Raw genomic sequence first — 129,800 nt, 5'->3', positions numbered from 1 at the left:
CAGCAGTGTGACTGCAGCGTGCCCACTGCCCTTAGGACACAGTAGAAACCAGAGTGGTGGCCAAACAGGACTGTCACTCAGAGGTGATCCTTTGCCTTTTGGCCTAAAGCCACAGATACCTTTTTCATGGTTAAGTGTGTAGTTAAAATGTAATTAGAAGGTGTCAAATCCCGTTAGGGTTCCCCCACTCTACTTGCATGTCCAGTGGGAAGCAGCCCTCCCATCCCTAGTTAAATACCCTCCAGATCCAAGCCCCTAGCTCTTCTGGCTGCCTGCATGGGGGTGTCTCCCTTCCCTTCTTGGGGAGTGTCACCAAAAGACCAGTTTCACAACTTAAGAGTCTTTATCAGGTCACAGGCACCCTTGTGCCTGGAGTAACCCAGCAAGAACTGCACCAGCGAGGAGAAAAGGCCCAGGGCCATGCCTGGGCTCCTCTCCAGGGGACCCCGCCCACTTCCTGCGGCATGTGTCTATTTTTACATGATGTAAATTCTCAAAGCTTGTTGTTCCCATCATATCCATCACTATACCTGGGATTCTTGGGATTACTGTGTGAGCAGTCAGATGTCTCTAATGCTGCTTTAAAAAAACAAAAACAAAAAACATGCTCAGAGGCAATCTTTATTCTGGGGTCTGTAAGCAGATGCATTTTCAGGCATTGAGTGAATAAAGGTAACTGTCATCAAAAAAAAAAAAAAAGAATGTGGACAATAAAGACTATGCTGATGAGGTTTCAGATTAAAGAGGGGACTAGAGGCCATCCTTGCTACACCATGGCAAAAAATTTGAATGCATTTTGTTCATTCCCTGAGATTTTGTAGGAGGCTGAGTTTAATGTTGATGGATAAATTTATCTGCTGGAGGAAATTTCAAATCAGCAAAATATTCAGACAGTAGCATGAGAATTCGAAGGGAAAATGAGGAATGAGAGATGGATAAGTGAGAAATAAAAGACAAAGACTAGGCAGAGATACACACGAGAGTTTATTTGTCAAAGCTGACAAATAAAGGCCATCTCTATAGCAAAGAGAGGCAAAACAGCTTGGGTTCTGGGACTTTTATGGGGCAGGCTCAGGAAAACAGAGCCAGGTGGCTCCTAATGTGGGTGGTTAGGGGTTGGGTTGGTATGAGGGAGTGGTGAGCCGTTCTCAGAAATGCCCTTGGATTAGAAAGTGAAACTTTTTTTCTTAAAATGATGGCTGTCACTTAAGATGGCCATTCTGATGCTAAGAAAGGACCTTATAGTATTTCTAGCTGCTTTTAGACAAACTTATAAGAGAATTTAAAGCTGAAGGGAGTAGAGCAGACAGGTTTGGAAAATTTATAATTTGGCCAGAGAAGGAGCATGTTTAAAAGTGTTGCCAAAGAGGGGAGAGTTTGGTTTCTAGAATCAATAAAGAGCAAAATGCTTTACCCTGGGACAATAAGAAGGATGCTGGAGGCCACTTTGGGGAAAACAGCAGGGCCACTGCACTCATCAAAAGCTCAAAGGTGTAGAAATGCAAATTTGTTTCAAAGACTTTTCAGGCTAGGACTTCTGAGAAAAGAGCCCCAGTACATTTTGCACACCCCAAATCAACTAGGGATTTTGTTTCTTCATTTTCTCGAATTCACAGGGCATTGTGGCTGTGGGTCAAATGGACCCAGGTTCAGCTCCTACTAGTGTCAGAGCTTGGTGACATGCAGTCCATGAGATGCTAGTTTTGCAGGTGTGCAGAATGCAACAGTCACGGAGGCTTCCACCAAGATTTCAATGAAAGCCAGGGAGGTGGCGCAGTGGGCCCCAGAGTGGGAGTCCCTGCAAACATCCCTAACTTGGTGATGAGTGGAGCCATGAGAGTGAAGCTGAGGCTGCACTGGAGACATCAGGGAGAGAGATGCAGATGTGGAATGTCTGCAGAGGGACGCCAGCCCGGGACAGTGGCCATGTAGACTGCAACCAGAAAAACCACTGGGAAAAGCCTTGCCAAGCCCTTGGGAGCCCACCTCCTGCTGCACAGGACTCAGACTCTTCACTTAGGACTGAAAATGTCCATTGGGTAGCTAAAAAGATAAAGGATAATAATCTTGGCATCTCTGCTTCCATTTTTGCATCTGTTCCCTTTGCTTTGTTTGAGTCATTGGATTCCAGGAATAACGTGTCTGATTGATAAACATCTTGTGATGAGTGGAAATTATCCCCTGCAGGCAACAGCACTGCCGGACCATTGTGGCATAATGACAGACTGGACCATGCTTGACAAAGATTGATTACCTGCTTTTCCAGCTATGCAACTTCCAGGTACACAGAACCCCAACAGTTGCCCCCATTTCTCTTTCTGTAAAACCTTAGGGTCATTGACATTTTCTCAAAGAAGGAGCTAAGTGTGCAGCTCCCCTCGTCTTCCTGGTGTAGCTAGACTAAATAAAGTTTCCTTTTTGCTTTTCGCCACTACTTCTTCCATGTAGAGTTTAAGGTGAGTGGCCAGATGCAATTTGTTGGGAACCCCAGAATTGGGCCTCTGGTCCAGGACTCTAGTACCAATTCCACAGTGTGCCTCAGAGGGCAGATGTGGAGCATGAAGATTTAATGTTGGGCCTGTTGATTTTTGGTTTTATTTTGGTCCAGTCCCTTTTTACCATTCCTCACGTTTGAAATGGGAATGTTCACCCTTTGTCTGTCCCACCATTGTACCCTGGAAGAATGTCACTTTATTTTTGGCTTTTAAAGGACCTCACAGCTGATTTTGTCTTCAGTCTCAGAGAAGGCTTTGGGCTTGGAATTTTGAGCAATGATAGAACAGTCAAAACTTGAAGACTCTGGGAATAGAATAAATGCATTTTGCACTGTGAGATGGACATGAACCATCTGGGGATGAGTGCTATGGTTTGGATCTGGAATGTCCCCCAGGGAAGGAAGACTGTAGTTTTCACAGATGACATGATTTTGTATGTGTAAAATTAAGCAGAACTAACAAAAACAAACAAAAACTCCAAAAAACCCTACTGGAACTAAGAAGTGATTATAGCAAGGTTGTAGAATGTAAGGTTAATAGACAAAAGACAATTGCTTCCCTACAAACTAGCAATAAACAAGTACAATTTGAAATACAAAACAATACAATTTATATTAGAACTTCCCCAAATAAAATACCTTTTAAATAAATCTAACTGATAGGTGGTTTCAAATGCCGATCCTTGGCCTAGCCGTTCCCACAAGGAACTGCCTCTGTTGCAATTCAAGATGGAAGGGCCACCACTTTGGACTCCTCCCTAGGCACATTTCATTACCCTTTATAAGCCACAGCCCAAGGTCCCACATAGTTCCTCTGCTGCTCTGCCTCCTCCTGCTCTGCAGCCGAAGCAGAACCATGCTGCTCTTAATCTTGGGTAAGAAGACTCCACCCCAAGTTGAGCCTAAGTGTTCTCTCACCCCTTTGTTTCTCTGAACTTCAAACTCAGTTCTCTCCTCTGTATTCAGTTCTCAGCTTCCCATCCCTGTCTTTCCTGACTGCACTGCAACCCTCTGTCCACCTGCAAATTTCAGAAGCCTCACTCTTTCTAGAGCCCTCCCTGCATTTCCTCACCTGCCATCTCTGACCTGACCCCGCAGTTGGTCTCAAAATCCACTCAGCCATTACCGTCTCCCAAGAAGCTCAGTGACATCATCTTTTGGCCCCTGATCACGGCCAGTTGGCTACACCCCCAGAGTCACTTTAATTTCCCTTCTATTCTCAGCTGCTGTCTTCATGTCTGAACTCCTGGGCTCAACACCCTCAGGAGTCACAGGTGAGAACAGGTGGGGTGAGGAGGGGGGAGATGGCTCTGTGGACGGGGGCAGGTACTAGGCTGGTCCTCGAAGCCCACCCAGCTCTGACTCTTCCAGATACTGGCCCATGGCTGTGCCAGCCAGCACCCAGGTGTGGGGACCAGATCTACAACCCTTTGCAGAAGTGTTGTGACGATGACACCATCCTGCCCCTGAACCGGACCCGCCTGTGTGGACCCTACTGCATCTATTGGCCTTGCTTTGAGCTCTGCTGCCCCGAGTCTTTTAGTCCCCAGAAGAAGTTTGTTGTGAGGTTGAAAGTTCTGGGTGTGAAGTCCCAGTGCCACTCATCCCCCATCTCCAGGGACTGTGGCAGGTAAGGACCCTGCCTCTGGCTGTGGGGTGGGGCAGGGGGGATGGAAGGAGGAGGGCAGTCTGGATGTCTACACCTCACATTTTGAAAAACCATTGCCCTGTGGTCTAAAGGCTTACTCAAATCTTTTTTTTTTTTTTTGTTCCACGGGTGCTTAACAACCAAGCCACTTCCCTAAGCCCTTTTTTTCTAGTTTAGTTTTTATGTGATTTATTGTTTTTATTTGTTCTTTATAGATACACCTGACAGTAGAGTATATTTTGACAAATTGAACATGCATGGAGTATAACTTCCCATTCTTGCAGTTAAACAAGATGCAGAGTTTCACTGGTCGTGTATTCATATATGAACGTGGGAAAGTTATGTCTGATTCATTCTATTGTCTTTCCTAGTCCCATCCTACTTCCCTTCCCTTCATTCCTCTTTGTCTAATCCAATGAACTTCTATTCTTCCTCCTCCCCTTCCACAAATACTTATTGTGTGTTAGCATCCTCATATCAGAACATTTAGCCTTTAGTTTATTAGGATTGGCTTATTTCACTTAGCATGATAGTCTCCAGTTCCATCCATTTACTGGCAAAAATCCTAAGTTCATTCTTCTTTATGGCTCAGTAATATTCCATTATGTATATATACCACATTTTAAAAAATAATTCATCCACTGAAGGGCACCTATGTTGGTTCCACAGCTTTGCTATTGTCATTTGAACTTCTATAAACATTGATGTGGCTGTGTCACTATAATGTGCTGATTTTAATTCCTTTGGGTATATAAAGAGGAGTGGGATAACCGGGTCAAGTGGTGGTTCCATTCAAATTTTTCTGAGGAATCTCTATACTGCTTTCCAGAGTGTGTACATCAATACTTTGCTGGTGGGACTGCAAATTGTTGCAACCACTCTAGCCATTTTTAAATTTTATTTAGAGACAGGGTCTTATTAAGTTCTTAGGGCCTCACTAAGTTGCAGAGGCTGGCTTTGAACTTGCAATCCTCATGCTTCAGCCTCCCAAGCTGCTAAGATTACAGGTGTGCACCACCACATCTGGCTCAAATCTTTTTATTCATCTTCTTGTCTGTGATTTATAATTTCTTGTTTTCTTCTTCTTTGTAGCAGAGGGATGTTTTCTCAAAGAAGATACAGAAGACAAGCATCTTTCACTAAGGCAACTTCTCAGAAGTTAAACTAATTGTTTGTCAGTTAAATTTTCATATATGCATGTTTGTGATCTGCTATTTGCTGATTTAATGAGTCTCTGAATGACAGAGTCCCCTCTGGTTGCCAGCTGTGGTTTGCCTAAGTGTCCCCCAGAGGCCCACATGTTGAAAACGTGGTTCGCAGGAGGGTGCTGTTGGGAAGGGGTGGGACTTTGAGACATGGGACCTAGTGGGGGGCTCTCAGGCTATTGACAGGGTCCAGTTGGGGAGTGAGGTCATGGTATAAGGGGGACAGTTTCTATTTATAAGTGCACAGATTCTGCTTGCTCATTCCCAACATGTTCAAGTGAAAAGCTTCATGACAATTTTGCCCTTTTCTTCCTGTTTTAGTCAGCTTTTTGGCTGCTATGACTAAAAGACCAAACAAGAACAATTTTAAGGGAGGAAAATTTATTTGGAGGCTTATGATTTCAGTGGTCTCAGTCCACAGATAGCAGGCTCCATTCCTCAGGGCTTGAGGTGAGGCTGGACATCATGGTAGAAGAGTGTGGCAGAGGGAAGCAGCTCATATGATGATCAGGAAGCAGAGTCCACTCTCCAGATTCAAAACATATACCCCCAGTCACAATGACCCACCTCCTCCAGCCATACCCTACTCACCTTCAGTTACCACTCAGCTAATCCCATCAGATGATTAATTCACTGGCCGAATGTTTTCTCTAATATGTGGATACTAATACACAATAAGGTGGGGGGCACTAGGGAAGAATAGCGTTACCTTAGATTAGGAAGAAAGAAGTGATGGGAAGGGAGGTGAGGGGATGTGGGGATAGGAAAGATAGTAGAATGAAACATACAGTATTACTGTTTGTATATATGTGACTGCATGTCCAATGTGATTCTGCAACAGGTATACTCAGAGAAATGAGAATTATATCCCATCTATGTATGATATATCAGAGTACATAAATGCATCCTATTGACATGTATAACTAATTAAAACAAATAAAAAATTAAAAAAAGACATATATGATAAGAAACAGTTATCAAAAATATACCCAGAACTTTTAAAGCCCATTAATAAACAAGAAACCCAACTCAACTAGAAAATGGGTTATTTTTTCTTGCTATTGAGTTATTTAATAGCCTTTTTCATTTTGGATATTATCTGATTATTAAAAGCATAATTTGCAAATATTTTCTCCCAATCAGAGGACTGTTTTTTTGCTCTGTTCATTTTTTCTTTTACAGTTTAGAATTTTTTTATTGTGACACAAAATTACTCATCTATTTTTCTTTTGCCTATCCTTTTAGGGCACTATCCAAAAAATCATAGCCCAGACTGTCATGGAGAAGAGATATCTCCAGAGAAGGGTCTGAGGAGTCCCCAGAAGAGAGGGGAACTCAATTCAGGACTGGCAGGGTTCTTGGCATATATTCAAGAGAAGAATTTCAGCACCAGCTGACAAAGGCGTAGACAGAGGTTTATTTAGGAAGGTAGATACACATTCAAAGGAGAAATCAGGCTGTCTCAAGAGTGAGAGCAGCCATGACTTGGATTGGGGGTTAAATACTATGGAAGGGCTGTATCAGGGGCTGGACTGCAAAATTTCATGCCAGTTTTCCCTGAGCTTGTGTATTTCCTCATTTCACAAGGGCAAGGGCTAAGGACATGCAGCTCAAGATTTAAAACTATGCTTTCTACATCTTAATGGTTTGTGAGTGTTTCCTTTAAGATTTAGCGCTTCTCTCTCTTTATCCTAAATCTCTATTGCGATACCAGTGTTGTGGATATCTCCTCCATGTTTTCGCTTTACAGCCCTGGGTCTTACATTGGAATCCTCTATCCATTGTGAGCTGATTTGAGTATGTGGAGTGAGATAAGGGTCCAGTCTTTCCAGCAGTGATTGTTGATGAGGCTGTCCTTTCCCTTTGTATGTTCTTGGCAGTTTTGTCAAAGACCAGTGAATTATAAATCCTGGGTTTTTGTTTGGGCTTTCTGGCCTGCTCCACTAGTTGATGTGTCTTTTACTCTGGTACCACGTTAATCTACAGTGAGAAGTGTTGAAAGTGTGTTTTCCTGGGGTCTGGGGTTGAGAGAGGGGATTGACTATGACAAAACACAAGGGAATTTTGGGGGGTGATGTAAAAGTTTTTATTGATTGATTGTAGTGAATCGTTACACTGATACAGGTCAATTTATCCATGCTCATTCAAATGTCCAGTTAAAATGTTAAAAGTTAAATCATACGTAATAAAGTTGACTTAAAATCATACATATGTACTTTGTATTGAAACATCAGAAAATTATGAGAATTCTCCAAAGAGTTTAGAACCTCCGATTGAAGCTGCTGCAACTTTGAAAAGCAAAGGGTCAGAAATGAAAATTAAAATAACAACAACAACCACCACCACCACCATGACCAGGTTTGACACTGTTTTCAAATAAAGTTTGGATGAATCTCTTGATGTGGCTCCCAGGCCACAAAGCTGTGCTGCCAGCCCACTGGTCCCTGCAGAGAAGCAGGAGAAGAGTGGTGGTGCTCCAGAGCAGCACCTGGGTGGGCCTTAGCCCAGACAGTGAGCACTGGCTGTGGTCCTGGTGGGCCAGTGCCAAGGTGAGCCAAGGCATATGGACCTGTCATCCCCAACCGCCTGGCTGGCCTGGTGAGGACACCCGTGTAGGAGACCACTCCATGCAGTGCTGTAGCCCTGGAAACCCTGGGTGTGCACTGTCTGCTAATCTGCTCACTGCAACCTCATGCTTCCTGACAAGCAGTGGGAAAACAGAAGTGGGGCTAACCAGTAGCGTTTAGTACTTTTCTGCCACGTTCCTCGAGACCAAAACACTCAGGGTCACTCCAGGGGAACTGGGCTGCTGAAATAACCATACAAGAGACAGAAATACCTTTTACTTTGGGGGTTGTGACAGCTCCTCTGACCTTAAGGGTCTGCAAAAAGAGAGAGAGAGCAAGCACGTGCTGACCCCTTTTATTGAGAAGCTGTTCAAATGAGACAAGGGGTTAGGTTTCAGGGGGGTGAGTCTGCTTCCTGATGTCTACTGTCAGCAGGTTGACTGGCATCTAGGAAGACCACACCCAAGGGCAGAGCAAGAGAAGGGGACACACAAAGGGCGTTTCCATGGAACATTCTATCCCAAACAGGGCAAAGGGGTAGTATCACAAAGGAACGGGAGTGTAGCTTGACCCCTGGGGCTGCAGGAAGGCGTGCCTATGCATGAGGACACATTTGTTACATTTTTACTACTCTCAAGATTGGGGCTACCATCTACAGCCACTTAAAAGTGGCCAGATCACTGGAAGTGACTGGCAGTGCCTCAACCAATCAGGAGAGGAAAAACGCTGGTCACATGATGTGGCGGCCTCTCACACTTTTCCAAACCCTAATTAGCATAATTTTGAAAAAATAGCATTATACTTTTCTAAGCTCTCATTAGTATACATTTGGACCAATAGCATCGGCCCAGGTGCTGCCTAAACCCTTAGACCAGCACACTCAGATGGCAACCCTATAGGGTCCCCTCTTGCCCTGATGGACAAGTTTCGATTTTCTGTTTTGATTCTTCAATCAATCCTGCAGTTACACCCACTCATCCTGGGATGTGGGTTTCATTCTTTGAATTCACAAGAATCCAGGAAGAAGGCACTGATGGTGAGCTGCTGGGGGCTGCTGCAACCCTGGAGGACATGGCCAGCCATGAAGAACTGTGATGCTTCTCAGCTGCAGAGGCTGTAGCTTGTGCAGACCCCATCTGTGCAGGAGCAGAGCAACTCTGGTTCATCTCTTGGTGCCCTATGTGGGGTTCTTTGGAAAGGTGGGTGAGATGGACCATCAGAACTATTGCTTTCCTGTACTCCTGTTAGAAAAAAATATTTTACACCAGGCACCTGTTGGCAGTTAAAAGCAGATATCGCAGTCCCCAGTCTAAAGACATGGTGACGGGCCTACTGGACGGGCTTACTGCTCAATCCCCTTGCTCTCTGATGGAGGAATGTTGGCCAAGGTCTGCTTCAGCTTCTATCTGTAGAACCTGAACCAGGCTGACAGATCAGTTCAAGTGTCTGCTTCTTTCTTTCGCTTTCTGACTGACTTGGCCTGATGGCGGAAGGTGCCTTCACCCAATGGGTTTTGGATCCTGAGACAAAGTCTTAGTCTGATCTGAGGTCTTTGGGAAAGAGGCGATCCACTGATCCCCAGAGCATAAGCAAAGGGGTCTCCGTCTCTCTCTACTCTCAAGTGTGCCTCAGAACCCATGTAGACCCTGGTTTCTGAGTCTCCATGGTTTCACTGGGCTCCGTGGATAAAGTAAGTAGGAAATTTCAAGTCTCTGAGCCCTTTTTAGGACCCAGATTTCACCCTTGTTTCTGGTGTGCTCGCACTCACAGAGAGTCCCGTTCCCTTGGTTTCAACCCTGCCAGTTTCCCTTTTAATGATTTTAAAGCTATCAAAGAAAAAACAAGATCTGAACAGTCTCAAATGAATTAAGATCCAATATTTATAATAATTAAATGAAGTATAATTTCCCTCCCCAGTACAGTATTTAAAGTTAAAAACTTTTCCAGGGCACATGTGCTTTGAGAAGATGTCTCTCCTTAGCACAATAATTGAGTTCCTCCAGGACACACAACCCCACCTATAGTGCCTCCATAGTTGGGGGTAAACTGCACCAAAAAAAAAAAAAAAGGAAGAAAAAAAAGAACAAACAAACCAACCAACCACCAGGTTTTCTCCTTTTAAGAAGGAAATGACCCAAAGAGATTTTGAGTCGTGTGTTGGTAAGGGTGGGTGATCCAATCAGCTCAAATCCTGGTCAGGTCTCAGTACATAGTCACTCATGTTCTGAGGATCACAGGAGGTAAAGGAAACTTAGTCCTTCCTGCTGACAAGAGTGACTAATCCAACCAGCAGCCCTCAATGCATTATTGCTCACATTTTGAGGATCACAGGAAGCTTTAAGCATTTTGTGTTGGTAAGAGCAACTAATCTAACTGGCAGGTCCCAAGGGATGTCACCAACAGCTTTGAATCTCAGCCATGGCTTGCATGGGGAGGGAATAAGTAACCATCAGAGGTGTGGGTTGGCTGGAAATAAAAAGTCTGAAAAGTAGTATTCAGAAATAAACACAAAAGATGAGAAATATATTTTTCAAAGCTGGGGCATTGATGGGTGGAAGAGACCTGATGGGTCTGATTCTAAAAAAGGGAAAAGCTTGTGGATGCTTTATTATAGTGGATCACCCCAGAAGAATTTATGGTGAGGAGGGGCTCTTCAAGGTGAATAAGAGGCAAGAAGCTGGGGGGGAAGTTGGCTTTACTGGGGACTTGTCACTTTCTCAGTAATTCTTCCTCCCCCAGGCAGCTGGCTCCATCAGGATAGCTGGAGCAATGGTATCTCTCTCCACCTCTGAGGAGTTGTGTTTGAACCTCTCTCTCCACCTCTGAGGAGTTGTGTTTGAACCTAGGGCTGTCTGAGCCAATGAATACTGCAGTATCACGAATTCTGTCGGAATAGGATGTCTGCCAAAGCAACGGAGCCATCTCAGATGGGTGAAATTGCATGGAGAGTTCTCTGAAGGGCCTACCTCTGCTTTAGGGTTGGCTCAGACACATCCATAGTTCATTTGTGGCTTCCAACATTTGAGATCCACAGAGGATTGACAGAAGGAACCACAACTTGGTTCAGATAACGGAGGAATGCCAAGGGACACATTCTTCCCACTTGTCTTTCAGCTCGGTAACAGGCCATCTGGCACAAGCATTCATACACTAGAATTCCTTTCTTCTTAAACCCTGGGGTAAAACATTTTTTTATACTCAAATCTGATTCAAATACAAGTTGGAACATAGAGAGAGATGGCCTAAGGAAAGCATAACATTTTATAGTTAGACTTGCATGCACAGAGTTGCTCAAACCAATTTAAGACCAAAACATGATCTTTTAAAATTATTGTTACTTTTTAAATTGTAGAGGGTCACAACACTTTTGTTCTATTTATTTTTATGTGGTGCTGAAGATCGAACCCAGTGCCTCATACATTCCAGGCAAGTGCTCTGCCACTGAGCTACAGCCCCAAGAGGTGTTACTTTTAAATCCAAACTGCTATAAATCTTTCTGGTACTCTGGGATTCTGCTTTCTCAGTAAGTTCCTACCTAAATGCTATAGAAAGGGGGAGACAAAGGGAAAGGGGTAACTTTGATCCAAAAATGCACTCTAGTCTGATAAAGGTGTTCCACGTGCTCTTTTAAAGAGTAATTATGGCTGTTTCCTCTTTTGAGAAACCCTCTCTTTTTAGCTCAGTTTTTATATTTACCTTAGGTTCTGTGCACTTAAGTTAATATTTTTTTTCTGATCAGTTTTTTTTCAGAAATATTGTTTTGTCTAACTGGAGTTTTTTAAATTAATTTTTAATTTATATATGACTGTGGAATGCATTACAATCTTATTACGCATATCAGAGCACATTGTTCATATCTCTGGTTGTATATAAAGTATGTTCACACCAATTTGTGTTTTCATACATGTAGTTTGGATAACGATGTCCATCACATTCCACCATCATTGCTAACCCCCGACCCCTCCCTTCTTCTCCCACCCCTCTGCCCTATCTAGAGTTCGTCTATTCCTCCCATGCTCCCCATCCCTATCCCACTATGAATCAGCCTCCTTATATCAGAGAAAACATTCAGCATTTGTTTTTTTAGGATTGGTTAACTTCACTTAGCATTATCTTCTCTAACTCCATCCATTTACCTGCAAATCCATGATTTTATTCTCTTTTATTGCTGAGTAATATTCCATTGTGTATATATGCCACATTTTTTTAATCCGTTCACCTATTGAAGGGCATCTAGGTTGGCTCCACAGTTTAGCTATTGTGAATTGTGCTGCTATAAATATTGATGTGGCTGTGTCCCTGTAGTATGCTGTTTTAAGTCCTTTGGATATAGACCAAGGAGATGGATAGTTGGGTCAAATGGTGGTTCCATTCCCAATTTTCCAAGGAATCTCCATACTGCTTTCCATATTGGCTGCACCAATTTGCAGTCCTACCAGCAATGTATGAGTGTGCCTTTTCCTCACATCTTTATCAACACTTATTGTTGTTTGTCTTCATAATAGCTGCCATTCTGACTGGAGTGAGATGAAATCTTAGAGTAGTTCTGATTTACATTTCTCTAATTGCTAGAGATGATGAACATTTTTTCATAAATTTGCTGATTGATTGTATATCATCTTCTGGGAAATGAAGTGTCCGTTTGGAGTTTTTTTTTTTTTTTTTTTTTTTAAATAGTGTTGATGATAGAAGTGAATTTGACTCCCATGGAGGACAAGTGGCCATCTGAGTCTTTGGTTTCAGTGTCCACCATGACTGGCAGAGTGTAAACCTAATTTCTCCAATTTCCAAGGTCCTCCCTCTGTTTTTAAGTCATAATGTAAAAAAAATCTGTGACAGACTCTGTTTTAATTTCTAAGAGTTAGATTTGATAGGCACTGTGTGATAATTTTTTTTGTCTTCTACCTGTTGAGATCCAGTACTTGGTGAAAAGCTATCAAACCTTTGTTTCCCATTTGTTTTATGTATATTTCTGCATACTTGTAAGTTGTATATCATGTCTGCATACATGCTTGTACCATATATTGATTACATGGTACCCTAATTGGCTTATAGACACATAAGTGCTCATAGATTAAGAAAAGTGGATCCAAATGCCTTTTAGTTTATGTGAAACTTTGACCAAAAGATCAATTTAATTTGGCAAAAGTAAAGATATCTTTGAAATTACTAACACGCATGTTTTTCTAGGTGGTCAGTCAATCAAGAAAGTTTGTTTCTACAAAATGTTTAAAGTAAAATGTCCATTTTTTTAAAAGGATTTTTCTTTGGTAGAAGTAAGTAGGCTTGTCTGATAGCTTGGTTTTCATGGATAACACACACTTCTTTTTTCTTTATTATTTTTATTTAAATATGACAGTGGAATGCATTACAAATCTTATTACACATATAGAGCACAATTTTTCATATCTTTGGTTGTATACAAAGTATATTCACACCAATTCGTGTCTTCATACATGTACTTTGGAAAATAATGGTCATCACATTCCACCATCATTTCTAATCCCATGCCCCCTCCTTTCCCCTACAACCCCTCTGCCCTATCTAGAATTTGTCTATTCCTCCCATGCTCCCTCTCCTTATCCCTCCATGATTCTTAATGAAACCTTTCTAAGTAAATGTGTGTTAAAAGAGACATGCAATGCTTATTAAGATAACTTCTCATGTCTGTTAGGTTTTATTAGAAAAATCATAAATCTTAAAAGAAGGACGATTTACACCTATTTTAAGGTCTTTTAAACAATTACTCCATAAGTGGTTAAATAAGCAACAGTTATTTTAGGTTATTACAATATAGTTAACCCTTAGGTATATGTGACTAGAGATATGTATACATCTGAGAACTAAATGGTTGAGCTTTGTTTAAGTGCTATGTGAAGCTTGTAAAATTAGAGCTTATATAGGTCTAAATCAGGAAAGGTAACCAGCAAGTACTGTTTTTTATGCACTGCCATTTCAAAATCTGGCTTATATCTGGTTGCTTTGAGTAACTCTATAATGTTACCTGTTAGTGTTTTGCAGAAGTACTACTTCTAAGAAAACAATCTGAGTTTAGGCAATACACCATCACCTACAGGAGACAGAGAGATGCCTGACTCTCTTCCAGTACCAAATGCTGACTTCCAGTACCAAAAGTCAAAACTCACTACTCCCACTTTAAGGAGGGTGAAACTGCCCAGCTGGATGTTTAAAACCCAAATTTGGAGACCAAAATCAAGGCAGTAAAAGGCTAAGGAAAAATAGCCAATATTTTGGCCTTTGCCCTCTAAGGTCATCCAGAACTTGGGAAATGATGGGACCTCACTAAGGGCCCTGCAGCTCTGAGTTACCCAATCTGCCCATCAGGAGGTTCAAGAGAACCCTAGAAAATAGGAAGCCAACCAGGGCACATTCTGCAAATAGGAGGATCATTGGAAAGAGAAGGATCCCTTGGTGCATCCAAGGGAAGCCACATATGGTCAGCAGACTCTCACCCATCCTGGCAGATGGTACAGCTTGTAGAAGAAAGCTGAAGGAGCCAATAGGCTTTTCACAGGTACCCAAGAGTGATCTCTGAGGAATCTCAGGTAACTGGCAGGATAATATAGCCTAAGCCAGTCATAGAAGACAGTCAATTTTTTGTTAACTTTAGACATACACTTGTGTCAATTCTCAAAAAAGCAAGCAAAATTTGGAAGTTATAAAGGGGTCCTTATTCAGGAATGCATGATAATTATCATGAAAGGCTCTGCCAGTCACCAGTTTCTTCCAAGTCAACTAGTCAACTCAGACCTACAAATCTTTCTAATCTCCTATATAGGTAAACTCAATCTTGTTTTCACTGGCATGACTATTTAGCCCCAACAAGAATTCCTATGAAAGATGTAATGTGACACATGGAAACCCTAACCTACTTTTCCAAGGAAACCCTACATGATGCAGCTAAAGGAGATCCCTCTGCCACACAGGTAACACTAATGAAAAAGCTGTTTTACAAAAATCAGATGGCATTAGATATCTTTACTATAGCTCAAGAGGATTGCTGCAGTCCGGCTGCAGCAAAATAACTGGGGGGAGGGTGGTGACGAGCAACTTGTGGACATTGATACAGCAGGAGTGGGAGCGGTTTACTGTAGGACAGGAGGGGTATATATACATTCCACACAGCTTATCTTAATTAACATAAACTAGGTACAGCAATCAACCAATAAGGAACCTCCACACTTAATGGCTCGCTGGCATTACTTCACAAACCACTCCCTCTGACAAAATGCCAGGCGCCTTCTTGACTTGTTTACAGACCCTAACAGAGGATAGCTAAGACATTATAGAAACTAAATGGTGTGTATATAATTCTAACAACTCTGCTAGTGTTTCTAAAGTCTTAAATGGCCTCCACTCATAAATCAGTGGCATGGTAGACCCCACCTTAACTTTAATAAGCTAACCAACTTCATGGTTTTCTGGGACTGGCTAAAAAATTACTTTTGTGCTACTTCTTTACAGAAAACATGTTACTTTCTTGCTTATTGCTCTTTTTTTTTTGTTAAAAATTTTTTCCCCACAATACCTTTATTCTATTTATTTATTTATATGTGGTGATGAGGATTGGACCCAGGGCCTCACACATGCTAGGCAAGTGCCCTACCACTAAGCTACAGCCCCAGCCCTTATTGCTGTCTAATATGATGTCTTCCCTATGAATGCCCCATCTGGTTATCTGCCAGCTGCCACCATGGGCCTCTGGAATGCCCTGAAGGGCCAGATGCCCAAGCTACCAATAGCTTTACAAGTAGAATCTAAATCTAAGCTCCCAATCTACTGGGGGCCCTTAGATATGCCTCTGTAAGAAGACCCTATTTGATGTCCCCTGTCAACACCTCTTTTCACTTGAAGCAGCCAGAGTGGTCATCACCCTTTCTCCCAGTCAGGAAAAAGTCATGAACACTTTTTCAGTGGTAGGGGAATGACATGGCTTTCAAGTCACCAAGCTGTGCAGCCAGCCCACTGGTCTCTGCTGAGAAGGAGCAGAAGAGTGGAGGAGTGGTGGGTCAGCAGAGCAGCAGCTCAGGGGTGCTGGAGCATGGGCTGTAATCACATGGAGGTCACCATGCCAACACAGGCCTAAGACCCTTCAGGCCAGTATTGAAGTGAGCCAAGGCACACTGACCAGTGAGGACACCTGATGCAGGAACCCACTCCATGCAGTGTTGTATCTCCAGGAGTCCTAAGCGTGCCCAACCACTGACTGCAAGCTCCAGCTTCCCGAGGAGAAGCAGGAAAACAGAAGTAGGGCAGCATGAATGGGATTGCAGGGCTAATCAATAGCATTTGGTCCTTTTCCAAAACCTAATTAGCATAATTTTGGACCAATAGCATTATACTTTTCCAAACCTTGATTAGCATAATTTGGAGCCGTAGCATTGACCCAAGTGCTTATATAAACCCCTAAACTAGAAATGGAAACCCCTCTTGGGTCCCCTCTTTCCCGGCAGGACTTCTGTTCCTGTTTTTCAATAAGTCCTACTCTCACACTCACTCATCCTAATCTGTGGATTTCATTCTTTGAATTCACAAAACGAGACCTCTGAAAGAAGAAAGAATGGATGGTGAGCTGCTGGAGTCCCCTGCAACATTGGAGGGCACAGCCTGTCATTAAGACCTCCAACACTTCTCAGCTGCAGAGGTCTGCAGCTTGTGCAGATGCCACCTGCCAGAAGAAGCAGAGAAACTCTGGTTTCATTATTATTGATAAGGAAGACAATTTTAAAATGAAATATTCATTGTAATTGAAAATACAGAAAGTATTTTCATGAATATGAAGTAAATAATGTTTTTTTTTTCTTGAGACAGGGTTGGCTGCCGGGTTTCTGATCTCACCACTAAAAGGCTCAGGGGTCACTCCAGTTGAACTGGGCTAACTGGGCTGCACGAAATAACCACACAAGGGACACAAATACCTTTTTCTTTGAGGTTGCTGTGGCGGCTCCTCTGACCTTAAGGGTCTGCAGGAAAAGAGAGAGAGCGAGAGCATGCGCTGACCCCTTTTATTGAGGAGAAGCTATTCAAATGAGGCAAGGGGTCAGGTTTCAGGGGGCTGAGTCTATCTTCATGATGTCCACTGTCAGCAGGTTGACTGACCCCTGGGTAGGCCACACCCAAGGGCATAGTAAGAGAAGGGGACACAAACAAGGCACTTCCATGGAAGATTCTACCCTAAACAGGGAAGGGGCTATATTATAAAGGAACAGGTGAGCGTAGCTTCCCCCATGGGCTGTAGCAAGACACCCCCATGCACAAGACACACCCATGCATGAGACACCTACCCTTGGACCCAAGAAGGGTGGGAAAAGCTCTGCCACATTTCTGTGACCCAGCTGGGGAGTGTGACTCAGTCACTTACAAGGTTGGTCTCCCACAGCTGGCGTCACTATGTTGCCCAGGTTAGCCTGAATTCTTGGGCTCAAACAATCCTCATTCCTCAGCTTTCCAAGTAGCTGGGACTATGGGTATGTGCACCCCAGTGCTTGGCTTGCAAATAGTGTTTAAAATTACATACAAATTATGAAACCATTTTTGGTGTCTTCCACAATCTTCACATCTTACAGAAGATTTGAGATTAAACATCAAAATACCAATAGATATGTATATCGATTATATATAATTTTAGCATCTAGTATTCTTTGCTCCTAAGCTAAACAAAAATAAAATGAAAAGACTTTGTCACTCTGAACAGGACAAGCAGAGTAAAGCTATTCTCAATGTTAATCTGACAAAATTGCAAGACAACGGTTACCGTTTTATTTCCTCTGTTTATATAGGAGAAAAACTGGCATGTTTGTCCATGATGTTAATATAATAGTCTAAAAAGAAAACTTCCACATCACTGGTTGTGAAGGGGTGGATAAATCCTTGTTTTATGTGCTACATTGGAAAAACTGTTATTGCATCAGATAATGGGTCACTAAGTCAATTTGACATTGAGGTAAAGTACAAACAAAAGTAGAATATATACCCTTTACAATTTTTTGGATTGGAGAATAAGAGGTAAAATGTCAAAAACAATGTAGTAAAATAAAAAACAGCAAGGAAACATTAAGATGAGCACAAAATAGATCATCAGAGATACAGTGCGTTATCATAGTCAGAAACTGGTTAAATATCCTTATTAGAAAGATCCCATTTGAGCCTGGCATGATGATCACATGCCTGTAATCCCAGTGATTCAGGAGGCTGAAACAAGAGGACCACAAGTTTGAGGTCAGCCTTAACAATTTAGCAAGACCCTGTCTCAAAATAAAAAGGGCTGGGGATATGGTTTAGTGGTTAAGTACCCCTGGGATCAATCCTTGGTACCCCAAACAAAACAAACAAGACAACAGGAACAAAAAAATAAACTCAATTGTACATACACATTTTTATCAAACGAAGGATAAAAGTTTTTTTTTTTTTTGATAATTGAAATCATAAGTCAGTCCACAGAACTAAAAAGCAACATTTTTATTAGGTAGAATTGAAGAATATAAAAAATATATATTTGGGGGACAGTTTCATAATGTTCCCCAGGTTGTTCTTGAAATCCTGGGCTTAAGCAATCTTCCTGTTCCAGCCTCCAGGGAGCTGGGACTACAGGTGTGTACCACTGTGCCTGACTCCAACAAAAATATTTCATGTTTACTAAACATACAATATAGGATGTAACAGTTAAGCAACTTTATGTGGAGGAGTTTTACATGACATTCATGTAAAACAAATAGTCTGTATCTTGATGTGAGTGGTGGTTTTACTGATGTAAAATGCACATATATTTTAAAACACTATACCCTTAAAATTAGTGCATGTATTGAATTTTTTTGAATAATCTTTCAATTAAGAGAAAACATATAGCAAAAGAAAGAAATTTACCACAGTGTTGTCAGACTATAAAATATTCTCAGTAGCCCCAGTTACATAATTGAAAAGATAATTCCCAAAATTAAATGCAAACATTTTTTTGTTGATTTTAAATTTTTGTGTAAGTTGAAAATTAAAAATTTAAAAGTATACATTTTGAAGACACAATAAATTTATAGAGATGTAAGATAGCAAGAAATTCTTAGCCAGGCATGGTGGTACACTCCTATAATCCCAGCAGCTTGGGAGGCTGAGGCAGGAGAAGTATGAGTTAGAAAGCCCCTAAGTAAGTTTTCTTTTTAGATCCTGTCTCTAAATAAAATACAAAAAAGGGTGGGGATATGGCTCAGTAGTTAGGCACTTCTGGGTTCACTCCCCAGTACCAAAAAAAATTTTGTATTTTTTATAAAATTTTTTTATAAAAAATTAATTTTAAAAATTTTATAATTTTTAAATGAAAATTATAATCCAGGACGTAACATGAATAAAATATCTTTATAGCAGATAAATTGGTGGAGGGAAGCCTTGTCATTGCCTGAAAGAATACCATTCCCAACCCACCCCTTGTTCTTCTCTGACGGCATGCATGAGCGGCGCTGGTTTGAATGCAATTTGCTTTCCAAGGGCTCATGGGTTGAAAACTTGGTCCTTGGTGTAAGGCTGTTAAGAGGTCTGGGACCCTTAAGAGGTGGGGCTTGGTGGGAGGTCTCTAGATCATTGGGGAATGCCTTTGGAAGGGGTTGATGTAGTTTCAAGGGACCTCAGCTGTGCTTTGGTTTCCTGTCTTAGGATGTGATCTCTCCTGTCACATGGGCTCCTGTCATTGTGCTGTCCAATAAGGGCTTCACCAGAGGCAAGCCCATGCTGGTGCCATGACCTTAAACCTCCAGAATTGTAAGCTACATAAACCTCTTTTCTTTATACATGATCAGCCTCAGGATCATGCTATAGTAACAGAAAAATGGATGAAGACAAGGCGGGGGGTTGGTGTTACTCTTCCTTCATAGGCAGGTGAGTGTGAAAGGTTCTTTACTGGACTTTGCTGATGTTTGGTTGGAGTAAAGCCATTATTGCCCCCAAATTGCATATCTTGTTAGACTTCCCTTGTCCTGGTCCTTTGAGTAGAGGGAGGACTTTTGAACTTGCTTTGTTGGTGTTCTTCCATTACTCTTTCTGGGTTGTTGACTTCTTCAATTCCAAGTCTTAGAAAGTAAAAGAAAGTCCAGGGAACTCACCAACACATTGTCCTTTGAACCTGAGGACTCCAGTCTGCCTTTTTCTCTTCACTGTTCATAGTGTTATCTTTGTTTTATAATTTTTCGGGGCTTTCAGATTTACCTAGTGGGAAGAACAAGAAAAATGGTGTACTACTCCACTGAAGCATAAGTTTCATTACTGTGTTTTATTAGTAATAAAATATTTAAAAGGGGGCTGTGGCTGTGGCTCAGTGGTAGAGCACTTGCCTAGCATGCGTGAGGCACTGGGTTTGATCCTCAGCACCACATAAAAGTAAGCAAATAAAATAAAGGTATTGTGTCCATCTACAACAACAAAAAAAAAATTAAAGGAAAAAAACCCTCAACATTTTAGTATCTTTAAAATTTTAAATCAATTCATAAAATGATGCACATTTCTAGATTTCTGTGTGACATTTAAATACATGAACAATTGTATAATGTTCAAATAAAGGGAATCATATGTATCTCTTTTTCCTGATTCTTTGGAACTATCCCCTCTGGTCCCCCACCCATTTTGCACTGGGCCCTGAAAATTATATGGAAAGCCCTGTACTCTGCTTTCCCCACACTTTGTGACCAAATGGTCCCTAGACTATAAAACCTCCTAATCTTGGAAGAAAGGACTTTTCCTGGAACCCTGGAAAGTTGTGCTCAGGATGAGCCCCTGTTTCCCAGCATGGATGTCAGGAGGACTAGAACTCTGCCCATCCCGGCCTTCTGGAACCCTCAACCCTAATAGACTGCAGCATGCTATGCCATTGGCTTGTTAGGGGAGACATTTGCTGCTCCCTCAAAGTACCAAATGAGTTGAGGCTTCCTGGAGGATTGTGTGTGATTGACTTGACAAGTGTTAGGTGGGCCCTGCTATGGTCTCCAGGGTAAAAGATTGAGGATGGCACAACCTTTAAGAGGTGGAGTTTACCAGGAGGTGATTAGGCTATGGGGAAAACCATCCTGGGAAGGGATCAATGTCTGTCTTGGAGGAGAGCTTAGGTATCATGGGACTGGGTTGGCTCACCATGGAGTGGGTTGTCATAAACCAGGTTCAGCTCTCTGGTCTTGCTCTCTTGCTTCCTCTCTCCTCATGTGACCTCTCTCTTCTGCACACACCACTAACTACCCTTGCACATGCTCCATCTGTGATGTCATCCACCACAGTGAGCCAGAAGACCTCAGCAAAGGCTGAGCAGATGGGCTGCCTGATCTTGGACTTTCAGCCTCCAAAACTGTGAGCTAAAATGCTCTTTTCTTTATAATGTACCCAGTCTCAGGTATTTTGTTATATCAGCCCAAAATGGACCAAGACAAGCTGCCAGGAACTTCAAATGGTAAGGCTCAGGTAACTTCTCCTTTTAAGGTAGATCTGGGATTGATTTTCTGGGGGACCCTGAATTGAAGATGTAGATAATTCACTAACTAAACCCTTCTGTCCATCAAAATTTTCTCTATTAACCTAATATCTGCTTACTTAAAAGTCATGATTAAGTGCTTATATGGCACCACCAGTGGGGATTCCCCAAAAGGAAATAAAAGAATAGTTTAGTTTCAATAAATTAAGTTTTGTTACTAGAATTTTGCAGCTTAATAAAACATCTATGAAGAAGCCAATACCATTTTAAAAAACACATGCTTTCTGTTTTCAGCTTATAGGAAATTTAAGGGCATAAGAAGTAACATAGTTGTCTTGTTCTGTTTTCTATTGCTATAATAAAATGCCTGAGATTGGGTAATTTATAAAGAAAGAAGTTTATTCTGGTTCATGGTTGTGGAGTCTGGAAAGTCTAGGATCACACAGCAACATCTGGTGAGGGCCACATGCTACCTCAACTCCCTGTGGAAGGGCAAGTGGGTGCATTCACAATAGAAAGAGCAAGAGGAACAGCCTTGCTTTATAACAACCCAGTCTCAAGGTAAAGAATCTGGTGATGAGAACCCACTCCTACCAGAGGGTGCTAAGACATTCCTGATGTCATTCCCCTGATCTCAACCCTTCCACTTACTGCCAATCATCTGTATCTCTAAGAGTCACTCCAGCATTGCAGGATTAAGATTCTCCCCAGGAGCTTGGGGACTCACTCAGACCATAGCAATAATTAAAAACCTCAGCATACAGATGACTAGATACCAGATTCCACTCCCCAGGATGGTGCAGATGAAGTCAGATCTGGCTGAGGGCTGGTCGGGTGGTGTTCCTGCAGAAAGGTGAAGAGGGACATCAGAGGGGCAGGGGGAGGGGACAGGGGGTTACAGACAGATGGAATTGAAGGACAGTCATATGGTTACCCAGAGATGGGAGATGGAGCCTCAGAAGAAACTGCAACCAAGCTCTGTCCCCTGCTGCCCCTCCCCCAGCCTGGGCTAGAATCACAGACTTACCTGGGCACAAATCCTGGAGACGGGGGAGGACCTGCAGTCAGGCTTCATGCCTGGGACCTTGAATGTCACAACTGCCTGGTTCTGAGAGCCCAGGGACTCCAGGCAGCAGTGCTGGAAGCAGGGATAGAAGATGCAGTTGGGGACACACAGCTGGGTCGCATTCAGTGGCAGGATGGTGTCATTGTGACAGCACTGCTCCAAGGGGTTGTAGGTCTGGTCCCCACACCTCGGTGCTGGCTGGCACAGCCATGGGCCAGTGTCTGGAAGAGTCAGAGCTGGGTGGGCTTCAAGGGCCAGGGTAGGACACGCCTTCCCCTCTCCCTGTCCTCACTGCACTATCCTCACCTGTGACTCCTTCCGCGTCTGACCTCAGGAGTTGAACAATGAAGACAGAAACTGAGAATAGAAGGGAAATGAAAGTGATGCTGGGAGTGTAGCCAACTGGCTGTGATCAAGGGTCCCAGGGTGATGTCACTGAGCTTCTTTGGTTGCTGGTAATGGCAGAGTGGATTTTAGGTCCTGGGGTCTGGGCTGGCAGGTGAGGGAATGCAGGGAGGTCTCTGGGAAGGGTGAAGCTTCTGAAATTTGCAGGTGAGCAGAGGGTTGCAGTGCGGTCAGAGATGACAGGGGGCAGTAGACAGAGGAGAGAACTGAGTTCAGAGGAACAAAGGGGTGAGAGAACACTTAGGCTCAACTTGGGGTGGAGTCTCCTTACCGTAGATTCTAAGCAGCATGGTTCTGCTTCAGCTGCAGAGCAGGAGGAGGCTGAGCAGCAGAGAAAATATGTGGGACCTTGGGCTATGGCTTATAAAGGGTAATGAAATGCCTAGGGAGGAGTCCAAAGTGGGGGCCTCCCATCTTGTGTTGCAACAGAGGCGGTGCCTTGTGGGAAGAGCTGGGCCAAGGTCCTGCATATGAATCCACATACCTGTTTTCAGATTGATTGCCACATGCTGCCCTTTCAAAATTGTGACTCTGACAAGTGACTTTTCTTCAGTGCTGCCAGGGGAACTCATTTTGTGTGCAGACCACCCACCAACCACTGGCTATTTTTAGGATCCCATGCTCCTACCTTGGAAGTTTCAAGGGCTCTCTTCGCCTGCAAATCAATCCACTTCTCCATTTGAACTGTCCATTTGAACTGTGTAGGATTTTTCAGGAATTTGGGGGGAATTATGAAGTTTCAGCCTAGAGTAGAGGAAGAGCAGAGGCCAGAGAGAACAAAAAAGGGACAGAGAGTCAGGATAGAGCTCTGGGGTTCACAGAGCACAAGGAAGGACAGCACCTCTATTTGCACAATTCCTTGTCCTAGAAATGCCCCATCCATGTTTCCTGCTGTTATTCTATTGTCACCATCACTCTTATGTGTGTGACCTGGAGTAGTATGACATTGTGGCTCTCCCCAACCCTGTTTTCCAGGGGCTTCCTCTGGGTCACAGTGAAAGGGAGGGTGAAGGAGGGATCAGGCAGAAGCATTAGAGTCACAGAAGCGCTTTGTAACAGTAGGGAGGCTCCTGTTCCTCCTCTGTAAACTGGTGTGCAGTACTTGATTGATCTGCCCACACGTGAAGACTCGCCCGCCTCCCCTCCCTCTGCAGGTGTGTCTGTGAGGGGGTGTCACAGAATACAACGTGGGACACTTGTCAGGTTCTCACCATGCCTTCTCCTGCCCCTGCTTATAAAGAACACCCTTGGGTGACTGCCACACATTCATTACACAAAACAGCTCTGGGAAAACAGATCATTTCCATCTTAGATGATTAACTGATGCCGCATTTATGACTCTGAGCTGGCAACCCAGAAATTCATGACACATGAGAAAGAAATCCTGGGTGAACAAACTAACTGAAGAAGAAAATAATAAGGGCGATCAGTAGGAGAATTAACCTCTAACTGAAGTGTCTGTGTGGAAAGTTCCATAGATCTTTCTGCCAAACAAGAGTCCAGGCTGATAGATTCTGGGGCCAGTAAAACCCAGCTCACCCTCTGTAGAGTCAGAGTCTACTACTTCATAGAGAAAGCAAGGTGAGCCCCAGAGCCAGCTTCCCATGTCCCTTGCACAGGATGATACTCAAACTAAAGGGTCCCCATGACTGCAGTGAGAGTAATGGGACACTTTATCGTCACCTAAGCAACTCTGTGCTGCAGGCAGGCAGTTTACATCCTGCAGCTGAGCCCTGTACCTGCCCCATTGGTGGGGAGACAGGGAGAGACCTCCTTGTGATACCCCCCTGAAATGGATGTAGATGACAATGACTTTGTCCCTACATTGATCTATGGATTCAGCACAACTCCAATGAAGGAACATTCGTAAATACAAACAAGTGAATTCTAAAATGTGTAGGGAAAGGTGAGTCAAACCAGAACAGGACGTGTTGGACAGGAAAAATATCTGAGGACTTGCACTCCCTGATTTTAAGAATTACTGTGAAGCCACTCTCAAAAAGACAGGGTTAACTACTGGGAAACAGATGGACACATGGATCAGTAGAACATGATAAACCAGAAATAGACCCACCCTACTATGGCCATTTGAATTTTTTTTAGGTATGGGGGATTGAACCCAGGGGCGATTAACTCCTGAGGCATATCCCCAGCCCTTTTTATTTTATTATTTATATTGAGAAGGTTATGATAAGTTGCTTAGGGCATTGCTAAGTGGCTGAGGCTGGCTTTGAACTTGTGATCTCCCTGCCTCAGCCTCCCCAGTCTCTGGGATTATAGGTGGGCACTGCCACGCCCTGGGACCATTTGATTTTTGACAAAAGTGCAGAGGAAACATTGTCTCCTCACTGAGTAGTGGTGGAGGAATGAAGCACTCATGTATAACTGTAATAATGACATTATAATATTAATATAGCATAATATAACATAGAATTGTAGTATGGTAACTATAATTTAACTAGACTTCATAGTTTGTATAAACTTGAAATCAGAATGTATCAACTATGAAATGTAAAACTATGGATATTCTAAAAGAAAATGTTGGAGAAAACATTTATGGCCTGGAGACATGACATCTAAAACACAGAGCATAGAGGCAAATATTGATTAATGGAACTTTGTCAAAACTTAAAACTTTTTGGGGAAAATACTTGCCCATCCCCTATCTGACTTGGGACTTGCATCTCAAGTATGCAAATATGTGGGAAATATATATCTAGCATATGCAAGCATCCGAAAATCTCTCAAAACTAAGCAGGAAGAACAACCCAGTAAAGGTGAGAGCAACACTTTACCAGAGAGGATATTCAGGTAGCAAATGAGCATTTGAAAAATATTCAGCATTGTGAGTCTTTAGGGGACCAAAAATAAAGCCACAATGAATGACCACCTTGCATCCACTAGAAAGGGGGGAAAATGGTGGTGGAAATGCAGAATGGTACAGTGTTCTAAAAAACATATTGACAGCTTCTCATAGAATTAAAGATGAACTTGCAACATCCCCTGATGCTCATGCTCCTGGTCATTCATCCCAGAAATGCAAAATTCATCTTCCCAGCTGGGTGTGGTGGCACATGCCTGTAATCCTAGTGGCTCAGGAAGCTGAGGCAGGAGGGTTGCAAGTTCAAAGCCAGCCTCAGCAACTTAGCAAGAGCCTGTCTCAAAATAAAAAATAAAAAGGGCTGGGGATGTGGCTCAGTGGTTAAGTGCCCCCAGGTTTAATTCCCAGTGCCAAATAAACAAACAAACAAAAAGCCCCTCAAAACAGAAAAAAAAAATCAACACACACACACACACACACACACACACACACTTTCCCATGAAAAAGTACGTGAATATTCATAGCAGTTTTATTTTTAATAATTGGAAACTAGAACCACCGCAGGTGTCCATCAACAGACGAGTGTGCAGCAGCCCAAGGATCTCAAAGGCAAACCCAGTAAATGGAGATCAGAGGATCTCAAATCCTGATGAAAGGTCATGTACAGTGTAATTCACTTGGAGAATATTCCTGGGTGGGCCAAGCTGTAAAGATGGCGAACAGACTGTGGTTTCCAGGGGTTAGGAGGAGGTGACCATAAAAGAGACATCATGGGGGAGCTGTTCTGTGAAGAGACAACATGGACAGAGCCTGAGAAACAGGAGGCCTTCAGGAATGTGGACGGTGGCTATTGCAGGTAGCTGAGGGTCCCTCCCCTCCACTCAGCAGCCTCATACAACCAGGACGTCTATGGGGGTGAGTGAAATTCTCCCTGATTTTCAGTGTGTGGGTATTCTTCACTGTATCAATTTCTACCTTAAAAATATTTTCTGTGGCAACACTAAGTCAAATGAAGTCATCAGTGCACATGTAGAAACCAGGTGGGCAGGAGGCAGGTCAGCTGCTCCCCTGCTGGGGTGTTTCTGGGCTTATTCCTACCTGTGGACTCCTCTGCTTCTTCAAGTCTCAAGGCAAAGTCTTCCCAGCCTCGAGGCCCCATACAATATAAAACAAAATACAATAAAATAAATTACAAGCTGGTGCAGTTCAGAGGTAGAAAGCTGGCCCAGCAAACACAGGCACTGGGTTAAATTCTCAAAGCAAAAAGGAAAACCGAAAAGTTACAAGCTTCCAAGAACAAGGGCAGGACAGGCACAGGGTAAAATGCTCCTGGACATTAATAAGTGAAAGGTTCGTAGGCCCAGCAAGATCAAAGATCCACAGGAGAGACTCCAAGCCTTAAACTCCCTGATTGGCACCCAGTGCAGATGTCAGTGCCTAAAGGCCTTGGGCAGCCCTGTCACCCCTGGCTTTGCTGTTCAAGCCCACATGGCTGCTCTCCTGGGCAGTGCAGTGACGTCTGTGGCTTTCCTCTTTGGTTGTTGCACAGAGATGACTGCTCTGCATGTCCGAGATCTGGAGGCAGATCCACTCCCATGCCTGCACTAGACACTGCCCCGGGGGTGGTGGTGCGGATTTCTAAGGCTCCCCCACCTTGCAGCAAACTTCAGGCTGTGTTCCCACGTTTATCATTAAAACCTTGGGCTGCACTGGCACTAACCTCACCTGGGCCTGCTTGAACCATGGCTGGAGCAGCCACAGAGCACTGTGTGGGAAAGCAGGGAGCAGAGACCAGGGGAGATCCTGACTCTGGGGAGATCCTGGACTCTAGGTCCATAGAGAAAGCCCTGAGCCTCTTTCCCCAAAGCACTCTGCTCTGGCAGGCTTCTGGTGAAGCCACTTTGATAGTGAGACAGACTTGTAGGCTTCTGAGATGCCCCCAGAGCCTAGTGGAAGGAAGTAAGTCATTGGGGATGAGCTGGTTCTGCAGGAATGCAGGATACGGGAGTTAGGGGGTCATGGAGGCTTCCACTGAAATTTCAAAGGAAGGCCTGGGAGACCAGGCCAAGTGTAGGAGGGTCAGAATCCCTGCAGACCACCCTCGAGAGGGTGATGTGTGAGGATGTGAGAAGGAAGCCAAAGCTGCAATGGAGACCTCAGGGATTAAGATGCCAGTAACATGGAACATCTGCTGAAGACAGCTGCAGAAATCAAGCAGAAACAAACCAAGAGAGAGGCCATGTGAGCTACAACCAGCAAGGCCATAGGGGCAGAACTACACAAGCCCTTTGGAGAGCACTTCATGTCACTACCTGCATGGCTGTGAATTCAGGTACCAGACTAGGGCCAATGAGGGGATGCAGAAAAGACAGACAGACACACAAGGAGAGAAAAAGCTGGGGCTTGGTGGTTCACTAAAATACTTGATAGGGATACAGTGACCCAGAAGAAGCTCAGCACATTTATTATATAGATATAATCATCAAGACAGTTATCGGGAGAAAATTTCTTCAAAACAAGTAGAACAAAGGTCATAAGTATAAGCAGCCCAAATATGATTATCAACTTGTGCCCATAGTTTTCTACCCCTAGGAAGCTATGTCTGTACCTCAAGGTACCCCATGGTGGGCACAGAACCTGCTTTGGAACAGGGTGTCACCATGGCAACTGGGAAATCTTTGGTCAGCACTTTTGCACTGAAAGTTCCCAGGAGAGACACCGCCTCTGTTGCAGGACAGCTCAAACACCCTAATTCTGTCACTGCTCCTGATAATCATGATGCCAAGTGCCCCAGATGCTGGATGTGGAGCTATGGGTGTGTTTGCCCAGCAGATTTCAGTCTTACTTTGGTCCCATGCCTTCTTTCTATGCTCCTGTTTCTCCTGTTTGGAATGAAATATTCATTCATTTGTGCCATTATATATAGGATATCTGTACTTTTCTTTTGCTCTTTACAGAGCCCACAGCCAAGAGTTTGCCTTGAGTCTTAGAGGAGATTTGGGACTTGGACTTTTGGGCAGTGCTGAAACTGTTAAGACTATGTGACTCTTGGAGATAAACAAAATGCATGAGCTTTTGGGGGCCAGGGTGAAATGTTATGGTTTGGATGTATAGTATCCCACAAAAGTCCATATGTGAGAAAATGTAGGAATGTTCAGAGGTGAAATGACTACATCAGGATGGTCTTAACCTAATCAATGGATTAGTCCATTGGATGGATTAAGAATTAGAATGGATTAATGGGTGGTAACCGTAGGCAGGTGGGGCTTGGATGGATGAAGTAGGTCATTGGGGTGTGCTTTGATAATATCATCCCTGGTCCCTTGGACTCAAGCTCTCTTTCTGATTCCTGGCTGCCATGTCCTCCACTGCTTTCTTCTATCAAGCCTTTCTGCCATGATGTTCTGCCTCATCTGGGGCCCAGAGCAATGGTGTTGGCCAACCATGACCCGAACCTCTGAAACCAAGAGGGAGGCATGTGAGCTACAACCAGCTGTGAACCAAAATGAACTTTTCTTCCCCAAGTTGTTCTTTCTGGGTCTTTTGATCACAGCAATGGAAACCTGACTAACACACCATATGCTTGTCAGGAGCAGCGTCTCTCCCTATTTATAATCAATTACTTTGTTTAGTAAAGAGTTAGGGCTGTAAACTGTGGATCAATTTCTCAAGGCTTCTGATTGATTCTCTGGGCTCCTCTATATACTTTCAGTGAATTTCTTTTCTGGATATTAGTCACTCTCTGTTTATCCTTATTGCAACTCAGACTTCTGAAAGAGCCAGGGGACTTCAGATGGAATTGGAAATGTTTGGGACTTGAGAAGTGAAAAGACTTGAAAAACTGAGCAAATCCTCATGGGATGTTTGTCAGAAGGGACCCATGTGGTAGAGACATTGATCATGCATGTGCTCACAGACACAAGCACCAGCAGCATCATGCAGTGTACATATTGAAATTAGCAAGGATATACAAATGAAGAAATAGATGGGCAACTCACCCCTGGAACTCAGTGTCACCCAGAGAGCTGAGCTGGGGCCAGGCAGAGTGTGAGAGGATGCTCCATGGAAGGCTTCAGTGGTTCTTTACTAGTTTGGCAGAGAGTCTTGATAGAATAGGGGTGAGAATTAGAAGCTATATAGGACTTTAATTCACTCATCCAGAGTGAATACTTATACATTATGCCCTAGAAATACTGCGTGTCTCTTTTTGGAGTGCTGCCCTGAGATCTCCTCTGCAGATCCTCTGCAGATCTTAAGTGAAAGCATCACATGATCTTACCAAAAGATAATGAATCATGGATTGAAAAATGCTTCAGCCCCAGGCTGCTGTGCACCACAATCGTTGCTCCTCTCTCTCCCTGCTTTGGGGGGTTTTTCTGTAGCTGGTGCTACAATTCCTGTCTCACGTTCTCCATAGGGGAAAATGTGAGGTCTCAGGAGAACCATTGATGCAGTCAGCAACCAGTTTCCAGGAGTTTGTTCAAAGCTGGGAGCTGGTGGAGGATGTGGGGTTGAATGTTGGAGCTTCCAAGAAACAAATGAATGAAAATCAGAAAGCCCATCAAAGCAGGCTTGGAGAGACCTAGCGCTGAGCATGTCCCCCTCAGCCAGGGGATTTCCCCTCTTGCTTTGTGGGAAGGGTTAGCTTGGGAAGCCACAGGGAGCCACAGGCCAACAACTCCTTGAAAGCCTGAAGAGCAAGTTCAATCAACACCTGACACCATCTCTCAAGAAGAGTTGGCACATAAAATATAAATCTGATAATTGTATTTCAATTTCAGAAAAAAAAATAAAAATCTTCAGTATAAACACATAGCAAATGTTGCACTCAGATACTCCAAACAATGGTTTTCTTATTTATCTGAATATCAAATGCATCTGGGCTTTTGATGTGGGTTGGTGAGATTTATCTCCAAATGGTCCATGCATGGGAGTCTCAGTCCTCAGGGTGGTGGTATTGGGAGATTGTGGAATACCAAAGAGGTGGAGCCTCATAGGCGGTCCCTAGGCCTTTGGGGTGTGCCCATGGAAGGGAATATGGGAGGCCTCATGGATTCCTTGGTTGTACTCTTTACAAGGTTATTGCAAAAGTCCAATTGCCCCACCCAGCCCTCTGTTTTTCCATCTGAAGATGTGATCATTTATATCCACAGGTGTTCCATCCCTAGCTGTCTATAATGGTGGGATGCCATGAGGGACCTGTCCAGAGCCGAGCTGATGCAGGTGCCATACCTGCAAACCTCCCTCCAAAACCGGGAGCTAAATCAACTTTCCTTTACATGTTATTTTAGGTATTCCATTATGATGATGAATGCTGACTACTAAAGTGTCCTGTGCTTTCATTTCCTGAATTTGGCCACCTTAACAAGCAGCATGTAGCTCCAGTGTGCATGAAATGTCCCTCCACTTCCTCGTAGATTTGAGGTCAAGGAATCCCAGTGCTCCTTCAGAGACCTGTTTAAATTAGAGCCGTGGAAGAGGAACACTTAAGAGCATGAATCACTTCTACCCCGTCACACTCTTAACACCACCCCAGCTCCAGTCCACTTCAAGACCAGAGAGAGATCTCCCCATGTGCAGTCGGGTCCTCTTCAGAGTGGGGAGTTCTCTGCTCTGGCCGTGGGCAGTCAGGGAACACCACGGAGGCACATGGGGCTTCAAGCTGCACTGAGTCCAGGTTTCAGGTCTGACCCTCTCCCACAAGGTCCTCTTGTGGCTGCTCCGAAGCCAAGGCCAACAGAAGCTGCATCTTGGGTAAGGAGGAGCCCAGCTTCCAGTCAAACCAGCACATCCCCAGTCCCATGCACACCTGGCTTTCCTGTTCCACTTTCACTTTCAGCCCATGTCCCTCCCTCTGTCCTCATTGTCCACATGGCACTTGAGCCCTGGTGCCACCCCCACTCAGTCAGGAAACTGGCTCCCTTCCCTGGATTCTCATCGTGTCTTTCAGGTGTCTCCTGTGTCTTCACTTTCCTAGATTCCAGGCAGTCCAAGGCCAGGTCCCAGGGACGCTTCCCACTCCTGATCACCCAGATCCCAAAAGAGAACTAAAACTTTAGAACATTCCCCATGAAGGGAACTGATGAAGCTGGATGCAGTGGTGCTCACCTGTGATCCCAGTGGCACAGGAGGCTGAGGCTGAGGCTGGTGGATCGTATGTTCAAGGTCACCCTGGGTAACTTAGACAGCCCCTGAACAACTCAGTGAGACCCAGTCTCTAAATTATAAAAAGGGCTGGGGATGTATCTCAGTGGTTAGGCAGCCCTGGGTTCAATCTCTGTTACCAAAAAAAGTGTGTGGGGGGACAGATGACTGAAAATCAGCCCCATCGCCAACCCCATTCCTTTCCACAGAGCTGGTTTGTTTTCCTTGCACACCTGTGCTCACACTCACAGGGATTTCCAGTGATGATAGGGGAGAGGGAGGAAGCAATTTGTGTTTGTGGGATGGGGCTCCAACAGAAGCCCAACACTGGAACCAGTCTGCTGTTCTCTGGCAATTGAGGACATTACCCAGTGTACCCCAGGGGAGGGCTGGTCAGCTTCCAGGTGAGGGAACCAGATCTTTTACCATGGAGAGCTGATGTGAGTAATAGACCCAGCACCCTTTACCCACCTGGGGATGTAACTATAGCTAACGCTGTTATTCTAGAAATGCTCCTATAAATTTATGGGTCTCCTGGGGCAAATGACCTTGAGACAAAAGGTCCCAGGTGTGAACTGTGACCGCAGGACTCCTTCCACCATCAAGGAGGGCACCAGCTGGGAAGCCTGCTGGGCTCCAGGAAGGAAGGGGCATGGAGAGAGCAGCAGGGAGGGCGTCAGCACCTGCCCCTCCTGAGATAGGACCCCGCTGTGTTCTCCATCCCTCCACCTCTTCTCCCAGGTTCTCCTCCACCTGCTCTGCATCTATGTCTCTGAATCCCAACTGCAAAAAGCCTCTCTTTTAGTTTTTTCAGAGGAGCCAGAGCTGACAGTCTCTGGAGGAGGCTTAGAGAGGTCTGTAGTGCTAGGATGTGGACAGGGGCAGGCTGCACTACAGCTTGAGACTTTTCGCATCAGGACAGAGTGACATGTAAAGCAGACCCAATGCAAACATGGTGTTTTCATTGTGTGCTGAGTTGAAAGGGATGCTTTTTACTTATGATTTTGCTTGCAAATTGTGGAATTTGTAAACTAGTTCTGCACTATTTCCTTATTTTTCCTGCTTTGCTGACTCCCAAATCAAAGTATTGAAGTTCATTTAGAGAACTGTGGGCTTCAAAGCCTCCAGCTGTAAACCTGCTGATGGAACTGTTTTTCTCTGGTTGGCTCCATCTTCCTTTCTGGACTAACTAGTCATGCCACTGGCTTCTCCTTGAGGAACAGTGGGGGGAAAGATCTGGGTCCAGGATGCAGTCTTGGATGGAGCTATTTGTTTTCATTTAAGGAGGAAGACTGACAGATTACTCAGGCAGGCATGGCCGCCCCTCAGCCCCAGGCCACTGTGTGCTTGGCTTTGCAAGGCACAGCACTACAGCCCTGGGGACCTGTGACTCTGTGTTTTACTGACCTCAGTTCCCACCAAGAAAACAACGTCATGCTAGAGACCAGTTCAGCCATGACTGGTGATTAGAGAGCATGTTTCTCCTCTGTGCTTGGATTCTGGCTGCAGGAGGGGTGCTGAGTCCAGGCCCTGGGGCTGCAGGGAGCACAGGGGAGAGCTGTCCAGTCAGCACTACTCAGAGAAGAGGCCAGATAAATCCCTCCCTGGACTGGGGAACCCAGGCACATTATTGACTGTCCCCAGACAAGAGGTGGGGGCTGCATGGCTTTGTTCCAAGGCCCACCCCAGGGGCAGGCACTGCCCCTGCTAAGAGCAGACCCCCTTCCCCTTCCCCACTTCCTCTCCATCTGGTCCTTCTCTTGCTGAGGTCATTTGCTCTATTTCTGCCCACTCTCTCTGATCCTTCTCTGTCATTCTGACTTTCTGTGTTTTTCAATCTTCAAACATCACTGCTGGGAGCCATCAGCCAAGTAGGTATGACAATTTCCTTGCCAGCGTACCCCCATGTTTCTTTAGTGGAAGGACTCATGGAAATAGGACATTTTGCAGGACATTGCATGTAAGGTGACCTTGCTCAAGGACCAGGGCCGATCCGTGTTTAGGGTGTTCCCCCTTTAGAATAGGGCGGTTTAGCATTAGGGTGTTCCCCCTTTAGAATAGGGCGTATCCTGCTGCTGAGTTCTTCTTGAGTTCTTAGGGTCAGACAGTATATTTGGGAGACAGAAGCCCAGGAGTAGGGGATTTGGGCAGAGTGTGGATTTGGGCAGAGAACATGGATTTCCCCAGAACGTGTTTGTAGACGGCCGGTGTGAGTTCGGGAATAAAGAATTGCTGTTTGAATCTACAAGCTGTGTGGAGACTCGTGATTTGTGCCCAGCCAGAGACTGCGGCACATCACTTAAACTAAATGTACAGATAACGAAGCAGAATAGATTAGGGACCCTCCTGCAGGCCCCATTCCACCTGGATTAGCAGAGCTGACCCAAGCCTAAGGATCTACCTTCATCCTGCCCCTTGTGGTTTTCAGAAAATCAAGCTTTCCCAGCTGTAAACAGTAAGACCCTGTTTCCAGCCAGGCATGGTGGCACACACCTGTAATCCCAGTGACTTGGGAGACTGAGGCAGGAGGACTGCAAGTTCAAAGCCAGCCTCAGCAACTTAGCAAGACCCTATGCAACTTAGAGGGACCCTGTCTCAAAATAAAACAAAAAGGGCTGGGTATGTGGCTCAGTGGCAATGAGCCCCTGGGCTCAATTCTCAGTACCAAAGGGGGGAAAATCCTGTTTTCTAAAATATTGCCCTTCCATCCTAAGAAACATACACAGAGATCCTCCCGCAAGTTTGACCTATAGTAAACTAGAGGGGAGAATCCCCTACTTAATATCTCATATATATTCCTTTTATCTCATCCATCCAATGTAAAACCCAGGAACAAACACTTAGCAGATGCTCAATAGATAATATGGGTAAGGCATGGGAATCTGTCAGTCATCCTCAATTACTATGAATCACTCCTAGAAAAAAGCTCAACAAAGGTGAACAAAGAACTCAGGAGTCATATAAGCCCATACCCGCTCTGAGTGGGCAGGCAGATGTCTATGCCATGCTCCTGCTGCCAGGGCGCAGCATATCTCCCTCCAATAAACTCTCTCAACTGTTTTCCTTTGTCTCAATGAATTCTTCTTAACTCCCACCCCCTGCTATACTGGCCATCATCTAAAGGTCTTGTGACAGATAATGTAGGAGTATATTTTATGAAAATACACTGAGAACTAGAGATTACACAGTGAGGGCTGCTCTTCACCACACACCCTCCCTTCCCCAGAGGTATTGCATTTACAGGGTGAAGTTCATGTTTTCCCATAAATTCTGCATAGTTGAATACATACGTATACATGCAGTCTGCACATTTGCTTTTTATAGGTAGAATATTATACATAACTCCTTGGATCCCCAAATGATCACAGGTACACTTCTGCCTGAATTTCCATAAGAGGGATAAATTGTAATGGATTTCATTTGATCCTTTTGAAAGTCATTTAGTTTGCACCTTATTTTTCAGTCTTGACCTAAAAATGCTACAACAAATGTACTTACATTATAACATGGACTTGAAAAGCTGCTTTTGCTAAAAACAGTGACTTTACTCAGGTCTGTAAATGCCCAGTGAGTAACTAAAGCAGGATAAATGTCGGCATCTCCTCCTTTGTTCACATCTGTCTCCTTTATTAACTTAAACTTTGAGTCAGATCCCTGCTCACCTCTGCACAGAGTCATGTCAATCATTTCAGGAGTGTTCATCTAAAAACAAATAATACAAGGTTTATCAGCCTTAAATTTACCTAACCTCTCATCCCTCTTTGCAGCATCCTGTTTCAGATGCCTGGAATGGCCCTAGAAGTCTCCAGTCACCGTCCTGCACCTTCCAGAAACAGCAAGAGGCAGGCGCACTGCACCAGGGTGAGACCCTCCCTCCAAACAGTAGCCTCTTTGGGGATCACAGGTCTGATAGATAAACATCCTGAGTGACCAACTCAAGTTGTTCTCATGTGTAAACAATCTCTGCCTCCCATAGGTAACAGACTTCACACCCCTGCACAATCCTTCCTCCATTTAAACCTAAAGCCCCTGTCAGCAACCTGAAGACAGGGATGAGATGCTTGATCTCATTTTGCCTTCCCAACATGGCCATGTTGATTGAACATCTTTTCCTGTTCTTCTCCATTACCTTTTCTGGTTTTTTCTTTTTTGGGTGAGTGAATGGACCTGACTTGTTGGAACCCCTAGAATCAGGTCCCTGACCTAGGACTCTGGTAACAGCATTTTCTGTGTACCTCTTTGTGCACACATCAGAGGTTTTGGTCGATCACAACAGTGGATGTGGAAATGCTGATGTAAATGGTGCAGGACAGACTGAGCCATATGTGAAGAAAAAAATTAAACAAATTCCTTACCTAATCTAAAAAGAATGAACAAGAGCACATTGAGGAGTTTGAGTCTATGAATTTACACGCATTTGGGATGGCTACCAAAAAAAAAAAAATTACTAACTCCAAACACTCCACAAGACAGTCATGTTAAGCAGAAATTTTATTCCTGGAGATAACACCTAAAGTTGTGTAATGGGGCAGGTCCTGGGGAACTTGCAACTGAACTGCCTCAATCATGTTCATCACTTCTAGGGGAAAAGAAATAATATAAGATTTCTTTTTATTTTATATTTATTTTTTAGTTTTAGGTAGACACAATATCTTCATTTTATTTTTATGTGGTGCTGAGGATTGAACCCAGGGCCTCACACATGCTAGGCAAGTGCTCTACCACTGAGCCCCAGCCCCAGCCCCAATATAAGATTTCAAGGTGAACCGCCTTCACTAAATCATGACAAGAGGGAGTTATTCAAAATATACTTCCTCTCCAAAAGGAAGGCAGAGCTTGGGGGCTGGAACTCCTGTGCCTCCCCTTGCAGGGCTAGGTCTAAATACTCCTTATCAAGGTAGTTGGATTCCATTTATTCTGGGTGAGTGTGATGTACTTGGAAGGGTTTAAAAATGTTTTGTATTTGGAGGAAAAAGAAGTCATTGATAATGGGATAAATCACCTAAGTCTCCAGTTAACTGCAGTGGTAGAGAATATTTGCTCTGTGGAGCACAGGCCCAAACAAGCTTCTAGCCTGCATTTGGGCTGCTTCCCAGTCTTAGCATTGGGGTTGTTGGCTTGGGTGGAATCCAGACTTTATGAATTGCAGGAACCAGGAATCAAGGACGTGATCTTTCTTCTCCCTCCACCTCTCTATCAGCTCAGTTTTCCCATCTGCAAACTTCCTTTAATTCAGTGGCACATGGGCATGAGGTCAAGTTCAGGGATTCAGTACACAGTGAACTAGAACACCAAAGCGCTCGTCTCCTTGACCAGGTGCAGCTGAAGAGGTTACTGAATAAGAAGAGTCTTTGGTCAGCAGTCAGAAGGGATGGGCCCCCACTGAGTCTTGTTCGGATGCAGAAACACACCACACTGGTAGAAATACTAATGGACACCTCAAATGTAAAGGGCTAGGAGGCTCACCTGTGGGAGCTGGCCAGCTCCTTTGTCCCAGAAGCAAGCAAATGGGACTTGGGAGTGAACCCAGATGGGAGTTACAGGAAGGAAAAAAACTCAGGCTAAAGGACACACTCATTACCACTTCTTCTCCAAATTTTTTTAGTTGTAGATGGACTCAGAACCTTTATTTTGTGTATTTATTTTATGTGGTGCTGAGGACCTAACCCAGTGCCTCACATAGGGGCCCTAACCCTGAGTTGACTTAGGGCAGGAAAAGTATTGGTATGTGGAACTTAGGTAAAGAAGTTGGCTCAGAGCTAGGCAAGTGTTCTACCATCTGAGCTACAACCCCAGCCCAACAGATGATACTTTTTCAATGTCTGTTTAACTAAGATTTTTCTCCATGCCATATAAGCCCCTAAACTAGTACACCAATTTTTGTGTGTGTGTGCTAACTGCTTCCCTCCCATATCTCAGGAGTTCTATTTTTTCGTACTTAAATAAATCCTATTCCTTTCGCTATCTCCTTCCATCATTGCCCATGGATTTTATTATTCAAATTTACAGGACAGGAACCCAGAAGGCGAGGCTGGGGCTATGGCTCAGTGGTAGAGCACTTGCCTAGGCACAGGCTTCGATCCTCAGCACAACATAAAAATAAACAAATAAATAAAATAAAAGTATTGTGTCCAGCTACAACTAAAAATATATTTATAAAACAAAAACCCAGAAGGAAATTGGTGAAGGGGGAACCTAGTCTCATCTCAAAACTCTGGTATCATTTCGTCTTCTCTATAAAAGCAGGACACTTTCCCACGCCCTCTTTCTGCTTTCCAATTTTTCTCTTATATGGTTACTTGGGCACCTTCTCTTCAGTCTAGGACCTCAGAAAGATACACACCAAATAAGCAAATAAATGCACACATATGTAAGTCATGCTCATTTAACTGGAGATGGGGAAGAAGAGGAAGATATGACGATTTGCATTAGAGAACGTAGTGTGAAATCAGGTGTCCTGAAATCTGCTGACCAAGGAAATGAGCAGAAATTTTTAAGAGTTTCATTTTTAACCACAGAAATGGTAGTATGACGGCTGCGCCCCTCCCCTGACTCAGGCAATGGCAAGGCCCTACTGAGGTGGATGGCGCAAGGCGTCCATCCTCTGGAGGAGCACAGTATGTTTCTGGGAATGGGCTGGTTTGTTTTTGTATTCCTTTAATAAGTATAGTTGCAACTTCTCAATGACCATTAAGTATGAAGGAAAAAACATGACTTTCCAAATTAAAGAATAGATCTGTTTGCTCTGAATGCAATGATTCAGCTGTGGAGTATAAATTGTTAATGTTTAATGAAAAACTCCCTGTATTCCTGTCAGGGAAGTTTTTGAGAAATTAAATTAAAATCTAGAGAAGAAGAATTAATGTTAATAAGACAGATTAGTGCTTAGTACTGGGCAAGTTGTTCTTGTTCCTGTGCACAATGGTTTGTGTTCTTACGCTTGTTTGATTAAAATTAATAGCCTCTTTTTTCAAGTTAACCACTTGCCGTAACCGTGGCACCGGTTCTAGTCAGTAAGTCAAGAAAGAATAGTCAAGGTATAGGCCAATAGTCTGGGACACTTCTAACTATTATTAAAAGCTAACTAAGCAGAAACAGCTCAAAGCAAAACACGAACTGAAAGGAAAACTGCTTGCTTATACATAAGCCAAGATACATTCTCCTATTCTAATTGTAGCTGCGTAATATTTTGTTTCTTTGAATAATGATTCCTGTTTTGTAACCACAAAGTACTGTAAGCCTGCCAAAATGAAAAGCATATATGATGAACTTCACAAGTAAAGATTGGGATTCAGCACCTTCACTTCGGTGTCTGTGGTTTCTCCACCCCGCTTCGCCGACTCCTCACCATCCGTTTGTCTCCTGAGACCCCCTGTTGGAGCTGGTCTCCAACACATGACATTTTAAAATAGTAAAAAAAAAAAAAAAAAAAAAAAAAAAAAAGATTGTAGCATTTTCTCTACCCTGCTAAATAACCTTTAGAAGTGGAGGTGAGGATTGTCATACATACAGGCATGGGGAATGACTGGAAACAGAATAATTTTTTTGATATTAATAACTGTGAAACTCGATGAAATATTTTGGGCCTCAACTTTCAGGCATTGGACAAAGGCAGCATACGTTCTCAACCTCTCACAAAGTGAGCTCCTGGATAACCAAGTTCTCTGCCTGGACACTTTCCCAGCTGAAGCGCAAACTGTGTTTTGCTCTGGACATTGATAGAACTGGGGCGTCTCTGGTGTGGCATCCAGAAAAGTGTGCAGAGGTGAGTCTCAGGCGTCCGTATGAGTTTTGCCAAAATTCCACATGAGAACCAGTCTCCACGCAGCAGACTGACCACCCAAAGCCTACCAGAGAGCAGGGCTTGAGGAAGAGCTACCTGTCATCTACACCCACATTATTTTAATCTGTGGAGGTGACAAAAATAGAGAGGCCAATGCCATTGAAAGAAGTCTACAGTTTCTCAGTTTGCTAGAAGTGAGAGGCCCAGCAGGTCATGTAGGTCACTGAGGATGCACCAGGCTTGCTGAGGAGGCATAGTAGGAGCGAGGCGAAATCCTGGGCCAGAACTGTTACACTTTTTTTTTTGTGGAAAAGGCAGGGTAGGGCAGGAGATCCAGCCCAGGTTTGGCTAGTTTGAGTAATGTCACCAGGCTCTGGGACTTAGAGGTATTTGCTGATTTTCTGGTCCCTAACCCTGAGTTGACTTAGGGCAGGGAAAGTGTTGGTATGTGGAACTTGTAAAGAAGTTGGCTCAGAGCATGATCTCTGGATCAAGGGAGAGACATAAGCAATGTTGGCAATTAGCATATAATGAATGGATATCAAAGAGACAAATACTCTAAGAAAACACAAGCACTATAACAGTTGGGAGGCAAAGGAGTCATGATAATCAAAAGGGATGCAGGTTTCTGGATTGAATTCTGCAACAGGAAGTAGGCGTTGGGAACAATTGACAAAATTAGAATCCAATCTTCACATAGTTAATAACATTGTGTCAGTGTTAATTTCCAGTTTGGAGAACTGAATTCAGATGATGTAAGCTGTCACACTGGGGAAAGTTGTTTGAAAGATTCATAGAAGTTTTGTTCTTCTTTACAATTCTTTTGAAGTCTGAAATTATTAAAAATAGTAAGATAGAAAGTATTTTACTTGATACATACAACACTATCAGTGGAAGAATTCTCATGACCATCCCCCAAAGATATAACCAAGAAGCCCTATGGGTTTTTTCATGTTTGATATTACTATCCTGAACTCTTCCTCTTCTCTGTACTATGTATCTAGGCTCCCTGGGATTTGGCATGGTCCAATGTATTCTTTGGAACTCTGAGGCACAGGTAAAATGACTACCACCCACAACATAACCGATCAGTTGATGGGCCAGATGCTAGTGCAAAGGCATGCTGGTCATTTTAGAATGTGGTGGGCATGTTGTGTACACTCAGGGAGGCAATGTCCTGACTACCAAATGTAACCCAGATAAACCATTCAAGACTGAACTGGTCTGGTAGTATGGCATGCATGTGACCCCCACCCCCAGATCTCATGTCAATGCAGGAGTGCTTGGAGTGTGAAGACGTATCATAACCAGTCCATCCTAGTTTGAATAGATGGACTGGGTGGTAACTGTAGGCAGGTAGGGTATGGTTGGAAAAGATGAGTCACTTGGGGTTTGTCCTGAAAGTGTTCATCTTTCTTCTTGATCTTCCTCACTTCTCTCTGTTTCTTGGCTGCCATGAATAAAACAGTTTTCCTTCATCTGGCCCTGCACCATTTTGTGCTGCTGCATCTTGGGCCCAGAGCTGTGGGGTCAGCCATGAATTGACCAAGACTTCTGAAATCATGAGCTCCAAATAATCTTCCTCTAAGTCGTTCTTATTGGGTATTTTGGGTCCAGCAACACAAAACTTACTAAAGGAGGAACTGGTACCAGGGGTGGGGCTCTGCTATTGACTAACCTGACCAAGTGGTTCAAAAATCTTTGGAAATGGTTTGCAGGAGGAGTTTGGATAAGACTGTGTAGGGAGCCATCTGTGAAAAACACATGAGGATCTTCTCTTGCATGAAGCCAGGGAGATTTGAGGTTTAAACTTGGGAAATATTCATGGCTCTCCCATGCAATAGATGCCCAAGGCACATGACCTTTATCTTTGCTCTGCTAGGAAGAGCTCTCATGGTTGCTCCAGAGATGGGCATAACTGTTGGGAAATGGACAGCTCACCTTTAGCCTTTTTTGGAGAAGAACATTCTATAAAAGGCCTTTGATGTCCCCCAATATAAATAAAGCAGGTGTGGGCTCCATTTTGCCATAGTATAGAAGCTGTATCCATATGATCAGCTTGCTTGTCCCACCCTAACTTTGAAAATATTTTCTGTATCCTGTGGTTTTTTTCATCATTCTATTTTTCATAGCTTTTATTTCTCAGCCAGCCTGTTCCACTGAGGGGAACCCCATTTCCATCACCTGTGCAAGACAGGGGTGAGAAGCCAGGCTGGAAAAGCTCTAGAATGTTGGAAGCAGAGCTTCATAGGTGATTCTGGTGGGAACTCAGAAGGCCAGAATGAATGCCCATAGTAATGCGATCATTGCTCATGATGTTTCAGAGCAAAGCTCAGAGGACTCTTGGGAAGTGGACTAGAGGCCATTCACGTTACATTCTGTCAGAGAGGCTGTCTACAATTTGACCGTATCCTGAGATTTTCAGTGAGGCTGAGTATAATAGTGTGAGCTATTAATCTACTGGAGGAAATTTCATGGCAACCTAACATTCAGTCTGTAGCATGGAAATTGCTGGCAGTTTTTAGCCAGTGTACTGTGAGAATCAGGAGCAGAAAGCAAGGCTGACAGATGTTTAAAATTTGCAGCTCCACTAGAAAATGACTTGTAAAACTAGGATCAAGGAAGGTGTACTTATTAAAGAGATTATAGTCCTAGACATTCTTTGTGGAATTAGGGCAGAGGATGGGACCTGTTTGTCCAGCTGCCTTTTGGTCTTATTTTAGTCCCATTCCTTCTTTTTAAGTCCCTATTCCTCTCTTTAGGAATGAGAATGTTTACCACTGTATATTGCATGCATACACACACACACACACACACACACACACACACACATATTTATATATGACTTTCTTTTGATATTTACAGGGGCGTGTAGCCAAGACTTTTCCTTGAATCTCAGAGGAGATTTTGGACTTGGACTTTTGAGCAAGGCAGAATGTTAGTGTTTGGATATGAGGTGTGGCAATAAACTCCTGTGTGTTAATGCAGAACTATTCAGAGGTGAAATGATTAGATTCTGAGAGCTGCAACCTAATCAGTCCGTTTTAATTTAAATGGATGGACTGTCGGCAGGTGGACATGATTGGAGGAGCTGGGTCACTCGGGGGTGACCCAGCTTTCTTGTGGCCCCTTCCTTCTCCCTTCTCCGTCTTTCTGTCTTCTGGCTGCCGTCAAGGGAGAAGAGCTCCTCCACCATGCTCTTCTTCCATTATGTAGTCCTTCACCTTGTGCCCAGAGCAATGGTCTTAGCCATCTCTGGATTAGACCTCTGAAACCCTGAGCCCCTAAAAAACTTTGCTTCTCTAAGTTGTTCTTGTTGGGAACTTTGGGTATAGTGACTCAGAGCTGATTAAACATCCAGCCTCTACTAACAGTCCGTATTGCCTGGGCTTTACCTGACAGCAACACATGCTGGGAAAACTGCGGGGACTTGGCAAACATTTGTGTCATGAGAAGCAGAATTACTACTAGCATTTAAATAAGATCATTTTGCTGAGAAATCTTGATTGCAAAATATTATTACAAACCACATTTCCTCATTATTAGTGGCTTAAAAAACAACATTTCTTTTCCTCACATACACATAATTGGTGCAGGTCTCACTTGTGTTTCACATAGTGGTAATGGGTGAAGAGAACTGGCCTGGAGAATTTTCATCCAGAATGGCTCGTTTGTGTTCCCTGGAAGCTGGTGCTGAGTGCTATTTGGGAGCTGAGGCCAGGCCTTTGACTGGGGCCCTCATTCTTTCACGTGAGCCTTTTGACAGGAATGCTTTGTCTTTTTTACACCTGACAGATGAGCTCCATGAGCAATTTTTTTTTTGAAGTGAGTTTCTGTACTGGGGATTGAACCAGGGGGTGCTTCACCACTGATCCACACCCCAGCCCTTTTTATTCTTTATTTTGAGATAGTATCTTGCTAAGGCTTGTCTCAAACTTGCCATCTCCTGCTTTGGCCTCCCAGGTTGCTGGAATTTCAAGTGTGCGCCACTGAATCTGACTCATGAGCAGGATTTCCTAGAAGAGTGCGCAGTAGCCTCAAAGTTTAAAGTCTACCTTTGGAAATTAGCCTTGATGATGGAAAACCATGTCATTGTCACAAAACTCAGATCATTTCCAACACATTCTTCAATGCATTCCCAGATTTAACAGGGTGGGAGGACAAATTAGATTTCACTCTTCTCTGGGAAAAATAGGAAGCATTTGTGGCTATCTTTAATCTACCAGATACATGGAAGTGTCAATATTTAAAAATAAATACTTCTGTCTCCGTGCCTCAGGCCCCACGTGGCCACCACCACTCCTGCAGCTCTCATAGTCACCACCTCTGAGTAGAAGATGGTGGTGTCTGCCACATATGCTGATCTTGGCAAATGTTACAGGGACATCTTCACCAAGGGCTATGGATTTGGCTCAGTAAAACTTTTTTTCAAAACAAAATCTGAAAGTGGATTGGAATTACAGTCTCAGGCTCAGCCAGAACAGAGATCACCAAAATGACAGGCGGCCTGGAAAGCAAGGACAGGTGGAGGAATGCTACCTGATATCTACAGAGAAGCAGGGCAGTGACAACACACTAGGCACTGAGGCCGTGGTGGAAGACCATCTTGCTCCTGGTCTGACACTGACCTTCAATTCATCCTTCTCACCCAACACTGGGGGGAAATGCTAAAATCAAGACAGAATACCAGCAGGAGCACCCCAACCTGGGCTCCACGGTGGCTTTGACATCACTGGGCCTTCCCTAGAGGTTCTCTGGTGCTGGGTCATAAGGGCTGGTTGGATGGATGACAAATGAATTCTGAGACTGCAGTGTCCCAAAAGATCCAGAGCAACTTCACAGTTGGCTACAAGACTGATGAGTTCCAGCTTCACTCTAATGTGAATGACAGAGCAGAGTCTGGTGGCTTCACTTAACAGAAGGTGAACAAGAATTTGGGGACTGCTATGTATCTCACCTGGACAGCAGGAAACACTAACACCTGCTTTGGAGTAGCAGCAAAGTGACAGTTCCACCCCGATGTCTACTTCTCAGCCAAAGTGAACAACTCTAGGATACACCCAGATCCAAAATCAGGTGTCAAACTAACACAGCTCCGCTGGATGGCAGGAACTTCAATGCTGGTGGTCACAAAGTTGGTCTAGGACTGAAATTTCAAGCAGAAATGAATACTGTACCCTGGTTAATTTTAAACTATTTTGCAGCATAGCTGCCTTCAGAATTTACTGTACCTTTTAATGTTGTATGTACGGGATACAAGAATTGCTCAAAAATCACGCTAGACCTTAGGTCAAAGAGGATTCAGTTTTAATGCATTACCATTTATTTTGGAGTATAGAGGGAACCTGAGTCAAAAAAAAAAAAAAAGTCCTTTCAGCTGTAGACTTGTGTGTAAGAGGGACTTGGTAGCCCCTCTACAAATACTGGGTCTCTCTCTCTTTTGACTTAGACATGACTGGAAGCTGATAATGTGTGAGCAGTTTGTAAACTGTGCTGAGTAAAGGAATGGAGGTGTGGGCTTCCTGGGAATCACACCTTGGTTTCCTAATCCTAATGGATGAGAAGCTCGTGTGGGGTGGTGTGTACAAACTCACCTGAAGGGACTTTTTAGACAGATTTTCATGACTCTTTTCTTCCCTAGTCCATCATCACCTCTTCTACACCCAAAGTAGTCTGCATGGTGTGGTTACTGTTTCTTTTGTGCCATTTTGGGGTGGACTGTGGACCTAATGAAGCATATAACTCCAGGACTTTACTCCATTTCATTTTTCCCTCCTTGCAACAGTATATGAAATAGCTTGAGGAGCTCCAGATACAAGCTGGGCAGAGGCTGCATGATTGTGATCCACAGTGACAACTCTAGGAATCTAAATTGGACTTCTGTTGTATTCTCACCACTCTATTTTTTAGCAGTTTAATGGGGACACTTTAACGTCTTCCCTTTTGTATGGAATTGAAACTTCCCCTTAAAATAATGTAATTAACATCACTTAAAATGAAACTTGAACATTATTGAAACCTTTAAAAACTCGATTCATTTTTTAGAACAGCTTTAAGTTTATAGAGAAATTAGGAAACAAATAACGGTTTCCATACACCTTCAATCTGTTTTCTCAGTATTAAGTTCTTAAATCAGCATGGTACATTTGTTATAATTAACGAAGCAATATTGATACATTGCTACTGATTAAAGCCCATGGCCTACTCAGAATTCTCAGGGTTGCTCTCCAGACAGGGAAATGGGAGGTCTCAGGGGAACTACCGAGGCAATTGGAACCAGTTTTTAGGAGTTTGGTCAACGCCAGGAACTTGTGGGCAGTGTGTGGGGCTGAGTGTTGGAGCTGCCATGAAACAAATGAATGAGAACCAGGGAGCCCATCAAAGTGGGTGTGTCCCGGGGGCACCCTCCCCCCAGTCAGCAAACTTCTTCCCTGGACTCTCCCTCACTTTTTAGGAGCATCCTTTCATGCCTTCCCCTCTCTGGGTCTCAGAGAGCTCAAGACCAGCTCCCAGGACCACTGCCCAGTCCCTGAGGAGCTAGGTCCCCAAAAGATCAGTCCCAAAACAACACTCGCCTTAGAATATCAGAACTACCTTACAACATGCCCAGGTAGGAACTGTGACGACATACAGCCCATCAGCAGCTCATTCTTCCCCCCACAGGACTGATTTGCATCCTCCCCACCTGTGCTCAGACTCAGGGAGTTTCCAGGGAGGAAAGGGTGATGAATAGGGAGGAGGTGATTTTTGGTTTAGGGATGGGCTCCCACAAACCCCAGAACCAGAGCCAAGCCTGTTGCTCTCTGGCACCCACATCTAATGCACCCCAGGGGAGAGCGGGCCAGCTTCCAGGTGAGGGAACTAAATCCATACACCTTGGAGAGCTGACCAGTTGAATAGACCGCAGCACCCTTTACCCACCTGGGGGTACAACTGCACCTAATGCCACATTTCTAAAAATGCTCTTCTAATTATGTGGGTCTCCTGGGGCAGATGACCTTGAGACAAAAGGTCCCAGGTATGAACTATCACTGCAGGACTCCTTCCACCATCAAGGAGGGCACCAGCTGGGAAGCCTGCTGGGCTCCAGGAAGGAAGGGGCATGGAGAGAGCAGCAGGGAGGGCGTCAGCACCTGCCCCTCCTGAGACAGGACCCCGCTGTGTTCTCCATCCCTCCACCTCTTCTCCCAGGTTCTCCTCCACCTGCTCTGCATCTATGTCTCTGAACCCCAACTGCAAAAAATTCTCTCCTTATTGGAGAGTGGATACTGGGGATTGAACCCAGAGGCACTTTACCCTTAAGTTACATCCCCAGTCTTTTCTGATTTTTAAAAAAATTTTGCAATAAGTTCTCACTAACTTGTTGAGGGTCTACGTTACCAAAGCTGACCTTGAACTTGAGATACTCCTGCCTCAGCCTTTCCAGTTGCTGGGATTACAGGCATGTGCCACAACACTGGGCTCTCTTTATCTTTTCAGATATAAAAAAGACTCATTCAAAGATGTCCAGTGGATGCTCTTTGGCAGGGGCTTAGAGAGGAGTCTGGTCCTGGGATGTGGGGATGGACAGTTTATATTACAGCTGTAGGAATCACAGGCTCTGCGCAACATTTCTTACCAGTATGAAGAGCAATGTGAAATTCTCCATTTTTGTTAATTGTGTGATAATTTGAAAAGAATGGTCCTTTCTTGACATTTTTTTTCTTGTCACTTGTGAGCATACAGAACTCTTATTTGTCCTCCTGCCTTGATGATTTCCCAAGGAATGGCTTGGGGTTTATGTTGGAGTCCAGGGCCTCAATGCCTGATAGGAGGGCTGTGCACTCACCGATAGAGTTGATTTTTCTGGCTCATCTCCATCCTCCTCCCTGGGCTAGGCAGTCATGCCCATGGTCTTCTCTGTGATAGATTTTTGGGAACAACTGAAGACAAACCATAGAGTTTTGTCTGGATGAGGTCTGAGGCATTTGTTTTTGTCCAAGGAGGAGGAGATAGAGAAAAAAATGATTTCATCAACACAAGGACCAGGCATGGCTGCCCCTCAGGCGACGGCCATGGGGACCTGCGTCTCTGTGTTTTACTGACCTCAGTTCCCACCAAGAAAACAACGTCACGCTAGAGACCACTTCAGCCATGATTGGGGATTGGAGGGCACGTTTCTCCTCTGTGCTTGGGTTCTGGCTGCAGGAGGGGTGCTGAGTCCAGGCCCTGGGGCTGCAGGGAGCACAGGGGAGAGCTGTCCAGTCAGCACTGGTCAGAGCAGGAGGCCAGATAAATGCCTCCGTGGACTGGGGAACCCAGGCACATTATTGACTGTCCCCAGACAAGAGGTGGGGGCTGCATGGCTTGGTTCCAGGCCCACCCCAGGGGGAGGCACTACTTGTGCTAACCAGATGCCCCTCCCATCTGGTCCTTCTGTTGATGGAACCATTTTTTTCTATCTATTCCCACCCTCTGTGATTCTCCTTTGTCATTCCATCTTTCTCTGTTTTTTCATCTTCCAATATCACTTAAATCACTAACCCAGATAACGTAGGGATACATTATATTGAACAATATTCATCTGCTGACACAGCCAGGGCTGGTCATCCCTATCACACGTCCCCCTCTGCTCAGAGGAAGTTTCCTGGGCAGTGCAGTGTTGCCTTTTCCTCTGTGTTCTGAGGAGTTGTTTGCATATAAATATGTCTATGTACAGTTACCCAGTTCCTTTTATGTAAATAGAATATTATATTCCCTTGAAACACTAGAGGACTGGAGATATTTCTGAGGGTTTGCCGGATTTGAATTTTATGAATAAATCGTAATTTATTTTGTTGGATCTTTTGGAAGTCATCTAATTTGAACCCACTGTTTCTGTCTTGCCCTAAAAATACTGCAATGAATACCTTTGCACATCAACGTGTACACAATCATGTGTTTGGTCAGTCACAGAGATACAAGTGGGAATTCTAATACAAGTCTTGTAGGACAGACTAAGCCACATGTGGGTGATAAACTGATGAAACCAAAACAATAAACAAATTGACTACTTCACATGAGAAGAAGCCTGATCTATGGTGAATCCAGGGTTCCTATTCTGCTACAATACGCTCACACCAACACTACAAACATGATGATCATGTTCATCAGAGACTTTATCTCTGGAGATCTTACCCACTGCTGTGTGATGTGCAGGTCCTAGGGAACTTCTGATGTAAATACCTTACATAAGGTCAAAATTTCCAGTCCCTTCCTAGGGAAAAGAGGTCAACATCAGAGGTTAAGGGTGACTGCCCAATTGCAGTCAGTGGAAGGGCAATTGCCTTGACCCATAAACTGAGAGCGGGTGGTGCCATCCTACTGCCATGTCGCTTGGGTGTAGAAGCGCCATCTGTGGGTTGGGATAGAAGCTTCAGAGAGATTAATGATTAGTAAAAGAAGGAGAGGGTTGGTGAGAAATCTTGAGTTTGGTGGGCCTCAGCGTGGTGGAAGTGCAGGACTGGACATTTGGAACAAGTGCTTTCTTAAGGCAGGAGACATGGCACCAGGGGGAATGGCCCAAGAACTTGGCCGCTGTTGGGGTAGTAAGTAGGACTGTAGGGGGTCCCATCCAGTGAGGTTCCAATGATTGAGGATGCAGCTGTTGAAGTAAGACTGCGTCACCTGGTTGAAGAGGGTCCGATTCAGATCCTGGTGTGGTGCTGGGACAGAGGTAACGGATGGCACAGGAAGACACTGGTCTACATGTTCTCTTAGGAGTTTGTGTAGAAGTGTGAGATAGGGCAGGTAGGACTCAGGGGAGGAGGAGTGACTGGAAAGCTTTGGTTGATTAAGGGAGGGCACCCATGGAGTAGCTAAAAGGGGCTAAGGCCTGAGGGGGCTCTAGAGGCTGCCTGAATTCAGGTGAGGGCCAATGGCAGGAGATTGGGCCAGGACAGGCTGAGTTCAATAGTAAGATTAGAGGGATGATCCTTGAGAATGCCATTAGCCCTCTCAACCTGACCCGAGGATTGGGGTCGGTAGGGAATGTGGAGCCTCCAGTGATGCTGAGGCCTTTGGAGACTAGAACAACCTGAGAAGTGAAGGCCAGACCGTTGTCTGACTGGCTGGAGGCAGGAAGTCTGAACCCGGGAATGATCTGCTCAATGAGGATGGAGGTGACGGTGTCAGCAGTTTCCCTGGAGCTAGGGAAGGCTTCTATCCAGCTGTAAGAGAGTGCTGTCCCCAAGTCACAAGCAGTTAGGTCCTATGCCAAGGCCTGCCCAAAGACAGGGGAACTGCCCTGAAGCCTTGGGGTAGGACTGTCCGTGTCAGCTGTTGAGACCTGAAGGATGTAGGGTCTTCCCATGTGAAGGCAAAGAGGTAATAAGGGTCAGGATGGAGGGGCACTGTAAAGAAGGCAGCTTTAAGATCCAGGATAGTAAAGTGAGTGGTTGAAGGAGGGATATGAGAAAGAAGAGTGTGAGGGTTGGGAACCAGCAGGTGGATGGGAATAACTGCCTCATTAATTAGGCGGAGATCCTGGACTAAGTGATAGGCTCCTGAGGGTTTGCTCACCAGCAATATGGGGGTGTTGCAGGGGGAGTCAATAGGGATGAAGAGTCCCTGGGCAAGTAACCAATCTATGATGGGTTTAAGTCCCTCCCTGTGGGTTTTGGCAATGGGAAATTGGGGTTTCAGCTGGATACAGACTGGCTTGTGGTGGGAGGCTATGACCAGCTTGGAGATGTCCCAGTTTGGGGGATCTACTAGGTCAGGGAGCAGTGGGACAGTAGGTACTGTCAGGTTTTTAGAGAGGGTAAGGATTAGAGGCAGAAGGAGATGGGTGGTAGTATTCTTGGAGTGTAGTTGGAGGGTGGCTCCTAGTAATTGGAGAACATCTCTGCCTAGGAGAGGAACCGGACTGGATGGAATGACCAGAAAAGAGTGTGTGAAAGGGTGTCCCTCCAGGGCACAGGCCAGCTTAGCCGTTCGGTTTGGGGAGGAGGGTTTGCCATCAATCTCCATAACTGAGACCTGGGAAGGAAACAGAGGCCCAGAGTGGGTGAACAAGACAGAACAGTTAGCCCCTGTGTCCACAGGAAGGTTATGGATACCCGCTACCTGGAGCATTAACTTGGGCTTGGTGAGGGTGATGGGGGTCCTCGAGTCTGGGCTTCTTCAGTCTTCTGTGAGCCCCAATAGTTCAAGAGAAGGGACTGCCTGGCTGGTCATACCCCTGCATGGAGGCACCGAGGAAGGGCCAGCCATGGGGCAGTCACTCTTCCAATGTCCTGTCTGCTAACAAGTGGGGCACGGCCTGGAAGGAGGCCGTGGGTTTGGGCACTGGTGAGCCCAGTGACCTTCACATCCACATTTGAAGCAAGCCCCTGGTGGAGAGGAATGCTGGGTCCCCGGTGGAGCTCTTGCTTGAGCCATAGGCCTCAGGGCCGCTGCCAAGGCCTGGGTTTGGAGTGTTACCTTTTTCTGCAATGGAGCCTGCTGGGCTAGTTCAGCTGACTCCTCCTGGACATGATAAACTTTAAAGGCCATTTTCAGAGATCTCAGATAGGGGACTGAGGGTCCTCCTCAGCTCGTTTGAGCTTTTTCCTAATATCATGGGCCGACTGAGTAATAATGAAATGGGTTGCTCACACTGTAGCCCCAGAGGGAGACTCAGGATCCAGCTTAGCATATTTGGTGAGGGCCTCCATAAGGCTCTCATCTGGATCCTCTGTGATTGCTCTCAGCTTATCAAGGTTAGCCACTGCCTGCATTGCTGCTGTAAGGTCGGCGACCTGGTTGGCCATCTTGACAGTCCCAGTTGGGTTCGGTTAGGGGAATGGCTGCTTCAACTGTGGGGAGAGGCATATTTGTCAGATGAATTTGATCAGGATGACCTTGTGCAGGCTGCTGGATGTGGGCTCACTCATCAGGGGTAAGGGTGGAGGACAGAAGGACATAGACGTCATGCCAGGTAAGATCGTAAGTCCTATAGAGGTATCAGAATTCCTTAATGTAGGTAGAAGAGTCGGCAGAGAAGGACCCAAGGAGTTTTTCAATCTGGGAAAGATCTTGACGTGAGAATGGGATGTGTGCTCGGATGATCCCTTCAGCACCAGCCACTTCCCTGCGAGGACAAAGGAGCTTTGGGTTATCTGGTAAGAGGGCCTGGTGGGACCGGCTGTGGGAACTGACAGGAGAAAGAGAGGAGTGAGTGTGGGGGGGAAGGGTTTATCAGTAGAAGAGATGGGCAGAGGAGTCATGTCTGCAGGAGAGGGGGGGGAGAGGAGCCGGAGGGGATTGGCCGGAGTAGGGGGGGGACAGGAAGGTGAGGCTGAGAGAAGCTCAGGTGCATCTGAGAATGAGGAAGAAAAAGTAGAACAATGGGAAAGTGGTTCCCTATAAAGGAGGACTTGGGCAGAGAACAGAACAGAGAGGAGACGGAGCAGAGAGCAGAGGAAAGAACCAGAGCCGATCTCAAAAAGCCTGAACGTTTTTGCCCACTGCCCTGTCCGGCGACAGAAATTGTGCAATTCAGTGAGGGTTTAAAATCAAAAGTTTCTTCTGGGGGCCACTGTGACCCATTGTCTAAGTCCCCCTGGGGCCAGGCCACAGTGCAGTAAAAGATCAGACAGTTACAGCATGGGTCTTGAGTGAGCCCTAACTTGGCAAAATTTATCTATAGACACCCAAAGGACTTGGGGTCTAAGGGGAGGACTCCGTGTTTACTATGACCTTCTGGCACTCTTGGTGGGGGGGTGGAAGCAGAAAGAGACATCCCAAATTCTGCTGGCACTCACCTGAGGAACGGATAAGGGCTGGGTGGGGGGTGAGGCATCCCTAGGGCCTCCAGAGGCCCAAACAGATAATGGCTCACACAAGAACTGGGACGTTTCCACAGTTCCCGGGGCCTTGAATGGAATGGGTGGGAGTCTGTGGCATGCATGTTCTTATGGATAGAACCCGTGGACGGAAAGGGGCTGGAAGGTGGAGGAAACAGGGGAACTTACCCCACTCCTGTCGGCCCGGATGAAGGGAGAGGGAAGGAAGGAGCAGCTTAGGAATTTCGCAGTTCGTTTGGAGGAGGAAGAAATGGACTTAAATCCCTTGAGAGAGAAGCACTAAAATCCCTCCTGGGTTTTGTCACCAGATGTAAGGTCAGGCAATGGCAGTGACCAAAGGAGGCAGATTTAAAAGGCCACTGAACGTCACTCTGGGGCAGAACTCCATCAGACAGACAGAGTGCACAGGAGGAGGGTCTGAGGAGAAACCGCGGGGGTGGTGGTGGGCAGGACTGGAATTTGATGGGGCTTATGGCAGGAAGGGAAGGGCTTGGGACAGGAAAAGGGATTTTTAGAGTCCCTTGTCCCAGTGGAGTTGGTCGGGGAAGCTGGCTGAGATCCAGGATTGGTCAGGAGACCCTGCTGATTGACAGGCGGTTCCATTGGTGCCTGGTTGATGTTTCCTTCTTGTGCGTGGGCTGCTTGGTGCTTTGCTCCTAAGTCACCGCCACTGACCTGACAGTGAGCAGCACACGCCCCAAAGGGCTGCCCCCTTGCTGCCTTTCCGTTCTCCTCATACATCACTAGTTGGGCAGCCTCTGTCCAATCCCCAAACTGGGAAATTTCCCCAAAGTGGGAAAATTTCACATCAAATAAGGAAATAAACACATGAATGCATGAATGACCTTCATAGAACAGGAGATGTGAAGTAAAAGAGAAAGATGGTGGTGACTGGCATGACCGAAAGTGGTATGAAATCAGGATTCCAGAAGCTCCTACTGACCAAGGACATGAGCAGAACTTTTTGAGAATCTTGTTAACCACAGATGTGGTTGTATCACCTTTTTAAGGTGGTAAAAAAATGCCACCAATGTGGACTTCTAAACCCTGCTAAATTATCCTTCATAAATGAAGTCCCAAATATCCCATGCAAAGCCCTGAGGGCAGTGACTGGACCCACACAAGGTCTCCTGCTATTAGCAGCTGAGGAGACAGATGAAATATGAGGCCATTGCTCCCAGGTAGTGGGCAAAGGCAGCATAGGTTCTCAATCTCCGAAAGGAGAGAAACTCACAAAGCGAACTCTTGGATAACCAAACTCTATGCCTTGGGACACTTTCCCAGTTGAAGTGCAAGTGGCAGGGATGGAAGTTGAGCAACACCGTCTGCAGAGCTCTGGTTACTCTGGACACAGATGGAATTCAAAATTCTCAGGTGTGGGGCATGAAGAGAAGTGTGCAGTGGTGATCTGCAGGAGTCCATGTGGCGTCTGCCAAAGTTCTGCACCAGAACCAGGCTCCATACTATAGGCAAGATTCCCCAAAGTCTACCAGAGAGGAAAGACTTGAGGAAGAGCTACCTGCCTCATCTATTCCCACAGGATTTTCATCTGTGGAGCGTCCGCTTAGATAGGCTGATACAATTGAAAGGTGTCTACTGTTTCTCAGCTAGAAGTGAGAGGCGCAGCACATCTAGCAGGGCACAGGGGGAAGCACCAGGCTGCTGAGGAGGCAGAAGCAGGAGTGAGGGGGAAGTGGGCCAGAGCTGTTACTGGGAAAGGCAGAGCCAGGAGGAACATGGAGCTTAACTGGCTGAGCAGCAATTCCCGGCTCTGGGGCATAAGTTGCTAGTTTTCTGCTGCCTGGCCCTGGGTTGATTTAGAGGAGGAGAAATGCTAGCTTGGAGTGTGGGACATAGATATGTGATCATGATCATAGATGAGATGTAAACAGTTTTGGTGATTAGTTGAGTCCTGTAATTAATGGATACCAAAGAGATAAATAGAGACTGTGAAAACTCAGAACACTCTTCCAGTTGGAAGGATACAAAAGTTATGATAATGAAAAGTAATGCAGGTTCCTGGAGCAAGAAATAGACATTAAGGGACAAGTGACAAAATTGAAGTCAAGCCTGTAGGTGAGTTAATTGTATCATGTCAATGTCAGCTTCCTGTTTTGAGAATTGAGTGCGATTACATAAGATGATTGCAACAGAGGAAGTTGCATGAAAGACAGACACTCTGTCCTGTCTTCCCGACTTGTTTGTAAGTCTGAAATAATTTCAAAATAGTAAGTCAGAAAATATTTTAAATGACCTATGTGTGGTGGCACACGCCTATAATCCCAGCTAGGGATTAGATCTAGGCAGTAGATCTCAAGTTTGAGGCTGTCCTTGGCAACTTAGTGAGGCCCTGTCTCAGAATAAAAATAAAAAGGACTGGGGATGTAGCTCAGGGTTAGAGCACCCTGGGTCTAATCCCAGTAAAAAACACACACAGAGACACACACAACTCACACATACAAACACGGAAAATATTTTAAATGATACTTGGAACAATAGCACAAGAGAGGTTGCTGCCTCTGAATAAAGCATGTTCAGGATCCCAAAACACAAACAAACAAAATCAGCACAAGAGCAACCTGGAAACTCACTAAAGATACAATCAGGTGCTGCAAATGCCTCCTCAAGCCTGAAGTTACAATTACAAACACCTCTTCTCAGTACTATTGTCTGGCTCCCTGGGCTTTAGTGTGGCACAGGGTGGCACAGTGTTACTTTCTGAGTCATAAGGAGAGAGTTCATGGGAATTCTGGGGCACAGGTAGGATGACTCTACCCACAAGATAACTGGCTCATTGTTGGACCAAGTATAAGAGCAAAGCTGGTTTATCATTTCAGTGTGCGATGGGGGTGGGGTGGACACACAGAGAGGCAAAGTACTCCACACCATATGAAACCCAGATAAACCTCCAGAGACTGACCTGGTCCAGTTTCTACTTGCACCAGAGGAACCACATTCCTTCCCCCAGGCCAAGCTGCCTGGGCCTCTCCTGAGAAAACTCTTCCTGGGGAAACTCCAGAGACTTGGCCCTGAAACAGTCATGATCTCAACTTCTCTTCTAGACTGTGGGATCTTTACAGATTCAAAGATTTTGGTCAGAATGAGTGAAAGCCCTTTTTTTTTCCCTAATGAGAAATGAAATTACTGTTAATATTTAAATGGCACAATTTTGATGAAAAATCTTGAATTACAGAACATAATTACAAAGCACCTTTCTTCTTTTACTAGTGGTTTGAAAAGTCAAGCGTCATTTATTTTCCTCTCACATATGCATTTTTGCAACTCAGTGGGGAGGGCTCAGTGTCCTTCACACAATGGTAATGGGTGGGCTGACTGGGCTTGGAGGATTTGCTTCCAGAATGGCTCATTTGGGTTCCTGGGAGGCTGCTGGTGGGTGTCATTTGGGAGCTCAGTGCAGGCATTTGGCTGAGGCCCTAGTTCCTCCCTCATGGGCCTCTCCTCAGGGCTACTTGGGCTTCCTCACAGGCTGGCAGCCAAGCTCCATGAGTGAGTTTTCCAAGACCCTTGGGCTGTAACCATAAGGCTTATGGTCTGTCCTTGATTGTGGAAGTAGCATCATTGACATGAAAATCATGTCACTTTCACTCCATTTCTAACAGGCAATCTCATATTTAAGAGGCCATGACTAGATTCCATCTTTCATTGGGAAAAACAGAAAGAATTTGTAGCTATCTTAAATCCACTGCTTACATGGCATTTTCAATATTTAAAAAATCCTCAATTCATGATTGTAGAATAGATTTAGATTTAAAGAAAAATAGGAAACTACACAGTTTTCATACTTATTGAATCCATCTGGTTTCCCCTAGTATCAAGTACTGACATTAGTGTGTACATTTGATATGATTGAGGAGGCAATATTGATACAGTGTTACTAACTGAAGTCCAGGGCCTATTCAGAGTTCTTCATTTCCACCTAACACCCTACTCTGTTCAGGGTACCAAGCTGTATTGAGTTGTCACGTCTCTTCAGCCTTCGCTGGACTGTCACAGTTTCTCAGAAGTTCTTGTTTTTGATGACTTTGAGAAGAACGGGTAAAGTATTTTATAGAAGGTCCTGATATTGAAATTTGTGTGATGTTTTTCTCATGATTACACTTGAGCTGTTGGTTTTGGGAGAAAGGCCAGAGAGGTAACTTGCCACGTTCATCACCTCACAGGCTGTGTACTTCCAACGTGCTCAACACCCGTGACCACGACACCGATCATCTCGAGGATGGGGTATTCTTCAGCTTTCTCTTGTGTAAAGTTACTCTTTCTTTCCCCTTTCCATGCTGTGGTCTTGGAACCAAGCCATTATTTGCAGCCTAGACATCAGGAGTGGAGTCACTCTTCCCATCCTTGAGGCTGCTATGTCTACATAAACTGTTTAGAAGTCTTCTGCACTGTGGACGTGTCATTTCCTACTTATTTTTTATTTATTTATTTATTTATACATACAGACCAGTCTGGATTCAATCATACTTATTTCAAACTTTGGGTTTGTCTTAGTCTATCCCTGCTATAACACAATATCTTAAACTGGGCAATTTATCAACAACAGAAATTTACTTCTCCTGGTTCTGGAGGTGGCCAGTCCAAGATCCAGGTACCAGCAAGATTCCATGTCTGGTGAGAGCTGCTCTGGACTTCAGAGGTGGTAGCTTTTTTAATGGGGGAGTTTTCTATGTTTCCCAGGCTAGTCTTGAGCTCCTGGCCTCAAGTGATCCTCCTGCCTCACCCTCCTGAGTAGCTGGGGCTACAGGTGTGTGCCACCAGACCTGGCTCAGATGGTGCCTGGTTGTGGTGCCCTTGTCTGGCGCATGTTAGTCAGTTTTTCATAACTGTCACAAATACCAGAGGTAAATCAACCTCATGAGAGAATAAGCTTCCTCGACCCACAATTCTGAAGGATTCAGTCCATGGTCAGTGGGCTCTGCTGCTTTGGGGCCTGTGATGAGGCAGCCCAGAGGGCAGGAGTGGGTGGCAAAGGAGGCCGCTCACTTGATGGCAGCCAGGAAGTAAAGGGAGGAAGGGGCCAGGGTCCCAGTGTCACCTACAGGGACATGCCCCACTGACTTGAATTCCCACAAGTAGGCCCCACCTCTTAAAGGTTCAACCACCTCCCAGGAGAGCCACATACCTGGACCACGCTGTTAACTCATGGGACTTTGGGGGACACTGGAGAACAAAACTATTGCAGAGTAAAGGGGGGAAAGTGACCACAGAATTCCTCAATCCCTTTATGTGAGCAGCAGTTTCTACCAGGAGGGTAGAAGAGTGACAACCTAATCTCTTCCCGAGGTTACCACCTCTTAATACTGTTCCATTGGGGGTTAAGTTTTAGCATCTATTTGGGAGGGACACAAACATTCAAACCATACCAGGGTTGTCAGCCAATACACTTAACTTGTTTTTGCCTTAATGGTTTCAGTGTTGGCCCCTGAGAGCTTTTCCAGTTGGCTCCTGAGCCCCCGGCACACGGTCATCAGTGTGGGTTTTACAAGTTTTATATGGATGGTTTTCTTTTTTCCCATTGCCTTATTCCTGACACAGATGGTCCTGGCTCAGGTAGTCTGCTTCCTGCCCCACTCCTAGAATCTCACATTTCTCCAAAGACCCTGGAGATTGCTTTTACATATTTTTCCATATGAGTTGATTCTGTGATTCTAGTTCCTCCTTGACTTGGATTAAAATCATTTTTTTTCTGGTTATTTTTAGTTAACATATATTCTCTTTCTTGCTTTATTTAAAAAAAAACAAATGACAGCGGAATGCATTACTGTTCTTATTACACATATACAGCACAATTTTTCATATCTGATTGTATATAAAGTATGTTGACACCAATTCGTGTCTTCATGTACTTTGGATAATGTGTCTATCACATTCTGCCATCCTTGTTGATCCTCTGCCCCTCCCTTTCCCTCCCACCCCTCTGCTCTATCTAGAATTTATCTGATTGGAAACAGAAAGTAAGCGTTCACCAGATACCATCCCTGCCAGCATGTTGATCCTGGATGCTGATAAATTATTCACTCTGGGGATCCAAGATGGCTCAATAGAGGAGGTCCTGTTTCTGGCTGCTCTGTGGCATGAAACCAAGAAAGCAGCAGGCAGCCTCTCCACAAGGTCTCGCCTAGACGAAATACAACATCTCAGAGAGTGTGAGAAGACTCTATACAGCGGCTTTTTGCAGAAATCAGAGCCTCTGGGCTCAGGTAAGTCTCCTGACTCTGGACCCAAAGCCCGCAGTTCTAGCTCACACAGGGCTCACAAGTGAATTAGCAGAACCACTATCAGCACCTCTGCACAACTCCAGAGGGCACACCGCTCGCACGCAGGTCACTCGTCTGTTACCTACCCACAGTACAAGGCCATCGCCTAGTTCCCCCCACCTCACCAGACTCCCCAGTGCTTGAAGCAGATGGACTCCATCTTGGAAAACCTTCCTGGCCATTTTTTGGTGGGCCTGGCTAGCAGATGGGATCGCCATTTGAGCAGGTACCTGATTTCCAATTCCCCCCTCTCCCCAGCAGCGATAACTTGGCACAGTGACCACCCAACACAAAAACAGCTCTCAGTTGGACAGGAGTGCAGTGCGACCAGGGCATCGCCCACCTGGTGTGAGCCTGGGGGTGAGAGGTCCCACAGTAAGAGAGGGGAGGGGACTAAAGTCTAGAGCATAACAGAGACACCAGGATCTGGGAAATCTCCAGTCAAGAGAGGGAGACAGTACTGAGAGCTCAAATCAGGGGAGTGGTCACAAAAAAAAGACCCGGTGAGGTGCTGTTTACCTGCTGGGAGTGGTGGGCAACACTCCCGGCTTCCAGACACTCCACAACAGGTCCAGTCTTCTCACTCTGGTTACCTACACCATCCTGAGGGCAGAGTCACCAGCTTAAAACAGACAACTCCACCTACTGGATGAGAAGAGAAGCAGGAAAGAAACAGATATCTAAGAGATTTTTTTTTTCTTCTTCTTTCTCTTCTACCCTTCTATCTTATGACCCTCACATCCTCAACATATGTAAAACCAAGAACTTTGCATGAAATAGGACTTTGAGGACTGAGTCACTTGAATAATATAATATAGAATATATCTATTCCTCCCATGCTCCCCCCCCCTACCTCACTATGAGCCAGCCTCATTATATCAGAGAAAACATTTGGCATTTGTTTTTTTGGGATTGGCTAACTTCACGTAGCATTATCTTCTCCAATGCCATCCAGTTACCTGCAAATGTCATGATTTTATTCTCATTTATTGCATTTATTTGAGCAGGTACCTGATTTCCAATTCCATTGTGTAAATATGCCACATTTTTTTTTATCCATTTATCCACTAACGGGCATCTAGGTTGGCTCCACAGTTTAGCTGTTGTAAATTGTGCTGCCATAAACATTGATGTGGCTGTAACATTAGGGTGATCGTCCACTGTGGATATTGCAGACATTTAAGGCTGAGAACCTCATGGTGGCATCCGGCTTCAGCAGAGACAGGAATGTCGAGATCTCTCATCTGAATTTCCCTGGAGAAGATAGCAATGGCTGTTCACAGCCCTCCTCTTCTCTGGCAGGTCCCTGAGCCAAAGCCAGGCTGCCGCTGAGCTGGCTGTAGTCCTGCACACATAGGTGCAGGTGGAGCAGATGCGCAGCAGTTGTGTTTCCCCAGATACTGGAGTTTCCAAGCGAGGTGGACTTGAAGGCTTCCAAACCACATGTGAGCGGTCTGATTCTGTCAAGCCAAGGGGGGCCGCTGTCTCAGGTCCACAGTAGGATGCACTTTAGTGACGTGCACGGACTGCAAAACCACTGAGCTCGTTTCGAGAAGATGAACTCCAGTTTCGACCGCGGGCCGACATACAAGGGGAAGGTTGGCTACTTGCCACTCCCTACACATCTCCAGGGCTGCACTTGCAATTTCTTTATGTAACAGCTTTAGAATCTTGGCAGCCAAACTCCAGGGAGCCCGCGAGTCCCCTGGAGCTACATAGAGGCGCCTGCGCACTCAGGTCCTGAGCCCTTTCCCAGAGCGTCTCTTCCCGCCACTGCTGGGGTGTCACCTTGAAAACAGGCGCAGAGAGCTGCTCTCCTTTTGAAAGAGAATGTGAATGTGACATACAGCCGTGTTTGATTCATTTTAAACTCGCCCTTGACCTCACACTTACATGATTCTGTAATACTTACAATAATGGACAAAAGCCCCAGATTTAGCGTTCGAAGAGTCCACCGATGCCCGTGGAAAGTAAGATCTGGTGGTTTCTTACAAAACTTGTCAATCCAAGTTCAAGGAGGCGTTGAGGGGAAAAAGTTCACAACAGAGTTCAGCATCTCTCCGTGGTCAGTTGGCTTCAGGTTCTCTTATCCCAAGACTGTTCTTTTAGACCCATCTTAGGGTTAAAATAAAATAAAGTAAAATAAAATAAAGGTTGGGGTGTTATCAGGCAGCATTCTGTATCATTAAAAAGACCCTCGATTTGTATTGAAAGGACTGTGACTGGTGTGACTGGACACAGAGGCCCAGAGGATCTGTGCAGCTCAGACGTCAAAAAAAAAAAAAAAAAAAAAAAAAAAAAAAGTGTAAGAAAAAGTGTAGTTGCTTTCCCTGGGAGGAGTCTCTTGTTACTGAGGACGTCAGCGTGTGTTGGAATCTTAAGGGCGATACCAACTATTCGATGGTTGTTTGCTGGACTAATCTGCACCATAACCCTGCCAAAGCACAAGATACAGGAGTGACTGAATGACCTTCAGGGGTGCTAACCTCAGCCACCACTTCTCTGCAGTGACCCAAGTGAGAACCAGTTGGCTCAGCTGAGGTAAGAACTGTGAGAGGGGAGAGTAGAGTTACTGCTGCTGTCTCCACCCTCTGCATTTTGGGATGGTTTGTTACACCCTAATGGATACCTGAGAGCTTCCACTACACAGTGATGTTATGAATTATTTCTCTGCAAATTATATCTAGGAATGGCAAAGCAGGATGTCAACCAGCACAGGTCCAAGCAGAGTAGGTGGAATTCTATAAATATGATATTTTGTCTTCTGGGAAAGATGGATAAGGAATAATTTGTAAGAGCTTGAACATTATAGAGTGGAGAAGTTGGGCAGACAGAGGTGCATGATATTGAGATGGCTACAACATGCCTCAGTGCTCCCATTTGAGGGTTGCTGTTACTGTACATTTTAGTGAAACTAAACTGTAAGATTTGACAGAAGTAGGGATTTTCTTCATTGTGTCCCTGGAAATAGAACTGTGCTAACTCCCAAAAGGTTTGCATTATCTGAAAAGTTATGCTCATCTTGTGTCTGCTGGCCCTTGAGCCATGGATTCAGAGTTAATTTTCTCCTTCCCACAGTTCTATGGCCCACTACACCTTCAACTCCACTTTACATTGTATCAGTTTTTCCAAAGAACCAATTTGTACTCTGCTGAGTTTTTCTCTTGTGTGTCTATTTTCTACTCACAACTGCCAGGTGAGAGCAGAGTGGAGTTCTTGGATTCATACTGGCATTCACATCCAAGGGGGACAAGTGGACTTTGGCCTGGCACCAGGGCTCAAGGACACTCTGGGTGGTGCAGACTCTGGCCTGGGTTTTGAGGCCACACAGGGGCTGGAGGACTGTAGCAGGGCACTGACTGTGGTGCTCCCCACTCAGGTATAGTGCAGTGGGGCTGGTCCTGGGCCCAAGGTTCTAATCACCAGCCAAGTCCAGAGGGGCCATGGAGGGGGGACGCCCGGTGTGGCATGGTTGTGGGAGGGGAGCTGAATGAGTCCAAAATGGCTTCCAAACAATTACAGTTTCAGGATTATTATGTTATAGGCCCACATTATTACATTTTAATTTTTAAAAGTTCTATTGTTTAAGAAGATGGAAAAAGGAGATAATTTGGAGAAGCAGTCTAGATTTGCTAGAAATTGTGTATTTTATTTTTTAAAAATATTTCTTAGTTATTGATGAACCTTTATTTATTTATTTCTAGGTGGTGCTGAGAATCAAACCCAGTGACTCACCCATGCTAAGCAAGCACTCTACCACTGAGCCACAACCCCAGCCCGAAATTATGTACTTTAATAGAGCTTCTCCTTGGAAAATTTTCCCCATGTCTATCAAAATTTGATTCAGAGATGGGTTTCCTAAATATATTTTTAATCGTAGAGACACAGTCACTCTTCTGCAGGCCGATGGTGTTAGTCAGTTTTTCATTACTGTGGTCAAAATATCTGAACTAAACCAGTTAAAAGAGGAGAAATTTATTTGGACTCACGGTTTCAGACAGTCTATGGTGAGCTGGTCCCTCTGCTCTGAGCCTGAGGGCAGGCAGAACATCATGGTGGAAGAGCATGGCAGAGGAAAGCTACTTATCTCATGGTAGTCAGGAAGCAGCAGGGAGGGCCTGGGCACAATATATGCCCTTCCAGGGCAGCCCTCAGTGACATAATTCCTGACCTAGGCTCCACCTCCCAGTATCTACTCACCTATCAGTGGATTAGTTCAGATGATGTCAGAGCACTCAAGATGCAACCATTTCCTAGAGGCCCCACCTCTGAACCTTGCTGCATTTCGAGTGAAGACTTCAACACAGGAGTCTTTGGAGGGACACCTCATATCCAAAGCACAACACTGATATTTATTATAACATTGCTTACACTAGCAAAAGATTGGAAACAATCTAAATGGGGGGAGGTGAGTCTGATTAAACAGATCAAGGAATGCTTCTGTTCAATAAACATAATGCAATAAGTTTTTAATAAAGAAAACAAATTGGGAGAACTTCACTTTAGGTCAACTTCCCATGGAGAAGGGGTTGAGATCTGCTGTGAACCATTTTTTACTGACCTTCCAATGAGCTTGAATCAGCAAGTTTTAAACAGACTACCAGGATCAATAGTATCCACAGGGGCATAGATGGCCACCTCACACTCTGATTATTATTTTCTTTTTGTCCACCAGGTTTTTGTGATTTTTTTTCCTATTGTGGGAAAATGTGCATATTTTAAAAATTAGCATTTTAACCATCTTTAAGTACCATTAAATGACATTAAGTATATTACAAGGTTGATCCTTACAAGGTTGAAGTCTATCTGCAATAATATACAAATAGACACATAGGTGCAATGGGAGCAGATCTGTCGCTGCGGGGCTCCCAAGAGCTGCAGTCTATTATTGTCTATTTGTATTTTTCCTCCATTGGATTCATGTCTGTTCTTGACCTTCACCTAATTGTAAATTGCGTTTTTTGTTATTGAGTTGTGGGAGTTCTTGATATGTTCTGGATATTAATTTCTTATCTGAAATATTGTTAGTAAGCGTTCTCTCTCCTTCTGTGGGTCGTCTTTTCCGAACGCTTCTTGTACGGGTTATTATACCATTTAATTTAGGGATCAAAGGCACGTTTATCGTGTACCCAACGTAGCACTCTGTCACTTTAATACTCTCAAGCCTGGCGTGGTAGCTCCTACCTGTAATCCTAGCAATTGGGGAGGCTTAGGCTGGAGAATCCCAAGGTAGACACCCATCTCAGCAATTTAGAGAGGACTTGTATCAAAATTTAAAAAAATAAAAGTAAAAAGGGCCCGGGATGTGGCTCAGTGATAAAGCGCCACTTATTGAATCCCCAACACAAATAAAAGCAAAACAACAAAAAAACTCCTTCAAAATGTGTCCATCACTCTCCGGGGTTTTCCAGCGGTATCCCTGTATTCTCCCCTAGGTGGCAGCCGGCGACTGCTCAGAGCACACAGTGACAAGCAGACTTGCAGCGCGCAGGCGCCTCAGGCAGACCTGGTTCGCACAGCGCACCAGAGCAGAGAGGGTGGCTGGCCAAATTTCTGATGCTGTCACCTCGCTGATGTCACCACTATTCAGAATCTGTTGCTGCCTCCGGATGCTCTGGACGCTCGGGACGCTGCCGGAACCGTGACCGAGGCAGTCCTCTGGCTCTGACTGGGATTTGGTGGCCTCAGTGCTGTGTCAAGCCGCGCTGTGGCGGTCTTCCTGAGCGTCAGGCTGTCCGAGTTCCTCGTCCTGAAAATAAGAGTCCAGCGAATTGCAGCGCACCTGCTTTTGCAGCGCGTCACTCAGGTGCCTCCACCTAGAGGTTTGGGTCCCCTTAGCCCGGCTGAGAGCCAGGTCACGCCTGTGAGGATCAGGACGTGCCTGTTCTCCAGCCCAGCAGCGGAGTTGCCTGGCCGCCGTCTGCGCTTGGAGACTGCAGCTCTTGGGAGCCCCGCAGCGGCGGCGAACCGGCTCCCGTTGCACCTACGTGTGCACCACACCCGCCAGCTCAGTGGCAGCCAGACTTTGGCTGGAAAAGCTTTCAGAGCGGACGAGAGAGATATAAATATCCACACGAAATCGAGATATCATTGCTCTGACCTCCGGGGAAGCTCACAGGAGAGATCCTTGGCATTCCTGTCGCTACTGAAGCCAGATGCCACTGTGAGGTTCTCAGCCTTACATGTCTGCAACAGCCCCGTGGTGTCAGTGGTCGATCACCCTAATGTTACAAACTAGGAAAAAGCCTTCCCGCAGCAGCCAGGCCAGCATCGGAGAAGATGGGCATTAGAGTTAGGTGGGGAGACAGAGAGGTGCCCATATCCTGTCCTGTCTCTGGCTTCTGGGAAGATAGAATGAAATGTAACTTTTTAATCATTATTAGGTGTTTCTGGACATTTAAAGTTGATCAAGTGAGAATAATAAATAATATTTGTTATTAGATATTAATAATATTATTAAATAATATTGATAATTTTATTTAATATATTTAATTATATTAAATATATTTAATTATTTAATTTAATTATTTAAGTATTTAATATTATTATTAAATAATAATATCACTAATTATAATTAATTAAAAATGTTAAGTAAAAGTGACCAGAAAAATTCATGTAATTTGTACTGACTTTTCTCTAAGTCAGGAAGGAGCTAGAATCACAGAATAAATTTAAAAGAGGAAAGACATGTGAAAGCAAGCTGAAGGATTCTTGGAGATATGTCTGCTTCTAGGTGTAGGTTAGGAAGCACACAACCTGAGCATGGAACCTGTAGTTCCAGGTAATAAGGAAATGGAAAAAATGATCATTACTAAAATGCTAAGACCTACATTGGTGATGGTGGCAGCACAGGATCCATTAAAGTGAAAATTAAGTCAGTGGTATGGGATGATAACTCTGTGTGTTGTTTGAATGTTTATGTCCCTCCCAGTTAATGACTGAGACTTCATCATCAATACGCTCGTATTATTAAGAGGTGGGAACCTTAGGAGATGATTCAGTCTTGACTCCTCATGAATAAATTGTGTGCTTCCATTAAAGGACATGAAGTAGTCTCTTTGTCCCTGTTTTCCCTTTGTGCCATGTGTGTGCACAGTAAGAAGGCCCCATGGTGTAAGCAGACAGCAGCCCTCACCAGACTTAGGATATGCTGGCACCATGCTCTTGGACTCTTTAGCTTCCAGAATCAAGAGAAGTAAATTTCTGTTGTTTATAAATGACCCAGTCTAAGGCTGCCTAGCTCAGGAAGGAAGATGGAGACCACCAGAAAAATCAGCTCTATCAATGAGTGTACAGCCCTCCTATCAGGCATTGAGGCCCTCAACTCCCAACATAAGCCCAATGCCCTTCCTTGGGGAATCATCAAGGCCGGAGGAAAAATAAGAGAAAAATTCATATATGCTGAAATTATCACACAATTGGCAAGAAAGAACCGTTTTCTCAATTTATCACAAAAAGCATTTGGACTACTTTCACTGATCTTCATAATGATAAGAAATGATGCTCAGAGCCTGTGGTTCCTAAAGCTGTAATATAAACTGCCCGTCCTCACATCCCAGGACCAGACTCCTCTCTAAACCCCTGCCAAAGAGCATCCACTGTACATCTTTGAATGTCATTTTTACATCTGGAAAGATAAAGTCAGGCATGGTGGTGCGTGCCTATAATCCCAGCAACTGGGGAAGCTGAGTCAGGAGGATCCCAAGTTCAAGGGCAGCCTCATCAACTTAGACTGTATTGCAAAATAAAAATAGAAATGACTGGGGAAATAGCTTAGTGGTAAAGTGCCCCTGAATTCAATTACCAGTATGCACTGTCCAAAACAAACAAACAAAAATAGAAACTTTTTACAATTGGGGTTCAGAAAGACAGATGCAGAGCAGGTGGAAGAGAATCTGGGAGAAGAGGTGGAGGGATGGAGAACACAGCAGGGTCCTTTCTCAGGAGGGGAAGGTGCTGACCTCCTCCCTGCCGCTCTCTCCATGCCCCTTCTTGGAGCCCAGCAGGCTTCCCAGCTGGTGCCTTCCTTGATGGTGGAAGGAGTTCTGCTGTCACAATTGACACCTAGGAGCTTTTGCCTCAAAGTCATCTGCACCAGGAGACCCACAAATTTGAGGGAGCATTTCCCGAATCAGGACATTAGCTATAATTACATCCCAGGTGGGTAAAGGGTGCTGTGATCTCTTCCACACATCAGCTCTCCATGGTGTAATAGATTTAGTTCCCTCATCTTGAAACTGACCCGCCCTACCCTGGGGTGCATTAGATGTGGGTGCCAGAGAGCAACAGGCTTGATTCTGGTTCTGAGCTTTGTGGGAGCCTCCTCCCTATTCATCACCCTTTCATCACTGGCAACTCCCTGAGTCTGAGCACAGGTTGGGGAGGATGAAAATCAGTCCTGTGGGGGGAAGAATGTACAATAATTTGAGGATGAGAGATGCTTTATAGTCATGTTTCCTGAGCATGCTATAAGGTAATTCTGATGTTTCTAAACCCAGTGTTTTGGGGAGCTAAGCATTTGGGGATCTAGCTCCTCAGGGACCTGACAATGTCTTGAGCTGTCTGAGACCCAGAAAGGGGAAGGCATGAAAGGATGCTCCAAAAAACAAGGTGAGAGTCCAGGGAAGGAGTGTTTCCTGGCTGGGTGGAGGGTGGCACTGGGACACAGCCGCTTTGATGGACTCTCTGTCTCTCATTCATTTGTGTCAGCATTTAAACAAATTATTGTACCTTGACAAGAAGAAATATCTCAATGGAAAATATAGTTAAAGCCTTTGGATATTTCTGTGGACAGAATCATATTTCTTTGTCATAATGTTTGTACAATAATTTGAGTATGAAAGATTACTTGATTATTTCTTGAAAGTAAATTTTTATAGTAAAATACAGTTATCTTAAATATTTCTAATTACAAAAGGCAGAGCATCAGATAAATGTATATATAGATTATATATGTTGTATGTTTTGTTGAAGAAAAATTACTAGATAATCACATATTAATTAAACAATTAGACATATATGTTACTTATTTTATGAATTAATGACTATAGATTATCCAAATATCTGGAAAAATATGTATTAAGAATAAGGGCATAGTTTATAATTATGTAAACCTTATGAAGCCACATTTTTTTAAAAAAAGTTTGGATCCATTTATTTTACTTTGGACTAGAAGTGCGCTTTTTATATTTGTGATGTTGTAATAAGATCCTTGCATATACATTTATTTATTTCTTGTAATTATATAGTCAGGAATGAGTAAGGATTTTTTGTTCATCTCAGGAACACTGCCAGCTTTGTTCCCGTGACGAGCAAAATGTATCCCCATGTCCTCCAAAATTAAAAGCAAAATACAGAAAAGCATATGTTTGATTCCTCTCATCAATAGAACATTATTTAGTAATATTACCATAAAGAGGAAAAGGAAGGATTTTAAAGGAAGCTGTTGAGAGATAAAAAATCAAGTTATTTAGCTTTGAGAGCAAGTCAGGCTTAGGGCTGCAACTTAGAAAGTGAGGAATTAGATTTTGTCTGAAAAAGATATCTTTCATTAGCATTTTAAAATGCAGGCTCTGTGTAGCTCTGGGAGCAGGTCTCTGTGAAACAGAGTACAAATTAGTGGCTGGAAGGCGGGACCAGAAGTCCTTTCTGAGTGATAGTGGAAGGACCAATGGGAAGCTCAAAAAAAACCAAAAAACAAACAAACAAACAAAAAAAACGAGAGAGGTGGGACCAGGAAGCTTGCTGGGCTGGCTAGGCGCCTGGTGGTTACCATGGTGATGAGCCAGATGCCCATTGTCAGGGCCAAGGCTCCAGGAGCTGGTTGCATTCCATTTGATTTGTCGGTATGGGGCAGGATTCTTCAGTAGGCAGTGGCTTATCTTGTCTTTGGGACCTGCACTTGCAGCATGTGTTCTCCTGTTTTTTGTTCTTTCCCTTGCAGCACTGGGCACTTTAAAGTGAGTTTTAATGGCAGATGCCAGTGTTACTATCAGCTCTTCAGGCAGTCTGTGTTTGGCACCCAGGCCAGTTGTTTAAGGGTTAAAAGCACTGCTGGGGGTGGGTCTAGTTACAGGCCCCATAGGGAATAGCAGCTAGAGCCTTTTGTCTGCAGGGGCTGTTAACAGCCATTCTGATCCAGCAGGACAAGAATGTGGTGAAAAGGTTCAATATAAATTGTTTGAGCACCTTTAAAAAACAGCAAAAAACAAAATATGCCTCTCTAGAAGTAGAAAATCTCTTGTATCAAATTTCACCACAAAAAAATCTTTCCCTTTTCTCTTTCACACTCTTCAAGCACAGATTTCTAGCATATAACACCCCCATATCTTTACCTAATATTTTAAAAATTCCAAAAAAGTTCACAAAACCACTTTTCCCATGGGAGAAGACTGAACTTAACAACATATCCCATTAATCATCTTAATAATTATTTACATTTATGTAGGGTTTGTAGAATTGCAAAAATAAACTTTCTAAAGATGAAGTATTTCCAAATATTAAAAAAGTTTAACAGCACAGATTTTTCTTCTAATTCACTTACTTTCTACAATTTAGCCCACAATACTCTGAAGTCCTAAGCATGCTTAACTTCTAGAGAGAAATTTTAAACCCATTAAATTTCTCAAATTCACCTTGGAGTCTCCATGTGGGCCACCAATTGTCACATCTCATGACTAAATGCTTAAGGTCACTCCAGGTGAACTGAGTTGATACGAAATAATCACACAGAGACAGAGAAATACTTTTTTTCTTTGGTCCTGTGATGGTTCCTCTGACTTTAGGGAGGAAAAGAGAAACAGAGGAGCATGTGTTGATCCCTTTTATTGGGAAAAAGCCATTCAAATGAGGCAAGGGGTAGTTTTACAAAGGAATAGTTAAGTGTAGTTCAACCCCTCCAGGTGATGCCTACACCTGAAGACCTGCCTTGCTATCCAAGCCAGACATCACCCAAGTCACCACAAAATGTAGTGATTGGTCCTGCTTCAGGACTGGAAGGTGTGGTCATTCAGAGTGGTTCCCCACAGTTGCTGGCTTCTTTGTATATTAGATGTATTCATATCCTCCAAGGATACAAGTCTTTAAAATACAAGGCTTAATAACTGGATTCAAATAATTTTTAGTTCATATGATTTAAACATTTAAAAAATTTCAACTTAAATTGGTTGAACAGATAAGAGTTTAAGATTGCTTTGTTAAGAACACTTTACCAAGCTAGTGTAACTAACACTTTCTGTAGAGTAGTCTCTTTTAAAATTACATAAAAATAACAAATTTGATGTGAATTTATTTATGTCATTTAATAATTTGTGATTAGATAAAAATAACAGGTCATCACTAAATCATATATAAAATTTCATGTTACTTTTTACACTGGGATGGCTGAAGGGTACACTCAAATGCCTGAAAGGTAATAAGGAGAGCATGGATTATGTAAAATTTGATAATATGGGATATGAAGATATTTTGTCACTTTCACACAAAAGGGGTTAAAAGCTCTCTTGGCTTTTTGATTCATGTTTAATATGTTATGTTGTATTATGTTAACTGATATTTATATGGACTCAGGAAATAATATATGAAAACTATGTAAAATAATATTTAAGAAAGAGGCAATTCAGCTTCAGAAATAAAATACTTTACCTAAGTTTTGACAAGAGGCTACCTCACTTGAGTTAAGACTGTCTCTCACCTTATTCCATGTTAGGATAACCATTCAAGTTTATTTGAAATTAAGTTTAAAAGAGATTTTTTTTGTTGTTGTGAGGATTACTTATTACTGTGATCTTAAAATAAATAGGGAATAGAATACATAAAAAATAAAGATTTGGTATTATAAAAAGTATGTTTCTTGGTTTATAAACATCATAAAACCTAAATGTGTTTTTACTCCTGTTAATTTCATTTTGTATTTGCCTTGTAAACTTTGTAAGTTTTGTCTCTCAGTGCTTTATAGAAGTATGACTTCTAATGTTATAACCTGAGTTAATTTGAGATAATTAGCCATCACCTATATGCTAAACAAAAATAAAGCTGACTTCCAGTTTAATATGGACTGGAATAAATATAAGGGGTAAATAACAGTAAAATTATAAACATTAAATTAAAACTCAGTACTCCTACACTAAGGCTACTGAAACTGGCCTCTTATATATCAAACCAAAATTTGGAGACTTAAAGAAAATAAGAGAGCCAAGGAAAATAGCCAATATTGGTTCTTGCCCTCTGAGGTCAGCTTGAACCCAGGGAATGATGGGACTTCCCTAAGGGCTTTACAACTCTTGTTCACGTGATCTCCCAATCAGGGGGATCGATGGTACTCTAGAGAACAGAAAGGCAACTAATGCATATTCTGCAAAGAGTAGGGCTACTGGAGAGGGAGATGTCCCTAAAGCTTTCAAGGGAAAGCACATGTGGTCAGCAAGAACTTGACCTATCCTAGTAAAGGAAAAGTTTATTTGAAACTCATTATTTCAGAGATCTCAGACTCCATTGCTCTGGTCCAAGATGCAACCCACAAAATGGTGGAAAAGCCCGATTACTGCCCCCACCCAGCTCGGGCAGCTAAACTAAGGGTTGCTTGAGGGAATTTTCTAAGGTATTAAATAAAACACAGAAACACAATTTACCTTTAATTTAAGCCCTGAGATAGCTGCTCTGCCCTCAGGCTCAAATCCCCAAATGGGAGAGCGAGAAGTGTCATGAGAGGAGAGAGGGAGAGAGAGAGAGAGAGACTTTATGGGACTTTCATTCTTTAGAAACTTCCATCCAGTAAAGGTCAAGAGGGGCAGGATTAATCAGGTAACTTGACCTCTGGGCTGTAAGAAGACACGCCTACGCATGAAGACACATTTGAGATATTTTTACGACTTCCAAGATTGGGGCTGCTGTCTAGGGCCACTTGATTTGGCCAGATCATGGGAAGTGAACAACACCAATCAGGGAAGGAAAATGCTGGTCACATGGCATGGCAGCCTCCCACATATTCCCCATTTTTTCATTGAAAAAGCAGGTGATGGGTCACTTTTTTGAGTCCCCGAATCCTTGTTCTGAAGGCTTGCAATCCTACAATTAAATACAAGAGGGAATTAGTAGCAAAGAGAACAACACAAGAATATGCCATGCAGAGTGTTTAAGAATGTTTCCAGGGTTAAAGCTGTTTAACTCTTTTAGTATTTGATTAGCTAAGGAAGTAGGATCCAAAAAAAAAAAAAAAAATCAATTTTACTTTTTTTTTTTTGTATATCTTGAATATGATGATGGAGCTCCAAATGATTCAAGCTTTATTATTATTTTGCCAAATACTCAACAAATGTTTTTAACCTTCTCCCATTCCCATTGGGAAGCATTGTATTTGACAGCAGTAACACACACATACTTATAGCTAGCGTGACATTTAAATCTTTCCTTGAACACAAAGCCAAAAGCTCGTTACCAATATTTATGACAGTAGCCTTTAAGGCATTTAGCTTAGTCTCAATTCTTTCACTAATATTTATTTGATTATGAAGAGCCTTGGAAGAATCTGAGCCAAATTATTAAGAAATTTGCATGTTGAATATTTTGACATATGGACACCGAAGATGTGACTGTTGAAGCAATAAATTAAATCAAGGCAACAACTCCTACTATTATGAGCACAAGAGCATGTTTATGTCTCACTAGCTGGGTGTGTATTTGTTGTAAGATTTGAAAATCAACATCAGCATACCATGGCTCTGAAATATTAGCTGGCAATAAGACAAAAGATGGCTGATGGAGTATCAGCATTCCTTTCCCTCTATTATATCTGGTGACACAATTAGTTAAATTGCATTTACTACATGTTACAAGATATCTATTAATTTTCCATTTAACTTTTCATTTCCAGTAATTAAAACATAAGGGGATTGAACACAGGCATGTAGGCCATAACAAGAACCTTCCTTATAGTTTTTGCCTACAAATTCTGGTAAAGATTTGTCAGTAAAATGTAAGAATTCTGAGGCAACAATTAAGCACCAAACATCTTTCTGAATGCCACCTTCGCTGAAGGTCAAGATGTTGCTAACAAATCCTCCAGGAGTCATGGTAGTACTCTTGCACAATTGCCTTTTGTCAATTTTAGGAGATCAGTCCAAAATATATCCATTATTTCTAGACACCATATGTTGTACTAGAAAGGTTATACAATCCATTCACTTAGGAAAGGTGCCAATTTCTATCATACAATGGTTAGGACAATGAGGTATTTGTGGACGTTCTGCTGAGATGACTGGTTTGTTATGAGAAAGTGCCATTTTAATAACTGATCTAATATAAGGTTTTGAGTCTCCATTAACAGTACGATTAGTTGGTGTAGGTCTTCCAACTGCTTTCTTTTCCTCAAATGACACTTCTAGACAGCCGGCATGTTTATTGTGGGACCAACACAAAGGTAGTTGGGCACTATCGCCAGAATAATTAAATCCAGTCACATGGTTGGGAGTAATATGAATGTCTGTAAATCCTCCATTATGAATGAGTCATTAGTAAAGACTGGGATGGATTCTCCAGTCCAAACTCCTAGGTGTACTAGAAGTGGATCTGGAAAGTATGTCCAATAAGTTTCTCCTTGATTCCCTTTTACCTGACAGCTCAATAGAGCTATTACTGCAGCAAGCAAAATCATTGGATGATGCTTTCCTTTGCTGTTGAATCATTCGTGTAGCTCATAGCATCAATTTCTTTAGGTTCTTCCATGGGATCAGCTTCCTTGTTTGGCTTCTCTGAGTCACTCTTCTTCTTTTGAGGTTTCTTCTTTTTGAGGGAAGGTTTCTATGGGTTGATATTCAGTCCTTTCAATCTTGGTTCTATGTCCTCCGTGCCAGATGGTGCATTCATGAACCCAAATAGGACGAAAAGCACCTTCTGGGAAAATCCAAGCATGACCTCTGCCCTGCATAATCACTGGGTCTGGTCCTTTCCATTGACCAGTCTGTAGGTCCTTCCACCAAACTCGGCCTAAAGGGCCTATTGCTATGGAAGACATGTGTCGCTCAGCTGCAGTGTGAACTTCTGAGTCACAATTTAGAAAATTTAAAACAAACAAAGCATGATTGAGGTTATTTTTGGGAGTCCTAGTTCTATCTCCCCATTTTAGTTTTTGTAATTGTAGCTTAATAGATAAATGAGCTCGTTCCACAATGGCTTGACCTTGGGGGTTATAAGGAATTCCTGTTTTATGGTCAATCCAAAACTCTTGGCAAAAGTGTTGAAAAGAAGAGCTAACATAGGCCAGTGCATTATCAGTTTGAATCTGTAAAGGACATCCTAATACTGCAAAGGCAGCTAAGCAATGAGAAATAACATGCTGAGTATTTTCTTTTGCATGGGCTGTAGCAAAGATAAATCTAGAATAAGTATCTGCAATTAAATGTACATAACAATGTTTACCAAATTGAGGAATGTGAGTTACATCCATTTGTCATAATTGGTTTGGTTTTAATCCACGGGGATTTACCCCAGATGGTAAAGATGGAGTGTGTCTAACACATGGGGGGCAGTGACGTACAAGTTGACGAGCTTGTTCTCTAGTAATATTAAATTTTTTATGTAAACTAGAAGCATTTTGATGATGCAGAGAATGTGAAGCTTGTGCACAGTCATACAAAGACATTTGTTGACAAACAGCAACTAATTTATCAATCTTTTCATTACCTGACATTAGGGGCCCTGGAAGATGAGTGTGGACCCGTATGTGGCCTATAAAACATGGGTGCTTTTGCATTTGCATGATCCTTTGTAGGATTAAAACAAACTGAATAACTCTTGTGATAGTGTATACCCAATAACTGAAGTTTCAATATTATTTGTAACTCCAACTGCATATCAGCTGTTAGAATAAATATTGATGGGCTCATTTGCATAATGACTTAAAACACAAATGAGAGCTTGAAGTTCTGTTTGTTGGGCAGAAGCATATGAGGTTTGTATTACCCCTGTATGAGCATGACTATAAAACCCTGCTTTACCTGAGCTTGAGCTGTCAGTGAATACTGTTAGTGCACAATTTATTGCTTGTGCATGTATAATTCTTGGTAATATGAATGGTGTTACCAATGGAAATTGAATAATTTTATCATAAGGATAATGACTCTCTGAAAAATTAGCAAAAGCTACTTGCTAAAAATTAGAAGTTTGAAAGAGCCAATAATTGTGTTGAATAGAAAATGGAATGATTATAATATTAGGTTCTGATCCAACGAGCTGTAAAACTTTTGTTCTGCTCTTTATCACTAATTGAGCTACAAAATCATGAAGAGGAGTTAATGACTTTTGAGGAGAGGAGCTAAATGAATCCACTCAATAACTCCAATGTTTGCCATATTGTCCCAGTAGGAGCATGAGCAGTTAGAAATATCAATAAATGTATAGGCTGTTATGGATTAATTCTAGTAAGCTGATCATTTAAAAACATTTTTAAATTTGTTTTAATTAGTTATACATGACAGTAGAATGCACTTTTATCTTTTGATGTATCATACATAGATGGGATATAATTTCTCATTTTTCTGAGTATACATATTATAGAATCACATTGGTCATATAGTCACATGCATACATATAGTAATAATGTCTGTTTCATTCTACTATTTTTCTTATCACCACATCCCCTGCCTTTCCCTCCTTTCACTTCCCTCTGCTTAATCTAAGGTAATGTTATTTTTTTTTGCATTACAATTCTTAATACACGTAAATATCACACTTTTTGTATTTCTGCTTGTATATAAAGTATGTTGACACCCAATTCAAATTTTCATACATGTACTTTGTATAATGATGTCCATCACATTTCATCATCCTTGTTAATCCCATGCCCCCTCCCTTTCCCTCCCACCCCTCTTTCCTATCTAGATTAAATCTATTCCTCCCATGCTCTCTCTCCCAAAGCTGAGCATTTTTAATAGCAATTTCAACTTTCCTTAAAGCTGTTCTCACCTCTGCTGTGAGCTGATGAAAAGAAGTTGGAGAAGGATCTCCCTGTAATTTCTGGAATAAAGGACTCAAATCTGAGGTAGTTAGCTTTAAAGATGGCCTCATCCAATTAATATATCCTAATAACTTTTGAAAATCATTAAGGGTGTGCGGCTCCTTGACTATTATTTGTAAGTTTTGAGGACAGGTTGTATGTCCTTTGATCACATGACCTATATATTGAAAAGGAGATGTCTTTTGTATCTTCTGAGGTGCAATGCACACACCAATTGCTATGAGTGAAGCCTCTAATTGGCAAAAATTTTTAAGAGTACATCTGAATTAGCATAAGCTAAAAACTTGTCATCCATAAAATGAACAATATATGCATCAGGGAATTTTTCCCTCACAGGTGTGATAGCCTGTGCCATAAAATTCTGATATAGGGTAGGACTGTAACACATTCCCTGAGGAAACTCTTTCCAGCAATATCTTTTAACTGTTTCTTTAAAATTAATTGCTAGGACACTAAAGACAAATCTCTTATAGTCATCTGGGTGCAAAGGTATAGAGAAAAAACAATCTTTTAGATCTACTAGTATCAAATAATAATCTAAAGGGATGGCTGTGGGAGAAAGAAGCCCAGATTGTAAATTCCCATGGGCTCTATGACCTGATTAATAGCTCTAAGGTCTTGTAATAATCTCCAGTTATCAGATTTTTTAAATTACAAAGATGGGTGTATTCCAAGGGCTGAGCATAGGTTCTAAATGACAAGTGAGCCAGAACACCTCTGCCTTGACCATGAGGGGCTGAAGAAGTTACCCCCTCACTAGGTGGGCAGCACATGCCCCAAAGGGATGCTCCCTTGCTGCCTTCCAGTTCTCATATGTCACTAGTTGAGCAGCTTATATCCAATCTCAAACCTGAGCAAATTTCACATCAAATAAACAAATAAACACACAAATGCATAAATAAATAATGTTCATATAGCAGGAGATGTGGAAGTTAAAGAGAAATGTGGTGGTGTCTGGCATGATAGAAAGTGGTATGAAATCAGGATTCTGGAAGCTGCTGCCCAAGGACATGAGCAGAACTTTTTCAGAATTCTTGTTAACCATAGATGTGGTTGTATCACATTTTTAAAGTGGTAAAAATTACTACCAATATAGACTTCTATACTCTACTAAATTAGCCTTCCACAATGAAGTGCCAAGTCTATCAGCTCTGAGGGCAGTGACTGGAAGCAGACTAGTTCTCTTGCTATTATTAATAACTGTGAAGCTGAATGAATTATTAGGCCATTGTTTTCAGGTAGTGGACAAAGGCAGCATAAATTTTCATTCTGGAAGAAGAGAAACTCACAAAGTGAGCTCCTGGAATACCAAGATTTCTGCCTGAGACACTTTCCCAGCAAAGTACAAGTGACAGGGATGGAAGTTGGACACCACAGCTCTGCAGAGCTGTGGTTGCTCTGAACAGTGATGGAGCTGGAACCTCTCAAGTGTGGCATTAATAAAAGTATGTAGAGGTGAGCCCCAGAAGTCCATGTGGGGTCTGCCAAAGTTCCACATCAGGACCAGGCTCCATGCAACAGGCAAGACCATCAAAAGCCTACCTCATCTACACCCACAGGATTTTCATCTGTGGAGTGACCACTTAGGCTAATGCAATTGAAAGAAATCTAATATTTCTCAGTTTGCTAGAAGTGAGGGGCCCTGCATGTCTAGTAGGGTACTTGGGGAAGTTTGTTGAGGAGGCAGAGGCAGGAGTGAAGGGAAAACCTGGGCCAGAGCTTTTACTATTTCCAGTGGGAAAGGCAGAACCAGGTGGGAGATAGAGCTGAAGCCTGCCTAGTTTGAGTAGCAGTGGCAGGCTTTGGAGCATAAGTTGCTATTTTTCTGCTGCCTGGCCTGGGTTGATTTAGAGTAGGAGAAATACTGGCTTGGTGTGTGGGATGATCATATAAGAGATGTAAACAGTGTTGGTGTTTAGTTGGGTCATATAATTAATGGGTACCAAAGAGATAAATAGACACTGTGAAAACACAGGAACTCTTCCAGTTGGAAGGGTACAAAAATCATGGTAATAAAAAGTAATGCAGGTTCCTGGAGCAAGAAATAGACATTTGGGGACAAATAACAAAATTAAATTCAAGCCTGTAGGTTAGATAATAGTATCATGTCAATGTTATTTTCCTGTTTTGAGAATTAAATTGGGATGATGTAAGATGTTACATTAGAGGAAGCTGTGTGAAAAACACTCTGTCTGGTCTTCACAGCTATTTTGTAAGTCTGAAATAATTTCAAAATAGCAAATTAGAGAATATTTTAAAATTCTTTTAATAATTGTAGATGGACAGATTGACTTTATTTCAGTTGTTTTATTTTTATGTGGTGTTGAGGATCGAACCTAGTACCTCACACATGCTAGGAAAATGCTTTGCCACTGAGCTACAGCCCCAGCCCAAGTTAGATAATATTTTAAATGAGCCAAGTATAGTGGTACACTCCTATAATTCCAGCTATTTGGGAAGCTGAGGCAGGAGGATCTCAAGTTTGAGGCCAGCCTTTGTAACTTAGACACTGTCACAAAATAAAAATAAGGAGGACTGGGCCGGGATTGTGGCTCAGTGGTAGAGCACTTGCCTAGTGTGCATGAGGTACTGGGTTCGAACCCCGGCACCACATAAAAAAATAAAATAAAGTTATTATGTCCATCCACAACTAAAAAAAAAAAAAATAAAGAGTTCTGGGGATAGAGGACCCAGTGGTAGAGTAACCTGGGTCCAATCCCAGGAAAATGTGTGCACACACGTGCGTGCGCGCACGCAAACACACTTACATGGAAATATTTTAAATGATTCAACAAAGCACGAGACAGGATGCTGCTGCTGCCTTTGAGTAAAGCATGTCCACCATCCCAAAAAACAAACAAACAAAAATAGCACAAGACCAATCCTGGAAACTAACTAAAGATACAACCAGAGTGCCCTAAATGCCTCTCAAGCATCTCCCTCCCTTTCCAGAGCATGTTTTCCTGCCCCTTACTGTTTACTGCTAGGGTTTCTGCTTGAAAACCCATGCAGAGGGTGGCTCTTCTTTTGAGAGACAATATAAATGTGACATACAACTGTGTTTGGTACATCTTTAACTCGCCCTTGACCCCACACTTAAAAGATACTATTACATTTATAAAAAAACAAAGGACAAACAGCTGCAGACTTAGCATGTGAAGAGTCCACTGATGCCCATGAAAAGTAAGATCCTGGGGCTGGAGCTGTGGCTCAGCGGTAGAGCACTCATCTAGCAAGTGTGGGGCCCTGGGTTCGATCCTCAGCACCACATAAAAATAAATAAATAAAATAAATGTATTGTGTCCAACTACAACTAAAAGATAAATATTAAAAAAAGTAAAAGATCCTGTCGCTTATACTAAACTTGGAGATATTGGGGAAAAAAAGTTCATAACAGATCTTAGCATCTCTCCGTGGTCAGCTGTCTTTAGGTTATCTTATTCCAATACTGTTTCTTTGGTACCATCTTGGGTTAAAATAAAAATAAGTAAAATCAAATAAAGGTGGAAATTGTGATAGGCAGCATTCTTTATTTATTAAAAAGATCCTTGATTTGTATCAAAAGGATTGTGACTGGACCCACAGCCCCAAGGACCCATGAAGCTTGGACTTCAAAAAACAGTGTAAAAAATGAGTGCTGGTTACACTAGGAGGAGTCTCTTGTAACTGAGAATGTCAGTGTGTGTTGGAATCTTAAGGGCTGATACTAGGTAATGATTCCTCTGTTCATTAGACACTTATTTGTGGGCTAATCTGCACCATAATCTGCCAAAGGACAAGATATCAGAATGACTGTGTGACCTTCAGTGGTGCCAGCTTCAGCCATCACTTCTATGCAGTGAAATGAGAGACTCCAAGTGAGAACCTGTTGGCTCTGCCAAGTCCTTGGAACTGTGAGAAGGGAGAATAATGCTATTGTTGCTGTCTTCAGCCACTACATTTTGGGATGGTTTGTTACATGGTAATGGATACCTGAGAACTGCAGACTGAGACCTGAGAACAATACCATACTGTGCTGTCATGAATTATATCTACCTAAAGGTATTATAAGACTGAAAAAGCAGGATGTCAATGAACACAGGTCCAAGCAGAGTAGGGGGAATCCTATAACTATGATATCTTAGTGCAGAAGAGAAATGTCCTTAATTTGTCTTCTTGGGAAAGATGAATAGGGAATAATTTGTGGAAGAGCTTTCAAAGAAACAACATATAGAGTGGAGAAGTTGGGGAGACAGAGTGGATGAAATTGAGATGTCTAGCACATGCCTCAGCACTCCCATTTGAAGGCTACTACTGTATATTTTAGTGAAACCAAACTGTCATATCATCTGAGTGATTTGACAGAAGTAGGGATTTTCTTCATTGTACCTCTGGAACTAAAAATGTGCTAACTCCCAAAAGGTTTGCATATCTGAAAAATTATGTGTCTTGTGTCTACTGGCCCTTGAGCCATGGACTCAGAGTTAATTCCCATGTAGAATTTTTTCATTCCTACAAGTTCTATCGCCCCACAACACCTCAACTTCACTTTACATTTCATCCATCTTTCCAAAGAACCAATTTGTAGCTTTGCTGAGTTTTTCTATTATGTTTCTATTTTCAACTTATAACTGCCAGGTCAGAGCAGCAGCAGAAGATTCTTTGGATTCATATTGTCATTCACGTACCAAAAGGAAAAGTGACTTTGACCTGACACCGGGGCTCAAGGATGTGCTGTGAGATTCAGACTGTGGTCTGGGATTAAAGGTCATGCAGAAGCTGGGGGACTGTGGCAGGGCACTGGCTGGTATGTACCAACTCAGGCATAGTGCAGTGGGCCGGTCCTGGGTCCCAGGCCTGGCAGAGGGGGCCAAGTCCAGAGGGGCCATGATGTGGGGGGAGCGGGCATGGTGGGGGGAGAGGAGCTGAATTGAGTCCAAAATGGCTCCTGAATGATTATAGAATAAGTATTATTACATTACAGACCCACATTATTACACTTAAATTAAAAAGTTCTACTGTTTAAGAAGATGGAAAAAAGGAGAGAATTTGGAGAAATAGTCATTCCAGGCTTGCTAGAAGTGATGTGCATTTCTCTCTAGAAGCTTCTCTCTAAAAGTTTCCCAATATCTATCAAAATATACAGTGAGTCACTTCTTGACTCAGAGATAGGTTTTCTAAATACATTTTAATCCTAGAGACATAGTCACAATTCTGTACGTTGATGGTGATAGTCAGCTTTTCATTGCAGTGATCAAAATACCTGACTTAAACAAGTTAGAGGATGAAAGCTTTATTTTGACTCATGGTTTCAGTCTAAGGTGGGTTGGCTCCATTGCTCTGAGCCCAAGATCAGGCAGGACGTCATGGAGCATGGCATAGGAAAAATGCTCATCTCATGTGGCCAGAGAGCAGGAGGGAGGTGCTAGGAATAATATTTACCCTCCCTGGGCATGCTCCCAGTGATCTACTTCCTCCATTTAGGCTCCACCTCCCAGTAGTCCATTCACCTATCAATGGATTAATCCACTGATAATGTCAAAGCTCAAGATGCAATAATTTTCTAAAAACCCCACTTCTGAATCTTGCTGCAATGGGAATGAAGACTTCAACACTGTGAGTCTTTGGGAGACACTTCATTTCCAAACCACAACACTGATTTGTATTATAACATTGCTTATACTAGTAAAAGATTGGAAACAATTTAAATGGGGGGTGGTGATTTTGATTAAACAGATAAAGGAATATTGCTGTTCAATAAAACATAGTGTAATAATTTTTAATAAAGGAAAGAATTTGGGAGAAGATCACGTTAGGTCAATTTTCCATGGAGAGGAGCTCAGATCTGCTGTGAACCATTTTTTACTGACATTCCCATGAGCTTGAAAAAGCAACTTTTAAACAGACTACCAGATCACTAGTATCCAAAGGGACTTAAATGGCCACCTCACACCCTGATACTTTTTTTTTTGTCTAATGAGTTTTTGCAATTCTTTTTTAATGTGGGAAAATGCGCATCATGTAAACTTAGCATTTTAGCCATTTTTACAGTACCATTCAATGAAGTTAAATATATTACAAGGTTGAGCAGCCATCATGTCCTTCTACTTCCAAACTTTTTCATCATCCTAAACAAAATTTGCTGGTTTTAGATATCCCATACAAGTGATATCATAAAATGGGTCTAGCTTATTTCATTTAGCATAATGCTTTCAAAGTTCACAGAATTGAAGCATGTATTCTTGAGTTGATGGAAATGGGTTGTTGCCACTTTTTGGCTATTGTAGATAATTACGGCAAAGCTGATATGAGCATTGATGTACAAGTGTCTTTAAGTGCCTATTGTCAGTTATTTTGGGTATATATATATCCAGGATTATAATTGCTGGGTCACATGATAATTTTGCTAAAGTTTTTGAGGAAATTGTTTTCCACAGCAACTGAACCTTTCTAGCCATTTTTTCTTTTTATTAGTTCTTTTTAGTTATATATAATGTTAGGATTCATTTTGACATATTTACAAAAGTATGAAATGTAACTTGCTCTATTTAGTCTCCAGTACTCCCCCTTTCCCTCTGATCCTCTCTTGCCCTGTTCCCTTCCCTCTCTTCTCTTTGTGCTATAATAGTTTTTTTAAGTTAGTATTTTGTGGATATACATGATGGTGATATTCACTGTGGTGTATTCATATACATGCATAGGAAAGTCAGGTCAGATTCATTCCACTGAATGGAACCAGTTTTTTTTTTTTTTTTTTTTTTTTTTTTTTTTGTATTTGGACTAGCAACACATGGGTTTCCAATTTCTGCATATCATGCCAACTCTTGTTATTTATTTATGTATTTTGTCACACCACCCTAATTGAGAGAAGTGCTATTTCCTTGTAGTTTGATTTGCATTTCCCTAATGATTAGTGATGTTGAACATGTTTTAATGTGGTTATTTTTATTTGTATTTTTCCACCTTGGATTAATGTCTATTCTTGACCTTCACTTAATTGTAAATTGGGTTGGTATTGAGTTGTAGGATTTCTTTATATGTTCTGGTTATTAATTTCTTATCTGAAATATTGTTAGCAAACATTCTCTCCCATTCTATGGATTGTCTTTTCCAAATGCTTTTTATATAGGTTATTATATCATTTAATTGTGGGATCAAAAGTTTCTTTGGAATGTACCTAACATAGTACTGTATTATGTTACTATACTCAAGCCTGTGTGGTAGCGCATGTCTATAATCCCAGCTGCTGGGGAAGCTGAGGCTGGAGAATTGCAAGTTCAATACCAACATCAGCAAAGTAGCAAGCCCTCAGAGATTCAGCGAGGCCTTGTGTCAAAATATAAAAATAAAAAGGGCTGGGAATTTGGCTAAGTGGTAAAGCACCCTTGTTGAACCCCCGGTAAAAGTAAAAACAAAACTATAGCAAAAAACTTCAAAATGTGTCCATCACTCTCTCCAGGACTTTTCGGCGGCAAAGCAGAATTCATCCCTAGGTGGCAGCAGGCGGCTGCTCAGAGTAAGCAGTGACATGCAGACTTGCATCATGCAGGTGCCTCAGGTAGAGCTCGCTCGCGCCGCGCCAAAGGTAGGGATGGCCAAATTTCTGCCGCTGTCACCTCGTTGGTGTCATTCATCAGAAGTTGTTGCTGCCTCTGGAAACTCTGGATGCTTGGGACACTGCCGGAACCGTGACCAAGGCAGTCCTCTTTCTGTGACTGGGATTTGGTGGCCTCAGCGCTGTCAAGTCACGCTGTGGTTGTCTTCCTGAGTGTCAGGCTGTCAAAGTTCCTCTACTTGAAAATGGAGTCCAGCAAATTGCTGCAAATCTGCTTTTGCAGCCCGTGGAAGTCACTTAGGTGTATGCATCGAGTGGATTGGAGACAGCGTGAACCTCCTCAGCCCGGCTGAGAGCCAGGTCACGCCTGTGAGGATCAGGACATATGTGTCTTCCTCCTACCCCCAGCCTGCCCTCCAGCCCAGCACCCAGTCTTCAGGAGGGAGCCTGAGCTTGGGAACCCTGCAGCAGCGCCAGATCAGCTCAGCAGCACCCACTGGTGCACCACGCCTGCCAGCTCAGCAGCAGCCCGTCTTTGGCCAGGGAAATTTCTGAATGAGCCAGGGACAGTGAATATCCACATGAAATGGAATTATTAGTACTCTGACTTGCAGGGAAGCTCAGATGAGAGATCCTCAGCAATCCTGACTTTGCTGAAGCCAGATGCTACCGTGAGGTTCTCAGCATCTTCCACGGTGTCAGTGGAAGATCACCCTAATGTTAGAAATCAGGGAAGACCCTTCCTGCCTCTCTCTTCCCTGCCTGTGCTCCCAGCAGCAGAGGAATCCCAGCCAGGCTAGCAGCGAAGATGCACGCAGGAAGCCTCTAACTGAGGAGACTGAAAAGCACCCACACCCTGTCCTGACTACAGTCTTCCAGGAAGATAGGTTGAATGTAATTTTTAAATCAAGATTAGGTATTTCTGGATATTTAAAGTTGATCAAGTGAGAATATATGTTAAATGAAAGTGACCAGAAAAATTCATGTGATTTGACTTTTCTCTAAGTCAGGGAGGAACTAGAATCACAGAATAAATTTAAAAGAGGAAAGAAGTGTGAAAGTAAGCTGTAGGGTTCTTGGAGAAAAGTCCTATTCTAGGTGTGGAGGCACACAACCTGAGCCCGGAGCATGTAGTGCCAGGTAATAAGTTAAAAAAAAAATGATCTTTACAAAAAATGCTAAAACTCATATATTGGTCGTGGTGGCAGCACAGGATCCATTAAAGTGAAAATTAAGTCAGTGGTATAAAATGGTAACTGTGGTGTGGTTTGAATGTTTATGTCCCTCCCAGGTGGTGTCTTGAGACTTAATCAATTTAATTATCAATACAGTAGTATTAAGGGTTGGGAAACTTAGGAGGTGATTCAGTCCTGACTCCTTATAAATGAATTTGTGTTTCTATTAAAGGACATGGAGAAGTTTATTTGTCCCTGTTTTCCCTTTGTGCCATGTGAGTCCACAGCAAGAAGGTGTCATGGTATAAGCAGAGAGAAGCCCTCACCAGACTTGAGATATGCTGGCACCTTGCTCTTGGACTCTTCAGCCTCCAGATCTAGGAAAAGTAAATTTCTTTTGTTAAAAATGATCCCGTCTAAGGCACTTTGTTATAGCAGAAACAGACTAAGACAAACCTCCAAATAAAAATGAATATCAATGAGTTCATACTATAGTCATTCATATCTGTGTGTTCCACATTTATGGGTTGCAATAAGTATAGATCAAAATATTTTGAGTGGGCTGGGGTTGTGGCTTAGTGGTGAGCGCTTGCCTAGCATGCATGAGACACTGGGTTTGATCCTCAGCACCACATAAAAATTAAAAAAAAAAAGATATTGTGAGCACCTAAAAATAAAACATAAAGATATTGTGTCCACCTAAAAATAAAACATAAATATTTTATTTATTTTTTTAAATTTATATATGATAGCAGTCTTATGACACATATAGAGCACAGTTTTTCATATCTCTGGTTGTATATAAATTATATTCACACCAATCCCTGTCTTCATACATGTACAATAATGACCATCACATTCCACCATTATTTCTAACCCCCTGCCCCCTCCCTTCCCCTCCCTCCCCTCTGCCCTATCTAGAGTTCCTCTATTCTTCCCATGCTCCCTCTCCCTACCCCAATATGAATCAGCCTCCTTATATCAGAGAAAACATTTGGCATTTGGTTTTTTGGGATTGGCTAACTTCAGTTAGCATTATCTTCTATAACTTCATCCATTTACCTGCAAATGCCATGATTTTATTCTCTCTTATTGCTTAGTAATATTCCATTGTGTATATATGATGCATTTTTTAATCCATTCATCTACTGAAGGGCATCTAGGTTGGTTCCACAGTTTAGCTGTTGTGAATTGTGCTGCTATAAACATTGACGTGGCTGTGTCTCTGAAGTAGCTGTTTTTAAGTCCTTTGGGTATAGACCGAGGAGAGGGATAACTGAGTCAAATGGTTGTTCCATTCCCAGCTTTCCAAGGAATCTCCTACTGCTTTCCATATTGGCTGCACCAATTTGCAGTCCTACCAGCAGTGTATGCGTGTACCTTTTCCCCCACATCATCGCTAACACTTATTGTTGTTTGTCTTCATAATAGCTGCCATTCTGACTGGAGTGAGATGAAATCTTAGAGTGGTTTTGATTTGCATTTCTCTGATTGCTAGAGATGATGAACATTTTTTTCATATGTTTGTTGATTGATTGTATATCCTCTTCTGAGAAGTGTCTGTTCAGGTTCTTGGCCCATTTGTTGATTGGGTTATTTGTTTTTTTGGTGTTTAGCTTTTTGAGTTCTTTATATACCCTAGAGATTAGTGTTCTATCTGGTGTGTGAGGGGTAAAAATTTGCTCCTAGGATGTAGACTCTCTATTCACCTCACAGATTGTTTATTTTGCTAAGAAGAAACTTTTTAGTTTGATTCCACCCCATTTATTGATTCTTGGTTTTAATTCTTGCATTATAGGAGTCTTATTAAGGAAGTTGGGGCCTAATCCCACACAATGGAGATTAGGGCCTACTTTTTCTTCTATTAGACACAGGGTCTCTCGTTTTATTCCTAAATTCTTGATCCATCTTGAGTTGAGTTTTGTGCATGGTGAGAGATAGGGCTTTAATTTCATTTTGTTGCATATGGATTTCCAGTTTTCCCAGCACCATTTGTTAAAGAGGCTATCTTTTCTCCAATGTATGTTTTGGGCACCTTTGTCTAATATAAGATAACTGTAATTTTGTGGATAAGTCTTTATGTTCTCTATTCTGTTCCATTGGTCTACCAGCCTGTTTTGGTGCCAATACCATGCTATTTATGTTATTGTTGTTCTGTAGTATAGTTTAAGATCTGGTATAGTGATGCCACCTGCTTCACTCTTCCTGCTAAGGATGGCTTTAACTATTCTGGGTCTCTTATTTTTCCAGATTAATGTCATGATTTTTTTCTATTTCTATGAGGAATGTCATTGGGATTTTGATTGGAATTGTACTAAATCTGTATAGTGCTTTTGGTAGTATGGTCATTTTTGATAATATTAATTCTGCCTATCCAAGAGCAAGATAGATCTTTCCATTTTCTAAGGTCTTCTTTGACTTCTTTCTTTATGGTTTTTTAATTTTCATTATATAGATCTTTCACATTCTTGGTTGATTCCCAAGTATTTTATTTTATTTTTTGAGGCTATTGGAAATGGGGTAGTTTTCCTTTCTAAGGATTTGTCACTGATATACAAAAATGCCTTTGATTTATGGGTGTTGATTTTATATCCTGCTACTTTGCTGAATTAACTTACTAGTTATAGAAGTTTTCTGGTGGAACTTTTAGGGTCTTTTAGGTATAGAATCATATCATCAGCAAATAGTGTTAATTTGAGTTCTTCTTTTCCTATATGTATCTCTTTAATTCCTTTCATCTAATTGCTCTGGCTAGTGTTTCAAGAACTATGTTAAATAGAAGTGGTGAAAGAGGGCATCTCTGTCTTGTTCCAGTTTTTAGAGGGAATGCCTTTAATTTTTCTCCATTTAGAATGATGTTGGCCTGGGGCTTAGCATAGATAGTCTTTAAGATGTTGAGGTATGTTCCTGTTATCCCTAGTTTTTCGAACATAAAGGGGTGCTGTATTTTGTCAAATGCTTTTTCTGCTTCTATTGAGATGATCATATGATTCTTATCTTTGAGTCTGTTGATGTGACGAATTACATTTATTGATTTCCTTTTGTTGAACCAACCTTGCATCCCTGGGATAAATCCTACTTGATCATGGTGCACAATATTTTTGATATATTTTTGTATTCAATTTGCCAGAATTTTATTGAGAATTTTTGCATCTATGTTCATTAGAGATACTGGTCTGGGGTTTTCTTTTTTTGATATGCCTTTGCCTAATTTTGGAATCAGAGTGATATTGGCCTCATAGAATGAGTTTGGAAGTGCTCCCTCTTTTTGTATTTCCTGAAATAAATTTAAGAGTATTGGTGTTAGTTCTTCTTTAAAGGTCTTGTAGACCTTGGCTTTGTATCCATCCGATCCTGGGCTTTTCTTGGTTGTTAGACTTTTGATGATGTCTTCTATTTTGTCACTTGAAATTGATCTGTTTAAATTGTGATTCAGTTTGAACAAATAATATGATTCTAGAAATTTGTCAATGCCTTCAATATTTTCTATTTTATTGGAGTACAAGTTTTCAAAATAATTTCTAATTATCTTCTGTATTTTTGTAGTGTCTGTTGTCATATTTCCTTTTTCATCACGTATGTTAGTGATTTGAGTTTTCTCTCTCCTTCTCTTCATTATCATGGCTAAGGATTTGTCAATTTTATTTATTTTTTTTTCAAAAAACCAACTTTTTATCTGTCATTTTTTTCAATTGTTTCTTTTGTTTCAATTTCATTGATTTCAGCTCTGATTTTAATTATTTCCTGTCTTCTACTGCTTTGGGTGTTAATTTGTTCTTCTTTTTCCTAGGGCTTTGAGATGTAGTGTTAAGTCATTTATTTGTTGACTTTTAAGGAATGAATTTCATGCAATGAGCTTTCCTCCTAGAACTGCTTTCATAGTGTCCCAGAGATTTTGATATGTTGTATCTGTGTTTTCATTCACCTCTAAAAATTTTTTAATCTCCTCCTTAATATCTTCTGCAACCCTTTGTTCATTCAGTAGCATATTACTTAATCTCCAGGTATTGGAGGGGATTTTATTTCTTATTTTGTTTGATTTCTAATTTCATTTCATTATGATCTGATAGAATGCAGGGTAGTATCTCTACTTTTTTATATTTGCTAAGAGTTGGTTTGTGGCATAGTTTATGGTCTATTTTTGAAAGGAGCCATGTGCTGCTGAGAAGAAAGGGTATTCTCTTGTTGAAGGGTGAAATATTGTATATATTCTATATATGTCAATTAAGTCTAAATTATTGATTGTATTATTGAGTTCTAGTTTCTTTGTTCAGTTTTTGTTTGGAAGATCTATCCAATGGTGTGTTAAAGTCACCCAAAATTATTGTGTTGTGGTCTATTTGACTCTTGAACTTGAGAAGAGTTTGTTGATGAACACAGCTGCTCCATTCTTTGGGGCATATATATTTATAATTGTTAAGTCTTGTTGTTGTATGGTTCCCTTGAGCAGTGTGTAGTGTCCTTCTTTATCCTTTTTGATTGACTTTAATTTGACGTCTACTTTATTTGATATGAGGATGAAAACCCCTGCTTGCTTCACAGTCCATATGAGTGGTGTGATTTTCCCCAACCTTTCACTTTCAGTCTGTGGATGTCTTTTCCTATGAAATGAGTCTTTTTAAAAATTTTTTTTATTAGTTGCTTAAAACATTACAATGATCTTGACATATCATACATTTGATTCAAATGGGGTATGAATTCTTATTTTTCCACGTGTACAGATTGCAGGATCACATTGGTTATACAGCCACGTTTACACATACAGCCATACTAGTGTCTGTTGTATTCTGCTGCCCTCCCTATTCCCCCTCCCCTCCCCTCCCCTCCCATCACCTCTCTCTACCCAATCTACTGTGACAAATTTCTCTCTCTCTTTTTTTTCTTCCCCTTCACACCATCTTATATGTAATTTTGCATAACAATGAGGGTCTCCTTCCATCTTCCATGCAATTCCCCTTCTCTCTCCTATTCTCACACACCTCTAATCCCTATTTAATGGTAATCTTCTTCTCATGCTCTTCCTCCCTATCCCATTTTGGGTCATCCCCCTTATATCAAAGAAGACATTCGGCATTTGTTTTTTAGGGATTGGCTAGCTTCACTTAGCATAATGTGCTCTAATTCCATCCATTTCCCTGCAAATGCCATGGATTTTGTTATTTTTTAGTGCTGAGTGATATTCCATTGTATATAAATGCCACATTTTTTATCCATTCATCTATTGAAGGGCATCTAGGTTGGTTCCTCAGTCTAGCTATTGTGAATTGTGCTGCTATGAACATTGATGTAGCTGTGTCCCTGTAGTATGCTCATTTAAGGTCTTTTGGGTATAGTTCAAGAAGGGGAATAACTGGGTCAAATGGTGGTTCCATTCCTAGCTTTCCAAGGAATCTCCATACTGCTTTCCAAATTGGCTGCACCAATTTGCAGCCCCACCAGCAATGTACAAGAGTACCCTTTTCCCCACATCCTCGCCAGCACTTGTTATTGTTTGACTTCCTAATGGCTGCCAGTCTTACTGGAGTGAGATGGTATCTTAGGGTGGTTTTAATTTGCATTTCTCTGACTGCTAGAGATGGTGAGCATTTTTTTTGTGTATTTGTTGATTGATTATATATCCTCCTCTGAGAAGTGTCTGTTCAAATGCTTGTCCCATTGTTGATTGGGTTATTTGTTTCTTGTTTAATTTTTTGAGTTCTTTGTATACTCTGGAGATTAGAGCTCTATCTGAAGTGTGAGGGGTAAATATTTGTTCCCAGGATGTAGGCTCCCTATTTACCTCTCTTATTGTTTCTCTTGCTGAGAAAAAACTTTTTAGTTTGAGTAAGTCCAATTTGTTGATTCTTGATTTTAACTCTTGTGCTATAGATGTCCTATTAAGGAATTTGGAGCCCGAAACCACGAGATAGAGATTAGGGCCAACTTTTTCTTCTGTTAGACACAGAGTTTCTGATTTGATATCAAGCTCCTTGATCCATTTTGAGTTAACTTTTGTGCAAGGTGAGAGAAAGGGATTCAATTTCATTTTGTTGCATATGGATTTCCAGTTCTCCCAGCACCATTTGTTGAAGATGCTATCCTTCCTCCATTGCATGCTTTAGCACCTTTGTCTAATATAAGGTAGTTGTAATTTTGTGGATTGGTCTCTGTGTCCTCTATTCTGTACCATAGTGGTCTACCCGCCTGTTTTGGTACCAGTACCATGCTGTTTTTGTTACTATTGCTCTGTAGTATAGTTTAAAATCTGGTGTCGCTATACCACCAGTTTCACTCTTCCGGCTTAGAATTGCTTTTGCTATTCTGGGTCTTTAATTTTTACAGATGAATTTCATGATTGCTTTTTCTATTTCTGTGAGGAATGCCGTTGGGATTTTGATTGGCATTGCATTAAACCATAGAGTACTTTTGGTAATATGGCCATTTTAATGATATTAGTTCTGCCTATCCATGAGCAAGGTAGATCTTTCCATCTTCTAAGGTCTTCTTCTATTTCTCTTTAGGGTTCTGTAGTTTTTGTTGTATAATTCTTTCACCTCTTTTGTTAGGTTGATTCCCAAGTTTTTTTTGTTTTGTTTTTTTTTTTTTGAGGATATTGTGAATGGGGTGGTTGTTCTCATTTCCGTTTCAGAGGATTTGTCACTGATATACAGGAATGCCTTTGAGTTATGCATGTTGATTTTATATCCTTCCACTTTGCTGAATTCATTTACTAGCTCTAGAAGTTTCTTGGTAGAACCTTTTGGGTCTGCTAGGTATAGGATGTCATCCACAAATAGTGCTAATTTAAGTTCTTCTTTTCCTATCTTTATGCGTTTAATTTCTTTCATCTGTCTAATTGCTCTGGCCAGTGTTTTGAGAAATATGTTGAATAGAAGTGGTGAGAGAGGGCATCCCTGTCTTGTTCCAGATTTTAGAGGGAATGCCTTCAATTTTTCTCCATTTAAATGATGCTGGCCTGAGGTTAGCATAGATAGCTTTTACAATGTTGAGGTAAAACTAGGTATCCCTAGTTTTTCTAGTGTTTTGAACATAAAGGGATGCTGTACTTTGTCGAATGCTTTTTCTGTGTCTGTAGAGATGATTATATGGTTCTTATCTTTAAGTATATTGATGTGGTGAATAACATTTATTGATTTCCATATATTGAACCAGCCTTGCATCCCAGGGATGAATCCTACTTGATCATGATGAATGATCTTTTTGATATGTTTTTGTATCCAATTTGCCAGAATTTTATTGAGGATTTTTGTATTTATATTCATTAGAGATATTGGTCTGTAGTTTTCTTTCTTTGAAGTGTCTTTGTCTGGTTTTGGAATCAGGGTGATGTTGGCCTCATAGAATGAATTTGGAAGTGCTCCCTCTTTTTCTATTTCCTGAAATAGCTTGAAAAGTATTGGTATTAGTTCTTCTTTAAAGGTTTTGTAAAACTCTGCTGTATACCCATCCGGTCCTGGGCTTTTCTTGGTTGGTAGTCTTTTGATGGTTTCTTCTATTTCTTCAATGATATTGGTCTGTTTAAGTTGTGTATATCCTCCTGACTTAATCTGTGCAGATCATATGACTTAAGAAATTTATCAATGCCTTCACTATCTTCTATTTTATTGGAGTATAAGGTTTCAAAATAATTTCTAATTTTCTTCTGTATTTCTGTAGTGTCTGTTGTGATATTGCCTTTTTCATCCCGTATGCTAGTAATTTGAGTTCTCTCTCTTCTTCTCTTCGATAGCATGGCTAAAGGTCTGTCGATCTTATTTATTTTTTCAAAGAACCAACTTTTAGTTTTGTCAATTTTTTCAATTGTTTCTTTTGTTTCAATTTCATTGATTTCAACTCTGATTTTAATTATTTCTTGCCTTCTACTACTTTTGCTGTTGTTTTGCTCTTCTTTTTCTAGGGTTTTGAGATGAAGTGTGAGATCATTTATTTGTTGGTTTTTTTCTTTTTTTGAGGAATGAACTCTAAGCAATGAATTTTCCTCTTAGAACTGCTTTCATTGTGTCCCATAGATTCTGATATGTTGTGTCTGTGTTTTCATTTATCTCTAAGAATTTTTTAATTTCCTCCTTGATGTCTTTTGTAACCCATTGATCATTCAGTAACATATTGTTCATTCTCCAACTGATATAGGATTTTTCCTTCCTTCTTTTATAGTTGATTTCCAGTTTCATTCCATTATGATCAGATAAGATGCATGGTATTATCTCTACTCCTTTATAATTTCTAAGAGTTGCCCTGTAACATAATATATGGTTTATTTTTGAGAAGGATCCATGTGCTGCTGAGAAAAAAGTGTAACTGCTTGATGTTGGGTGGTATATTCTATATATGTTGATTAAGTCTAAGTTATTCATTGTATTATTGAGTTCTATAGTTTCTTTATTCAACTTTTGTTTGGAAGATCTGTCCAGTGGTGAGAGAGGTGTGTTGAAGTCACCCATAATTATTGTATTGTGGTCTATTTGACTCTTAAACTTGAATTTGTTTGATGAACCTAGTTGCACCATTGTTTGGGGCATATATATTAATGATTGTTAAGTCTTGTTGGTGTATGGTTCCCTTGAACAGTATGTAGTGTCCTTCTTTATCCCTTTTGAGTAACTTTGGCTTGAAGTCTATTTTATTTGATTCAAGTATGGACACCCCTGCTTGCATCCAAGGTCCATGTGAGTGGTATGATTTTTCCCAATCTTTCACCTTCAGTCTGTGTATGTCTTTTCCTATCAGATGCATCTCCTGTAGGCAGCATATTGTTGGATCTTTTTTTTTATCCATTCTACTAGCCTATGTCTCTTGATTGGTGAGTTTAAGCCATTAACATTTAGGGTTACTATTGAGATATGGTTTGCACTTCCAGCCATATTTGTTTATTTTTGTTACTTAACATGATTTGTTTTTCCTCTTTGATTAGTTTTTCCTTTACTGTACTACCTCCCTCTGTTAGTTTCATTGTTATTTTTCATTTCCTCTTCATGTAATGTTTTGCCAAGGATGTTTTGAAGAGCTGGTTTTCTAGCTGCAAATTATTTTAACTTTTGTTTATTGTGGAAGGTTTTAATTTCATCTTCAATCCTGAAGCTTAATTTTGCTGGATACACAATTCTTGGTTGGAACCCATTTTCTTTCAGTGTTTGAAATATGTTGTTCCAGGATCTTCTAGCTTTCAGAGTCTGTGTTGAAAGATCATCTGTTAACCTAATTGGTTTACCCCTAAATGTAATCTGCTTCCTTTCTCTTGTAGCTTTTAAAATTCTCTCCTTGTTCTGTATGTTGGGGATCTTCATTATAATGTGTCTTGGGGTAGATCTCTTATGATTTTGCACATTTGGCATCCTGTAGGCTTCTGGGATTTAGAATTCTGTTTCATTCTTTAAGTCTGGGAAGTTTTCTAGTATTATTTCATTGAACAGATTGCTCATTCCTTTGGTTTGGACCTCAATACCTTCCTCTATCCCAATAACTCTTTAAGTTTGGTCTCTTTATGTTATCCCATATTTCTTGGATGTTCTGTTCATGGTTTCTTAACAGTCTCGCTGAGCTATCTATGTTCTTTTCAAGTTGAAATACTTTGTCTTCATTGTCTGATGTTCTATATTCTAAGTGTTCTACTCTGCTGGTAATACTCTCATTTGAGTTTTTAATTTGGTTTATTATTTCCTTCATTTCCAGGATTTCTGTTTTTTTTTTTTATATCCTCTGTCTCCCTGTAGAGTTGACCTTTTGCTTCTTGGATTTGTCTATGTAATTCATTGTCAAAATGATCTTTCATTGTCTGATTTTGCTGTCTATTGTCTTCCTTGAGACTCCAGATCATCTGAAGCATGTAAATCCTGAACTCTTTATCCAACATTCCATCTGCTGCAGATATTACCTCTTCTAATGTTGAATTGACCTGCATTGTTTGTCGTCCTTTCTTTCCTTGTCTTTTCATACTGCTCACGTTTCTTTCCAGCTTTGTGAAACCATTGTGTTATTGATTTTCCCCCTATATATTTATATTGCTCTTGTATAGTTCTGAAGTCTCTCTTTTGTGGAGAAAGACAATGTTAACAGTTCCCAATGCCAGTAGTACATCATCTAAGCAAAAGTTTTCATTATTAGTACATTTAGAGCTAGACTCTATGTCTACAAATGTTGGTTTCAATTATCATTTAAAAATATAGTCATTAGTTTCACAAAAGGCATACCATTTCTGATAGCATGAAGAAAACTGAATTTCAGGTGTAGGATGTTATGTTTAGGGGGAAAGGAGTGAGGGTATGGGGTTAATCTAACTTAGCAACTTTGGAGAGCTCTAACTAATAGATGGGTAATTTTTGGAAGAATGTATAGATTCAAACTCCTATCTGTATTTAGATTACCCTACTTATAAATAGTAAAATTTAGGGGTTGAAAGTGGGATAGAAGGAGTAAGAAGGAAAAAAATAACAAGGAAAGAAAGAAAAAAAGAGAGAGGGAAAAAGAAAACAAGAGAAAAAAAGGAAAAAAAGGGGGGGAGGGAGGTGGGGCATATGCAATTCCTCTATATTATATTATTCTAGTGATTCAGTTGTTAAAGGCCTTTTTCACAAACAATTCTTGGTTTCACATATGTTGAGGTTGTGAGGACCAGAGGGGGAAGGGTAGAGGAGACTGGATGAATGGATGAAAAGAGAGAGAGAAGAGAAAAAAAGAAAGAAAGAAAAAGTCTCTCAGAACTCTGTTTTCTTTTCTTCCAGTAGGTGGTGTTGTCTATTCCTAGTTTGAGTCTCTGCATTCAGTTTGGTGGAGGTAGCCAGTGTGAGAGGACTTGAGCTTCCACCTGTGGCCTCTCTATTCTTATTCTCTGAGATGTAAACCAGGCACCTGATCTGCCGCAGAACCGAGCTGATGGCCATGCCCACCGGTTGATGGGATTTAAGGGTTGGTGGGATTTTTCAAGATGGGTTCCATTTGTTTTTCTCATAAGGTGTTTGATGAGGTGTGGGGGGGTGTTGGGGAGAACTTATGTTTGTCCAGAGCTTGGTCGGGTGACCTGCAAGCCTAGCCTCTGTGTTGTGTGCCTCCTTCAGTATGCACCCCAGCGCCCCACGCCAGCCCCTCCTCCGGGTCTGCCATGGGCCAGCTATGGCTGGGCCGCTCCTCCAGGTCTGCCAGGTGGGTGGTTGGGCCCCTCCTCCGGGTTGGGTCTGCTGGGTGACCTCTGGCCCTTCCTGCCTCCGGGTCGGGTGTGGTCTGCCTACCACACGGGTGGGCGGCTGGCTGGGTCCTTCCTGCCTCCGGGTCGGGTGGTCTCGAGATCAGTCTCTTAGAGGCAGCATATTGTTAGGTCTTTTTTTTTTTTTAAATCCAATCTGCTAGCCTATGTCTTTTGATTGGTGAGTTTAGGCCATTAACATTCAGGGTTATTATTGAGACATGATTTGTATTCCCAGCCATTTTTATTTATTTTTTATATTTAATGTGACTTGGTTTCTCTTCTGATAGACTTTCCTTTAGTGTAATACCTTCCTCTGCTGATTTTCATCTTGTTTTTCATTTCCTCTTCTTGGAATATTTTGCTGAGGATGTTCTGTAGTGCAGGCTTTCTAGTTGTAAATTCTTTTAACTTTTGTTTATCATGGAAGATTTTTATTTCATCATCAAATCTAAAGCTTAGTTTTGCTGGATATATATTCTTGGTTAGCATCCATTTCTTTCAGGGCTTGGTATATATTGTTCTATAGTCTCCTGGCTTTGAGGGTCTGGGTTGAAGAATCTGCTAGATATGAATTGGTCTCCCCCTATATGTGATCTGATTCCTCTCTCTTGTGGCTTTTAAGATTTTATCCTTATTCTGTATGCTAGACATTTTAATTATAATGTGCCTTGGTGTAGGTCTGTTGTAATTTTGTATATTTGGTGTCCTGTAAGCCTCTTGTATTTGGTTTTCCAATTCATTCTTCATGTTTGGGAAATTTTCTGATATTATCTCATTGAAGAGACTGTGCATTTCTTTGGCTTAAAACTCTGTGCCTTCCTCTATCCCAATAACTCTTAGATATGGTCTTTTAAAAAATATTTATTTTTTAGGTGTAGATGGACACAACACAATGTCTTTATGCTCTCTCATAATTCTTGGATGTTCTGTTCATGGTTTCTAACTTTCTTCACTGTGTGATCCACTTTATTTTCCAGATTGTATACTTTGTCTTCATTATCTGATGTTCTTTTCTTCCAAGTGATCTAGTCTGTTGGTTATGCTTTCTATTGAGTTTTTTATTTGATTTATTGTATCCTTCATATCCAGGATTTCTGACTGTTTTTTTTTCAGAATCTCTCTCTCTCTCTTAATCTTTTGCTACCTGTGTTTGCTCTCTTATCTTATTGTTGGAGTGATCAATTTTTGCCTTTATTTGCTCATTTAGGTCATTCTTTAATTTACAGATCATTTTAATTATGAACCTCCTGAACTCCTTCTCTGACATTTCATCAACTTCATTGTCCATGGGTTCTGTTATTACAGTGTCCTGGTTTGTTTGGGACACTTTCCTCCATTGTTTTTTCATGTTGTCTATGTATCTTCGTTTCTTACAGTGTGGATCTGAGACATTACAATTTCTTCCCTATATTCTTGTAGTACCCGTGCAAATTGCCTGTGCCTCACCTTGATGTTGGGCTTCCAGACCCTGACGGTGTCCCTTTGTGTATGCTACTGCAACTAAGGTTGGTGGTGGCAATAAGCAGAGGTAACTCGAGATAATAGTTAAGGTGCCCCAATATGGAAGTGATGTCTTACAGAGACAGGGCTGAAAGAGTAAGCCTCTCACTCCCTTTGCGATACCTTCTCTGAGATGCAGTTGCTTCTAGATCCTGTCTGTTGTCAAAAAGATACAGGTCACTTCCATCTTGGGACACTGCAGCTATGGCGATGACTGCAGTGTCCCAAGATGGAAGTGGGTTAGGCTTAGGCTACCAGGTGAGGGAAGCATGAACTCGGACCTACCCTGGACCTGGGTCCTGCACAAGTCAGTGTGGATGGATCTGGGCCAGGCCTAGGCTCTCCTGATAGTCTGCTGGCCGGAAGAGGTGGTCCTGTGCTGGAGGCTGGGTGCCTGCCAGTGGAGGAGTGGACTGGAGCCTACTGTGAGCCTGGGTCCCATGTTGACTGGTGTGGGCAGTCTGGGCTGGGCCTCTACTCCCACGGTAGTCTGCTGGTCCTAAAAAATAAATATTAAAAAAATATATCTTAAGGGCTGGGGCTGTGATTCAGTGGTAGAGTACTTGCCTAGTATGTCTGAGGCACTGGGTTCGATCTCCAGAACCACATAAAAATAAATAAATAAAAGTATTATGTCCATCTACAACTAAAAAAAATACAATTAAAAAAATACTGTGCCTATACTGAACACGAATAGATATTTGGTTGTCATTATTTCCTAAGTACTAAAGTATAACAACTATTTTCACAGCACTTACGTTGTATTAGTTAATGAGTTATATTTTGAATATGAGGTGGCCCTAAAGCTCATTGTGAGACAATGCATGAAGGTTCAGAGGAGAAATGATTGGGTTGTGAGAGTCTTAACCAATCAGTGAATTAATCCCTCATGCAATTAACTAAGAGGTAACTGGAGGCAGATGGACTGTGGCTGGAGGAAGTGGTTGGTTAATTGGGGGTGTGTCTATGGGGTATATATTTTGTATATGGAGAGTGGAGCTTCTGTCTCTGCTTCCTGGTCATCACGGTGTAAGAATCTTCCCTCCACCACCTTCTCCTGCCACAGTGTTCAGCCTCGCCTTGAGCCTTAAGGAATGAGCTGACTTTCTAAGGACAAAGACCTCTGAAACCATGAACCCTCCAATGAAACTTCTCCTCTACAATTGTTCTGGTCAGATCCTATAGTCACAGCAGCAAAAAAAAAGCTGACTAAAACAGTTACAAAATTAATCTAGAGAAAAAGTATACAGGAGGCTGTGCATATGTTCTAGGCAAACACTTTGCCATTGTATATGATAGTTGAAAATCCTTGAATTCTGCTATCTCCAGGGGTTCCTAGAGCCAATCCTCCCAGGATACCAAGGGACATCTGTACTGGTATAAATCAGTGACTGAAAAAAATAAATGAGAGGGCAGGGACACATCTCCAATGCAGTCACATCAAAGATGGAGACAGCAAATTCCATATTTTTTGTATTTATTTTATTTATCTATTTTTAAGTGGTGCTGAGGACTAACCCCAGCACCTTGCACGTGCTGCACTCTACCTCTGAGCCACAATCCCAGCTCTGAAAAGATGTATTCTTTTTTTTTTTTAAAGAGAGAGAGACACACACACACACACACACAGACAGAGAGAGAGAGAGAGAGAGAGAGAGAGAGAGAGAATTTTTTAATATTTATTTTTTAGTTTCCGGCGGACACAACATCTTTGTTGTATGTGGTGCTGAGGATCGAACCCTGGCTGCATGCATGCCAGGCAAGCACGCTACCGCTTGAGCCACATCCCCAGCCCAAAAGATGTGTTCTTTATGTACAGAAATGACACTGTGGGTGGCCTTCCTTCCCCCAAATCAATGACCCCAGTCTAATTATGGAAAAAATATCAAATACCAAGAGAGGCATGTTCTACAAAACAGCTTGCTGGTACAACTGGAAACATGAAATCAAGGAAAGTCTGAGAATCTGTCACAGTTTAGAGGAGACTAAGGAAACTCAAAAACTAAGTGCAATGTGTTGCCCTGGAACAGAAAAAGGACATTAGGTTACAATGAGATCTGAACCTGAGGTCTTTAGTTCATAACCATGCTTGAAAATAGTTTCACTAATTTTAATGTGTATCATAACCCTAACATTAGGACGGTCTTCCACAAACACCGTGGACGGTTGCAGACATGTAAAGCTGAGAACCTCACGGTGACATGTGGCTTTAGCAGGGACAGGAATGTTGAAGATTTCTTATCTGAACTTCCCTGTCAGAGCACTGATAATTCTATTTCGTGTGAATTTTCATATCCCCTGTCCACTTTCAGCCAAAGACTGGCTGCAGCTGAGCTGGGGGCATGGCGCATCCGTAGGTGCAGGTGGAGCTGATCCCGCGCCTCTGTAGGGCTCCCAAGGGTTAGGGTTCCAAGCGCAGACTGTGGCCGGTGACTCCGGTGCTGGGCTGGAGGACAGGCTGGGGTTGGAGGCGGGACACGCACGCACGTCCTGATCCTCACAGGTGTGACCTGGCTCTCAGCCGGCTGAGGAGGTTCACGCTGTCTCCAGTCTTCCCCGAGAGTGCACCTAAGTGACTTGCATAGGTTGCAAAAGCAGGTGTGCTGCAACTCGCTGGACTCCACTTTTGAGGCGAGGAACTTGGACAGCCTGACACTAAGGAAAACAACCACAGCACGATTTGACACAGCACCGAGGCCACCAAATCCCAGCCACTGCTTCAGTCCCAGTTCCTGCAGCATCCCAAGCGTCCAGAGCGTCGGAGACAGCAACAGCTACTGACGAGTAACACCAATGAGGTGACAGCGGCAGCAATTTGGCCTTCTCCACCTTAGGCGCTGCTGTGTGGCGCGAGCCAGCACTACCTGAGGCCCTGCGGGCTGCAAGTCTGCGTGTCACTGCGTACTCTGAGCAGTCGCCTGCTGCCACCTAGGAGAGAATACCGGCATGCCTCCGAAAAATCCTGGAGAGAGCGATGGACACATTTTGAAGTTTTTTGTTGTTGTTTTGTTTTTACCACTGAGCCACATCCCCAGCCCTTTTTATTTTTATTTTCTTAATTTTAATACAAGGCCTTGATCAATTGCTGAGAGGCTGGTTAAGTTGCTGAGATTGGTCTTGAACTTGCAATCCTCCAGCCTCAGCTTCCCCAGTAGCTGGGGTTACAGGTATGAGCTACCATGCCAGGCTTGAGAATATTAAAGTGATAGAGTACTGTGCCTTTGATCCCATAAGTAAATGACATTATAACCTATAATGGAAGAGTTTGGAAAAGACAACTCACAAAATGGGAGAGAATGTATGCTAACAATACATTAGATAATAAATTAACACCCTCCCCCAGGTCATAACTCCCTGCATCTTTGTAAACCAGCGTCAGCATCTGTTGCTCCAGAGACAAAAAGCAAACAGCACAAGGAAGAGTCCTCGTCAGCTGCTATCATTGCCAGTGAAATGCAGTCAGTGCTGTAGACACAAACCCAGTTTCCATCATAACAGGTAGGAGGCATTTTGAGTCTGTGCTTTTCTACTGAACAGTTTTATTATGACACTCAACACAGTAAGTTTTGGGCCAAGTACTATTCACAGTGAAATTGTGAATCATCCACCTTGGCTTGGTGACGGGCACATGGGGCACCATGTTTGGCTCCTTCTGCTAGCCACCTTGCCAGTCACTTCTGTGGGGCACCATCAGCATGCTGTGTTGTGGTCCTGGGTGCCAACAGTGCCACTCCCAGAGTCCACATGTTTGCATGAGGAAGCAGCACAGGCCATAGTTCCTCTGTGCTGCTCACAGCCAGATGAATGGGGCTCAGCTGTTCTCAGTCACTGCTCGGATGTGTTTGACCTGTAATGAAAGTTTCCGAGTAATGCTTTTGTTCCAAACACTAAGTACTGTAATGCATGTAAGCTCTTGTGGTGCCTGGCACCTTGCAAGAATTCAGTGGTTCACTGTTGTGACAGTATGGTTATGACAATAAAAAGGTGAAGTGACGAAAAAGACAAAGTAGTACCCAGAATATATAAAGAACTCTTACAACTCAACAACAAACAACCCAATTTACAATTAGATGAAGGTCAAGAATAGACATTAATCCAATGGGGAAAAATACAAATAAGGAATAACCATATGAAAACGTGCTCATCATCACTAATCACTAGGGAAATGCAAATCAAAACTACAAGTGGCCGGTGCCCACAGCATCTCTGAGCCCTGATGGCAAGCCAGAGTACACTTTTCCCCCTTAGTATGTGAATGCTAGTATGAATCCAATGAATCTGTTGCTGCTCTGACCTGGCAGTTGTAAGTAGAAAGAGATGCACAATACAAAAACTCAGAAGAGGTACAAATTTGTTCTTTGGAAAGATAGATAAAATGTAAAGTGAATTTGGGGCTGTTGTGGGGCAACAGAACTTGTGGAAATAAGAAAAATCTACATGGGAATTAACTCTGAATCCATGGCTCAAGACAGAAGAATAATTTTTCATAGAAAGCAAACCTTTTGGGAGTAAGCACACTTTTAGTTCCCAGCGAACAACAAAGAAAATCCCTACTTCTGCCAAATGACTCTGATCTTACAGTCTGGTTTTACCAAAGTGTTACAATAGCAGCCCTCAAACAGAAACGCTGAGGCCTGTTCTAGACATCTCTCAATTCCATCCACTTCTGTCTCCCCAATTTCTCAACTCTGTAAGATTCTGTTTTACTGCAAAGTCTTCCAAAAATTATCCCCTACTCATTTTCCCAGAGTTGGATTCAGGACAAATATCTTCTGTACCAAAATACCATACTTATAGAATTCATTCTACTCTGTTTCTGGACCTGTGCTGGATGATATTTTGGGTTTCATCCCTAAAATATCTTTATGTAGATATAATTCATACTGCTATTGTGGGTGGAAGATCTCAGGTCAATTGCTGTATTAACAAACTAACTCAAAATATAGTGGCTGGAGACAGCAACAATAGCATTATTCTCCCAAGACTCAGCTGAGTCAACTGATTCTCACTTGGGATTTCTCATGCAGATAAGTGGTGGCTGAGGCTGGCACCACTGAAGGTCACTCAAGTACTTCCATATCTGATGCCTTGGAAGGGTTATGGTGCAGATTAGCCCAGCAAATAACCGTCCAATGCATACAGGTACCAATAGCTGGTGTCAGCCCTTAAGATTCCAACACACACTGACATGCTCAGTAACAAGAGACTCCTCCCAGGGAAACCAGTGTTCATTTTTTACAATGCTTTTGAAGTATGAGTTGCACATGTTCTCTGGAGCTGTGCAGAATCACAGTCCTTTTAATAAAAAATCTAGGGTTTTTTAAATGTTAAAGAATGCTGCCTAATGACACACTCCACGTGTACTTTATTTTAGCCTACAATGGTTCCAAAGAAACAGCATTGGGATAAGATAACTCGAAGCCAACTGACCACAGAGCGAAGCCAAAATCGCTTGTGAACTTTTCCTCCAACATCTCCATGAACCTGAATTAACAAGTTCAATATAAACCACAGGATCTTTCCACATGCATCAATAATGAACCCTTCCCACGCTAACCAATTGGTCTGTGACTTTTAGTCCTTTTTTTTATAACTGTTATAGTATCATTTAAGCGTGAGGTCAAGCGCGAGTTAAAAATGCACCAAACACAGCTGTATATCACATTCATATTCTCCCAAAAGAAGAGCCCACTTCTGCGTGGGTTTTTAAAAATGAAATCCCAGCAGTGAACACTAGTGGGCATGAAGAGACGCTCTACGAAGGGGGAGCCTCAGGGGCAGATGTGCCGGAGTTTGGCCAAAATTCTTCATTTGTCATACGAGGAAATTGTGAGTGCGACCCTGGAGGCATGACAAGTGTCCAGTGTTATGGTCTGAATTAATCAATACAATTAATAAGTTATAGATTATAGAATAGAAAATATAGATTAATAAAATAGTAAGTATAGCCATAGTGACCTCATCTTTATGGTTCCCATCTGAAACTGTTATATCAGCTGTTTTAAAAAATATATTAAAAAGTTGTTTTTCTGTGCTTCACACATCTGCAAATGGACTCAAACAATCTAGCATGTACAACCACAACTCTGCTTAAAACCAGACTGTGGTTTTCTGACTCTGCTCTGCTCACTGATTTTTTCAGCCCTTGGATCCTACTTGCTTGCAATTCACAGATTCCATAGAATGCGTTTTTCTTCCCTAAATATTGTAACCACAGACAGCCTGGTGCGCTTTTATAAAAAGGCCGTTTGGGCATGGCAGAGCGTCCTTAGCCAGGAAAACATAAATAAAATAAAATACTTTCATGTGCACTGTAAAGATTTTCGTGGAGATAACTTCATTTGACTTAGGTTGTCATGTTTCCACAGGAAGTATTTTTTATAGTAGAAATTGATGCAGAGAAGAATACCCACACACTGAAAATCAGAGAGAATTTCACTCACTCCCTTAGATACTCACTCCCTTAGATGTCCTGGTTTTATGAGGCTGCTGGGTAGAGGGTGGGGGGACCCCTATCTACTGGCAATAGCAGGCATCCATGTTCCTGAGACCCCTCCTGTTTCTCAGGTTCTGTAATGTTGTCTCTTCATAGAAGAGCTCATTTACCCACCCCCCCAACTCTCCCCTATTTCCCTTTTGTGGTCACCTCCTACTAGCCCCTGGAAACTGAAGGCTGTTCTCCATCCCTTGCAATTTGACCTTTCCAACAATATTAGGTAGATGATTGACACAAAATGTAGTCTTTAGAGAGTGGCTTCTTTCTCCACACATAATGTCTTGGAGATCCATCCAAGTCATTTCCAGTGCCTGTGTTGATAGTCCCCCCCCTTTCATTACTGGGTTGTATAGATATATCAGCTTGTCTATGAATTCACCTATTGATGGACATTTGTGTTGTTTTCTATTTGGTATTATTACCAGTAAAACTGCCACGAACATTCTTGTGCTTTTTTGTGGGCACAAGGTTTTGTTTCACTGGGATTACTATTCAGGAGTGTGAGAGGTGGGTCATGTGGTGAGTGAATCTTTAATTAAAAGAAACTGCCAAAGTGTTTCCCACTTCTCATTTCAGCTGTTCAAGCTAGGGTAGAGAGTCCCTAAGTCTCTTATACTGCCCTTGCATCTTCCATCCATCCTCATTTCAAGGATCAGTTCCAGGAGATTTTCTGTGGGTTTAGGGAAATGGCTCCCCTTATTCCCTGATGGTCCTACATGTCTCCACCTGTACCATGTGGGCACGAGGGCTGCCACCCTGTCAATATAATTTTCATCTCTTCTAAAGAGATTGCCACAACGAAGCCTCTGCTCCGTCTGAGGCTTTCCACCTCAGCCCCAAGGTCAGGGAAGTTGTGTAGCTGTAGCAGGGCATTCTTGGCAACAGTCTCTGTTTTCTTGTTTCTGTCACTGGATCCCTTTGATCAATTGTCATCCTGTGCAAAGGACATGGGAAGCTGGCATCTGTGGCTCACTTTGCTTTGTCTATGCAAGTAACAAAACTGTCTGACTCTAAAAAGATCTCACTTTTGTTGTGGTATTTGTTTGGTTGCTGGCAGAATCTATCAGCCCCAATTCTTGCTTGACAGTACGTTCCATGAGATTTTCAGGTGCTTTAGTTATAAAGATTAATTCTCCTGCTGATCGCCCTTATTATTTTCTTCTACAGTTAGTTTGTTCACTCAGGATTTCTTTCTCATGTGTCATGAATTTCTGGGTTGCCAGCTCAGAGTCATAAATGCGGCATCAAGTTAATCATCTAAGATGGAAATGATCTGTTTTCCCAGAGCTGTTTTGTGTAATAAATGTGTGGCAGTCACCCAAGGGTGTTCTTTACAAGCAGCACTCCTGTTGGGGTGTAGGGGACAGGGGAAGGCGTGGTGAGAAACTGACAAGTGTCCCACATTGTATTCTGTGACACCCCCACACACACACACAGACACACCTGCAGAGGGAGGGGAGGCGGACGAGTCTTCACGCGTGGGCAGATCAATCAAGTACTGCACACCAGTTTACAGAGGAGGAACAGGAGCCTCCCTACTGTTACAAAGCGCTTCTGTGACTCTAATGCTTCTGCCTGATCCCTCCTTCACCCTCCCTTTCACTGTGACCCAGAGGAAGCCCCTGGAAAACAGGGTTGGGGAGAGCCACAATGTCATACTACTCCAGGTCACACACATAAGAGTGATGGTGACAACAGAATAATAGTAAGAAACATGGATGGGACATTTCTAGGACAAGGAATTGTGCAAATAGAGGTGCTGTCCTTCCTTGTGCTCTGTGAACCCCAGAGCTCTATCCTGACTCTCTGTCCCTTTTTTGTTCTCTCTGGCCTCTGCTCTTCCTCTACTCTAGGCTGAAACTTCATAATTCCCCCCAAATTCCTGAAGAACTCTACACAGTTCAGATGGAGAAGTGGACTGAGTTGCAGGTGAAGAGAGCCCTTGAAACTTCCAGGGTGAGGAGCATGGGATGCCTAGAAACAGCCAGTGGTTGGTGGGTGGTCTGCACACAAAATTGGGGTTCCCCTCAGCAGCATTGGAAAAAAAGGCACTCACCAGAGTCATAATTTTGAAAGGGTAGCATGTGGCAATCAATCTGAAAACAGGTATGTGGATTCATATGCAGGACCTTGGCCCAGCTCTTCCCACAAGGCACCGCCTCTGTTGCAACACAAGATGGGAGGCCCCCACTTTGGACTCCTCCCTAGGCATTTCATTACCCCTTTATAAGCCACAGCCCAAGGTCCCACATATTTTCTCTGCTGCTCAGCCTCCTCCTGCTCTGCAGCCGAAGCAGAACCATGCTGCTCAGCATCTATGGTAAGGAGACTCCACCCCAAGTTGAGCCTAAGTGTTCTCTCACCCCTTTGTTCCTCTGAACTCAGTTCTCTCCTCTGTCTACTGCCCCCTGTCTTTCCTGACTGCACTGCAACCCTCTGTCCACCTGCAAATTTCAGAAGCCTCACTCTTTCTAGAGCCTCCCTGCATTCCCTCACCTGCCAGCTCTGACCTGACCCCACAGTCGGTCTCAAAATCCACTCAGCCATTGCCGTCACCCAAGAAGCTCAGTGACATCATCTTTTGGCCCCTGATCACGGCCAGTTGGCTACACCCCCAGAGTCACTTTAATTTCCCTTCTATTCTCAGCTGCTGTCTTCATGTCTGAACTCCTGGGCTCAACACCCTCAGGAGTCACAGGTGAGAACAGGTGGGGTGAGGAGGGGGGAGATGGCTCTGTGGACGGGGGCAGGTACTAGGCTGGTCCTTGAAGCCCACCCAGCTCTGACTCTTCCAGATACTGGTCCATGGCTGTGCCAGCCAGCACCCAGGTGTGGGGACCACATCTACAACCCCTTGCAGAAGTGTTGTGACGATGACACCATCCTGCCCCTGAACCGGACCCGCCTGTGTGGACCCTACTGCATCTACTGGCCTTGCTTTGAGCTCTGCTGCCCCGAGTCTTTTAGTCCCCAGCAGAAGTTTGTTGTGAGGTTGAAAGTTCTGGGTGTGAAGTCCCAGTGCCACTCATCCCCCATCTCCAGGGACTGTGGCAGGTAAGGACCCTGCCTCTGGCTGTGGGATGGGGCAGGGGAGATGGAAGGAGGAGGGCAGTCTGGATGTCTACACCTCACATTTTGAAAAACCATTGCCCTGTGGTCTAAAGGCTTAATCAAATCTTTTTTTTTTTTTTTTGTTCCATGGGTGCTTAACAACCAAGCCACTTCCCTAAGCCCTTTTTTTCCAGTTTAGTTTTTATGTGATTTATTGTTTTTATTTGTTCTTTATAGATACACCTGACAGTAGAGTATATTTTGACAAATTGAACATACATGGAGTATAACTTCCCATTCTTGCAGTTAAACAAGATGCAGAGTTTCACTGGTCATGTATTCATATATGAACGTGGGAAAGTTATGTCTGATTCATTTCCTAATCCCATCCCACCTCCCTTTCCTTCATTCCTCTTTGTCTAACCCAATGAATTTCCATTTTCCCCCCTGAATACATACTTATTGTGTGTTAGCATCCACATATCGGAACATTTAGCCTTTAGTTTATTAGGATTGGGTTATTTCACTTAGCATGATAGTCTGTAGTTCCATCCATTTACTGGCAAAAATCCTAAGTTCATTCTTCTTTATGGCTCAGTAATATTCCATTGTGTATATATACCACATTTTAAAAAATCATTCATCCATTGAAGGGCACCTAGGTTGGTCCAAAGCTTTGCTATTGTCATTTGAACTTCTATAAACATTGATGTGGCTGATTTTAAAAAACTATAATGTGCTGATTTAAAAAAAACTATAATGTGCTGATTTTAATTCCTTTGGATATATAAAGAGAAGTGGGATAACCGGGTCAAGTGGTGGTTCCATTCAAATTTTTCTGAGGAATCTCCATACTGCTTTCCAGAGTGTGTACATCAATAAATTGCTGGTAGTATTGCAAATTGTTGCAACCACTCTAGCCATTTTTTAATTTTATTTAGAGACAGGGTCTTATTAAGTTCTTAGGGCCTCACTAAGTTGCGGAGGCTGGCTTTGAACTTGCAATCCTCATGCCTCAGCCTCCCAAGCTGCTATGATTACAGGCATGCACCACCACATCTGGCTCAAATCTTTTTATTCATCTTCTTGTCTATGATTTATAATTTCTTGTTTTCTCCTTCTTTGTAGCAGAGGGATGTTTTCTCAAAGAAGATACAGAAGACAAGCATCTTTCACTAAGGCAACTTCTCAGAAGTTAAACTAATTGTTTGTCAGTTAAATTTTCATATATGCATGTTTGTGATCTGCTATTTGCTGATTTAATGAGTCTCTGAATGACAGAGTCCCCTCTGGTTGCCAGCTGTGGTTTGCCTAAGTGTCCTCCAGAGGCCCACATGTTGAAAACGTGGTTCTCAGGAGGGTGCTATTGGGAAGGGGTGGGACTTTGAGACATGGGACCTAGTGGGAGGCTCTCAGGTTATTGACAGGGTCCAGTTGGGGAGTGAGGTCATGGTATAAGGGGGACAGTTTCTATTTATAAGTGCACAGATTCTGCTTGCTCATTCCCAACATGTTCAAGTGAAAAGCTTCATGACAGTTTTGCCCTTTTCTTCCTGTTTTAGTCAGCTTTTTGGCTGCTAACATTAAAAGACCAAACAAGAACAATTTTAAGGGAGGAAAATTTATTTGGAGGCTTATGATTTCAGTGGTCTCAGTCCACAGATAGCAGGCTCCATTCCTCAGGGCTTGAGGTGAGGCTGGACATCATGGTGGAAGAGTGTGGCAGAGGGAAGCAGCTCACATGATGATCAGGAAGCAGAGTCCACTCTCCAGATTCAAAACATATACCCCACAGTCACAATGACCCACCTCCTCCAGCCACACCCTACTCACCTTCAGTTACCACTCAGCTAATCCCATCAGAGGATTAATTCACTGGTTGGGGTAAGACTCTCAGAACCCAACCATTTCTCCTCTAACCCTTCTTGCATTGTCTCACATGTGAGCTTTTAGGGACACCTTACATCCAAATCATAAGAATCAACTCCTAGTCCCCAAAACCTTATGTTTATTTCAGAATGCAAAACAATTTTGTCCATTCGCAAGAGTCCCTATAATCTTCAACAGTTCCAGGATTTCCCAAAAGTTTAAGCTCAGAGTCTTCTCTGATACTCGGGGTAAAACTCACATCATGAGCTCCTGTAAAAATCAAAAGTGATTTTCAAGTATCCAATATAAAAAGATACAGAGTGAATATTTCCATTCACAAAAATAGAGGAATAGAATGAAGGGGTAGCTGCAGCTTTAGCTTCCTCCTTACATCTCCATGCGTTACCCTCTCAGGTGCAACCTGCAGGGACTCCCACCCTGCTTCACTTTTCCTGGCTTTCCAGGCCTTACTTTGAAATCGTGGTGGAAGCTTCCATGACCCCCTAATTCCAGCAGCTTGCAATCCTGCACAATCATTCCCATGTATTTGACACAAAGATCTGCCACCCTCTGGAGCAGTAGCCATGCCTCCAGGGACCATTGCTGTAGCAGTCTCTGGATGCCAGGGTAACTGAGCTTGTTGAAAAACTTCCTAGGCTCCCTGTGTGCCCCACTGGTTTCTTCTCAAGAGAACTTTTACTTTTACTCCCCTGAGTCTGAGATGGGTATGGTCTCAAGCCATCTTTCTTATGGTCTCTGGGCAAAGCCTTTAGCATTTCTTTAGTAGTGTTAATGTCTTGAACAACTGCAACTTTCTTAGCCCCAGTTTTATTCCTATCCTTAAAGATCAAGGTTTTTCAAATATTTCTGCTCTGCTTTTGACTACTGAATATTACAATAAACTTGTCTAAAAGCTGCCAGCAGTATCTGTGCTGTGCCTAAATGTATGTTACCTAGATATTTTTCTGCCAGATTATGAAGTGCATTGTTTTTAAAATCAGCCTCACAGAAAGTCTCAGGACACGGGCAAAATGCAGACAGCTTCTCAGCCAAAACTAATGTCCTCTATTTCAATTACAAATAGTGTCCTCCTTTTCCTCTAAACTCACTTGAGTCCTGTCTTCCCTGCCCATGGTCCTGTTACCATTCTAGTCTCCTGAGTTCCCACCAGAATTGGCCATAAAGCTCCTCTTACAACTGTCTAAAGCATTTCCAGCTTGTACTGCTACACATCTCAAAATTCCTCCTACCAATTCCAAAAAGCTCCAAAAGCTTCTGATCCATGTGGTCAAGTTAATCACAGCAATGACCCCACTCTTGTTACCAATTTCTGTTTTAGTCAGCTTTTTTGATGCTGTGACAAAACACTTCTTCCTTGTTGACTCTATTACATTGAAATTATCCAGTGAGCCAGGTGCAGTGGTGCATGTCTATAGCCCAGGGACTAAGGAGGATGAGGCAGGAGGATTACAGGTTCAAGGCCAGCCTTGGAAACTTAGAAAGATCCTGTCTCAAAATAAAAATAAAAGGACTGGGATGTCCTCAGTGGTCAAGTGCCCTTGGGTTCAATCCAGAAACAAAATGAAGAAGGAGAGGGGCTGGAGTTGTGACTCAGTGGTAGAGCACTTGTCTAGCTTGTGTGAGGCACTGGGCTTGATTCTCAGCACCACACATAAATAAATGAATAAAATAAAAGCCCATCAATATCTAAAAAATATTTTTAAAAATGAAGAAGGAGAAGGAGAAGCAAAAGGAGAGAAAGGGTAAGAGGGGAGAAGGAGAGGGGAGAGTAAATTATTCAATGAGAAATCTTCCCAAGAAATACAGCAGCCCACAAGACCTTGTTCTGCTTTCACTCGGCTGTCATAATCAAACATCAGTCTTCTGAGTGACTTTGACCCTCTTGGCATGCTGGGTCTCCCTTCTTAGGATCTATGAGTGTAATCAATCCTTTCATTTCATATAACCCTGAGTGTAATGTCCATGGCCATGTTAGAATGGGGTCTTACTTTCATTTACACCATAGGGTTCTCTTGTCTGTCCCTTTTCTTAGCCATTGCTCTTTTGTCTTCCTGTCATTCCATTTTAATTTACCATGCTCACTAGGTTTTTAATTAGTTAACCCAGGGAAGAAAACAGGACACCCTTAATTCTTTATGTGTGTCTACATTGTCTTTTGTTGTTAAATATTTGTGGAATTTTATTGTTGAAATAATACATTTTCAGAATCTAACTTACACAGAGAAGATTTCCATGATGAACAATACTCATTTCTGTAGACTTAAAGATGTTGTCCAAGAGAGATCCTTAAGTCTTCCACTATTTAGCATTGGAAAGAGGATTTTTGTGGCAGTAAGTTGACTATAAACTTAATAAAACCCTGTGTCTGGGACATCATCACCTTTGCCTCAGATATGACACTTTCAATGGAAGTTAGTGATCAGAGTAAGCACCTGAAAAGATATCAAGTAGAACTCCATTTTAAAAAATTATGTGATTTGTAGTTATGCATACATAGTAGTTGGGTTCATTTTGACAAAATTATATACTGTGAAATTTGATTGATTTCATTTCAATCTCCAGTAGCCCCCCACCTTTTCCCTTTCCCTCCTCCCTGACCCTATTCTCCTTCCTCTACTTTAGTAGTATTTTCTTCCTTCCTTCCTTATTTCTTTCTTTATGATTATTGCTTTATAGATATACATAAAGGTAGAATTCACCAGGGTATATTTACACATGCACACAGCAGTGATTTTGTTAAATTTGTTCCAAATTTCCTCCTCTTTTCTGTTCCTCCTCTCTCCCTCTCATCTAGATATGTTTATGATATCAGCCCCCACTCTTCTGCTTTTTATCATTTTTCTGTAGCTTCCACATATAAGAGAAAATATTTCATCCTTGACTTTCCGAGTGGCTCATTTTACTTAGCACTTAGCATGAAACTCTTCAGTTTCACCCAAATATTTGGAAAATTCCATAATTTCATTCATCTTTGTGGCTGATAAGACTTTATTTTGTATATATACCCCATTATCTTTATCTACTCACCTGTTGGTGGTCATATGGGAAGGTTCCATAACTTGGATATTGTGACTTTTGCTGCTATAAATATTGATTTGCCTGTATCATTATACCATGCTGATTTTAGTCTTTTGAATAAATACCAAGCAATGAAATAGCTGTATCATATGGTGGTTCCATTTCTGATCTCATGGGGCATCTCATGCTTTCAGAGTGGTTGTATAATTTGCAGTATGAGTAACGTTTCCCCCAACATCCTCAGCAGCCGTTATTATTATATGTATTCTTGATAATTGCCATTCTGACTGGAATGAGATAAAATCTTAGTGTAGCTTTGATGTGCATTTCCTTGATTTCTAGAGATGTTGACCATTTTTTCATACATTTGTTGGCCTTTAGTGTTTCCTTTTCTGAAAAAAATGTCTGCTCAGTTAATTTGACCATTGGATCTTTATTTTATTATTTTATTTTTTTGTTTTTGTTTTTATGGTGTCGAGATTTTTGAGTTCTTTATATATTCTGGATATTAATTCCCTGTCAGAGGAGTAGTGGAAAAGATTGTCTCCCAGTTTGTAGACTTTTCCTGTTCTTAATTGTTTCCTTTGCTGTGCAGAGGCTTTTTAATTTAATGCCACACCACTTGTTGTTTCTTGATTTCATTTCTTGAGATTTAGAGGTCTTGTTAAGAAAGTTGGTGCCTGTACCAGTATGATGGAATGTTGATTTCACACTTTTTCTAGCAGTTGCAAAGTTTGGGGGATGATTTCTAAGTCTTTGATCCACTTTGAGTTGACTTTTGTGCAGGGATCTAGCTTAAAACTTCTACATAGGGATATCCAGTTTCCCTAGCACCATTTGTTAAAAAAGCTGTCTTTTCTTAATGTATATTTTTGGCAACTTTTTCAAGTATCAGATAACTGTAAGCATGTGGGTTTGTGTCTGTGTCTTCCATTGGTCTTCTTGTCTCTTTTGCTTCTAGTACTATGCTGTTTTGGTTTCTATAGATCTGTAGTATTATTTGAGATCAGGTATTGTGATGCCTCCTGCATTGCTTTTCTTGCTCAAGATTGCTTCAGTTCTTTGGGGTCTCTTCTTCTTTCAAATAAATTTTAGGACTGTTTTCACTAGTTCTGTGAAGAATGTCATTGCTTGCTTGATTGTGTACTCTGTTTTTGGTAATATGGCCATTTTGACAATATTAATTTTGCATATCCATGAATATGGTCTTTCCATCTTCCGGGTTCTTCAATTTCTTTCTTTGGTGTTCTCAATTTTTTAATGTAGATCTGACAGAATCAGATCACACTCTTGTGATTCAGTGGCCTTCTTGTCAGCCTGGCACCGGAGTCTCCAAGCCACACCCGCGCTTGGAAACACCAGCACCTGGAGATCTGCAGCTGCTGTGCATTTGCTCTGGCTGCACCTATGAGTGCAGGGCTCCACCCAGCTCAGTGTCAGCCTGGCTTTGGCTCAGGAACCTTCCAGAGAGGACGAGGGATGTGAATAGCCATTGTTGTCTTCCCCAGGAAAGTTCAGATGAAAGATCCTCCTTGGCATTCCTGTCTCTACTGAAGACGGATGCCACCGTGAGGTTCTGGGCCTCACGTGAGGTTGCAGCCATTGTCTGCAATGTCCGTGACATCGGTGGAAGATTGTTACAAATCAGAGAAGAGCCTCCCTGCATCTGTCCTACCTGTCTGTTCTCCCAGCAGCAGGTCAGCAAAGGAGAAGATGCACGGGTAGACTCCAGCTTGGGAGACAGAAAGGCGCCTGTATCCTGTCATGTCAATCTGCAGGGAAGATAGAACAAAATGTAACTTTATTTATTTTTTGCCTTCCATATTTTCTTATTGGTGCATTATAGTTGTATTTAATGCCAGGATTTGTTGTTACATATTCATACATGCACACAATATATCAATATAACTTTGCAAAATGTAACTTTTAAATTAAGATTATTGTTTTCACTTTTATATATTTCTGCAATATTAACCTGATCATGAGGACATTTATTGAGCATTAATAAACTAGAATCACAGAACAAATTTTAAAAATTTTTATTTAAAGGTCTCAAAATATCTTTATATCTTAAAATATTATCCTTTAAATAGGTGTTTTTTAATTGTCTTTTAAAAAAATAGGATTAAGGTTACTTCCCAGTATAGGTAGTGACATACAAGTCTTACAATTGATTCAGTCAGAGAATCCCAAATGATATAAATGAATTTTTAATAAACCTTGTAATCTTTATAGATCAGAATTTGACATATAACTTTAGTTTAGAGAACTTTGGTTCTAACAAAAAGTTTTCTCAAATTTTATACCTCCAAACCCCATATATCCAGTAAATTTATGAAATTAATATGTAAGAATTAGTAATAATTATCATGATTATTAATTTTTTGAGTCAATTAGTTTTAATTTCTAAAGAAAACTTTCAAAATTGAAACTCGAGGTAGTATTTGAAGACAATTATTGTTTATTTGAGGATTAGATTCACTAAAAATTGGTCCTGTCTTAAACACTAAGAAGTATTAGATATAAGTTAATATTTGAGTAAACTCCGTCATGTCAGAATGTGAACAAAAATCTTAAGTTTACATCAGCATAACAAAATCAGGAAAATAATCTGAAATATCCTATAGTCTATATTTGTAGTCAGTCTAGTTATACATATATCTATTTTTGCAATTATTTTGACTTTTTATATTATCTGTCCAGATAATTATATAAATATAACCCTATTCAGGAAAATTCCTTTATCATTAAAATCTTAGAATATATAAAGACCTCTTCTTTTTACCCAAAGATTTCTTTCTTTCTTTCTCTTATGACTCTCCAAAGTGTGTTTCCTCTACTTCTCCTCCTTATATAATTCTTCCTAGGCTATATTTGGAATAATTCCTGTAAATCTTAGAATCTAAATAATTGTTATTTTTTAATAAAAAGAGATAATTTAAATGAAATGCCTTTTGGACATCTCTGTTAATAAAATTATATCTGTATTTTATAGTAAATTATGTTTATCTTAAATATTTATAACTATAAAAGGCAAAGCATCAGATAAATGCATATGTAAAAAGTATAAACTATGTGTTTTCTGTTGAGGAAAAATAATTAGAAGCAAATAGACACATATATGTTAATTATCTTATGAAAAGATATAGATTAGTTAAATGCCTGGAAAAATATGCATTAAAAATAAAAGTATAGCTTATGTTTATCTTGTGAAACCATATGGTTACTTTTAACTAAGTATGTCTTATGTCTATGTGACTTCACAAAATTTCTATGCACATATCTGTCTATATTCTATACTTGCATAGTTAGAAACCAAGAGAATAAGAATATTTGACTGCCATAAGAGGTTGTGAGAAAACTCAGATTGCTGGCCTTTTTTTAAATCTTGTGATGATAAAATATACTCTTTTAATCTCCAAAAATAAAATACAAGAACGCATATGTATCTCTTATAAATGTTACATTGATAAGCTCGAATTCAAGATTCCCAAAAGACCACCAGAGACCAAGATTGATGTAAGCAGCAAAGAGGTGTTTATTGCGAGCTAGCTCAGTCCTCCATGCACACAGTAACTGGTGACGCTGAGAGGCCGCGAGCCCAGGGTTTGCAGCAGTTTTATACGCTCTTTGGGGAAGGCAGGAACTTCACATACATCATAGCATCTCTTAGCAAATCATCACACACCGTCAGAAAATCATAAAACAACTCTAAAACATGATTAGCACATTCACTGGTGGGAACAAATTGGGTAGGGGTGATTGGTTAGTACAAGAGAGGATTCCTTTGAACTTTGGTTTAAGCCACGAGGGGTGTATGTGCTAAACCACATGGTTTCCCAACATGTTATCAACCACCATAAACTATTGGGAGGGTCATCTGGCATCCCAGGTATTTCCCTGTCTCATGCTGATTGGTGGCTGCTAGGGGGTTGCTATGGGTCCTCATCTAGCCTGACTGAGTCAGGGACACCTGGCGCAGCAGATCTCTCCTGTTATTTGTGGACAATCAACTCAACAGGGTGGGTATGTGCCTAGGAGTGCTCTGGGGTTTTTCTAAGGACAAGGGTCATGCCCCCTTCCTTGGTCAGGCTTTGCTCTGAGGTAGAGGCTGGTTTCTCAAAAATGGAGTCGCATCAGTTTCTCAACATTACTTCTGCAATTTTTCTTTAGTAATACAGCAATAAAGAATTTTTAAGAAAACCTGTCGAGGGATAAAAATAACTATTTAGCTTTGAGAACACATTAGGATTAGGGCTGTAATGTAGGTGCCTGTTGAACCATATTTTGTCTGAAAAGAAAATCTTTCATTAGTCTTGATAGGTGGCATTTTTATGTTAAATGCAGGCTCTGTGGCAATTCAGGTAGCAGGCCTGTGAAACAGGAAGTACAGGTTAGTAATTAGGAGGCAGGACTAAAGCCCTGTTTGAGTGACAATGAAAGAACCAATGGAAAGCCAGTGAAAAATGCGGGAGGTGGGGCTCATTTACTCTTTTGTCCCAGGCCACGTGGTTAGAGAAGACCTCCACCTAGAAATACCAAACCAGCCTATAGGTGAGAATCCCCCATATTGGCCTGTTTATTCACACATCCCCTCCAAAGCTCCCTGAGACCCCCATCCTGTGGGCATTTTGCCAGTCCTCAGGCTGGAGGGCCAGCCAGTGGGAGGCAGTAGCAGAAAGCCTGGCTTGGCCTGGCCAGCTCCCAGCAGTTACCATGGTGATGAAACAAGGGTGCAGCCAGTGGCTGTTTCCACACCGCTATATCTGACTCCCAGGCAAAAATCCTTGGCACCAGGCTGTTTGGTGCTTGGTCATTTCTCCTGCCTGAGTCTGTTCCGCTGGAATGGGGCTTGTGGTTGTCCCTGGTGCCACTGCATGTGGCTTGGGTTCACCCCATCAGGATGGGCTTTGTGTCTGGGGAGAAAATGCGTGAGCAGCTGCACCGTGTGGGTGTCCTGCCAGCCTTCCTGTTGTGATAGTCAAGCCAAAGTGACTCCATTTTGTTCAGTAACTCCATTTTGTAAAACAGCTATACCAAATAGAAAGGTCATGACGTGGGCAAGTTGTTCTTTTCCTTTTGCTATAAAAACCTTTAAGAACACGGAACTACCTAATGGGGCAGTTTCTGTAACTAGGGTAACGGGGCTCTGTTTCTGTAACTGGGGTGACTGGGCTCACTGTGACTGGTTAGGCTTCCCTCCTCCTGACTGCACTCTCCTGCTTCTGTCACCTGGCTGGCTTGCCTTGGCTAGACCCCCGAACATCCCTTTTGCAGTTTTCAGGCTTATAAGGAGTGCCCTTGCAATTGTTCAGGGCTGATCAGGGGGACAGCTTTATGTTCTGGTCAACCGCCACCGCTGTGTAGAATCAAAGGCTTGATTCCATTATATGTGGGTGGTCTGGAAGTCAGGTTATGAAACCTGGGATGTTGCTTTTAACTATAATACTGTGTCCTTGGTCTAAGTCTTGGTGCTGGGCTGACTGGGTCACTGTTGCCGCGGCCACACATAGTTCGGCTGGCTGGGTGCTCAGCCATTGTGTGCGCCTATGTCCCACGTTTGTGTTTGTCCCACTTGGACTACCTCTGGGGCAGCTCCATGTAGGAACTCCCCAGGATGTCCCTGGAATCCCGGATCCATAGGTAGGCCAACAGGCCACCATACAGCACCAGATTGCCTCCTGCTCTGTGAGCTGGAAGGGGCACCAGAAGTGGTGCTCTTGTCTCCGTGAACTATTGTAATGGCCATGCCAGTATTGTGTTGCTCCTGGCTGCATTGCACTGGGCTTGTCTGGTTGTAACTCTCCATTGCAAATCTCCTTGTGTCACAAGTGGGCATCCTGCCAATCCCTCTGAGGTTTTGGAGTCCTGGGTGGCAGTAATTGGTCTCTTCCCTCTGTGAATCAAGCCAGTGTTAGTGCTCTTGTAATGGCGGGGAGGCGTAGAGCTATGGATGGTTTCCATCTCCCGTAGCTCCCCCTTGTAGCATGCAGGCACCCAAAAAAATAAAAATTAAAAAAAATTCAAGCCCCAAAATGGGCCCTGGGCAGACTGCATTTGGCTAGACCAGGCCCTAAAAAGGGCAAAACTAGCCAGTGGCTCCACAGGAGTCAGTGGCCAGAGCCCTGCATCCAACCCAGAACAGCTGGCTATAGCTCACCCAACTTGAATACTTGGCAAGGATGTAGAGAGAGGCTCAGCAGATTCATTAGCTCAATTTAAATTGCCCAAACAATTCTAGAAATTAATTTTTAAAAAACTTTATTTTTTTAAAAGCAAAAATTTTCTGGAATTTTAATGTCCCATAGTGAAAACAATTTTATCCTCTCTCCTTTCATTCTCTAAATATTAATTCCCAGTGCATAAATCTAAAACTTCTTACCTAAAACATTTCAAAACACAAAAAATCAACATTAGTTTCACAAAAAGTCATAAAAAGTGTGCTTATAAGAGAAGGCTATACTTTAACCATATACATTTTATCAACTACCTTAAAAACATCCCAGCAGGGCCTTTTATCGCCATGTATCCTAGCTGTTGACCTAATGCTGGGTTCACAAAATCTGACTATTCCAATAACTTAAGAAAATGGCGAAGAAAGCACACAAACACACAGAAGAACCTTTTCAAAATCTGAGACAGCTTTCTAACCTTCAGGATCCATGGGAAAAAAGAGAGCTGCTGGAATTCTTTACTATTATATAGGGGACACACAAGTGGAGGTTCCATGGAATATTCTATCCCAAAAAAGGGAAAGAGGTAGGATTACAAAGAAACAGGTGAGTGGAGCTCAACCTCACTGAGTGCGCCTACTCCTGGAGCCATACCTCCTTATCCAAGCGGGGGTAAAAGTCCAATGTATTGTGGGGTGTAATAACTGTTCAGTACCTCTTACTCAGGGTTTAAAGGTGTGTGCATTGCTTCTATCCAGAGCAGCTCCTGACAGATCACTATCCTAAACAATACTACTGACTTGCTTTGTACCAATCAATATTTCAGGTACCAATTCCCCATGCTTAGATCAACATTAGATTTAATGATAATGACAATTTTTCCTAGATTGATGAATAGAAGGCTATTCATTTTTCTATTTCACTTTTTATTATTAGTAATATATAAATTTTTTTCTATGCTCATTAAACATATATATATATATATTTCTTATTCTAAAAATGTGTCTCTATATCTCCCATGTCCTTTGTAGAAGCCACCTCATTACAAGTTAAGATAATCATTCAAGTTCATCTAAAGTTAGTTTCAAACTATATGGCAATATCCAAAAAGATCTTTGGCACTTGATTGCAGCCTCAGATTTTCTATGTCCTATGCCTGAATATATAGGCAGGAATTGCAAAGAGGGTTTCTTCTATGGCCCAAGGGCCTGTGTTCAATCTCCTTATGCTTTAATTACTGGAAATGTAAGGGTTTAAAAAAGGGATGACAAATATCTTGTAGCCTGGAAAAAAATGTAATTTAACTAATTGCATCACTAGATAAACAGAGGGAAAGGAAAGTTAATTCTTCACCAACCCTCCTCTTATTACCAGCCAACACCTCAGAACCATGGTATACTGATGCTGGTGTTCAAGTTTTGCAACAGATGCATGCTCTGTTAACCAGACCTAATTATGATCTCATAATTTGTGGAGTGGCTGCTTTAATTTCATTCATGCTTCTATAGTTATAGGCTCAATGACTATATCTCAAAACATTCAACATGCAAATTTTCTTAATAATTTGGCTCAAAATACTTCAAAAGCCCTCCATCATCAGGTAAATATTTAAAAATATTTTTAAAAGATTTAAACTAAATTGAATTCCTTAGAAGCTACTGTCATAAATATTGGTAATGAGCTTTCTGCTCTCAAGTTTAAGGAAAGGCTTAAATGCCATGTTGACTATAAATATGTCTGTGTTACTGCGGCTAAATATAATGCTTCCCAGTGGGATTGGTTAATGGGTATTTGACATATCATCAACAATAGCCTGGATCTTATGGAATTACATCACCACATCCAGGATATCAAAAAGCAAAATTGATCTTATAAATCAGTAGCTGATCAAATACTTCAAGAATTAAATGGCTTTAATCCTGAAAACATGCTGAAACATTCTGCATGGTATGTTATTGAAATGACATATATGCTATTAATTCTCTTTTGTATTGTGATAATATGTTGTCACACCATCAGAACAAGAATCTTGAAACTTAAAATAATGACTCATCATTTACATTTACAAGGCAAAAAGGGGGAATATGTGGGGAACCACCCTTAAGCTACTTGATGGGTCTTCACTCGGTACCAAGCTATGGAGACTTAGATGTTTTTTCCCCTTGAGATCTATCCTGGCTTTCCCTTGAGCATCAGATCTCACAAGGCATGAGATCTCTGTCTTCACTCCACTAGGAAGAGGGCTATCATGGCTCCAGAGTTGGGAGTAAACTACTGGGAATTGGACAGCCCACCTTTTACCTTATTTGGCAAAGAACATTTCATGGAAAACCTTTGATGTTTCCCCAGGTAAATAAAGCAAGCATGAGCTCCATCTTTCTCTTTCTAGTGTAGAAGCTTGATCTCTAAGATTAGCTAGCTTTCCCACCCCTGCTTTTAAAAAATTATCTTCTGTGTCAGGTAGTTTTTTTTTTCTGCCTTATCTTTCATAGCTTTTATTTTACAGCCAGCCCAGTTCACCAAGAACCCCAATTCTGTCACCTGTGTGGGACAAAAGTGAGAATTCTCAAAGCAGGAAGCTGAAATTGACATGATACTATTAACTCACCTACAGGCTTGAATTCAATTGCATCATTTGTCCCCTCATGTCTATTTCTTGCTCCTAGGACCTCCATTACTTTCTATTATAATAACTTTTGTACCCTTCCAACTGGGAGACTGTTTTTTTTCCTCCTCAGAATCTCTCTTTATCTCTTTGGTATTCATTAATTATAGGACCCAACTAATCACCAAAACTGTTTACATCTCTTCTATGATCATCCCACACACCAAGCTAGTATTTCTCCTACTGGTCCTGGTGTAGAACTTTGGTAGACTCTACATGGACTCCTGAGGCTCACCTTTGCACACTTTTTTTTATGCCACACCTGAGAGGTTCAAGCCTCATCACTTCCCAGAACAATCAAGTGTCAAGAATGGAAGTTCTCAACTCCATTCTTGACACTTGGATTTCTGCTGGTTTCCAGGCAGAGAACTTGGCTATCTAGGAGCTCAGTTTGTGAGTTTCTCTTCTTTAATAGGTTATGCTTTTCTTGTCCACTACCCGAAAATAGTGGTCCCATGTATTTCATTCGGTTTACTGTTGTTTATAGTCAGAGAAATAATCTGGTTCCAGTCACAGCCTCCATGGCTCTATGTGGGAGACTTGTAATCTTCATTTTGAAGGGTAATTTAGCCGAGTATAGAAGCCTATATTGGTGGTAACTTTTTGCCACTTGAAAAATCTTATATACCACATCAAGAATTCTCACAAAGTTCTGCTCATGTCCTTCATTAGTAGAATCTTCTGGAATCCTGAATTCATACCACTTTCTGTCATGCCAGTCATCACTACCTTTCTCTGTTACTTCCACATCTTCTGTATTGTTTATTTGCTTATTTGATGTAAAATTTTCCCAGATTTGGGATTGGAAGAAGCTTCCCAAATAGTAATGTAAGAGGAAACTTGGAAGGCAGCAAGGGGGCAGCCCTTTGGGGCATGTGCTGCTCACCTAATGAGGGGGTAATTTCTTCAGCTCCTCATGGTCAAGGTGGTGGTGCACTTTGGTGTCTGGCTCACTGTGTTCTGGATCCTGAACTTGCTAACATACTTTTATGCACTGGATGAGGGAAAGCTTGTAGAGGGAGTGAGTTAGAGCTGATACAGACAGCAAAGGAAGAGTCGGGATCATGGTCTTGAGTTTCTGGTTCTTGAGAGTCCTGGAATCTAGATCTCACCTGAGCCAACGGACCCCAGCTTTGAGACTAGAGGCTACAGCTTGTTGGAAGCTGGGCTCCATTGGGTAAATGTCACAGGTCTCTGTGGAGTGCAGTGTGGGGCCATCACCTGAGGTCACCTGGAGATTTAGAACACTTATCCCACTGACAATTACTGTTTTTCACCAATACTAAAATTTTTTAATTTTTTAATGTAAAACCTTCAAAACACATCACATTTACCCAAAATAAATGAATCCATATGCCTTGGTAAGGAGGACTTTAGGCCCAGGGCTGTAAGAAAGGGACATCCCACTTCCTGGGACTCTGCTTTTTTCCCCATATTTTAACATTTGTTTTGATTAGTTATACATGACACATTGTGTGCAAATGGAGCGCAAGTTCTTATTGCTCTGGCTGCACATGGCACAGAGTGTGACTCTGCTTCCGAGAGGAGCTTTATTTTGACAAAAGGTAGGAGAGCTCATGAGCCTATGTATATCTATTGCCATGAGTCAGTGAAATCTTGAAATCTACAATATTGATCTCTTTTCCCAAGAAAGGTATTGGATGTTTTAACCTGGTGTGAGGCATTTAAGTCAGAAGCTCCCTGGCACCTGCACATCACACCACAGTGGGTGACATCTCCAGTTATTTATAAAGTCATGATAAACATGAAGGTCATGCTTGTAGTGTTTGGAGTGAGTGCCTTGCAGCAGAATAAAAACCCTGGCCTCATCATAGTTCAGGCTTCTTCTCAGGTGAAATAATCAATTTGTTTATTGTTTTGGTTTCAGTGGTTTATCACTAATATGAGGCTTAGTGTGTCCTGTGTGACTTGCATCAGAATACCTTATACCTCTGTGAGTGACCAAACACACTAATTTGTACACAAAGAGGTACAAAGCCATTGCAGCATTTTTAGGGCAAGACAGAAAAAAAATGGGTACAAATTAAATGACTTTCAAAAAGATCCAGTAAAATAAATTACAATTTATTCCTAAAATGCAAATCTGGCAAACTTAAGAAATATCTGGTATTTTAGAGTTTCAAAGGAATATTATATTATCCTATTTACATAAAGGAAAATGTGAACTATATACACATGTTAATATGCATGCAACTCTTCAGAATACAGAGGAAAATGCAAACACTGAACATTAAACCTCCTTTGAGGAGAGGAAGATGGGTGCTCGAGATGACCAGCTCTTGCTGAGTCAGCAGATGAGTATTTTTCAATGAAGTATATTTCTACATTATCTATGTTAGTGTTTTAAGTGATATTTGAAGATTGAAAACTACAGAGAGTCAGAATGACAGAGAAGAATCATAGAGGGTGGGAAATAGAGAGAAAAAGTGATTTTTATCAACAGAAGAACAAGGTAGAGAGAAAGTGTAACAGGGGTTCCTTTACTTTCTGAATGTAGCCCTCATTGCTACATTGCTTAAATGTTTTTTTTTTTTTAAACTCTCTTCTCCTCTCTCCCTCTCCCTAACAAGATTAAGGAGAAAATGTTATCTTTTCTTCCCCTAGTTAATTGACCTTGATCACATCCACTATAGGAAGGAGATGCCTGCTGAGGATCTGAGAAGTAAATATGTCCCAAATAAACAAGTGAATCCTAACATGCCATCAGTGTATTTCTGGGACCCTCCATCAGAGCACACCTGGAATGTAACCCTTGAAGAGTTCCTTTGAAACCCCCATGTTCTTTCTGATGGGGAGAATCACAGCCTTGGGACAGGAGTCACTGTGTTTCTCCTTTGGTAGCAAAGCAATTAAATCTTCTTTTTACTTTTTCTTGGAACCATGTCCTCATTATTAAATTGGCATTGATTGGCATTCAGAGCAGGGATCGAGCTTTTGGTTATAAATTTTGACACCCCAGATGTGATCAGAGAGCAGACCACACTCTGGCTTTCTTGAGCAGGCCTGGCACTCTAAGCAACTGCACTTCCATGTTGAGGATGTAAGGTAAACATTTTGAGAGCTGATTACTGGAAAGTTAGGAGATGGGTGCATGTGCCTTCCAATTGAACTGAACCAGAGGAGCTATTCCTGTAAGTAAAGGGAGGAACTGAGGGACTCCCAGCATCTGCTGAAGCCCCTTTGCTCCTGGGAACTCCCGCCTTCCTTCCCTGAACTGTAAGGATTGCTCCATCCTGGTCTACTTTGAGAAAAAGGAAACTGAATGCAGTAAAGTCACGACACCTTGACCGTTTGGTCATCTCCCCTGGTGTGCACACCGAGACCCTTGATTCTACATTTCTGGTTTCCCTTTGTGGGAGCATCTGGTCCCCTCATGGGGACATCTATAGTGCTATTAGTGTAGGAGTCATGGTTAAGTGGGTGTTGGGAACTTGGGGAGATTTTTCCTCTATCTGATCTGTCTGTTCTAAAGGTTCCTGTCTGTCAGTGAATATTTGGGAATTCTTACTGTCTGCCATTATGTATTTTGGTTTTATCTGTTTTTGGCCTTTAAAACATGGGCAATTGGATGTTGATTCTATAGGTTGTTTCTTAGGAAGGATCTTGGCTGAATGGGCCACCTATAGATGTAAACATGACTAAGAAAAGATGATGTTTCACTGTAACACCTATTTGAATGGTTTTCTGAGTTACTGTGCAACCTTGCAATTGGGAGTTGGTTTGTGGGAGTTAAAATAAGTATTTTGCATGTAAACAGGCATGTATGCAATTACATAATAAGGAGTCTTAACAGTCAAAAACTAAATTGGATGCAAAAGTTGCTGCCTCTAATGTGTGAGCATATTGGAATACCAAAGGTGGACTGGAAGAAAATAAAGAGATTCCAGGTACACATTCTCTTTTCCAGTGCTCTTTCCAGTGTGGAAGCTGATGTTTAAGGTTACAGAGCCATCCCATGCTTGATAAGAAAAACTTATGTCTGTGTTCCATGATTTCTCACAGCTTTCTTAATCTAATGTTTCAGCCAGCTCTTTTAAACTCAGTTCATCTCGTCAGTGTGGGTCGTTGGTGAGAAAAGCCAACAGTCACAAGGATGAGGCAATAGTTTCCAGTACTATTAAATAAAATTATGGGCTGGGATTGTGGCTCAGTGGTAGAGTGCTCACCTAGCAGGTGTGCTGGGTTCGATCCTCAGCACCACATAAAAATAAATAAAACAAAGATACTATTAAATAAAATTATCACCTGGGGAAAAAAATACTCTCCCTTTTTTAAGATCTGAAAGGATGCTTTATTTAGCCAGAAGATACTTTATGTGCAAGCCTACCTGTTGCCCAAAAAGCTAAAATACAAGGGCTTCCATGAGTCTCCATGAATTCAAGCACCTATGTCTTGGCTCTGCTGATTTCTGCTGAGAGAAGTCCCTAACAATCTTTGTATTGTCAACGTGACCTTCATTGGACGAATGCCCTAGATACATACATATATAAAGAGAGAATCTCTGAGTACAATTGACAGTGGGGAACTCACTTAAATTTGGTGGTATTATGATGATGATAAGGGAGACTGGTCAAACAGCAACCACCCGTCTTTCAACCCCTTGAGTGCAAATTGGAAGGAAAAAAGATTTAAGGTACAGTTTTTTAAAATATGACAGACTGTCTGATCCCTCTCCTGGGATAATATTTGTTATGTAAATTAAATGTACATATAATATGCTCACCCAAAAAGTAACAAATTCACTTGCAAGTGACTTCCAGGAAAAGAAAAAAGATCCTACTCTGCTAGAGGTCTACTAGAAGTGAGTAAGGCCTTTTAGGCAAAAGGGACCCTGAGAAAGGTGACCAATGTTATCTTAACCAAGATTCGTCTTAGGAGGAAATAACTTGTCCCCAGGGAAGAAGGGGTTAACCCCTTAAGAAACATTAATGGGGATTCTGAGGATTCATTATTTTCTGAATAGTTGTTTAAAATGTGAATTTAGTCAGCTTTTCCAGATTTCCTACTCTGCTATCCTGCCTGTTTAAAAAAAAAAAAACTCACACTGATGAGTAACAATTTGTGCAAGGCTTGAGAGCTATATAAAATATTAGGATTTTTTTCTTTGTTTTTTTCTCTGTAAACCTGTAATGATCTATGAATTCTGAATTTTACTGTGAAAAATTAAACCTAGTTAATATAAGGTCATCTGTGTAATGGTGATGCTCTTAGTTCGTTGTATATTAGCTATACTCAAGTTCTTTTAGTATACAAGTTTTAAAATATAAAGATTGGAAAAGCACTTTACAAAGCTAATGTTCTCCCAACAGAAGTTGTCTGAATGGTAATTTTAAACTTAAAGAATAGCAAATTTAATTGAAGATTTATTTAAGTCATTTAATGTTCTGTTACAAGACATGTTATCAGTAAGACGTATGTAAAATTTTTATGTTACTTTTTACACTGGGGTAAAAATTTAAATGTATTTTTTTTAAACATAATGAGTGCCTATTTTGTTTAAAGGTGGATGTTCTAAAATATGAAAACATTTTACCACTTTCCCATAAAAAGGGTTAAAAGCTCTCTAAGCTTTTCTTTGATTCATATTTCAGATGTAATGATGTATTATATTATTTGTGAAGAGCTCCACCTTACCTGAGAAAAGGCTCTGCCTCCCGCTTATTCCATGTTAGAATGGCTCCAAAATAGGGTAGACTTCATTTCACTTAAAGTTGTATTCTAAAGATTAATTTTGTTGTAAAGATTACTGTGATCTCAAACAGGGGATATAATGTATAACTAAGTAAAAGTTCAAGAATATAAAAGTCATTTTTCTTGTTCATAGCTACTACACAAACTAAATATGTTTTTGCTCTGTTAATTTCATTTTGTATTTCCCTTGTAAACTTCATCAGTGTTGCCTGTTAGTATTTTGCAGAGGTATTGCTTCTAAAAGAAAAAGAAAAAGAAAAAAACAACTCAGATTAGTTTGAGAGAATAAGCAATCACCTACAGGACAAATACGATATAATGCTGACTTCCAGTACTAATACTAACCCAATTAAATGAAAGGGGTAACTGTAAAATTATAGATATTAAAGTTACAACCTGCTACTCCCTCTTTAAGACTGGTGAAATGGATTTGCTCAGTGTTTAAAACCAAAAACTTGGAGACCAAAGTCAAGGAAGTAAAAGGGCCAAGGAAAAACCAGGCCCTTGACCTCTAAGGTCAGCCAGCACCCAGAGAATGATGGAACCCCTCTAAGGGTTCTGAAACTCTGGTGAGTCACCTGATCTGCCATTTAGGGAGATTGAGAGGATCCAAGAGAACAGAAGACCAACCAGTGGTGCATATTCTGTAAAATGAGGGTCACTGGAGAATGAAATGCCAAGAGAAGCCACACGTATGGTCATCAAGACCCTGACCTGACCCATCCTGGCACATGGCACCACTGATAGAGGAAAACTAAAGGAGCCAAGAGGCCTCACACATGTCCCCAAGAGTGATCTCTGAGGAATCTCAGCTAACTCTTTAAAAAAAAAAAATTTAATATTTATTTATTTATTTTAGTTTTTGGCGGACACAACACCTTTGTATGTGGTGCTGAGGATCGAACCCGGGCTGCACGCATGCCAGGCGAGCGCGCTACCACTTGAGCCACATCCCCAGCCCTCAGCTAACTCTGAAGAATAGACAGAAAGAAGGTCAGTTTTGACTAACTTGGTCTTGAACACCTGGCAGGACAGAATAGCCTGAGCATAGGACTACATGGACATTTAAAAGGAAAAGCTGTTGGTGTTGTTTTGTAATGTAACTTAAGGTGTACACTTGTGTCAGCCCTACCAAAAGTAAGTAAAGCTGATGCTGTAAAGGAAGGGGACCTATGAGAGTGACTAATACTTAACTATCACAAAGGACACTAACTTGTCCTATATTTCAGAGACTGGCTAAAAAACTATTTTTTTATATTAATTGTTTATCAAAAAAGTAATGCTTTGCTGTCTTGTTTATTGTCCTGGCATAAACCTTGCCTTTTGCATACCTTGTCCAGTCGCCTGCCAACTGCCACCACGAACCTTTGGACTGCTGTGAAGCTCAATACCCTTAACTGTCCATGTGCCACCTGACAAAAACAAGGACTTTGGGTCACTTTTCTCCAACTTTGCCCACTCTCAGCAGGAAATAACTTAGAGATATTGTTGCCCACTTTTCCATAGAAATGGAAGGTAGAAATTTACAGTAGTAGTTCCTTTGTAACAGTGGTCCCTTCACCTTCTGAATGTAGCTCTCATTGCTCTAAGGCTTGTGTTGTTTTTTTTTAATTCAGTTTTATTTTTTTAAATACATGACAGCGAAATGCATTATAATACACATATAGAGTACAATTTTTCATATCTTTGTATATAGAGTAAGTTCATGCCAATTCATGCCTTTATACATGTACTTTGTTGGAGTTTTTTTGCGTTATAATTCTTATTACACAAATATACCACAATTTTTTTTATATCTTTGTCTATATATAAAGTATGTTGACACCCAAGTTGACAATAGTGAAACTGTGGAGCCAACCTAGATGCCCTTCAGTAGATGAATGGATTAAAAATTGTGGCATATATACACAATAGAATTTTACTCAGCATTAAAAGAGAATTTGCAGGAAAATGGATGGCTTTGGAGAAGATAATGCTACGTGAAGTTAGTGTTTTCTCTGATATAAGGAGGCTGACTCATAGTGGGGTAGGGAGGGGGAGCATGAGAGGAATAGATGAACTCTAGATAGGGTAAAGGGGTGGGAGGGAAAGGGAATGGCTGGGAATTAGCAAGGGTGGTGCAGTGTGGTAGACATAATTATCTAAGGCTTGTTTAAAAAGTGTTTTTTTTCCTTTCTTCTCCTCCTCTCCCTCTCCCTAAAAAGATTATGCAGACAGTGTATCTCTTCTTCCCCTAAGTTAATTGCTCTTGAACATACCCACTACAGGAAATAGAGCCTGCTGAGGGTCTGGAAATCGAATATTTCCCAAATTATCAAGTGAATTTTAACACACCATCAGGGTGCCCTGGGGCCTTCTACCAGAGCACATCTGGAATGTAGCTCTTGAAAAACCCTTTTCTTTAAAACCCTTCTGTCCCTCCTGATCCAGAGAGTCACAGCCTTTGGGACACGAGTCCCCTGTATTTCTCCTTTGCTAGCAAAGCAATAAACTTTCTTTTTCTTTTTTCTCAAAACCATGTCCTCTTTTTCTGAGAGCCCGGGGCGCCCGAGGCGCCAGGGGTGCGGGGGGCGTGGGCTGTGGTTATGGGTCTGGCGCGGTTGAATGGGCTCTTCGCCACTTATAAGCCCCCGGGGCTAAAGTGGCTGCACCTGCGGGATACTGTAGAGCAGCAGCTTCTAAAGGGTCTCAATGCCACAAAGCTGTCTGTTCCTGAACAGCGTGTTCGCTTCTTGTTGGGCCCCATGGAGGGCAATGAAGAGGAGCTGGCCCTCACAGCCACCAGTGTGCCCACCCTCACCAACCACAGGCTTGTGTGTGGGCCAGCATTCACCAGCCTGAAGATTGGTGTGGGACATCGGCTGGATATCCATTCTTCTGGGGTACTTGTGCTTGGCGTGGGACGTGGACGAAGACTCCTCACCGACATGTATGATGCTCACCTCACCAAGGATTATACAGTGCGCGGTCTTCTAGGCAAAGCCACAGACCACTTCCATGAGGATGGACGGCTGGTGGAGAAGACTACATATGATCATGTGACTAGAGAGAAGCTGGACCGGATTCTAGCTGTTATCCAAGGCTCCCATCAGAAGGCCCTTGTGATGTACTCTAACCTAGACCTGCAGTCCCAGGAGGCCTATGAGATGGCCACGAGAGGTGTGATCCGGCCCATGAACAAGTCTCCGATGTTGATCACTGGCATCCGGTGCCTCCATTTTGCACCTCCAGAGTTCCTCTTAGAGGTGCAGTGTATGCACGAAACACAGCAGCAGCTGTGCAAACTGGTGCATGAGATCGGCCTGGAGCTGAAGACCACTGCTGTCTGCTCCCAAGTGCGGCGCACACGGGACGGCTTCTTCACACTGGACGATGCCCTCCTGAGGACTCACTGGGACCTACACAGCATCCAGGATGCCATCCAGGCTGCAGCCCCCCGGGTGGCAGCCTAGCTGGAAAAGAACCTGAAGCCAAGGTTGGGCACCCAGGAGCTCCCCAGTCCCGGCCTATCCTGAAACTCCGAAGGCCTAAGCTCCGCCGTGGGGGCAGGGAGCTGTGCAGGGCATTGATAGGCCAGGCCGTTGGCGGGGCAGTGGGCGCCATGGCATAAAGGCTCAGTATTCATGAGCCAGAACCAGTGAGTGTGGAGAAGCTCTTCTACATGGACACAAAACTGAGTCTGTAATAGGAAAGATTAGTGGGCTTAACCCAATTGAAAAG

General features: G+C 42.3%; 3 protein-coding genes and 1 pseudogene across 3 annotated transcripts; 3 read left to right on the top strand and 1 right to left on the bottom strand.

Annotated features, from left to right (window-relative positions):
• Positions 1 to 22,141: 22,141 nt before the first annotated feature.
• On the bottom strand, positions 22,142 to 23,134 carry Igfl4 (IGF like family member 4). Its single transcript, XM_076837498.2, has 4 exons — positions 23,116 to 23,134; positions 22,746 to 22,796; positions 22,401 to 22,660; positions 22,142 to 22,216 (listed from the first exon to the last, which is right to left on the bottom strand). The coding sequence occupies exons 1-4, from the start codon at positions 23,132 to 23,134 to the stop codon at positions 22,142 to 22,144; spliced, it is 405 nt and encodes a 134-aa protein (XP_076693613.2).
• A 20,795-nt stretch (positions 23,135 to 43,929) lies between these two features.
• LOC143383143 (non-selective voltage-gated ion channel VDAC1 pseudogene) lies at positions 43,930 to 50,191 on the top strand (annotated as a pseudogene).
• A 1,257-nt stretch (positions 50,192 to 51,448) lies between these two features.
• On the top strand, positions 51,449 to 108,998 carry LOC143383142 (insulin growth factor-like family member 4). The gene is made up of 4 exons (XM_076837497.1): positions 51,449 to 51,530; positions 106,219 to 106,269; positions 106,367 to 106,625; positions 108,956 to 108,998. The coding sequence occupies exons 1-4, from the start codon at positions 51,449 to 51,451 to the stop codon at positions 108,996 to 108,998; spliced, it is 435 nt and encodes a 144-aa protein (XP_076693612.1).
• A 19,635-nt stretch (positions 108,999 to 128,633) lies between these two features.
• Positions 128,634 to 129,562, top strand: LOC143383892 (pseudouridylate synthase TRUB2, mitochondrial-like). Its single transcript, XM_076838892.2, has one exon. The coding sequence runs from the start codon at positions 128,666 to 128,668 to the stop codon at positions 129,530 to 129,532; it is 867 nt and encodes a 288-aa protein (XP_076695007.1). The 5' UTR covers positions 128,634 to 128,665; the 3' UTR covers positions 129,533 to 129,562.
• The last annotated feature ends 238 nt before the right edge of the window (positions 129,563 to 129,800 follow it).

The sequence above is a fragment of the Callospermophilus lateralis genome, chromosome 18 (assembly GCF_048772815.1).
Source record: "Callospermophilus lateralis isolate mCalLat2 chromosome 18, mCalLat2.hap1, whole genome shotgun sequence".
Taxonomy (NCBI): Eukaryota; Metazoa; Chordata; class Mammalia; order Rodentia; family Sciuridae; genus Callospermophilus; species Callospermophilus lateralis.
The sequence above is the reverse complement of the archived record's forward strand: the minus strand, read 5'-3'. Positions and strand labels throughout refer to the sequence as shown.

Bases quoted from the DNA above. Each gene is read 5' to 3' on its own strand.
- Igfl4 (XM_076837498.2), bottom strand. The intron at 22,661-22,745 runs GTGAGGATAGTG...TGACTCTTCCAG, and splicing joins AGACGCGGAAGGAGTCACAG to ACACTGGCCCATGGCTGTGC. The intron at 22,217-22,400 runs GTAAGTCTGTGA...ACCTTTCTGCAG, and splicing joins TCTCCAGGATTTGTGCCCAG to GAACACCACCCGACCAGCCC.
- LOC143383142 (XM_076837497.1), top strand. From the start codon at position 51,449: ATGACCTTGTGCAGGCTGCTGGATGTGGGCTCACTCATCAGGGGTAAG. The intron at 51,531-106,218 runs GTAAGATCGTAA...TTCTATTCTCAG, and splicing joins GGACATAGACGTCATGCCAG to CTGCTGTCTTCATGTCTGAA. The intron at 106,270-106,366 runs GTGAGAACAGGT...TGACTCTTCCAG, and splicing joins AACACCCTCAGGAGTCACAG to ATACTGGTCCATGGCTGTGC.
- LOC143383892 (XM_076838892.2), top strand. From the start codon at position 128,666: ATGGGTCTGGCGCGGTTGAATGGGCTCTTCGCCACTTATAAGCCCCCG.